Source organism: Argopecten irradians, chromosome 13, assembly GCF_041381155.1.
Source record: "Argopecten irradians isolate NY chromosome 13, Ai_NY, whole genome shotgun sequence".
In the NCBI taxonomy this organism is placed as follows: Eukaryota; Metazoa; Mollusca; class Bivalvia; order Pectinida; family Pectinidae; genus Argopecten; species Argopecten irradians.
This window is the reverse complement of record NC_091146.1, coordinates 13,497,201-13,619,810: the sequence shown is the minus strand read 5'-3', so window position 1 is coordinate 13,619,810 and position 122,610 is coordinate 13,497,201. Positions and strand designations below refer to the sequence as shown.

Below are 122,610 nucleotides of genomic sequence, written 5' to 3'. Positions count from 1 at the left end.
TGCATGCGCAATCAGTACTTCATTCCATATAGGATATAGTGCCACGGAATTTTTTCGGGACGCAATTAAATATTTTTCATATTTTGAACTTGAAATAAAATAAGAAGCTCGAACTTTTTTAATGGTGGTTATGGTGTAAAGTAAGTAATTTTTGTAACTAAAGAAAAATATTAAATCGTCTGCTCCTGTTTTTGATAGTGAAAAAATACCATTTGTCAGCGGTGGAGCATCTTTAACAATACATTGTATGTTTCTCTTATGTTATCAAATGGCTACGACGTCGAGTACCCATAGTATATTCGTGAAGACCCGTAGACACACCGTTGCAAAGCCGTATCGAAACCGTATCGGACATTGAAAATTAGCTGTTTACCGGGGCCATCCGTGGAATTAAATCCGTAGTGGCACCGTCGAGATGATCCGTGAATGTGTGACCGGGGCATATTAGCGATTAGTAATTCCGCTATATTTACGATCGCAGATATACCATTGTCCATGTATGTTTATAGGGTTTTTCTCCATTCTCTTAAGTATTTCAGTACAGTACATGTAGGGTAACTTTGATGTGCTCGCATAGTTCAACAATTTTCAGATGGAAGAGTAATTTTAGACAGAAAAAATGATAACTGTTAATTTCAGTAGATAATTATTGAAATAACAACAAAGTTGGATCCTCGTTTGATAAGTGACTTTTGGTGGGGGTTTATCTGACTCCACTTGTATCATTGATAAGTGACTTTTGGTGGAGGTTTATCCGAATCCACTTGTAACATTGATAAGTGACTTTTGGCGGAGGTTAATCCGAATCCACTTGTAACATTGAGCGCATTAGAAGGCCAACTTTATACATTATGTCACGCCAAACCTGATTAATATAGGGAAATAATCCGTATGGATAAGTAATTATTGTTAATATCAGGGCTGCGGAAAAAAACACCTTTTAAATGTACTCGCTCCATCAAAATCTACTCGTCCGAATGACATTTTCACTTGCCAGCAATATTTTCAGATAAATAAGTATCCGGCAACTGCCCCCGTTCCCCAGAAAGAGGGGCAAACATGTCTTTTTACCACCCCCCCCCCCTATTTTCGCCGACTGAAATTTTCTAAAAATGTTTATTTGAAAGAAAAAAGGTCTCCCTGTAAACCTTAAAGAGTAAGAATGCAATACACACGAACTAGAATAAAAATGTCCATCGAAGTATTCTATGTACTATTTAAAAAATGTCTCTTAAAAGATCAATTTGTTTATATCTTAGCAAACAATTAATTCATTTTTTTATGTTATACAACCATGTGCCGATGGTGTGAAGCCGGTGTATTCAGATCGAGTAGGGTTGCATAATGTTCTGACGACACAATTATCATTTCTAAATGCAGGTAGCTTTAAATCGAAAAATACCATGCTTTATAATCATAAAAATACATCGTAAAACTCATCTCAGCCATTCGTATTTTTTTCCCCGGGGGAGACCCCCGGACCCAATAACACTAAATTCTCGCGCCTTTGGGCGCTTGCAAATTCATCAAAATGCATCGAAAAATTCATCTAAGCCATTCTGAATCGTAATTTTTCCCCCGTGTGGAGATCAAAGGGATCCAATCTATTTACCGTTACAAGTTTTGCTAAATAATAAACGGTATCGCTGTACGTCTGTTTACGGAAATATATGTCAAAACGAATACATTCAAAAGTCCATCTACCGTCAGCAAAGATAAAGAAGGAGTTTCCAAATTCTATATACACGTCTATATGTTTCTGGTCGAACACATAAAAGAACCTGTATGCTTTGGATTAGAAGGAGAAAGAAACAACGCACATGCAGTTAGGGATATAAGATAAGGTGAAGGACAGCTTTACACTGATGTTGGTGGGCTGGGAGATGTAGGGATATTCTCCAGAAAAAAACCATAAACTTCAGAAATGTACATTATTCTCTTCATTCTAATTTAATGTTTTTTTTAAAGAAATCTTAAAAGTCCTAGGTTGTAAGGGAAGATGGTTTGAAGATGGTGATATAGTAGTGATGTATAAACAGATTGTAAATTTACAACGCAGAGCAGCTTGATATGTCAACAATAACTCAGTCACTGACATGATACACCAACTTAAATGACCCACACTACATACCCGTCACAATTATACTCGTACACAAAACAATAGTCACAATAGTATTTAACACCTACCTGTGTATGTCGATTTAATTCCAACACCACAAAGCGAAATCAGAGCTCTAAGCTTGATAAACCAGATAAAGATCCGTGTATGAATTAATTTTTCCCGAAATTTCAAAATATTTTGCTCCAATACTGACAATAATCTTCCATAATATTTTTGGGTTGTTTCCGTCTAGTTGGCGAGAAGGTATGTATTTATTTAAAAGGATGATAACAATGACCCAAATATTTATATATCAAAACATTTTACAAATACGTTAGATAATAGGATGCTGAAATGTATAATAATAATAATAATAATATAATACCATAACTGATGTACAATTTGCTTTTAAACCATGAAAGAAAAAAAATGTATCACAGACGCTCGCTACATGCAATAATGTATTGCGAGAGGGGGTTATCCCAAGCACCGACCCCAACCCCAAACCGAAAAAAGTTAAAGATTCTAGATCCAGATGGTATTCGAGAACTGCAATTGTAAACCGCCACAGATCTATAGCAGGCATCGTTCACGTTAGGTCGATATATATTAGGTAGGGTGATGTAGACGTAACGTCATGGTACCCAAATTAATACCAATACATGCAAATTTCTCTTAGTATGACATCTGTTGCTTGGTATGTTTGACTTTTTTCTTTTGAAATCGCCATGTTTGAAATCACGCATGATTCATAATTATTGTAATTCTGTAACTTATAATATTGTATGAGTTTTGAATCCATTTGAGGTATCAATTTGCGTTTAACTTAATTTTTTATCATTTCTTGCCATGTTTTCTCCGTTAAAATATATTGTAGCATCGCCTGACCGTATTGAAGATGCTCCATCACCGAAAGAGCATTAGCCATTCATTTGAACAATAACTGATATTAAATTGTGTATATATGAATATAAAGGACATTCCTTGTTTCTTGATGACTACTAGCTATATTTCATCGAGTAGGTGAAAACTTTGATATATTTGAAAAATATCAAAGTTTCACCCCACCATATGAAATATTACTGGTATTCATAAAACAACAGTGGATATTTCATTCATTACATCTGTTTTCTCGCTTCCATTTACAGAAGACCACCACTACTAGTTCCGCCGAAGGTTGTTACGCCGCTGTATTGTACAGAGTTATTTGCCCTCGCGTTTATTACGTCGTATTTTTGTGAGCTAAAGTCTTATTTTGGGAGCATGCATTGTACAATAGGAACTCCTCGGATATAAAACATAACCTCGGATGTGATAGGTGTAATAATATGTAAGACATCAAACAATTTCTTCGCCGGCAAACCTAATTACGCCCTAACTGCGCATATGAAAGTGAATAGTTATTGACATTTTGAACTTATTTAGATGTTTGTTCTAGCCTTATTTTAGGAAAAAGAATGTAATAATATCTTCATCGAGACGGAAAACACGCAACATTGATAAACTGACGCTTTTCGAGGGGTTGTGTCCTCGGTGGCAACCAGTTGTTATGAAAATAGTCCCTTAGTATCAAAAAGATGCCCTTTTGTCACATCCGGAGTCAATGTACGACAATTACATCCGAGGAGTTACGGTTGTACATTGTAAAATCATATTTCTAGAAAAAAATATGACGTCATTTTAGTGTACAAACTAATGACGTAACAATCAACATGATATTTTCACTACCATGCTGCATTCCAGTTGGTCATCAGCGAGTGAAAATATTAAAATTGATAATTTCACTGGAGTGAAGTATATCGTTTTTACGTTCACTGTAAAACATTGTATTTCACTGTGAAAAATGTAATAAACAGAGGATCTTGCATGAGTGATTATGTGATATGGAATTTATCAAACGAGTTCAATAATTTGATATGCCACGAGCCTTTGGGCGAGTTTCAGTAGACAGAAACGTCACATCCGAGTCGGATTTTTAATGTTTTAAATATAGACGAAATTTAAAGTTTTGCTTATATTTCTACTAAAAAAGGTTTTGTGATACAAAATAGAATCTTACACTCGTGACTATGTGATATAGTCACGAGTGTAAGATTCTATTTGTCACAAAATATAAATTTCGTTTCTATATAAAACAATAGAAATCCGGCTCGGATGTGACGTTTCTGTCTATTGAAACAATTATATGACGTCATACAGATATTATGACGTCAACTCTATATGTGACGTCATAATAGTGTTACTACAAATTTGTCTTACGATATTTATGACATGGCCGTATGACATGGCTTGGCTAGTTATGTGATAAAAGTGTCCATATTAACACAAACATACAAAATTATGAAATTATTCATTTTGTTTTCAGTGCATGCGCAATCAGTAAATCATACCTAACAAAGTATAGTGCCATTTTTTCATCGCGATGAAATTTATTTTTTTTATGTTATTTTTTTTTATCTTGAAGTAAAATAAGACCTTCAAACTTTTTATTTAATTCGTCTGCTGCTGTTTTTGAGACAGAAGTAATAATATTAGTCAGAGGGATGGCATCTTTAAAAGGACAATACAGTGAGGCAAATTTGTTACATAACCATGAGGCAAAATATGACATAAATGTATTGTTCTACATCCCTTATGAAACATATGACAAGAAATAGTGACAAATTCCACAACATTGTTAAGTATTTTGATTAATAACATTGAAATTCTAAATCGTTGATCAATACGATTAAGCAGGTACAACATGTACGTTGTACCCTTACCCGAGTCACAGTCACGCGCGCGTTAAACAAATAAAATACATAACCGTTGAGGAGTTGATGAAATTATTTTTAGACAGAACATGCATCTAATAATGTTAACACAACGGTAAGGGCGTTTTGAGTAGTTCTAGACAAAACATTCTTTATTACACAGGCAGGGGTCAGGGTTCGGCATACATCACATCTGACCTCAATGTGTAATGGCGGACAGCAAGCGAGTTTGAACAGCTACATACATTTCACTACAGTGGGTTTTTCTGGCATATCACAGTAAAACCAACTGATATAATTTCTATTAGAACTTAGGTTTGTTTCCGAAATTTGTTATAATGTACTCTTAGACCGAATTGTCCCTTTAACAAATGTAGGTAATTTTTATTTTTTGTCATTGAAGACAGATTGGTGTAGATGACACAGCTCGCATCAACAATAAAACAACAATAATGATAATAAAATAGAGACATTATTGATACAATAAAAATGTCAGTTATCTCCGCAAGCCGATTTTGTTTCAGGCGAAACATTAGGTTTTACCGAAGGATAAAATGTATTTATGGACGCAATTAATGTCTAAAAATGAAACTAATCATAACATAGTATGGTTTTTATAAGTATATTTGTTAACATTTAGGTTATCTAACTATCCAGGAATTTATTTCTAATATAAGACCAACGACCTGATTTTAAAGCTTTACATTAAAACAATAAACATGGTAACATTGCAAAGTCAGCGTCCGTAGTTCCGTTTGACCCTTGACCCCGTGATACCTGTTAAGTAGTTGTCAGTTGTTTGTTTACTTTGGTGTAGAGAGGTCTATCCGAGTCGACAAAATCTAGGTAAGAATATAATACTAATATATACTGTATAGTATTATATATCTACTGAATAGGATAACATAATTAAGTATATCTACTGATTATAACAATATAAGTTTATCTACTGATTATAAACATATAAGTATATCTACTGATTATAACAATATAAGTATATCTACTGAAATAACAATTATAAGTCAATATAGTACTATAATATCTATTGAAATATCTATAACTACTGAAATTAGTATGAATATCAATTTTGAATGAATTAATAAAGTAAATTTACTGATATCACAATTTAAGTAATAACTACTGAATATAACAATTTAAGTATATCTACTGAATATAACAATTTAAGTATATCTACTGAAAAGTATGATATATCTACTGAATAGGTTTATAATATCTACTGAATAGAATAACTATAATAATACTCTTTTCCTATGTGGGTATGAAGGATAGGGATATTCTAACCCGAGGGTCACAAAATGTTGTAAAACCCAAGGCTTACTGAAAATTGAAAATATAGATATATCTATTGAAAAACAAAATGTATAACATAGATATATCTACTGAAATATAATAACAGGTATATCTACTGAAAATGATGATATATGGTATATCTACTGAAAATGATTAATATAGGTATATCTACTGAAAATAATAATATCGGTATATCTACTGAAAATAATAATATAGGTATATCTACTGAAAATGATAATATATAGGTATATCTACTGAAAATGATAATATAGGTATATCTACTGAAAATGATAATATAGGTATATCTACTGAAAATGATAATATAGGTATATCTACTGAAAATGATAATATAGGTATATCTACTGAAAATAATAATATAGGTATATCTACTGAAAATGATAATATAGGTATATCTACTGAAAATTGAATAATATAGGTATATCTACTGAAAATAATAATATAGGTATATCTATGAAAATGATAAATAGGTATATCTACTAAAATGAATATATAGATATCTACTGAAAATATATTATGATAGTATTACTACTGAAAATAATAATATAGGTATATCTACTGAAAATGATAATATAGGTATATCTACTGAAAATAATGATATATAGGTATATCTAAAATGATTATAGGAATTAATAATAATATATGTATATCTACTGAAAATGATAATATAGGTATATCTACTGAAATGATAATATAGGTATATCTACTGAAAATGATAATATAGGTATATCTACTGATGAAATTATAATATAGGTATATCTACTGAAAATGATAATATAGGTATATCTACTGAAAATGATATATAGGTATATTACTGAAAATGATTAAAAATATAGGTATATCTAACTGAAAATGATAATATAGGTATATCTACTGAAAATGATAATATAGGTATATCTACTGAAAATGATAATATAGGTATATCTACTGAAAATAATAATATATAGGTATATCTACTGAAAATGATTAATATAGGTATATATCTACTGAAAATATTAATATAGGTATATCTACTGAAAAATGATAATAGGTATATCTACTGAAAATAATATATAGGTATATCTACTGAAAATAATAATATAGGTATATCTACTGAAAATAATAATATAGGTATATCTACTGAAAATGATTATATAGGTATATCTACTGAAAATAATAATATAGGTATATCTACTGAAAATGATAATATAGGTATATCTACTGAAAATAATAATATAGGTATATCTACTGAAAATGATAATATAGGTATATCTACTGAAAATGATAATATAGGTATATCTACTGAAAATGATAATATAGGTATATCTACTGAAAATGATAATATAGGTATATCTACTGAAAATGATAATTATAGGGTATATCTAACTGAAAATAATAATATAAGGTATAGCGTCTACTGAAAATATATAATATATAGGTATATCTACTGAAAATGATAATATAGGTATATCTACTGAAAATAATAATATAGGTAAATATGTATTACTGAAAATGATAATATAGGTATATCTACTGAAAATGATAATATAGGTATATCTACTGAAAATGATGAATATAGGTAATATCTACTGAAAATAATAATATAGGTATATCTACTGAAAATGATAATATAGGTATATCTACTGAAAATTATAATATAGGTATATCTACTGAAAATGATAATATAGGTATATCTACTGAAAATGATAATATAGGTATATCTACTGAAAATAATAATATAGGTATATTCTACTGTAAAATGATTAATATAGGTATATCTACTGAAAATGATAATATAGGTATATCTACTGAAAATGATGTAATATAGGTATATATCTACTGAAAATGATAATATAGGTATATCTACTGAAAATAATATATAGGTATATCTACTGAAAATGATGAATATAGGTATATCTACTGAAAATAATAATATAGGTATATCTACTGAAAATGATAATATAGGTATATCTACTGAAAATGATAATATAGGTATATCTACTGAAAATAATAATATAGGTATATCTACTGAAAATGATAATATAGGTATATCTACTGAAAATGATAATATAGGTATATCTACTGAAAATGATAATATAGGTATATCTACTGAAAATGATAATATAGGTATATCTACTGAAAATAATAATATAGGTATATCTACTGAAAATGATAATATAGGTATATCTACTGAAAATGATAATATAGGTATATCTACTGAAAATAATAATATAGGTATATCTACTACTGAAAATAATAATATAGTATATCTACTGAAATAATAATATAGGTATATCTATAAAATAATAAATATAGGTTTATTATAAAAAAAATATTATAGGGTATATTACTGAAAATAATATTATAAGGTATATCTACTGAAAATTAATAATATAGGTTAATAATATCTGACTATTGGAAAATGATAAATACTGGTATATCTACTGATATAATTATCTACTGAAAATATAATATAGGTATATCTACTGAAAATAATATGATAATAAAATGGTTATATCTACTACTGAAAATAATCATATAATATCTACTGAAAATGATAATATAGGTATATCTACTACTAATAAAAAAATAATATAGGTATATATCTACTAAATTGAAAAAATAATATGATGATATATGTATATCTACTGAAAATGAATAAATTTGGTATATCTACTGAAAATTGATGATATTGGTATATATACTACTGAAAATAATAAAAAAATAGGGTATATCTACTGAAAATAATAAGGTGACATCGTATATAGGTTTATCTACTGGTAAATGATAAATATGTATATCTTTGATAATAATATAGGTATATCTACTGAAAACTAATAATATAGGTATTTAATGAAAATGATAATATAGGTATATCTACTGAAAAAATGGAAAGATATAGGTATTATCTACTGAAAATGATAATATAGGTATATCTACTGAAAAATGAATAATATACAGGGTATACTCTACTGAAAATGATAATATAGGTATGAAAATTATATTATTGGTATATCTACTGAAAATTATAATATAGGTATATCTCTAATCTAAATGATAATATAGGTATATCTACTGAAAATGATAATATAGGTATATCTACTGAAAATGATAATATAGGTATATCTACTGAAAATGATAATATAGGTATATCTACTGAAAATGATAATATAGGTATATCTACTGAAAATGATATATAGGTATATTTACTGTAATATATCTACTGAAAATAATTAATATAGGTATATCTACTGAAAATAATAATATAGGTATATCTTACTGAAAAATGATGAATATAGGTATTATCTACTGAAAATGATAATATAGGTATATCTACTAAAAATATCATATAGATATCTGATCTACTGAAAATAATAATATAGGTATATATCTGAACATGATAATAAATAATCTAGTGAATAATATAGGTATATCACTGGTATATAGGTATATAGGTATATCTACTAAAATGAAAATGATGAAAAATGATAGGTATATAAACTCTACTGAAAAATGATTAATATAGGTATATCTACTGAAAATAATGATATTATATCTAGGTATATAGGTTCTACTGAAGAAATAATGAAAATGATAATATAGGTATATCTACTGAAAATGATAATATATATCCTACTGGATATTTATCTACTGAAAATGATAATATTTAGGTATATCTACTGAAAATAAATAATATAGGTTGATATCTAAAAATAATCAATATAGATATATCTACTGAAAATGATTTATAAGGTATAGATATATCTACTGAAAATGATTATATAGGTATATCTACTGAAAATGATGATATAGGTATATCTACTGAAAATGATAATATATCTATATCTACTGAAAATGATTAATATAGGTATATCTACTGAAAATGTAATATATAGGTATATCTACTGAAAATGATAATATAGGTTATATCTACTGAAAATGATAATATAGGTATATCTACTGAAAATGAATAATATAGGTATATCTACTGAAAATAATAATATAGGTATATCTACTGAAAATGATAATATAGGTATATCTACTGAAAATGATTATAGGTATATCTACTGAAAATAATATATAACTGATATAGGTATATCTACTACTGAAAAATAATAATATAGGTATATCTACTGAAAATAATAATATAGGTATATCTACTGAAAATAATAAATATAGGTATATCTACTGAAAATGATAATATAGGTATATCTACTGAAAATAATAATATAGGTATATCTACTGAAAATATAATATAGGTATATCTACTGAAAATGATAATATAGGTATATGGTATATCTACTGAAAATATAATATAGGTATATCTACTGAAAATAATAATATAGGTATATCTACTGAAAATGATAATATAGGTATATCTACTGAAAATTGATAATATAGGTATATCTACTGAAAATAATAATATAGGTATATGTATATCTACTGAAAATGATAATATAGGTATATCTACTGAAAAATAATAATATAGGTATATCTACTGAAAATAATAATATAGGTATATCTACTGAAAATAATAATATAGGTATATCTACTGAAAATGATAATATAGGTATATCTACTGAAAATGATAATATAGGTATATCTACTGAAAATGATAATATAGGTATATCTACTGAAAAATGATAATATAGGTATATCTACTGAAAATGATAATATAGGTATATCTACTGAAAATGATATATAGGTATATCTACTGAAAATAATAATATAGGTATATCTACTGAAAATGATATATGGTATATCTACTGAAATGATAATATAGGTATATCTACTGAAAATGATAATATAGGTATATCTACTGAAAATGATAATATAGGTATATCTACTGAAAATGATAATATAGGTATATCTACTGAAAATGATAATAATATATGGTATATCTACTGAAAATATAATATAGGTATATCTACTGAAAATATGATAATATAGGTATATCTACTGAAAATGATAATATAGGTATATCTACTGAAAATGATAATATAGGTATATCTACTGAAAATGAATAATAATATCTACTGTAAATATCTACTGGTAAAATGAAATTATATAGGTATATCTACTGAAAATAATAATATAGGTATATCTACTGAAAATGATAATATAGGTATATATACTGAAAATAATGATATAGGTATATCTACTGAAAATAATAACACAATGTATATCTACTGAAAATGATAATATAGGTATATCTACTGAAAATGATAATATAGGTATATCTACTGAAAATTATAATATAGGTATATCTACTGAAAATAATGATATAGGTATATTTACTGAAAATAATAACACATGTATATCTACTGAAAATGATAATATAGGTATATCTACTGAAAATGATAATATAGGTATATCTACTGAAAAATTATAATATAGGTATATTACTGGTATATCTACTGAAAATGATAATATAGGTATATCTACTGAAAAATGATAATATAGGTATATCTACTTGAAAATAATAATATAGGTATATCTACTGAAAATGATAATATAGGTATATCTACTGAAAATGATAATATAGGTATATCTACTGAAAATAATAATATAGGTATATCTACTGAAAATAATAATATAGGTATATCTACTGAAAATAGATATATGTAGGTATATCTACTGAATCTGATAATATATAGGTATATAGGTAATCTACTGAAAATAATAATTATAGGTATATCTACTGAAAATAATGATATAGGTATATCTACTGAATCTGATAATATATGTATATAAATTAGTATATATATCTACTGAATATGATAATATTAGTATACTTTACTGAATGTGATAATATAACTATACATACTATGAATTATTTATTATTTGTTTATATCTTAAACAATGTTTTCATTTCATAAAACTTTTTTAATTATTTTATAATAGACAAGAAGATCCATACTTGAATAAGAATAAAAAAGGACGAGAGATGTACAGCGTATCTACCGAGCAAATCAGACAGGTTTATTTATTAGTGTGCTGATAAAAATATCGTTACCAGTAGTGCAAATTATTTATTTTTCATCAATAAAGTTTAAATAGACATCTGCGTGCATATAGCGAAAATGCCTTAATATTTTGTTCTCTTTCAGACCCGTTCTGAGACTGGAAATTACACATTATGTGGGCTGCTACCTTGGTAACACTTTCGTTGCTATGGATGCACCAGGTCGACTGTTATATAATGGCCGATTACGTACAACAAGGCTATCAGTACTACCAGGGTATGATGCAGAAACGACTTGATTATGCAGGTAGATAATAAAAGATTCCTTAATGTGGTCAGTTATATAATGGATACCATCGGGACTGGCATATTTGGCCAACATAGAATGTTTTTTTTGTTTTAAATGAGAAATCTTAATCGTACAAGTTTTGAAATATTTATTATTAATCTCTTACGCTGCGATATTGGAAAAAAATAATGCGGTAAATACTTGAAGGAGAAGCTTGTTGATGGGGATTGGAGAAAGGGGCATTTTCATGCTAAGTTTTAAAAACGTTTCTTATGATAGCTCTTTAAAACCTATTAGCAATAAGAAATGTTAGGAACCAAATGATAATGTAGATTGGAAATTTTTTTAATTGGTTATGAAGGGTATGTTAATAAAAACAAGTTATGTAGCTTAACAAAATGAGGCTAAAGGAAGTTGCAAAAAGGTATCGTTTAGAATGTTTTGGAAGGAAAATATGTCTATTTGTGGAGATCTTAACGAGATCCGTCCAGCAACCCCAGACGTTGTTCTCACACAGTCTACGTGTTAAAACAAAGGAATTAAAATGTATACATCTACTACTGTACATCTTTTAACAAAATATGAAATGCAGACATTTTCTATGTTAACGACGTGCTGAATGGAAATGGGAATAGTGTGCCTGTATAAACATAAAATCCATGAACTGTAATGTGATCATTATTACAATAAGTAACGGATGAAAGAGAAGGGGTAGGAGTTACGGGGAAATATTAAATACATTTTGAAACAACTGAAAGACATTTAATATAAGTATTTCAATAATTAATCATTTACATTTACTACTGCTTTCAACAAAATATGAAATGAAGGCATTTTCTATGTTATCGAAATTCTAATTGGAAACATAAACATTAATTCCATGAACTGTCATTTGCATTTATCATTACAATTATCAAAAGATGAAAGAGAAGGGTTAGGCGTAACGGGGAAATATTCAATGTTTTAAAACAAATGAAAGACATTGAAAAATTAGTCATTATATATTTACATTTACTTGTCACTTCTACTACAGTATATACACTAACCAAGGCAAAGTGAAGTATATGAAGGTATAACTGACACCCAAAACGGGACCATTATGACGTCACTAACGTTGACCTAGTGGCGTCAACAGATCACCGTCAAAATGGCTGTTCCATCTTGTGGATTATCGACATTGATAAACGGTTTTCCTGGTCTAGCTTTAACAGTGTTAATCCCAAGACCATACAATGTGTTGATGATAATGTTGATTACAACATGAGACCACTTATAGAATTTTGATATGAATTTTATACTTTTAAAACGAAAATCGATGGAACTTTACGACTGAAGTTGTTACAGTGGAGCTCCTGAAACAATATAACACATTTGTATTAACATTAAGTCATTCTCGTGAACATTTTCATAGAAGGAGTCGTACGTAATTATTTTCGTAATTTCGTAATTATATTAAGTCTTGGCAAAACAAAATATTGTAGACGAGTGTCCTAAAATACCATATGGAACAATAACATACTGATAGTTACCCAACAGATGCAGCCATCCACCGCAGTCCAAAGATAAAACTGTTCACCTCTTCATTTTCATGTAACGATATTTCACGTCCTCGGACTGTATACAACTCCGCGATCAATAGCTGTTGGTGACACTACTTGGCTGTGTATTCATATAAACGTATACAAACTAGTTCGCGACATAACGCAAACATGACTTTTTTAGCGAAAATAAAATGATTTACTCTAATACGATAAGGACTACTCAAAAGTTGCTAAGGATCACTTTTATTTTGTAGTATATCAAATTCATGTAATTGTACAATATTCATAAAAATGATTTAATGCTGTCTTTAAGATGTCTATACACAGGTTCCAACAGGAAAACTATGGAATTTCATGAGTACTTGATACATTACTTGCGAAACAGAGCTACCCCCCAAAATCACAAAAACACGGCAATGGGAGCGAAAATGAAATTCGCTTTAAATCAGTTTTCTCGTGTAATTTTCATTTCAGTATATTGTGTGACGTCCCCTAGCTTCAATAAGACTTCGACATCGCCGATAAGTCCAGTTTCCGGTTTTGCTGGATGGATGCCCGTTCCTCTAGCAGGGCTGTTCCATGTTTTTGCAGTGACCTTTGATGGTAAACGCGGGAAGAAATGGATTACTGTAACATGTCCTACACGTGCTCTATGGGATTTAGATCCGGGGAACGAGCAGGCCAGTCCGTGCGTTTGATAGTTTCCCTCTGAAGCTCGTCGTCAGAGGTTTAGTAACGCTACGTCACTACGAAATGACTTCATAAACGCCATTGGAACTCGAATATCTACGCAATCTGTACATACTTATGCAGACTGAGGTTCTGTAGACCTGCAGAGAGGATTCCCTTGACTAGTAGGCATGCTCAGGCTACACTTACATGGGCCCACGATCATGCGAGATGGACTATCAGAGACTGGAGCCCTGTTCTGTTCACAGACAAGTCCAGATTCTGTCTCGACTTCACAGACAGGCGTGCTAGAATGTTGAGACTACCAAATGAACGATTATCACAGCCAACGTCTCCGAAAAATTACAAAATTACGAGAAAATTGTTTTAATGAATTTCATTTACGTTCCCATTGCCGTGTTTTTGTGATTTTAGATGGTAGCTCTGTTTCGCAAGTAATGTATCGAGCACACGTGAAAATTCCATAGTTTTTCTGTTGGAGCCTGTGTTTAGACATCTTAAAGACATCATTAAATCATTTTATGAATATTGTACAATTACATGAATTTGATATACTGAAAAATAAAAGTGATCCTTAGCAAATTTTGAGTAGTATATATGCTCTCGCTTATTATCGGATCAGTACAATGTAACATAGACTAGAAGAAGCAGAAACGTGCTCAGCACTGAAAACATTTTTGTTAGTTTTTCATTCACCATTACCATCGTTTGTGTCGCCAAACAGAATTTTGTCATGTCGATCACTTGCTATTATTTGCTAGCAAAGTTTATCTGATTTATCTGATTATTTCGATTTGTTTTTATTGGAGACTGATTAGTACTTGACTATATTGAATATTTGAGTCCATTTTCCCTATTTAGCTTATGATGCCGACCCGGTACCCTACAGTTGTAGATGGGCTATGGGGAAGATGCAACACCTGCTATTCCCGGACGGTGACACGTGTGAGGCCCAGGCAGTACAGCAGTTACATACGACCCGTCAACTTCTCAAGCTGTAAGTACAATACTAGTCGTTAATCATACCACCCGGGCACCACACGTGGTAATACATCTTACGATATACATTGTATGAATACTCCGACATTTGTTCTGATATTGTATTGGTATACTGGAGTTTGTTTGAATGACGAATTAAAGTGGATAAATACTGTTTCGTGATCGGACCAGGCGTCGTGTGAGATAAACTTTGGCCACGACATATATCTCCATCACAAAAAAATAGATCAAAGTTAATCCGTAATAAACAACTATAGATACCCCTCACATTTTGCAATGAAACAGCATATCTTTGTGCGTATTGATATTTCGTATTTGCATGTTATAGAACTAGTTACCTTTGCGGGTAGGTATTGATCGTGACATTGTGTGTTCCGCACAATATAATGACGTCACGGTATATACCTATCATCAAGGGATGTAACTCTGTAATACGTAAATAGCAAACTGATAATTGACAATGAATATTTGTTTTTTTTTATTTCAGGGACGATTTTCCGTCTTTATCAGCCCTGATAAATGACCCGGTTATCAGGGATACATGGCACCAGTTCTTCCCCCATTGTTATGAGAACGAGTGTATGGAACACTGTGACGACCCTAAGGTTACGTACTACCGGACGGCGGACGGATCGTGTAATAACGAGAACAAACGCGCGTGGGGGAAATCCTTCACTCCACAACAGCGTATGCTGGAACCGGACTACGGAGACCTATACAGTAAGTCAGAGTAACCCAATGACGTGTTAGTGACGTCACACTTACGTGTTTGTATCATCGCTAGGGTTGTATGTGACGTCACACTGACGTGTTTGTATCATCGCTAGAGCTGTATGTGACGTCACACTGACCTGTATGTATCACTCATAAGAGTTGTGTGTGACGTCACACTTACGTGTTTGTATCATCGCTAGGGTTGTATGTGACGTCACACTGACGTGTTTGTATCATCGCTAGAGCTGTATGTGACGTCACACTGACTAATAAAGATCGTTCAGTATGTTAATCTTTACTATTATAAAAAACGGTTGACAATTATAATATCTACAATGCATATGATTTAGTCGAATAAAGTAAAACAAGCAATTAATACAATTTTAGATTTTTGACATTTTATTTATTATTATTATTATTATTATTTTGATAAGCAATAATATAAAATTGATTAATAAAACACTGTTTGTATAAACGCAATGCGTACCGTACCATTACACCGGCAAAAATTCTGTGTATGATTTTCACATGAACAAATCACATGAAGTTCACTTAAATCTCACATGGAATTCTTTAAATATTCAATGAAATTTACAGGAACATTTTCACTTGAATGAAATTTTTCGTTAATTTCTCATGTTAAATGCTAAAATTCACACGAAAAGAACTGGTTAACGTAAACTCCATTGCCTGTGAAGTTTATGTATGGTGAATTTCACTTTTTCACGTGAGCTTTTTTATAATTAATGTGAGGTTAACTTGTAACATTTCCTGCCACAAAAAAGGTATTTGTCACTTATATCGGATCAATGTCAACTTCGCTAACCAAGGGTACAGTAGTCTGCAATACCGAACCTTTGGCAGATGTCGTGTCAAAATTGGAATTCCCCCGGTCAAATTCAGATTGGATGCGGCTAGGTTCAGGCGACCAATGAAAACGCAGTTTTTATTTGTCATCAAAACTGAATCCAAGTGATAGAAGTGACCTACATTTGTAAAGTGAAGCGTACAATGACTATCAACAACAGCTCCTATCGGAGTAATGAATACGTACTATTTAGTCAAGTTTAAAAAAATTAAACCAGTTAAATGAAGTACGTGGATACGTTGCTCTTCAATCAGATTGGGAAAGTTAATACGTGCATGTTCTCTATTTTTCAAAGTTAAACAAATGATGCTAAGATAAACTGCGATCTCCTGACAAAATTGGACACTGATGGATGAAACACAAAAAACGGTATTCGAACTGACAAACAAATGACTCATAAACTTGTTTATCTTTGGTATTTTGAATCTGTCGCAAACAAATCGTGCATTTTAAAGGGCGCTGCCATTTTTCCATCCATACAATAATGATACGAGAGTTTTCATTGGTTGCTTATTACGTAAATGGAAGGGGCACAACTGAGGTATTCCAGTAGGTGGCTCTGTGCGGAAATATAACTTTTGAAGTGACATCTACCAAGTATTCGGTATCGTAAACTACTGTACCCTTGGCTAGCGAAGTTGGATCAATGTATACTTTTTGAGAATTTATTAACTTAGAACTTCTGGTTATCTTGAGTGTATCAGTGGTTTTATTTTATTATTTTTTATTTGGTATTTGTTTGTTTGCTTGTTTGTTTGTTTGTTTGTTTGTTTGTTTTTGTTTTGTTTTTTTTTCTAGTAAGTAAAATATATCTGTTGCATTTGTTAAGTTCCAATTAGAACAAACTCAAGTCAACACGTTTCTCTTCACAATATTTGTTATCCATATCCCATATGTTAGACATCGGAGACCCGAGAGAGTACAGCATTGTACAGGATGGTACGGGGCAGTACTACACACTCCCACCGGCCCGGTCTGTGTCTTTAGGGGTATTAGGGGGGTCGGACCACTACAACGACGACCTCAGCCACAAATTCACTGTAGAGTTCATGGCCTGGGGACAGTTCCTGGATCACGATATGGTACTCACCCCTACATCAAAGGGTAAGTAAGGACAGGTCCCTCTGAGTGTGAAATATTAATTATTATCAATATTTAGGGGAACAAACATTTAAAGAATGTCTTCGTTAGTAGCAAAATTATATTCTTTATGGAAAAATCGTTTTGTCGTTTGAGCGTGTGCTCTTTATTAGTATGCCTAGACACATATGAAACAGTAATCAAAAAAATAGTGTGGTATGCATATGTTGTCAAAAGGTTGCGTGCCTGTCAGTCCTGAAATGTCGAATTCGGAAGATTAAATTTACCCCGAAAATAATGTCGTTTAGCAAAATGCACTATCAAGGGTAGTAGTTTTATATAATGGCGAAGTTTTAAAACAAATCTAATTTTGAAGAAATAAGAAATAAATTCTATACAATATAGCGACCTCAGAACAAATTAAAATTTATAACGAAATGATAACCATTACTTGACAATAGCTCTATATAATATTACTAATAAGCATTTAGAATACTTAGTCATCAGTCATACCTCTATCTGGACTTGTTCAGCAAAGCGTATGGTTGATAATTCCCTTTCTTCATATTACAGAGTAACCTCCCTTGCGGGTATATTTCAATTGTGACGTCATTATTTTATGAGCAAACTTTACGTCATTGAAGTTCCGCTCGCAAGCACATGAAGTTATAATATAAAATAAAAATACATACCTGCAAGGACAGATAACTCTGAAATATACAAATAGAGAATTTAAACATTGGCATTGTTTTTGTATTGTTGCCAAGGACAGATAACCATGAAATATACAAATACAGAATTTAAACATTGGCTTTTCTTTTTTTGTATAGTAGCCAAGGACAGATAACTTTGAAATATGCAAATACAGAGTTTGGCCTTTTCCTTTGGTTTTTGTATGGTAGCAAAGGTTGTTTTGAAAGTAGTACATGTAACGTGTTAACGACAACGTTGTTTTCTTTTATTCTATCTTTACAATACTTGACTACTTGCATAGCGAAATCATTAATTCCCAGGTACCTTAAGATGCGTTATTAACGCTTTTTAATGTACCATAATTACATAATTGTATTAATCTCTGTTTCCCAGGAGCTGACGAAGCCAACATCAACTGCTGCCATATGGTAAATGGAGCCTATCCAATAAGGTAAGGTCAGCATTGGTGTCTGGACTTTGTTTAACATGTCTATCAGTCAGCTGTTCAAATGGTGATGAGACTTGTTACAGTTTACTGACCGCATTTAAAATACAATAACGTCTAACATACACAACATGATATATTTATAAATCTAATAAATACATATCTTATTACGTTGTTGCCAATCTTACAAACGATATAATCAAGAATTCTGCAGCAAATCCAAATTGAATTTTTCACTATTCATATGATTGGTCTAATCGCCTTTTAAACAACCGTACACTTACTATTCTTTTTTTTATTTTGATGTTGTCTTTATTCCTTCTCTCGAATGTTTCGCCTGTCTTAATGTATTGATAAAAGTCTCGCTCTTCCTCTCGAAGTCAATTATTTTTTTCGATGCCCGACTTCAATATTTTAATGTTCTATTATGAAATATAAGTTATATCCTGACGTAATGTTCAAATTAATGAAACCCACAGGGCATATGACGTCAATGTTTCACAGTTGTAGTAGGGCATGAAAGGAAAATTTCATTATTTACGAATGTCAATAGATATCAAATATAGCTCACTTACTTCGCCTTTTAAACATTAATCTTTACCAATTTGTTGTTGTTGTCTTTATTCCTCCTCTCAAATGTTTTGCCTTTTAAAATCAAATAATAAAAGTTTCGTTCTTCTTTTCGAAATCAATTTCATGTACATTATCCGATGCCCCCATATCCATATTTTATTGTCTTATTATGAATATAAGTAATGTTCAAATTAATGAAACCCACGGGGCATATGACGTCAATGTTTCATATTTGTAGCAAGGAATGGAGGGAACATTTTATTATTTACAAATTGCCGTCGTCAATAGATATTAGATATAGCTCACTTACATAGAGGGTGTGTCTTGTTGACAAACATACGTTATATTTCATCGGAAAAAAGTTTCCACCTCATGTGACTAGCTATAACTTGTATACATCATGAAACAAGTACTTTTCTCTTCATTACATTTTTACGGCTCTATTCTATGTCTAAACTAGACAAACTGATACAAGTACATACATATATGGCAATCAGCCGTGATTGTTGCTTACTTATAAATAAACGAATCCTAACATATGATAATATAATGCAACGAATGCATGATCCGACGATTAAAAGTGATAACAAATTATAGTAGTATGAACTAAAACAAAGAACGCGGCCAATATCAGAGAGCCAGAATTCACATAGAATGAAGTATATGTTAATATAGATGGTAACTGACGATATTTACCATTGTACAGGGATGAAGTACATGTTAATATAGATGGTTACTGACGATATTTACCATTGTACATACAGGGACGAATGTTTCAACATGGTGATACCGGCGGGTGACCATCGTTTCCAGTCCCCGTGTATGAACTTTGTCAGGAGTTCACCGGCGGTTAGGGCGGACGGCTACTGTCTTCCGAGTAAGTCTTCATGCTATATATAATATTTAGTTACTGGTTTGTCATCTACAGGATCCGGCCTATCACTAAGCTATATGTTTCTGATCGCGGTCAGTATTATGTCTTATGGGACTATGTCCTTAGTTATTTATTTAATTTCTGGTTTATATCAATATTTTCTTGAGGAAGGTCAACACACCTTGAGGAAGGTCAACACACTCCATTACACCAAAAGGACGTCTAGTGACCAGTCTTCAACGCCAACGGACACAACTACATCCCAATGGTTAAAAGACAATCCAACTTCGAAATTACTTTGAATTTGTATTCATTTTATAAATAACTACCAAATACTCCTTCCGCTGTTATGAATAGTCAATGGGTTTGTGTCTCATCTCGTGATATAAAATACATACATATGTACTATACAATATTAGACAAAAATATGTCTGCTTATGGTAACCCGACCTATCTTATTTTTTTACACCCGACCCTAATTTTTCCACTTTCCTACGAAAATAGAATTAAGAAGTCGGGATTTCGATCTCAAACTCCGGTTCCGGCCCTCATTTTATGGTAAAAGACATTAAAAAAAAAAGAAAAAAAATCCTCCCGACCGACCGATCCTATGTTTTTGCCAATGTAACCCTAAATAGACATGTTTTAGCCTTATGAGAAACACACGCATCTTACATTCGGATGTTATCAGATACCTGTATTTAGAATATGTTTTTCACAAGGTTGGCGAGAACAACTGAATCAGGTCACGTCGTTTATAGACGGGTCGAATGTGTATGGATCTACAGACAGTAAGCAGTATGAACTGAGGGATTACGGCAGTCAATCACGTAGGTATATCACAAGGTCGAATGTGTATGGATCTACATACAGTAAGCAGTATGAACTGAGGGATTACGGCAGTCATCACGTAAGTATATCACAAGGTCAAATGTGGATGAATCTACATACAGTAAGCAGTATGAACTGAGGGATTACGGCAGTCATCACGTAAGTATATCACAAGGTCGAATGTGGATGAATCTACATACAGTAAGCAGTATGAACTGAGGGATTACGGCAGTCATCACGTAAGTATATCACAAGGTCGAATGTGTATGGATCTACATACAGTAAGCAGTATGAACTGAGGGATTACGGCAGTCTATCACGTAAGTATATCACAAGGTCGAATGTGTATGGATCTACATACAGTAAGCATTATGAACTGAGGGATTACGGCAGTCAATCACGTAAGTGTATCACAAGAAGGAGAACGATAGACAAATACAGGTTAGTACACACCCACGAAACAAACAAATTTAAATGTCAAAAATGATCAATGGTTTTACAATATAGAAAAAATAAAAACAACATGATGGATGTGTTGGTTTCGATTTCTAATTTTAAAAAAATATGAAGTGTTCGAATCTAAAATACGTCTGAATAATGTCTTAGACAATATATCTCAACCGATTAGCGTCATACTTCGCTTGACTATAATGCATTGTGCAAAGCATTGCGTAGATTTTGTCCCTTGGAGATAGGTATCCTTTTGTGACATCATTATTTTGTGAGTGAAATTGTTCAATCAAACCATATTACAAATTTCATATTTCACGGTTTTCCATTGATATTTAAATGATTAAGTAAGAAATGAACACGATACTTTTGTTTACATTCAGATCTTCTGAAAGTCCATGGCCACAACTTCCCACCAGCTGACGATGACAGCGCATGCATCTTAACCCCGCAACACGAGGACATGTTTTGTCTGAAAGCGGGTTTGTATGGTCATTCATCTCTACACTTCCAAATGACACACAAGTTTCTGTTTTTTTCTCTTTTTTTAAGATCTTAAGGGAGGTGTTACTACAAAAATTAACACTGGTATCAGTTAACCATCCATATGCATATTGCTTATAAATATCTTATACCCATTTACGATTAATTAAAGGCTGTGTCGCTGCAACCAGACAAATATATAAAATAACAAATTATGTCCTCTGCAATTATCCGAGAAGAAATCTTACACATTTCTTTATTCATAGTTGAATTTTGTAATTACTATAGATATTTCACAACGGGGTTCATTCACATGAAATCGACAACAAGTTTTGAGTTGGTGATTTTTACCAATGGTTAATGTAGTCCCCGTTCCGTCCTTATGAAATATCATTTGATAGAATTTTGATAATTCTAATAAAAGTAAATCAGTTGTTTACATCGGAAAATACAAACAAAAAGAGCAAGTTAGATTGACTTCATATTTATAACTTTGGACTTTTACCGTCCACATGAAGACTTAAACTAGCTTTCGTTTGCGTGTAATTTAAGTACAAATCAACAAAATAACCCTTGAATTATAAGATACTAACCATGTATTATCTATATGTATCGTAATACACGGTACAAATACATGTTTTAATATGTTACAAGCCATATGTTTTGTTTATATTTGTCGGACCAGGCGATGAACGTGTAAATGAAGTGACGAGCCTGGCATTCCAGCACATACTGTTTGTCCGTCTACACAACAGAGTCGCCAACAAACTGAAGTACTGCTGGAGACGTCATAACTATTACTATGACTCAGAACAGGCCAGGAACGAACGCTTCTTCCAGGAGGCCCGGGAGATCATCATCGCCATCATACAGAAGGTAACGTACAACGAATGGCTGCCGAAAGTGATCGGGATGACATTGATGGAGAAGTTCAAGCTCCGTTTGGACTATGATGAGGATAACTACTACGAGCCCACCGTGAACCCGACCATATTTAATGTGTTTGCGGCTGCTGCCTTCCGGTTTGGCCATTCTCTCATTCCACGGTTCCAATCGTACAACGTCAAGGACCCAGACACTCCGTATTACTACGCGTACAAGGACCAAACATTCACCACACACGATCTTAAGGATGTGTTCTTCAAGCCCAACCTTCTACAACAGGACGCCACGGGCTATCTGGACGAGTTCAGTAACTGGTTAATATATGACAGGAGTAAAATGGCCGATAGGTGCGTAACATTTGATCGTACTTGTACAATCAGGTTAATTAAGAATAATATGTGTTTACATTTTAACATCTTGTCGTTTGAATTTAGCAAGGGCCCAGTTTCACGAACATTTCCTAAAAGAAAATCATGAACTTAAGTTCCCGTTTGAAAAAAAAAAAAAAAAAAAAAGAAACCCTGAAATTATAGGAAAACTGTTATGTGTTAGGGAACTTGCCTTACCAAAGTGATTTTTACAAAATCTCTGTAGTATATACCACTTAGGCGATAAAGTGTATGTATCTGTGTAACAGTTCCTGTGACACCAAAGAAAATTTTCATGATTGTTTATATAATTGATTCGATTTTAGAAAGTTCACGGACATGATCACGGATCATCTGTTTGAGGACATCGATGGTGAAGCTGCTGATCTCCCTGCCAGGAACATTCAGAGGGGGCGCGATCACGGGATTAAAGGTTACACCAAGTGGCGACATCTGGCGGGACTTCCGGATATATACAACTGGGCGGATCTGGAGGATGGCTACACCCACACACTGGAGAACATAAACAAACTTAAACTTACATACAAGTAAGTAATGTCAGCGCCCATGAATGGATACCTTGTCAAATATTGCCATTTTGTATACTTGCTATAAACTCTTACTTTTTAAAACAAATACTTGGAACTGGTACTTTTCCGTGTAAAACTAAATACAATATAAATATATCTATATATAGAACGTAAATAAATGTGAAAGTCAATTCTTGTATACATTAAAACACTATTTAAAAATGAAACAATTAAAACAAACAGCAAGATGATTATCTGCGCTGTACTCGCATTTGCAATGAAATCTGTGAATTTTGATCACCAGCAAAATATTTAGTTCTATATTTCATTACTTCTGAACAATAATTAACAAAAAAGAATCAACTAAACACCAAATCTTACCTCAGCAAATATTCATCCCACCTTTTTTGAAGTATATTATATCGTGGCTGATATCGGCCATGTCGCACAATGCGACAAATATTACGCGGCCGCTCGACAACATTATGCGACAGCTCCATAAGAAATTCTTTCGCATTGGCGAGTTCATTTTGTCGCACTGTCACTTGGCACATTTACAATGCGACAGTACCGACATTAACCACCATAAATTTACAAAACTTGTAGATGAGGCGATTTTTACTCTACATGTAACTTTGATTTGTGTTACATTATTTACACTGTACAGGAGCGTCCATGATATTGATCTGTACGCCGGGGGGATGACAGAGAAGCATGTGAGTGGAGGAGTTGTCGGCCCTACCTTCGCACACATCATCGCCAAACAGTTCCACGTCCTCAAACATGGGGACAGTTTCTGGTTTGAGAGGAGGAAACATTCAGGTTACACCTCTCATCTCACTGAAGGTAAACATTCAGTCATATCTCCCATCTCACTGAAGATAAACATTCAGGTTATTCCTCCCATCACACTGAAGGTAAACATTCAGATCATATCACTTATCTCACAGAAGGTAAACATTCAGGTCATTCCTCTCATCTCACAGAAGGTAAACATTCAGGTCATACCTCACATCTCACAGAAGGTAAAAATTCAGGTTATACCTCCCATCTCACTGGAGGTTATCAATAAGGTCATACCTCTTATCTCACAGAAGGTATAAATTCAGGTCATTCCTCTCATCTCACAGAAGGTAAACATTCAGGTCATACCTCACATCTCACAGAAGGTAAACATTCAGGTTATATCTCTCATCTCGCTGAAGGTAAACATTTAGGTCATATCTCTCATCTCACTGAAGGTAAACATTCAGGTCATGCCTCCCATCTCACTGGAGGTTATCAATCAGGTCATACCTCTTATCTCACAGAAGGTAAACATTCAGGTCATTCCTCTCATCTCACAGAAGGTAAACATTCAGGTCATATCTCATATCTCACAGAGAAGGTAAACATTCAGGTCATACCTCTCATCTCAATGAAGGTAAACATTCAGGTCATTCCTCTCATCTCACAGAAGGTAAACATTCAGGTCATATCTCATATCTCACTGAAGGTAAACATTCAGGTCATGCCTCCCATCTCACAGAAGGTAAACATTCAGGTCATACCTCTCATCTCAATGAAGGTAAACATTCAGGTCATTCCTCTCATCTCACAGAAGGTAAACATTCAGGTCATATCTCATATCTCACTGAAGGTAAACATTCAGGTCATTCCTCTCATTCACAGAAGGTAAACATTCATCAGGTCATATCTCATTATCTCACTGAAGGTAAACATTCAGGTCATTCCTCTCATCTCACAGAAGGTAAACATTCAGGTCATACCTCTCATCTCACAGAAGGTTAACATTCAGGTCATACCTCTCATCTCAATGAAGGTAAACATTTAGGTCATACCTCCCATCTCACTGAAGGTAACCATTTAGGTCATATCTCTCATCTCACTGAAGGTAAACATTCAGGTCATGCCTCCCATCTCACTGGAGATAAACATTTAGGTCATACCTCCCATCTCACTGAAGGTTATCAATCAGGTCATACCTCTCATCTCAATGAAGGTAAACATTCAGGTCATACCTCCCATCTCACTGAAGGTAAACATTCAGGTCATATCTCTCATCTCACTGAAGGTAAACATTCAGGTCATGCCTCCCATCTCACAGAAGGTAAACATTCAGGTCATACCTCCCATCTCACTGAAGGGAAACATTCAGGTCATACCTCTCAGCTCACAGAAGGTAAACATTCAGGTCATGCCTCCCATCTCACTGAAGGAAAAAATTCAGGTCATACCTCTCATCTCACAGAAGGTTAGCATTCAGGTCATATATCTCATCCAAGAGAAGGTAAACATTCAGGTCATATCTCATATCTCACTGAAGGTAAACATTCAGGTCATGCCTCCCATCTCACTGAAAGGAACATTCAGGTCATACCTCTCATCTCACAGAAGGTTAGCATTCAGGTCATTCCTCTCATCTCAATGAAGGTAAACATTTAGGTCATACCTTCCATCTCACTGAAGGTAACCATTTAGGTCATATCTCTCATCTCACTGAAGGTAAACATTCAGGTCATGCCTCCCATCTCACTGGAGATAAACATTTAGGTCATACCTCCCATCTCACTGGAGGTTATCAATCAGGTCATACCTCTCATCTCAATGAAGGTAAACATTTAGGTCATACCTCCCATCTCACTGAAGGTAACCATTTAGGTCATATCTCTCATCTCACTGAAGGTAAACATTCAGGTCATGCCTCCCATCTCACTGGAGGTAAACATTTAGGTCATACCTCCCATCTCACTGAAGGTAAACATTCAGGTCATACCTCTCAGCTCACAGAAGGTAAACATTCAGGTCATGCCTCTCATCTCACAGAAGGTAAACATTCAGGTCATGCCTCCCATCTCACTGAAGGAAAAAATTCAGGTCATACCTCTCATCTCACAGAAGGTTATCAATCAGGTCATATATCTCATCCAAGAGAAGGTAAACATTCAGATGATACCTCTCATTCCACAGAGGGTAAACATTCAAGTCATTTCTCCCATATCACAGAAGGTAAACATTCAGGTCATACCTATCATATCACTAAAAGTAAACATTCAGGTCATATCACTCATCTCTCTGAAGGTAAACATTCAGGTCATTCCTCTCATTTCACAGAAGGTAAATATACGGGTCATTCCTTTTATCTCATAGAAGGTAAATATTCAGGTCATTTCACAGAATGTATTTTCATATATTTTGAAAGGTATATAAAATTAATTATAATCATATTTGGTAGTCATTTCATCAACGTCATCCAAAAACGATATATTCGAAAAGTCTATGTATTATATTTCGGTAACGGTTGAAAGGTATTTTCGACTTTGAAATATTTGATAAGGTAACCGATTTAACCAACTTCAAGGTAAATGGTCATCGTAACAAAATGGGTCATATTTAAGTTTGATAGTCTCTGTTGTGAAAAGCAATACAGATATATTCATATTCGTGTTTATAATCATCAACTAAGTAAAATTTCAACAGGAAATTCATATTCAACGTTTTGATCAACAAAGATATACTGTGTTTAAGTAATTAAACATATCAAAGAAACACAATTTAACAAGGAATGACAATTTATTGAGTATTAATCGTGTCCTATCTGGGCCTCTTACTCAAGATTTACGCACCCAATTGCCTAGCCAAACATACCTGCGCTTTTTACCACCGCGCCACATTTTGTAAGACTTATAAAATTATAACAGTATTGATTTTAGTCATAAACTTGTGGAATCAAACAGATGTAAATATGAAGATGTTTTATCTCTTTTTAGACATACAGTTTAAATCATAACACATACTATTTTTCAAGTAAATTATCCTGTCAAAGTAAAATTCCTGAATGAATTTGCGACCCACATTTTGTCCTTTACTTACTACACATTGTGCAAAATGAAAAGATATTCAGCAGACTTTGAAGCAAAAATAGGATCCAACATCTGGCCCAAATTCATTTGTAGCTTATTAGCAATTTTAATTTGAAGGGAAATTGTATTGAAATTTGACGTTTTCATTTGGACATTGTCTTTGACATTGACACAATAAAACCAGCCTGAACAATTATGAGTTTTTGGTTCTGACTTTAAAAGTATTTGACTGCACCGAATCATGTATGTTGATTTTGTAGGTCAGATTAAAGCTATCAAAAAATGGACTTTGGCTAAAATTATTTGTGAGTTGATGAATCTGCATGAGATCCAGAAAGATGTCTTCAAGGTACCAACCATGTAAGTGTACCATTGCTATCAGGTATCAAATAAGCTTCATTATAATTTAAGTCTTCAATCGTGTCTCAAGTATTTAGATCACCCACTGTTGTTATTACCTAAATCAACATTTCGGATGTTTTACTGACTAGGCTAAGTCATACATATTTATGCGTTATTAAAAACAGATTTTCAAATGCTTATCTGTTATAATGTTATCGCTAATCACACCATTCCATGTAGGACTAATAGTTATTTGAGTGTAATGTAATTTTGTATGCTTAAACCATCCAAATGTCAGTTGTGATCTTAACAATCCGTTGATGCTAATATTAGTAAATGTTCAACCATATTTGTGCCAAAACAATTAATTCGTGTTGTTCTCTATCTGAATCTTACAGTGGAGAATTCTGGGAATGCAAGCATCTTCCCGACCTTGATCTGACTCAGTGGGGCTGCTACTACCCGGACGGACTAGATTTTCTTCGAGAAGAGGACAGTCATGTTACCCAATCTTAGAAATAACTTTTTATCACGTTATTGGACTGTACCTAGAAACTTTCTGTGATTGAATAAATAAAACAATCTTACAAAATCGTTCTGATATATCTTAATGTAAACGCATTACTCACTTGACAAGAAGTTTCAAGAAGGAAGTTTCACAATGATTTTCGTCTTTCTATTTCATTCGATTTCTCGTTATTTATTTTAGTTGATTATGTTTATACGTAACAGGCAGGGATATGTTGCAATATAGACTAGCCTCATATGGTGTTTTTGATAATCAGTTACAATAAATGTTACAAAATTATGGTGCTGATGCTATTTCTTCGTTCTCGAAATTTTCATTATCCGTTATATTTCTCATTATTTTCTTAAGTCCTGTAAATTATGGTTTTTTTTCTGTCTCTAAACCATTTGTTTGATAGCATAATAATACGGATTCGATAATGGACTTCAACGCATTTGTTCTGTTAAAGGTCTAAGTAATACGCTACGTAAATGTTATAACCATACATATGTAATTGTGATTTGTGTGTTTCATCTCTCCAATATTTATTTTCAGTATCCGTGATATCTAACTGTGCCATACCAAGGTGTCTCTGATACTTAATCCTTAGAACAGAATACAAATTGTAAAAAGCAACTTGCCTTTGCCGCAGCTAAATGTAGTGATTTCCATTTTGTGTGAAGATCATACTCAAAATGAGTGGGAAGATCAATGGACTTAATAGTGCATGACTTGTGGAAGATTTTAATTCGAAATGTGTGAACGTAACTGTCACGCGAAGGTCAATTGTTTTACCGTTCATATGTATTATTTCTTTTTAAATACATGAGCTGTTTCTTTATGCAATAAAAGGTGCAATTATTACTTGACCTGTTTTGTTGTTTGTATAAACTAACGAAACACTGTAAATGTGGAGCCATTTACGATGTGGACATTCTTGTTAACTTTGCTCTTATCTATTTCGCGTTATAACTGCAGAAGTGTATCAGTAAAATGAGTTGGAAATGCTACATGCCATAAGTCTAGGTTTACAGCAACACGTGTTTTTGAAATTTCCACCTCTTAGTACTTTCGGTACTTTAATTGTGTCATGGATGAATGACTAAAGAGGCTATTGATAAACAGTCGATATACCAGCGATTTATTTACTTATCTCACATGGCCGTGTTTTACTCGTTCCTGTGTGGCAGAAACTACACTTTCACCGCCTCATTAATCCATATGGGTATAGAATAAATATCTCAAATATTCGTGTTTATGCTGTCGGCTGGTCGAATTGTTGTTAAACCTCGTGCAATGCACACATGAAGCTAAAGATCAAATTGAATCATTAAACTTCTCAGATTCTTAAATGACTCGAACAAATCCATCCAAGCAGTTACCATCCCACATATGGAGGAAAAGATTAATAAAGAAGCAATTGAGCGTCTTGCGCTCGAGGTGTGTGGGTAGAAAGTGGAATCTTGTAGTGAGGGTAATAAAAGGGGATACGAAGGAAAAATCTCAAGACTCCTTGATGAAAATACGCGACTTCTTTAAAGTCCATCTCAAAATAAATAATGACGTCGTTAATCTCATGTTGTTCCAAGACGTTCATAGACTGTCCAATGGTCCCGAAAGCGAACGGAACATCATTATCAGATTCCTGTCACTTATGGACCGCGGCATCGTTCGGCTCCAAGCCCTGTCGGCTCTTGGATCAAAATCAGGGTTTTCTGTCGTTACAGACCCTCCCCTCCCTTGGCATAACTAAGATATGAACTACTTGGATTAAGAAAACAGATGAGTCCAGAAGAACGGTCAAAGCACAAACTAATATATCTAAAGGAATCACCATTTCTGAAGTTGATCAGGATAGGTGAACAGTGACAATGGAAACGGCGCACGGAAAATTATAGACAAGTTATAATGAAAACGCAATGTGGTTTTTTTTTCTCATCGAGGTGTGAAATCAACTTTTATCAGTTTAAAATTTGACCCTATTAGAAAAATGTAATGCATTCCATATCCCACATTAATTAATCGTAGATCAGGGCGCTGAAACTAATGAATATGCATGCAAAGTTTATGGGGTTAATGATAGTATGATTTAAACATAATAAAATAATTACATATGAATAAAGATTGGTTCCACAGTGCATACACACATGTAGGCTATATGTGCTCATTTAGAGTCCATTGATATGGACACGTTCCCATAGGTTCACTTGTTCTCAGTAATGAACCTATACTTGTATAAAAAGAACGTGTATTTGTTCGGTTATAAATATATGAACAAATCTATTGAAAAAGCATGCAAATGTCTGGTTCATATATAAAGAAGAATGTGGTATAATAGTCTATATGTCTTTGGAATTTGATATATTGAAATAACGTGAACATTTCTGGTTATTTTATGCTAGGTATAAAAAACATTGATATAGAACATGATGTAAATTTATGAATAATTGTAAAGCACAGACTAACCGATATGTATATATATATTAACATTTTCACTACAGTAACCTTACCAAGCGCAGTTGGCAGCCATACAGACTATCAACTTCAATCGCTTATTATGACGTCATTATCATTGTGACGACACAATTGTCGAGCCAGCAATCACGGAAAACAGCTGTTCAAATGGCTGTTCCATCCTTGGCGATAACAAATCGAATGGCTAAATCATTATAGATGCAAAATCCCTTCTTATTTCAACCTAAAATTGTTATCAAATGTAAACATAAGCACTGAACGTCTTTCAATGAATGCCAACTGAACAGAGGCAAAATCAACATGAAGCGCTAGCGCTCTTCATTGAATTTGCTTATTATTTATCAAGCTTTTTAAACATTATCTCAAGTAATAGAAATTTGACACTTGTTGCAGTTTATGGCCCCAACGACATAGTTTAATATATATTATAATTTTCTGTCAGATCAATTGCTTCTTCGTGAAAATACACCTTTTATTTTAGGAGTAACTGGAATGTACATATATCATATAGAGACACATGTATACAACGGACACTAAAAATACGTCAATAGGAATAATGAAAAAAATCGAGAGGGAATTGTCTCAATGATTAAAAAGCTTGATTTAGTAGATGTATGGAGGGAACATAATCCAGATAGAAAAGTATGTACATGGCACGGTCCCCACAAAAAACAAGCTAGGCTGGATTATTTTTAATTTCTTTAATTTACCAGATTAATTGACCAGCCTAAAGGAAGAGGAACATGGAAGTTCAATAATAGTCTACTAAATGATAATGAATATGCAAATCTTGTCAAAATTGTATTATGGATACCGTCGAACAATATGCTATTAAAGTCCCATTATGTTTTCGCAATATATTTTATTATTTTTTTTATGAATTCGTCAAATGATAACTCTTTGTCAGTCGAATGCTTCACTCCGAGAGTAAGGCCGCTTTTCGTTTATACGGCTTGACTGGTTGGACCTCTAGTTGTTCGTTTGTGAATTAAAGACATATTATATATATTATATGGTGATTTTATATATTTCAAACGAGCCTTGACAAAGTCCTCATAAGCTTGTATCAAAAACTGCAGGTCAGTGATGATTTATACTTGAAATAATATCTTGAACAAACGGCTGAACCGGTTTTTCCGAATATATGAAAAAGGCCAGTCTCGTTCCGACATTTTAACTCTGATCAAACTGAGGGCGAGTTCACGTGAAACTCTAAAGTTAACACGAGCGGTGCGTGTTTCAAGAAATCGGCGATGGTTTTAACTTGAGTAACATAGTCTGAACTTTGAACTCAATCCGTGTCTAACCCAGCTCAGACCAAGGGTTCGGAGAGTTTCTCTCAGAGTAGGCCAACGCGTTTTGTTCACGACTATCGATCTAGGGTCTATAAATAGGGTTTTACGTCACTCAGCTCAAACCGAGACTTTCACGTGAACTCGGCTTCAAAATACGAGGGTTCTGAAAACGACATTCACCTTCCTAAAAATCTATTTTTAGCATACTCCAGTAAGAACCCTGTGCGTTCGATTACCCGAGTAATAACTATGTCGACCCGCGAGTTGCCAGTCGAAGGCAGTCCTGGTGATCATCAGGGTACGTACAGGCACATACGCTATTTTCAGACATACACATTTACTTGTTCTATTTATATATTTTTAGTATGAATTTTTGTACACGAAACTGTACATATTTGAACAAAATTAAGTAAAGATAAATTCATAAGTATCATCGATGTTTAGTTTGCAGAGCATTCATAAAAACATAATGGGACTTTAATCCTATGGAAGTAAACATTAATAGTGTATCTTTATCAATAAGTGATAAACTATACATGTATTTGGAAATTTTGAAATTAATTTTTAGGGGGAAAACTATTGTCTACTCATCATTCAAGAAGCGTGAAAGGGATACATTAGAGAATGATCTAGTAAGGGATAAATTTGCTAGGGAAATTACAGCAAGAGGAAAATAGGAAATATGAGTTGAAATTGGTAAGAGAAAACAACGTTAAGGGCATTATACTGGGAGCAAAATCTAGATGGCAAATTGAACGTGAGAGTTTTTTGCAAATTAGAAAAAAAAGCACCATCATGAAAAGTTAATCTCAAAACTAACTATAGAGATAGGCGAGAAATTACAAACAGACAAGATATTTAGACCAGTAAAAGAAAAAAAAATTATCAATCACTATGTTCCAGTTCAGATTCAGTGATAATACTGTAAATGAAACATTTTTTGATGATGGAAATCCTTTCATAAATAAACTAACCAATGAACAAAAAAGTAGATTAGAGGGGAAAATGAATTACCAGGAATGTCTGAAATCACTAAAGATATTAATAACTTAATTATTTTGGTCTGATATCAACAGGTTTTTAATTAGTTATCTTAATCAAGATTATGACAAGGGGGTACTTTCTATAACACAACGACAAGGGCTGATTACATGTATAAAGAAGGTAAATCTATTTTTATGTCGATAACTTTACTGAATGTAGATTACAAAATAGTTTCTTCAGTTTTTTTTCTTCAAATATAATTAATAAGTCTTATATATTATCATTAGTGAAACAAAAAAGGGGTTCCTAAAAGATAGGTATATTGGCGAATGTACAAGGTTTATATACAGTGTACGACATTATAGAAAATACAGAGAAAGACAATATTCCAGGTTTATTATCGCTAATTGAGTTTGAAAAGGCCTTTGACTCTATAGAGTTCAATTTTATCTTTAAAAAGTAATTTTTATGGCTTTGGTCCATCTTTTAAAAAATGGATAAAAAAACTTCTATAATAATAATTTATGTTTTGTATTAAATATAAGTCATTGTTTCAATTTGTTAAATGTATGCCGTGGAGTAAGACATGGTGACACTATTAGTTCTTTTATTTTCACCACATGTGTTGATATATTACATGCAGTAATTAAAATGAATCCGAACATCAATGTTATAAAAATGAATAACTCAGAACACTCAATAAACCAATTTGTAAATGACACGTCTTTTATAATTACTTTATCTGATGATCCAAACTCCTTTAATCGTGTACGTGAACTTTTGAATGATTCTGGTAATATTTCTGGTCTTATAATAAATGTTGAAAAAACCACAAGCAGTTTAGAGTGGGGCAAAACGGGGTTGTGGTGGGAAAATCCTTCCAGAAAAAAATGAGTTGGAACCAATCAGGTAAATTCAAACTATTTGGAATTACTTATAACTTTCGGTCCGATTTTGTTTTGAAGATTTAAACAAAACATACGACTGTCAAAAACATTCTGCATGATTGGTCACTCAGCAACTTCACATATATAGGGAGGGTACTTTTATCGTAAGCATTACCCATTTTTATTCAAACTTTTAGTGTCTAACCAGACACCACAAAGGAAATTATAAGTGAATTACAAAAATGCAGATTAGAATTTTTATGGAGTGAAGAGACTGCTAAATTAAAGAGCATTGTTATGTATGCCGATTATCATGAAGGAGGTCTTCGAGTACCACATATTGTTTCTTTTTGTCATGCTTTAAAATGTGTTGTATCAAAAATACCTCATCATTTAATTTCTGGATATAGTTGAACCTTATGGTGGTGATAACATTTTTCAAAATGAAGAAGATAACGTCTTTTAAAATCTCGAAATCCCTAAATATTTACTGGAAAGAGATTCTGAACATTTGGGCAGAACTGTCTGGTGATGATCTCCCCATAACCCCTTTCAACGTTGCATCTCAGCAAATTTGGGTATAATCATTACATAAAAATTGATAATAATATAATATTATATAAACAATGGTGATAAAAGGGTTTATACGTTATTGGAGACCATGTTGCGAAAAATGAATTGTTATCATATGGCAACTTCAAAACAGAAAGGGTTCGTTTCGAATGAAGTTTTGCGGAGGGAGATTGTTAGACAATTCTGAAAGTTTCTTTGATGTGGTCACAGACCCTGTCACATGTAACCTTCACCCCATCACCGACGTTCAATCGAGAATTGAAAGCCACTCCCAGTTACAATTGCAAATCCATGGCCCCTTTTGATTGGTCAGTCACATTTTAAACTTGTGCAGCTGAACGTTTGATTGACATTGGATTTCATCAAGCTCACGTGCATATTGTAACATTTTAAAAATCAAAATCGCTTCCATGTACATTAATGTACCGTACAAGTACAATTCGATATACAATTCTGAATTACCAATACCTCGGCAAAGTTAACATACGATTATGCACATTCAAAAATCGAATTATGGATATATCACCAAGGATTTATAAGTGAGACTACGTCTTTGATATCACATATCTTAAGACTCGTTCATATGTGTAGAGCTGTATATGAAGGATAGGGATATTCTTGACAGGGATAACTGATGCTGCATTATGACATTATCCAAATACATATGATGGTATTGGCAATTTAATTACATGTATGTGTATGTGTTGCATGCATGTTACGTACAATGCACATTTATAACTGAGAACTTTAATAAGTCAACCATTCCTGGAATATCGATGACAGGACTTAACAACCTTTTTCAATGTAGAAAATACAGAAGTAAACATGCTTATGAGGAGAAAATACAAAGTAGTATTTAAGTGCATCTGATAGTACGTCATTTTTAAAAATAAAGAGTATATACGTGGCTCTGCTGTTGTCGGACACCTTCACCGACTCCAGGTAAACGACCAATCAGAATGCACGGGGAATGCTTTCAACCAAAACCACAAACAAACCGTTCAAACAAATAAGTATTAAGGTGACGATCAGCAGAACGATCGAAAGGAAGGCAGTGCGTTTCCGCCTTGGTGCAATTCATTGTAAAATAATACACCACTGACAATCAACAAAAGTTTAAGAAATACCAAAAAAGGTCAAGATTCCTGACAGGATATGTTACATGTAAACATTCCCAAAGAATCCTGGTCAGGATATCATTTAATTCCAAGATATATTACAGATGACACAACATTGCAAAATTTATGTCCATCTCAAGGTTCTTCACGGAGTAATAGGCACAAATACGAAATTAATGCAAATTAAAATGAGTTAGACGGAAAGGTGCATATTGTGTGAAGAGGAAAGATAAACTTTAATACGTTTGTTTTGGGAATGTTGTCATTTACATTTATTTTTGTCATCTTTTTATACATTTTCAGAACAAAATGTCACTAAGCACTGCCTATGACCCCTGTTAATATGTTTCTATGAATCTGGGATAACTACAAATACAAAGACGTGATCAGTTTTTAATTTCTTGTGATAAAATATTATGTATACTTGTGTAAATTTGAGAATGAAATCCCTACAGTTAGGGACTGTTAAACACATCTCCACGACAAATGTCTTTTATTATAGAAATATAGAAATGTATCGGTTACACACTTATTCAAATAGGGACAAATTACTATTAATCAAAAATGGAATTTCATTGACGGACTGAAAGAATAATTATTTAAGTAATGGATTTGACATTTAAGTATGCTGTCATATTTGACAAGGCAACGCCTTTAAGTTGTTCTACGGGGTTTGTCTTATTGAACTTCAATAATAAAGTGTGCGAGGGATGTTCCAAAATTAATGTTACTTGCGCAATATCTCGTGGAAATCGTGCTAAATGGGCTTAAAACTACCTCGTGGCGATAGCGTGATATCTGAAGCGTGATATAGGTAAATATCTCGCTCACAATTACACTGACCTTGGTGCTGTGTACATTATTTTGTAGCGCACTCGTTACACTCTATACAAATATGGTTGGCAAGAGAGTTGAAAACGTAATTGAAATTAGGTCCTATATCAAAGGTATGTCTCTACTTGGCTTAAAGCCGGTGGTTATTCATCGTGAGGTGTGTGATATATAAGGGAAGGGTCAAATGTCATATATGACTATTTGTAGGTGGGTTGCTCGATTTAAGTCAGGATACCAGAAGCTTAAAGATGCTGCCCACACAGGTCGCCCTTCAACAACAACAAAGCATAACATTGAACTAATTCGGCAAATCCTTGAAAAAGATGCAAGCTACACTGTCCGGCAATAAGCTAAAATGACAGACTTGTCTTTAGCACGTATTCATTTCATTTTAAAGAAACATCTTAAGCTGGGCAAGATCAATGCCAGGTGGATACCCCATTTACTAACTGACAACCAAAAGAGGACCCGGGTTGACAAGGCCAATTCCTTATTGAAGAAATACCAAAAATACAGCAAAAAGGCTTTTGATAATTTGGTCACAGGTGATGAAACATGGGTGTATTTTTTCGAACACGTTTACATGCAGTTGCGCTCTTCTGACGAATTGCCGTAAAATGATATTACAACTGTTTTAGTGTTTGACACTCATTTTTTCATATTTATCGACTGTGGTTCCTTAACGTTTATCATATTTCATTAACAGCTAATTATATTCATCAAGACAGATCAATGATGAAGAAAAAGATGATCAAGAGTGTAAATAGTGAAATGCATACATTCCGGTGTCACGTAGATTTTCATAACATCGTTTAGATATCGTCCGATATCCGGTCGGGAATCGAGTGGCAATCACACCGGTACAACTATCGTTCATTATCCATGAGATATCCGTGCGACATTCGTACGATGTCCGGAAAATGGGCCAGTTATCGCCCGAACATCTTATTTATGATTATCGGGCGAATAATGATCATTTCGTACCCGGCCGAAAGTATAGTAGGCCAGGTACGTTCATTCGTCCTAGAATGTAATCCGAGAGCCAATGGATATCACGTTAAGTCAATTACTTCGGTAAAATACTGTTGGAACAACTGTGTATTATGTTTAAAGAGTTATCTGATAACCATTGTTTCTAGGTACGAGAAATACTTAAAAAATTACAGAGCGGGAAGAGACGTCTGTTTTATCTATATGTTAATTTTGAAAACGACGACTACATCCTTATAAGTCCTAGACAAGCACCGTCCAGTAGTAACTAGCTTGCATTGTAACCTATCGAGAGAAAGCATTCTAGCCTTATTAATTAAGATTTTACAGTTTGAAAGTCTTTCGTTTTGATATGTGTTTTATGCCTATCACCTGGGATAGCGCTATCATGTTTACTCGCCATCAAAAAACCGCTGACACTGGTTCTATACGTTGTAACAACTACGAGTAAAACTTAATCACTCGTATAATTGAGGTTTAACGAAGGTTTCTTAAAGGTTAGATTATATGGTATGCCCATAGGACAGGCTATGACGGTTTGATTAGCATTAAGATAAACAAAATCAGTGATAAAACATTATGAGTTTTATTAACTTAAAGTACAAAAAAGTCTTAATGTCCGATATATAGAATCTACAATAAAATATTATGAGAAAAATGAACTTTAAATACAAAACATACTATTTTAGTTTGTCACGTGTTGGTAAAAAAATCCTTTAAATACTTATTATTAATGACATATGCAATAAAAGCTTCATTAGATAATATGACATATATTTAATTTCTTTGTTTTTTGTCTCCATTTCAGCTAATTGTTTGCTTTGATTGGCAGAATCTGAAACATTAATATATTGAAAACGTTCGTATAAATCAGCTGTGATGTGGATGACTTCATCTTGAAAACTGTAGATCAACGACCTAGACCCAATGAGATAGTTGACGATTGTCAGCTAAGCGTGGAGTCACAGTGGTATCGCCGAATTCCAGAGAAACCAACTAAGGTATTACTTTATAACTTTGTAAGTGTTAAATTGGGAGATTGTATTTCTCTGTGTTATCAAATCTTAAGCGTTACCTAACTCCCTAACTCGTCATTCGTATCCAGATATCACCATATTAAACAAAGATAATGTACATGTGATTTGTTTTATCTTTCTCTTTTTGCTCTTTTTTAAGTTATGTTGAAGGTCAGAAGTATTTTTATTGTACAAAAAAACTATCTTCCTTGTAATTAATGTATACTTTAATTATATGAAATATAACGTGTGTGTATTCTCTATTATCAGTGACTATCAATATCGAAAACGTATACAACACAATTGTCTCTGTAACCAAAAAACATGATAAAGCATAAATCATTTCACTCGAACTCACTTTCTTCGAATATTCCCCATTCGTCGAAAATATTGCATGATCCTACGGTATGATACCTGTGCTTTTTATGTAACAAACCCCTGGGTAGCTCGAACGCTATATCTCGAATTCCCCTTGCTCTTTTCCCTCAAACACATCTATTTGTCGAACAGGTGTATGGCGTGCCGAACGTTGCAAAATTCCAGAAGTAAAAACATTTGTGCGAAAAAAATGTGTTTATAATATATCGTTATATGTGTTGATTATTTTTATTTGTGTGTGAGAAAAATATTTGTGTGTATTTTTTTATATTTGTGTGTGAAAATAATGGTTTGTGTGTAAAAATATATATTTGTGTGTGATTTTGTTTTATATTTGTGTGAACAAAATTTCTTTGAGTGTGTGAAAAATACATTTGTGTGTATTTTTTTTTTAAATTTGTGTGTGAAAAACGGTTTGTGTGTAAAAAACATATTTGTGTGTGATGTTGTTTTATGTTTGTGTGTGAAAATCATACATTAATATACATATTTACACACAAATATATTTTTCACACACACACACAAAATATTGAACAAATATTTTATTTTTACATATAAATATAAAAAAAATACACAAACATTTATTGTTTTACACACAATTTAACATATTGAACGCATATAACGATATATTACAAAACAATTTTTTTCTGTACACATTTTATTTTACTTATTGAATTTTGCAACGTTCGGCACGCCATACAGGTGGTTGTCCATCTCAGCTGTTTTTATACAGCTTTTAATGTACATTTAATCCCTATTTATCCAATATTACTATTAAACAGGTTGAAAAGCACATAGCGACCACTATTGACGAGAGTACTACGTAGTGCTCTATTTATTAACCGGTTCCACTATAAATTTATATATATATAGATATTTTATATAGATTCTATATTTAGTGTCACTACTACGGTCGTAACTCATACCTCATATTGGAGAAATACTCCAACATAAACTATTATTTCACTACCAATACGTTACTATGTGTTTACTCATTTCAGCAAAAATGAATGCGAATGTGATTGCGAAGTTTCTGTATTGTCTGGCCTCTCTAACTCTACATATCAATCTGTACTATGTTGTGGAGGTGACTAGTGATACCATCTTGCCTCCACCCACCACAGAACTACCGCCACCGTCGGACGACTTTGTGGCGAAAGCTGAGGTCATAGGTCACCAGTACTATGACCATATCATTGACATCAGGCATCATTATCAAGGTAAAGTGGTTAATATTGTAAAATGGGTCTCTGGCAATCATAATATATCATAATCATGCTGTAACAGTATACAAATATTGACTTTTTGTAGGTTAATACGAGGAATTGTTAAACCTGAGAAAGATGATATTCCTCGAGGCCGAAGGTTTAACCATTCATCGTATTAACATACAAAAAGTCAATAATTGTTTTCTTATAGGAAATGATAACGTTACAATGATACAAAATTTGCCAATTGGAACAATTTTGAAGCAAGGACAGCGAAATGACTATCAAAAAAATATCTTTATCCATGTATTCTCATTAATTACTTTTAGCTTTTAGTACTTCTGCTGTACTTCTTCTCAAAATAACTTTCGAACGTATAGCTACATTTAAAATGTGTTAAAACATCTTTCCTAATCCTACCGCACTGTTGTCTGCCATGTTGGATTTCGGTATTGCCCGATGATCGGCAATGCTTTATTTTGATTGGTCAAAAATGTGGAACAGACAGGGAATCAACTGAGTCTATTTATAGGCAGGTTACCGGATTTGCAATTTCAACCTCTGAACAGGTGTTCATCGGTCTCAGGTTGACATTGCATTTTGTCAAGACCTGTCCGAACGGTCTAGACCAATCAGAAAACGGCAAAACTCACAGTCATATAACAATGTTAAATGTCCGGCAATCATAACACGATATAACAAATATGGTGTAAAATGTTTCCAAACATTCATAAGATATCATAATCATTCTGTAAAAATGTTTCTCTGGCAATCATAAAATGTTGTAAAATTGAAAAAAAAAAATTCTCTAGCAAGGATATTATAATACACAATGTATAACAAAAATATTGAAAATTAAAAAAAAAATGTTTTTCTAGTAATCATAACATGATAAAATAAAAATGGTGTAAAATTGTATTATTTTTCTCTGGCAATCATTATTTAACACAATTAAAAATGTAAAATGGTTCTCTAACAATCATATCATAATAAAACCAAAATGCTGTAAAATTGTGAAAGGTTCCTCTGGCAATGAATGTCGTCACTGTATGATCACATGAACTGTAAAAAGTCGATGATTTATCTTACATTGAATATCCGAAAACAAAAATAATTACATTACAGGTATACATACCGTGATCACACCACGGTCAACTTTATAATTTATGTCGAAAGCATGAACAATTTAAACTACATCAAACGTTCCTGTATACATTGTTTCGTACACCAATAATGTACTCAAGTTGCAGTTAAACTATTCTCTTCTATGTAAAGATCAGGGGTCAGATACATACATAAGTACAAGAAGGCGCGAAGTTAAATGGAGTTAAAAAACATTAAGAAATGGACAGAATTTCTTGCAAACGCATTCGCCGAGCAGATCCATCAATGGACGCAAACAATGTTGCGGTTTTTGTTACTTTTTTGTTACTTTTTCTGTAATTTACAGTCTCTTTTGTTACAGTAATGATGTATTACACGTTACAGACTCTGACGCCAATGACATCCCCCACAGCTGTCGATGGGCCATGGGAATTATGAAGTACGAGAGTCACTATGAACTGGAACATGAGGCTTTACTTCAGATCGCCACGTGTAAGGAGATCCTCACAAGGTCAGTAACAGTAAGGTGTCTAGTTAGTAAATATTAATGGTGCAGTAGCAGACCATCGTAGTAGTCAGGTGTCCAGTGGTGAACATTAATGATACAGTAACAGATCATCGTAGCAGTAAGGTGTCTAGTGGTGAACATTAATGGTACAGTAACAGATCATCGTAGTAGTAAGGTGTCTAGTGGTGAACATTAATGGTACAGTAACAGATCATCGTAGTAGTAAGGTGTCTAGTGGTGAACATTAATGGTACAGTAACAGATCCTCGTAGTAGTAAGGTGTCTAGTGGTGAACATTAATGGTACAGTAACAGACCATCGTAGTAGTAAGGTGTTAGTGGTGAACTTTAATGGTACAGTAACAGATCATCGTAGTAGTAAGGTGTCTAGTAGTGAACATTAATGATACAGTAACAGATCATCGTAGTAGTAAGGTGTCTAGTGGTGAACTTTAATTGTACAGTAACAGATCATCGTAGTAGTAAGGTGTCTAGTGGTGAACTTTAATGGTACAGTAACAGATCATCGTAGTAGTAAGGTGTCTAGTGGTGAACATTAATGGTACAGTAACAGATCATCGTAGTAGTAAGGTGTCTAGTGGTGAACATTAATGGTACAGTAACTGATCATCGTAGTAGTAATGTGTCTAGTTAGTGGTGAACATTAATGGTACAGTAACAGATCATCGTAGTAGTAAGGTGTCTAGTGGTGAACTTTAATGGTACAGTAACAGATCATCGTAGTAGTAAGGTGTCTAGTGGTGAACATTAATGGTACAGTAACAGATCATCGTAGTAGTAAGGTGTCTAGTGGTGAACATTAATGGTACAGTAACAGATCATCGTAGTAGTAAGGTGTCTAGTGGTGAACATTAATGGTACAGTAACAGATCATCGTAGTAGTAAGGTGTCTAGTGGTGAACATTAATGGTACAGTAACAGATCATCGTAGTAGTAAGGTGTCTAGTGGTGAACATTAATGGTACAGTAACAGATCATCGTAGTAGTAAGGTGTCTAGTTAGTGGTGAACATTAATGGTACAGTAACAGATCATCGTAGTAGTAAGGTGTCTAATTAGTGGTGAACATTAATGGTACAGTAACAGATCATCGTAGTAGTAAGGTGTCTAGTGGTGAACATTAATGGTACAGTAACAGATCATCGTAGTAGTAAGGTGTCTAGTTAGTGGTGAACATTAATGGTACAGTAACAGATCATCGTAGTAGTAAGGTGTCTAGTGGTGAACATTAATGGTACAGTAACAGATCATCGTAGTAGTAAGGTGTCTAGTGGTGAACATTAATGGTACAGTAGCTGATCATCGTAGTAGTAAGGTGTATAGTTAGTGGTGAACATTAATGGTACAGTAACAGATCATCGTAGTAGTAAGGTGTCTAGTTAGTGGTGAACATTAATGGTACAGTAACAGATCATCGTAGTAGTAAGGTGTCTAGTGGTGAACATTAATGGTACAGTAACAGATCATCGTAGTAGTAAGGTGTCTAGTTAGTGGTGAACATTAATGGTACAGTAACAGATCATCGTAGTAGTAAGGTGTCTAGTGGTGACATTAATGGTACAGTGAACAAATAGTCGTAGTAGTAAGGTGTCTGTTAGTGGTGAACATTAATGGTACAGTAACAGATCATCGTAGTAGTAAGGTGTCTAGTTAGTGGTGAACATTAATGGTACAGTAACAGATCATCGTAGTAGTAAGGTGTCTAGTTAGTGTGAACATTAATGGTACAGTAACAGATCATCGTAGTAGTAAGGTGTCTAGTTAGTGGTGAACATTAATGGTACAGTAACAGATCATCGTAGTAGTAAGGTGTCTAGTTAGTGGTGAACATTAATGGTACAGTAACAGATCATCGTAGTAGTAAGGTGTCTAGTGGTGAACATTAATGGTACAGTAACAGATCCTCGAAGTAGTAAGGTGTCTAGTGGTGAACATTAATGGTGCAGTAACAGATCATGGTAGTAGTAAGGTGTCTAGTGGTGAACATTAATGGTACAGTAACAGATCATCGAGTAGTAAGGTGTCTAGTGGTGAACATTAATGGTACAGTAACAGATCATCGTAGTAGTAAGGTGTCTAGTGGTGAACATTAATGGTACAGTAACAGATCATCGTAGTAGTAAGGTGTAGTTAGTGGTGAACATTAATGGTACAGTAACAGATCATCGTAGTAGTAAGGTGTCTAGTGGTGAACATTAATGGTACAGTAACAGATCATCGTAGTAGTAAGGTGTCTAGTGGTGAACATTAATGGTACAGTAACAGATCATCGTAGTAGTAAGGTGTCTAGTGGTGAACATTAATGGTACAGTAACAGATCATCGTAGTAGTAAGGTGTCTAGTTAGTGGTGAACATTAATGGTACAGTAACAGATCATCGTAGTAGTAAGGTGTCTAGTTAGTGGTGAACATTAATGGTACAGTAACAGATCATCGTAGTAGTAAGGTGTCTAGTGGTGAACATTAATGGTACAGTAACAGATCATCGTAGTAGTAAGGTGTCTAGTGGTGAACATTAATGGTACAGTAACAGATCATCGTAGTAGTAAGGTGTCTGATAGTGGTGAACATTAATGGTACAGTAACAGATCATCGTAGTAGTAAGGTGTCTAGTGGTGAACATTAATGGTACAGTAACAGATCATCGTAGTAGTAAGGTGTCTAGTAGGTGAACATTAATGGTACAGTAACAGATCATCGTAGTAGTAAGGTGTCTAGTTAGTGGTGAACATTAATGGTACAGTAACAGATCATCGTAGTAGTAAGGTGTCTAGTGGTGAACATTAATGGTACAGTAACAGATCATCGTAGTAGTAAGGTGTCTAGTGGTGAACATTAATGGTACAGTAACAGATCATCGTAGTAGTAAGGTGTCTAGTGGTGAACATTAATGGTACAGTAACAGATCATCGTAGTAGTAAGGTGTCTAGTGGTGAACATTAATGGTACAGTAACAGATCATCGTAGTAGTAAGGTGTCTAGTGGTGAACATTAATGGTACAGTAACAGATCATCGTAGTAGTAAGGTGTCTAGTGGTGAACATTAATGGTACAGTAACAGATCATCGTAGTAGTAAGGTGTCTAGTGGTGAACATTAATGGTACAGTAACAGATCATCGTAGTAGTAAGGTGTCTAGTGGTGAACATTAATGGTACAGTAACAGATCATCGTATAGTAAGTGTAAGGTTATGTACAGTAACGATCATAGTAGTAAGGTGTTAGTGAACATTAATGGTACAGTAACAGATCATCGTAGTAGTAAGGTGTCTAGTGGTGAACATTAATGGTACAGTAACAGATCATCGTAGTAGTAAGGTGTCTAGTTAGTGGTGAACATTAATGGTACAGTAACAGATCATCGTAGTAGTAAGGTGTCTAGTGGTGAACATTAATGGTACAGTAACAGATCATCGTAGTAGTAAGGTGTCTAGTGGTGAACATTAATGGTACAGTAACAGATCATCGTAGTAGTAAGGTGTCTAGTGGTGAACATTAATGGTACAGTAACAGATCATCGTAGTAGTAAGGTGTCTAGTGAACATAATGGTGAACATCATCTAGTAGTAAGGTGCGTACAATAAGTAACAGATCATCGTAGTAGTAAGGTGTCATAGGTGAACATTAATGGTACAGTAAGTGTAGTAGTAAGGTGTCTAGTGGTGAACATTAATGGTACAGTAACAGATCATCGTAGTAGTAAGGTGTCTAGTGGTGAACATTAATGGTACAGTAACAGATCATCGTAGTAGTAAGGTGTCTAGTGGTGAACATTAATGGTACAGTAACAGATCATCGTAGTAGTAAGGTGTCTAGTGGTGAACATTAATGGTACAGTAACAGATCATCGTAGTAGTAAGGTGTCTAGTGGTGAACATTAATGGTACAGTAACAGATCATCGTAGTAGTAAGGTGTCTAGTGTGTGAACATTAATGGTACAGTAACAGATCATCGTAGTAGTAAGGTGTCTAGTGGTGAACATTAATGGTACAGTAACAGATCTCGTAGTAGTAAGGTGTAGTGGTGAACATTAATGGTACAGTAACAGATCATCGTAGTAGTAAGGTGTCTAGTGGTGAACATTAATGGTACAGTAACAGATCATCGTAGTAGTAAGGTGTCTAGTGGTGAACATTAATGGTACAGTAACAGATCATCGTAGTAGTAAGGTGTCTAGTTAGTGGTGAACATTAATGGTACAGTAACAGATCATCGTAGTAGTAAGGTGTCTAGTGGTGAACATTAATGGTACAGTAACAGATCATCGTAGTAGTAAGGTGTCTAGTGGTGAACATTAATGGTACAGTAACAGATCATCGTAGTAGTAAGGTGTCTAGTGGTGGAACATTAATGGTACAGTAACAGATCATCGTAGTAGTAAGGTGTCTAGTGTGTGAACATTAATGGTATACAGTAACAGATCATCGTAGTAGTAAGGTGTCTAGTGGTGAACATTAATGGTACAGTAACAGATCATCGTAGTAGTAAGGTGTCTAGTGGTGAACATTAATGGTACAGTAACAGATCATCGTAGTAGTAAGGTGTCTAGTTAGTGGTGAACATTAATGGTACAGTAACAGATCATCGTAGTAGTAAGGTGTCTAGTTAGTGGTGAACATTAATGGTACAGTAACAGATCATCGTAGTAGTAAGGTGTCTAGTGGTGAACATTAATGGTACAGTAACAGATCATCGTAGTAGTAAGGTGTCTAGTGGTGAACATTAATGGTACAGTAACAGATCATCGTAGTAGTAAGGTGTCTAGTTGTGAACATTAATGGTACAGTAACAGATCATCGTAGTAGTAAGGTGTCTAGTGGTGAACATTAATGGTACAGTAACAGATATCGTAGTAGTAAGGTGTCTATTAGTGGTGAACTTAATGGTAACAGATCATCGTAGTTTGTCTAGTGGTGAACATTAATGATACAGTAACAGATCATCGTAGTAGTAAGGTGTCTGATAGTGGTGAACTTTAATGGTACAGTAACAGATCATCGTAGTAGTAAGGTGTCTAGTGGTGAACATTAATGGTACAGTAACAGATCATCGTAGTAGTAAGGTGTCTAGTAGTGAACATTAATGATACAGTAACAGATCATCGTAGTAGTAAGGTGTCTAGTGGTGAACGTTAATGGTACAGCAACAGATCATCGTAGTAGTAAGGTGTCTAGTTAGTGGTGAACATTAATGGTACAGTAACAGATCATCGTAGTAGTAAGGTGTCTAGTGGTGAACATTAATGGTACAGTAACAGATCATCGTAGTAGTAAGGTGTCTAGTGTTCAACATGCGTTGATAGTCATTGGTACCTTTTGGTTCTTTGTTGACGTTGATCAATTATAACGATATATTTTATAGATAAGATTGTTGATAGACCTGTACTGGACAATCAATAAAATGTGATAGATTAAACACATAAAGTTATGTATGGCGTATTTTTCATACTCACGAATCTAGATAAGCTTTTGATATATTATTCATTTACAAAAGTTACTACCATTTTGAAAATAACATTATTTTCAATGCATTGGTTTTAATTTAAAGAATACAAATAAGAGCAGAAAATTATTTTTAGCAGTACTGCCAAAGATCATTATATATACATCTATAGCGAAGCGAAATGAGTACCTACGGCCAGACTATGTAGCCATGTGTTTTACAATTTCATGTCGCATTTTTACAATGTTATTAGTAACTGTAAAGTGATTTCTGTAGGATGTTTCCATCTAAACATACATAAGGCATACGAAACAACCATTTTACAATACATAATCTCTGTGTTGTAACTAACGTTTATTAAGGCATCAGAGGATATTTGAATGATTTTCACGGCTTAATTTATCAAAGCTTATAGTTTTTATTTGATTTATGAAGAAAAATTAACATGCCAAAATTTTGGTCCAGTTACGGCACATATAACTTTAAACATTATGTTTAACATTATGAACATTTGAACATTTCTTCATATTTAGTACTGGAATGATATGCACACAATTACTACACGTGTTAAGTATGTAGGACCAAAAAGTAATAAATAATAGATTTTTTGGAAAATGTTGCTGAAACACGACCGACAAAACCATTGTTGGCAATATTGTGTAACATTTTCCATTTTATGATATTATCGTAAATGTGTTAATTAACAAATCATTCACGTCGGCGAAATGAAGCAAGGTGCATTTTATTGCCTTTCAGCCATGGTACGGAATACGGCGATATCTACCAGCTTCAGAACGACCCGTATATACAGGAACAATGGAAGGCGGTGTTCCCAAAGTGTCACGATACCGCCTGTGATAGGCAGTGTAACGACCCGGCCTATACCTACTACCGTACAGCAGATGGCTCGTGTAACAATCAGAACCACAGACAATGGGGCAAGGCCAGGACACCTCACCAAAGGATGCTCCCACCAGATTACGGGGATTACTACAGTAAGTACTATATATAAATGTCGGTAGGGGACAAGGTCAGGACACCTCACCAAAGGATGCTCCCACCACAGTACGGGGATTACTTCAGTAAGTACTAAATATAAATGTCGGTAGGGGACAAGGCCAGGACACACCGGCAATAATCGATTTATATTATTTATTTTTAAGAATTTATTATTATTATTTTTTGGGTACTGGGCCTTGACAATCTATAAAATGCAGATCGATATTATATTTTGAAAAAGTTAAAATATTGAATCTGTCTTGCAAAAATGATTATTTTTTCTGATTCCATTATCTCTGAATGGCTCTCTGACAAATCTTATTTTGACCTAATGAATTGATATATGATTGTTATAGATCTGGGGTACTTACCGAGGAAGGGGAAACACTACCCGCTTCCAAGTGCCAGGAAGGTATCCAACATTGTACTCAGTGGATCCATGAAGTATGCCTTCGATTCTGTATTGTCGCTAGAGATGATGTCATGGGGGCAATTTCTGGACCACGATATAGCGCTCACACCTGAATCTAAAGGTAATCCTGTATTTGGTTGTGATGTTTAAGGTATATAGATGTCTAGATTATGTATATATGTAATATATATATGTATGTGTATATATGTAATTCATCTCTATACTGTGAACCCACTTTCTTTCGTATGCGATTTGCTTTTACGAATTTCGCGATCAAAGTTTAGTTGATATCCGCGAATAAACATTCATATAATTGATTCTGATAGGAATACCCGGAAAAATGTTCAATCCCTGAATGTCTATCTTCGTGCACATTTGTTTTAAAATGGAAATCTAGAAATTTAGTAGCCGCGGAAGAGAGCTAATTTACAGTAATATATTCTGGACCAAAATTTGAATTTGACATCAGAGTTTAAATGTAAAAACTCTCACTCAGAAGTTTAGACATTTGCTTGATTTGAATTGCTGTTTAATTGTTTAATTCAGTTTTGTTAATATATGCTCATGTATCCTGCTGTACATGTAAGTATTCCATAGGGTTATTGTGGTTTTTGACCAATTGATATGTGTGTTTGATATGCAGACATTTGTTTTATGGTGTACATGTAAGTATTTCATAGGGTTAGTGTGGTTTTTGACCAATTGATATGTGTGTTTGATATGCAGACATTTCTTTTATGGTGTACATGTAAGTATTCCATAGGGTTATTGTGGTTTTTGACCAATTGATATGTGTGTTTGATATGCAGACATTTGTTTTATGGTGTACATGTAAGTATTCCATAGGGTTAGTGTGGTTTTTGACCAATTGATATGTGTGTTTGATATGCAGACATTTGTTTTATGGTGTACATGTAAGTATTCCATAGGGTTATTGTGGTTTTTGACCAATTGATATGTGTGTTTGATATGCAGACATTTGTTTTATGGTGTACATGTAAGTATTTCATAGGGTTAGTGTGGTTTTTGACCAATTGATATGTGTGTTTGATATGCAGACATTTGTTTTATGGTGTACATGTAAGTATTCCATAGGGTTAGTGTGGTTTTTGACCAATTGATATGTGTGTTTGATATGCAGACATTTGTTTTATGGTGTACATGTAAGTATTTCATAGGGTTAGTGTGGTTTTTGACCAATTGATATGTGTGTTTGATATGCAGACATTTGTTTTATGGTGTACATGTAAGTATTTCATAGGGTTAGTGTGGTTTTTGACCAATTGATATGTGTGTTTGATATGCAGACATTTGTTTTATGGTGTACATGTAAGTATTTCATAGGGTTAGTGTGGTTTTTGACCAATTGATATGTGTGTTTGATATGCAGACATTTGTTTTATGGTGTACATGTAAGTATTTCATAGGGTTAGTGTGGTTTTTGACCAATTGATATGTGTGTTTGATATGCAGACATTTGTTTTATGGTGCACATGTAAGTATTCCATAGGGTTAGTGTGGTTTTTGACCAATTGATATGTGTGTTTGATATGCAGACATTTGTTTTATGGTGTACATGTAAGTATTTCATAGGGTTATTGTGGTTTTTTGACCAATTGATATGTGTGTTTGATATGCAGACATTTGTTTTATGGTGTACATGTAAGTATTTCATAGGGTTAGTGTGGTTTTTGACCAATTGATATGTGTGTTTGATATGCAGACATTTGTTTTATGGTGTACATGTAAGTATTCCATAGGGTTAGTGTGGTTTTTGACCAATTGATATGTGTGTTTGATATGCAGACATTTGTTTTATGGTGTACATGTAAGTATTCCATAGGGTTAGTGTGGTTTTTGACCAATTGATATGTGTGTTTGATATGCAGACATTTGTTTTATGGTGTACATGTAAGTATTTCATAGGGTTAGTGTGGTTTTTGACCAATTGATATGTGTGTTTGATATGCAGACATTTGTTTTATGGTGTACATGTAAGTATTTCATAGGGTTAGTGTGGTTTTTGACCAATTGATATGTGTGTTTGATATGCAGACATTTGTTTTAAGGTATACATGTAAGTATTCTATAGGGTTATTATGGTTTTTGACCAATTTATATGTGTGTTTGATATGCAGACATTTGTTTTAAGGTGTATGTTTCAATATACTCAGAAAGTTCCACAGTGAGTGTGTATGTAAAATTAATATATACCACTTCTAAAAACTGTCAAATCTTGTGCCAATTAATTAGTGACTATGGCATATTTTGTTGGAATACAATTTTGTATTGTGTTTGGTCCTGTACGTTGTGTGTAGATAATTCTCCGATCTTACTATAATAGATTATTAATTACACAAGTTTGCATTGTATTTGGTCCTGTGCCTTTGATGTAGATAATTGATATGCAGACATTTGTTTTAAGGTATACATGTAAGTATTCTATAGGGTTATTGTGGTTTTTGACCAATTGATATGTGTGTTTGATATGCAGACATTTGTTTTAAGGTGTATCTGTTTCAATATACTCAGAAAGTTCCACAGTGAGTGTGTATGTAAAATTAATATATACCACTTCTAAAAACTGTCAAATCTTGTGCCAATTAATTAGTGACTATGGCATATTTTGTTGGAATACAATTTTGTATTGTGTTTGGTCCTGTACGTTGTGTGTAGATAATTCTCCGATCTTACTATAATAGATTATTAATTACACAAGTTTGTATTGTATTTGGTCCTGTGCCTTTGATGTAGATAATGATCCGCTCTTACTATAATAGATAAGTATCTTCACAATTTCGTATTGTTTTTTGGTCCTGTACATTGTTTATGGAAATCATCATTTCATCGTTTCTTAGTATGAAACAATGTTTTCATTTTATTTATTTATCTATTTTATTTTCCCTTTCATTGCTTTAGTCGTGAATCCTATTGTCTTTTATTCAACTGTTGTTCCGTATTTCAGGTTTTGATGGTGAAAACATTGAATGCTGTGGTAGTGATCACACCTATGAAAGGTATTTATTGAGTCCAATGCTAAGATACCGTGTTGTTAACCAAGGTACTTTCGCGGGCGATTTATTAAACGAAGTAGAAAAATGTGGCAAAGGCACATTGATTATTGATTTAAAAGTTAATTCACCCAGTCAAGCAGGCGATTTGTGTGTTTTAAGAACAAATTAAGTGCAAGACATAGTTAAAATATGTGAAAATTATAGTCGGAAGTTGCGGTTTACGTTCTCTTCAACTTAAAGTTATGGTGTTTTCGAATAAACGCACAAAGTACAATGTATGTAATATTTCACTTTACACTTGTGTCCTACCAGTAGTTACTGAAATAAAACACATCGGTATATTGGTAAATCAGTAAGAGAAAGTGACTAAAGAGCTAGAAGAGCATGCTGTAAGTTAAAAACTGGTATAATGTCACTTTGGAAGTTATGTACTCATCCAAATGCCCTTAACTCTACTATTGCCAAATTGGCCAAAATTAAGATCTATCCCTCTGCTCTATTCGGATGTGAGTTGTGGCGTCTTAATAACTAATAGGTACGCTAGAACGAACGCAGAATTTTATTGTCAAATCTGTTCAAGGCTTTAGGATGAGGACCAGGACTGACATGTGTGCATCATTGCTTCATTGGGGTACTATCGCATCATATACATCATTTGTATTTAAATAAAAAAAAAATTATTTGTTAGACGAATTATTGCTATGGCTATTGAAATTTTGAGACACAAATTTTTTGTCACTAGATGTTTTGCGTATTTTATGAGTGCAGAAAAACAACAGATTATTACGAAAATACTCATTGCATGATGCATTTATTAATTATATCAAAACTGGTACTTCTCCTGGCGAAACTTGTTGATAAAAATGTTTACAAATTTGATGAAAGATCACGGCTAGAACGAATGTAAAATTATATAGATTTTGTTAGATTAAAATGTATTAAACCTTAAAATAGTTTTTACATTCTTTGAAAACTCGCTGTAAAGTTCCCAAAGAATGATAATTATGTACATTTTATTTTGAATATTTATGTAAATTCACGAATAAAAAATTGTATAGGATTATGTCAATATTATGGAATGCTTGTTATGATCATGGTACCCATATTATTTTGCATTGTGATAAAATAGCAAAATTCGTGACGAGTACTAGTGTTTTTGGTGGACAATCTTGGAGGGAATTTATTCCATCGGTTCATAATCAGATTTTGATTTATAAAACAGTTTGTTTGGTAAAGAATTTGCCTTTGATTTTTCAAATAGTAATTAAGAAGAGTTTAGAATAGGAAATGTAGATTTTGTATAGACTCCTGAAAGCAGACTGGTTTTTTTTATTGGTTCCATTTTAAATGTCATACTTTATGTAATCTTCAATTTTAGGATTATGTAATCCAAACCACCAAATGGTTCTAAAATGCTTAACTATATCGGCGTCAAAAAGATGTCTGGGTGGAAAACGCATTTCCACCATTATCAGTTATTATCTATCAGAGTATAGATTCCCTCGCCATTTTCAATACACTATAATTTTGAGATTTAAGATATTTACAGAACACTCAAGGTGCGACAATGCCCCCGTTACATAATATACATTGTACGTTGGTATAAAATGCCTATAAAATTATAACATGTTTTATCATAACAGTACATTATTATTTAAAATTCAAAACTTAATTTAATAACATAATATATAGTAGGCTATCTCTTACGACCATGTTATTTTCCCAATTTATGTTTTTATCGGAATGATCGCACTAAATAAAACTTATATGTGCCGTTGAAGAGCGAAAGTTTTGACATTTGATTTTTTCTTCATAAATCTATTGAATACCATAAGGTTTGATAAAATAAGCCGTTGAAGTCATTCAAATGGCTTCAGATGCCTTATTAACGTTAGTTACTACACAGAAATTATATACAGTAAGATTGTAGCTTTTTGTGCCTTATGTATGTTTAGATGGAAATGTTCATCGATAAATCACTTAACGAGTACTAATAAAACTCGAAAAATGTCAAATGAAATAATATGGCTCCATGGTCTGGCAGTAGATACTCATTTCCCTTCACTAAAAATGCAAATACAATGGGTTTTTTTTGGCAGTACTGTTAGGATTCATTTCCAGCTCTAATCTGTACTTTTAAAATTAAATCAATGCATTGAAAGTACAGCAATTCTCAAAATGTTAGAACCTTCGGTGATAAATGACATATTAAAAGCTTATCTTGATTCCTGAGTATGAAAATTACGGCACACATAACTTTAACTATGCAAAATTTAAAAAAAAATAGTTAAATTATACTTTCCACTGACACCTAATTTAGAGGTGTGGATGAGATGTTTGCCAGAAATATATGTAATGTTTGAACTTTTGACAGAGCAGAATGTTTGTACTTTTGACAAAGCAGAATGTTTGTACTTTTGACAGAGCTGAATGTTTTCCTATCAAGATTAACCACGAGGAATATGACCCTTACTTCAATGGGGACAGGGCGACAACATGTATGAACTTTGTCAGATCAGCACCAGCTGTTCCCACTGACGGCACGTGTAAACCACGTGAGTATATAATGTAAAGTTAACCACGTGGGTATGAAATATAAACCACGTGCGTATGAAATAACAACCATGTGAGTATGAAATATAAACCAAGTGGGTATGAAATATAAACCGCGTGAGTATGAAATCTAAACCACGTGGATATGAAATAAAAACCAAGTGGGTGTGAAACATAAACCACGTACAGTGGGATGAATGAATGCTTTCCTATGGAGAATTTGAAGTTAAGGAATTTTCACGGAACTGGACCCATAGTCATTTAAGGACATACTACGTGGTGGAGCATGTCGGAATACCCGGATATAATCAGCGACGTGCCAACATTACCACGTACGATTTTAGCTCGCGACCTGGAACATTTCAAGCTTTTGACCACCGACTATTGAGAGTAACTGTGGAGTAGAAAAAATGATGGTAAGTGTTGGTGCGTATTTTCAGATTGGAGAGAGCAACTGAACGAACAGACGTCTTACATTGATGGCTCAATGATCTATGGGACGTCATATGAGGAGCAGCACAGTTTACGGGAACACGGTAAGCTTTGTGTAAACAGACATACCACGTACTATATATACATGTATAACATTCTTTCGTGGCTACTTCGTTTTAAGATTTCTATTTCAAAATTCCCGGAGAGGAAGATTAACGTTCGCGAATGGGTTTGATAAACTAGTTATCATATTCGTATATTGAATGTCTGCCATTTTCATATAGTGTTGACGAAATGTTGTTATTTGTGTCGGACAGGACATCAAACTAGTTTAATAGCATGTGTTCAATCCTATATATTATAAATTTATATTTCTAAAAACTATGCAAGCTCGCGACATCATTTTTTTCAGTATTAATGTTCTTTTGTTTATGCTTAATCTGTCTTTCTTGATTTTTTATGTACTAAGAAAACATTATCCCCGACTTCGCAATAATAATGTCGTCACAGTAATATGACGTCTGACGTCTTAGAAATAGTTACGTCACAATAGACATATATTTATTTGGAAAACATATCCTTAATAAAACAACTGAATCATTTATTCTAAAATGCATCCTTGCTTCAAGTATTCTGATAAAAATCATTACCCACCGTTGTCACTATTTGTTTTGTTCGTTTGTCCATATGACACAAATTCTAATGATCCTAGAAGTTACTTGCTAATACATCTGCCCTACTAATAAGAGGTGTCCCAGGAAGTATTATTGACACATATAATGAGTTATTGACTAGCGAGTAGTATCCCCCATACTGAATACTTCTCAGGGATATCCCGTAGATGCTAGGGAAAATGTAACTTTATCTTGCTTACACATGAAGTTTAAAGTATAGAAGGGGAGTTTGGCTGTAAGATTATTCACAGTCTATCATATGTCGACATCTCTGTTCATTTTATAAATCCATGAATGATTCTACTAATCTCCCATTCTTCAACGGGATATCCCGTAGCTGTTATGGTACAATTAAGTTACCATTTCTCTACTAAGTATAGGATAATAAAAAGTGGGTCTCTCAAACTGAAAGGAATAGTCTTTGGTTGAACTTAAACATGACAGACACATGTAGTATTAAATGATTGTTTCAGTGTATGGGAAGATGGAGACTGTACATGGTAAATATCTACCCGAAGCAGATAATTCGACCTGCGAACTCCGGACGACTCCACCCACCGGTCACTGTACCCGTACTGGTAGGCGTTTATTGATTTTACATCACATTCAGATATTTCTTCCATATAGGGATTGAATGTATTTTTCTAATTTTCATAGCGGCTACGAATAGCAGAAGCTATCTACATATCACGTGGAGCGAGTTAGCGCTCCTCAGAAGATATGTTGATAGCTTCTGCTATTCATAGCCACTATGAAAATTAGAAAAAGACGTTCAATCCATATATTGACATTAGAATAATTTATCAAAATAAAAAAATTATTGAAAAGATATTATATTATATTTAAAATCATGACATCCATAAACGACGAAAAACGAGATTAATGGAACAGCTGGATGACAAAGTCGTTCCACAACGTCGCGTTTTCAAGCTTGCCGCAATTTCAGACTAATTTGCTTGGAGATTGAATTTTTTAGTAGGAGGATACTTTTTATGCAGAATAAAAAGTAACAACCCCCACCTCCCCCACGCAGGACAGTGCCTGTGTTTTAGTGACCTCATGGTCATTGTATGTGTCAAATGATTGTCTCTGATCAAAATTTGTTGAAATAGACCAAAAACAAGTAAAACAAAAAATCCCTTGGGTTGGGGATTTCTCAGTTTGGGTTACATACACTAATAACTGCTACCCTCAGATCTGCTCTAACTAAATGACTTTTCTCTCTTTTGTTAACCATATTAATTGTTATTTCCCCATATGCATGTTGTCTAAAAAACGAAGACTTTCCTCTCTCTTGTTAACCATATTTATTTTTATTTCCCGTGTTGTTTAAGTAACGAAGACTTTCCCATCTCTTGTTAACCATATTTATCGTTGGTTTCTCCCTATTGCCTAGGTAACGAATATTTCTCCTCACTGCTTAACTATATTTTTCATGGTTGTTTCCTCATATTGTCTTGGTAAGGAAGACTTTACCTCTCTTTTTAACCATATTAATTGCTGTTTTCCCACGTTGTATAGGTAACGAAAATTTTCTCCTCTCTTGTTAACAAAATTGATCGTTGTTTCTCCAGGTTGGCTAAGTAACGAAGACCTTCCCCTCTCTTGTTAACCATATTTATTGTTGTTTTTTCCATGTTGTCTAAGTAACGAAGACTTCACTCTCTCTGGTTAACCATATATTTTTTTTGTTTTCCAACGTTGTCTAGGTAACGAAGACTTTCCCCTCTTTAGTTTACCATATTAATTGTTGTTTTCACATGTTGTCATGGTAACGAAGACTTTCCTCTCTCTGGTTAACCATATTTATTGTTTGTTTTCCCACGTTGTCTAGGTAACGAAGACTTTCCCCTCTTTAGTTAACCATTTTTATTGTTGTTTCCCCATGTTGTCATGGTAACGAAGACTTTCCCCTCTTTGGTTACCTTCTTAATTGTTGTTCTATCATATTGTCTAGGTAATAAAGACTTTCCCTCTCTTGTTAACAATATTTAATGTTGTTTCCCCATGTTGTCATGGTACCGAAGACTTTCCCCTCTCTGGTTAACCTTTTTTATTGTTGTTTTCTCATATTGTCTAGGTAACGAAGACTTTTTCCTCTCTGGTTAACCATATTTATTGTTGTTTTCCCCTGTTGTCTAGGTGACCCGCGATCTAATGAGATTCCCCACCTGAATCTCCATCACACCCTGTTTGTGCGGGAACACAATGCGCTTGCTCATAGGCTACACTACTGCCATCAGAGCTGGGACGACGAGAAAGTCTTTCAGGAAACCAGAAAGATCATCATAGCTATCATCCAAAAGATCACGTACAATGACTTCCTTCCGAAGCTCCTCGGTTACCAGATTATGGAACGGTATAAACTTCGAGTCGGACACGGAGATGACAACTATTACAATCCCGATACGAATCCATCGGTATTTAATGGGTTTGCGACCGCCGCCTACCGGGTAGGTCATTCGATGATCCCGGATAAAATCAGCTTCAGCACCAACGACTATCCCACACACATACAAATAGACGATTACAAGGACTTTGACCTCAGTAAGACCTTCTTTGATCCCTTCTTCACCACTCATGATGACCCCACCCTTCTGCATGAAGAAGCCAGGGCGCTACTCAACGACAAGGCTGGCTTTGTTGACGGGTAAATACTGGTAGTATACCAATTAAAACAAAATACGGTTTAAGACCCTGTTTAAACTGGTGTTTTTTAGAAGCCATGCGCTACTCAATGACAAGGCTGGCTTTGTTGACGGGTAAATACTGGTAGTATACCAATTAAAACAAACTAAGATTTAAGACCCTGTTTAAACTAGTGCTGTTTTGTATGGCTATATATCACTTTTTGTAGACAAATTTGAGGCCCGGATAAGTCACGAGTCAATAAATTGTCATCCTTTAATAAATTTTATTTCTTTGATATTGTACTCCATTGATGATAACTTAGTTGTACTTGAACATATCTCAGTTGATATAAAGTGTCTATGCATCAATCCTTTCATTTCACTGTTGACTCGTATATTTTTGTGTTGTTTGTAAATTTTGGCAAAAAAATCCAAAAAATGTACTTTTTACTACAAATCCACAGGGTTTAGTACATATTTATTTCAACAAATAGCCATACAATTATATTACTAGTGTTTATAGCATGTCGTAGGAGCACTGGTTTAACTGGATTCGATTATACAAAGACATACACATTGAGTACATTTTACGTTGTCGGCAAAATGGCGGCTGTAGATTATATTTTTTTTCATATAAATAAAGCGTGTAGGATATCAAATACGTCTGTTATATACTTTTATAATTATTTTTTCTTTGTTTTCATACCAAATCTGGCTTTCTGATTGGACAATAATTTTTTTGCATACCACTATGAAAAAAAAATCGAGAATGGCGCGAAATCCCGACGTTATCGTGACGTCACAATAGTGATGTTGACGTTGGGTATTGATTCGGAAAAAAGAATCCCTTGAAAAACCACTATAATGTTACATTTAAACATACTTACTACGTCTATTATATACTTTTTTGAACACTAAATAAGAAGCGAAGACTATTTTTGAGAGAAAAATCTGTAACTGCTGTATTTGATGCAAACATGCATATTAGAGGAAATGCACTTAAATTCAACATTTTTCCTACAGACATATTCTCATTATGTTCAGATGAAACTATAACATTGAATATGTGCATTGGTTTATTGTATAGTTATAATCTACAGCCGCGATTTTGCTGACAAGCTTAAAAAAACTCGATACATATATGTAGATAAAAACCAAGACGTTCAATTCGAATTGTACAGTAAACAATAAACAATATTGGCTTTTTTTCCTTTGTTTTACAGAAAGTTTAGTGAAGAGGTACGAAATCTACTGTTTATTGACGATCTCAACCAGAGCTTTGATCTGATGGCGTTAAACATACAGCGAGGTCGAGACCACGGACTGCCTGGATATAACGCCTGGAGGAAATACTGTGGTCTAAAGGTGGCCATCAATTTCCTGGATTTGTCGGATCATTCCTGGAAGGACCAACTACTCCTCTACACCGCATACGGGTAACATTGATATCATTAATACAAGCTATATAAATAGATGGCCTCATGCTGCGACATTTAAAAACAATTTTAAGTATTTTACTTGCATAGCATTATAAGACTCTCTGCTTCCATTGGAATCCTCTTAACCTGACGATCACTGTTTAACACTATAATGATGTGGTTCTTGATAACAAGTTGCCATATCTTTATAGGATAACTAGCTATTTTAATACATGCCTTGGCGTTTATGTGGAACAAGCATACATTTATCGTGTAATACATCTATCTCCCTAGCCCACCAGGCCGCATTATGATAGCCTATTTGAATGTGTTATTGTTGTATGTGTGACTTTATGACAACATAGTTCAATGTGCCATTCTTGTATATGTGACATTATGACAACATAGTTAACTGTGCCCTTCTTGTATAGGAGACATTATGAAAGTATAGTTAGATTTGTTATTGTTGTTTATGTGACGTTATGATAGTATAATTGGATTTGTTATTGTTGTTTATGCGACATTATGACAGTATAGTTTAATGTGTTATTTTTGTTTATATGACGTCATGATAGTATAGTTGGATTTGTCATTGTTGTTTATGTGACGTTATGATAGTATAGTTGGATTTGTTATTGTTGTTTATGTGACGTTATGATAGTATAGTTGGATTTGTTATTGTTGTTTATGTGACGTTATGATAGTATAGTTGGATTTGTCATTGTTGTTTATGTGACGTTATGATAGTATAGTTGGATTTGTCATTGTTGTTTATGTGACGTTATGATAGTATAGTTGGATTTGTTATTGTTGTTTATGTGACGTTATGATAGTATAGTTGGATTTGTATTGTTGTTTATGTGACGTTATGATATTGATTGTATTTTTAGTGACGTTATGAAGTATAGTTGGATTTGTTATTGTTGTTTATGTGACGTTATGAAGTATAGTTGGATTTGTTATTGTTGTTTATGTGACGTTATGATAGTATAGTTGGATTGTATTGTTGTTTATGTGACTTATGATGTATAGTTATTGGATTTGTTATTGTTGTTTATGTGACGTTATGATAGTATAGTTGGATTTGTTATTGTTGTTTATGTGACGTTATGATAGTATAGTTGGATTTGTTATTGTTGTTTATGTGACGTTATGATAGTATAGTTGGATTTGTTATTGTTGTTTATGTGACGTTATGATAGTATAGTTGGATTTGTCATTGTTGTTTATGTGACGTTATGATAGTATAGTTGGATTTGTCATTGTTGTTTATGTGACGTTATGATAGTATAGTTGGATTTGTTATTGTTGTTTATGTGACGTTATGATAGTATAGTTGGATTTGTTATTGTTGTTTATGTGACGTTATGATAGTATAGTTGGATTTGTTATTGTTGTTTATGTGACGTTATGATAGTATAGTTGGATTTGTTATTGTTGTTTATGTGACGTTATGATAGTATAGTTGGATTTGTTATTGTTGTTTATGTGACGTTATGATAGTATAGTTGGATTTGTTATTGTTGTTTATGTGACGTTATGATAGTATAGTTGGATTTGTTATTGTTGTTTATGTGACGTTATGATAGTATAGTTGGATTTGTTATTGTTGTTTATGTGACGTTATGATAGTATAGTTGGATTTGTTATTTGTGTTTGTGACATTATGATGACCTAATTGAAAGTGTATATGTGACATTATGATAGCTTATTTGAATATGTTATTGTTGAATATGTTCCAAGTTCGGTTATAACAAGAATAAGGAAGCTTAACCCAATCAACCTATCATTCATGTGATGGCATCCGTATTGGTATGAATCTCCGTTCTTCCATTTTATCATATTCTTCTTTTTCTGATAACCACCTGCATATTAAAGAATTAGTCATTGCGGAAAATTCTCAATCCAAATGAAGTGGGGATTTGTATGATGGAAGAACAGTAGGAAACGACCTTAATTCACTTTCAGTCACGTGGACGACATCGACCTCTTTGCCGGGGGCATCACTGAAAAGCTGCTCCCTGGAGCACGTGTTGGACCAACATTTGCCTGTATTCTAGGGCTGCAGTTCGGGGCCCTGAAACATGGAGACAGATTCTGGTTTGAACGAGAGCAACCATACGAGTACTCCTCACACTTTACTAAAGGTAAATACATAATAAAGACAGCTCCCGGACGAGTACACCTCACACTTTACTAAAGGTAATGACATAATAAAGATAGCTCCCGGACGAGTACTCCTCACACTTTACTAAAGGTAATGACATAATAAAGAGAGCTCCCGGACGAGTACTCCTCACACTTTACTAAAGGTAATGACATAATAAAGAGAGCTCCCGGACGAGTACTCCTCACACTTTACTAAAGGTAATGACATAATAAAGACAGCTCCCGGACGAGTACACCTCACACTTTACTAAAGGTAATGACATAATAAAGAGATCTCCCGGACGAGTACTCCTCACACTTTACTAAAGGTAATGACATAATAAAGAGAGCTCCCGGACGAGTACTCCTCACACTTTACTAAAGGTAATGACATAATAAAGAGATCTCCCGGACGAGTACTCCTCACACTTTACTAAAGGTAATGACATAATAAAGAGATCTCCCGGACGAGTACTCCTCACACTTTACTAAAGGTAATGACATGATAAAGATAGCTCCCGGACGAGTACTCCTCACACTTTACTAAAGGTAATGACATAATAAAGAGATCTCCCGGACGAGTACTCCTCACACTTTACTAAAGGTAATGACATAATAAAGATAGCTCCCGGACGAGTACTCCTCACACTTTACTAAAGGTAATGACATAATAAAGAGAGCTCCCGGACGAGTACTCCTCACACTTTACAAAGGTAATGACATAATAAAGATAGCTCCCGGATGAATACTCCTCACACTTTACTAAAGGTAATGACATAATAAAGAGATCTACCGGACGAGTACTCCTCACACTTTACTAAAGGTAATGACATAATAAAGACAGCTCCCGGACGAGTACTCCTCAAACTTACTAAAGGTAATGACATAATAAAGAGAGCTCCCGGACGAGTATTCCTCACACTTTACTAAAGGTAATGACATAATAAAGAGAGCTCCCGGACGAGTACTCCTCACACTTTACTAAAGGTAATGACATAATAAAGAGAGCTCCCGGACGAGTACTCCTCACACTTTACTAAAGGTAATGACATAATAAAGATAGCTCCCGGACGAGTACTCCTCACATTTTACTAAAGGTAATGACATAATAAAGATAGCTCCCGGACGAGTTCTCCTCACACTTTACTAAAGGTAATGACATAATAAAGATAGCTCCTGGACGAGTACTCCTCACACTTTACTAAAGGTAATGACATAATAAAGACAGCTCCAGGACGAGTACTCCTCACACTTTACTAAAGGTAATGACATAATAAAGAGATCTCCCGGACGAGTACTCCTCACACTTTACTAAAGGTAATGACATAATAAAGACAGCTCCCGGACGAGTACTCCTCACACTTTACTAAAGGTAATGACATAATAAAGAGATCTCCCGGACGAGTACACCTCACACTTTACTAAAGGTAATGACATAATAAAGAGATCTCCCCGGACGAGTACACCTCACACTTTACTAAAGGTAATGACATAATAAATATAGCTCCCGGACGAGTACTCCTCACACTTTACTAAAGGTAATGACATAATAAAGAGATCTCCCGGACGAGTACTCCTCACACTTTACTAAAGGTAATTACATAATAAAGATAGCTCCCGGACGAGTACTCCTCACACTTTACTAAAGGTAATGACATAATAAAGAGATCTCCCGGACGAGTACTCCTCACACTTTACTAAAGGTAATGACATAATAAAGACAGCTCCCGGACGAGTACTCCTCACACTTTACTAAAGGTAATGACATAATAAAGAGATCTCCCGGACGAGTACTCCTCACACTTTACTAAAGGTAATGACATAATAAAGATAGCTCCCGGACAAGTACTCCTCACACTTTACTAAAGGTAATGACATAATAAAGACAGCTCCCGGACGAGTACCCCTCACACTTTACTAAAGGTAATGACATAATAAAGACAGCTCCCGGACGAGTACACCTCACACTTTACTAAAGGTAATGACATAATAAAGAGAGCTCCCGGACGAGTACACTTCACACTTTACTAAAGGTAATGACATAATAAAGATAGCTCCTGGATGAATACTCCTCACACTTTACTAAAGGTAATGACATAATAAAGAGAGCTCCCGGACGAGTACACCTCACACTTTACTAAAGGTAATGACATAATAAAGAGAGCTCCCTGACGAACACTCCTCACACTTTACTAAAGGTAAATACATAATAAAGAGAGCTCCCGGACAACACTTCTCACACTGCACTAAAGGTAATGACATAATAAAGATAGCTCCCGGACGAGTACTCCTCACACTTTACTAAAGGTAATGACATAATAAAGACAGCTCCCGGACGAGTACTCCTCACACTTTACTAAAGGTAATGACATAATAAAGAGATCTCCCGGACGAGTACTCCTCACACTTTACTAAAGGTAATGACATAATAAAGAGAGCTCCCGGACGAGTACTCCTCACACTTTACTAAAGGTAATGACATAATAAAGAGAGCTCCCGGACGAGTACTCCTCACACTTTACTAAAGGTAATGACATAATAAAGAGAGCTCCCGGACGAGTACTTCTCACACTTTACTAAAGGTAATGACATAATAAAGAGAGCTCCCGGACGAGTACTCCTCACACTTTACTAAAGGTAATGACATAATAAAGAGAGCTCCCGGACGAGTACTCCTCACACTTTACTAAAGGTAATGACATAATAAAGAGAGCTCCCGGACAAATACTCATCCACACTTTACTAAAGGTAATGACATAATAAAGAAAGCTCCCGGACAAGTACTTATCACACTTTACTAAAGGTAAAGACATAATAAAGAAACTCCCGGACAAGTACTCTCAACTTTACTAAAGGTAAAGACATAATAAAGATGAGAACTCCCGGACAAGTACTTCTCACACTTTACTAAAGGTAATTACATAATAAAGAGAGCTCCCGGACGAGTACTCCTCACACTTTACTAAAGGTAATGACATAATAAAGAGAGCTCCCGGACGAGTACTCCTCACACTTTACTAAAGGTAATGACATAATAAAGATAGCTCCCGGACGAGTACTCCTCACACTTTACTAAAGGTAATTACATAATAAAGATAGCTCCCGGACGAGTACTCCTCACACTTTACTAAAGGTAATGACATAATAAAGAGAGCTCCCGGACGAGTACTCCTCACACTTTACTAAAGGTAATGACATAATAAAGACAGCTCCCGGACGAGTACTCCTCACACTTTACTAAAGGTAATGACATAATAAAGAGAGCTCCCGGACGAGTACTCCTCACACTTTACTAAAGGTAATGACAAAATAAAGAGATCTCCCGGACAAGTACTCCTCACACTTTACTAAAGGTAATGTCATAATAAAGATAGCTCCTGGACGAGTACTCCTCACACTTAACTAAAGGTAATGACATAATAAAGAGATCTCCCGGACGAGTATTCCTCACACTTTACTAAAGGTAATGACATGATAAAGAGATCTCCCGGACGAGTACTCCTCACACTTTACTAAAGGTAATGACATAATAAAGACAGCTCCCGGACGAGTACTCCTCACACTTTACTAAAGGTAATGACATAATAAAGAGATCTCCCGGACGAGTACTCCTCACACTTTACTAAAGGTAATGACATAATAAAGACAGCTCCCGGACGAGTACTCCTCACACTTTACTAAAGGTAATGACATAATAAAGAGATCTCCCGGACGAGTACTCCTCACACTTTACTAAAGGTAATGACATAATAAAGAGATCTCCCGGACGAGTACTCCTCACACTTTACTAAAGGTAATGACATAATAAAGAGATCTCCCGGACGAGTACTCCTCACACTTTACAAAGGTAATGACATAATAAAGATAGCTCCCGGCCGAGTTCTCCTCACACTTTACTAAAGGTAATGACATAATAAAGATAGCTCCCGGCCGAGTTCTCCTCACACTTTACTAAAGGTAATGACATAATAAAGATAGCTCCCGGCCGAGTACTCTTCACACTTTACTAAAGGTAATGACATAATAAAGATAGCTCCCGGACGAGTACTCCTCACACTTTACTAAAGGTAATGACATAATAAAGATAGCTCCCGGACGAGTACTCCTCACACTTTACTAAAGGTAATGACATAATAAAGAGATCTCCCGGACGAGTACTCCTCACACTTTACTAAAGGTAATGACATAATAAAGAGAGCTCCCGGACGAGTACTCCTCACACTTTACTAAAGGTAATGACATAATAAAGACAGCTCCCGGACGAGTACTCCTCACACTTTACTAAAGGTAATGACATAATAAAGATAGCTCCCGGACGAGTACTCCTCACACTTTACTAAAGGTAATGACATAATAAAGACAGCTCCCGGACGAGTATTCCTCACACTTTACTAAAGGTAATGACATAATAAAGAGAGCTCCCGGACGAGTACTCCTCACACTTTACTAAAGGTAATGACATAATAAAGAGAGCTCCCGGACGAGTACTCCTCACACTTTACTAAAGGTAATGACATAATAAAGACAGCTCCCGGACGAGTACTCCTCACACTTTACTAAAGGTAATGACATAATAAAGACAGCTCCCGGACGAGTACTCCTCACACTTTACTAAAGGTAATGACATAATAAAGAGAGCTCCCGGACGAGTACTCCTCACACTTTACTAAAGGTAATGACATAATAAAGAGAGCTCCCGGACGAGTACTCCTCACACTTTACTAAAGGTAATGACATAATAAAGATAGCTCCCGGCCGAGTACTTCTCACACTTTACTAAAGGTAATGACATAATAAAGATAGCTCCCGGCCGAGTTCTCCTCACACTTTACTAAAGGTAATGACATAATAAAGATAGCTCCCGGACGAGTACTCCTCACACTTTACTAAAGGTAATGACATAAATAAAGATAGCTCCCGGCCGAGTTCTCCTCACACTTTACTAAAGGTAATGACATAATAAAGATAGCTCCCGGCCGAGTTCTCCTCACACTTTACTAAAGGTAATGACATAATAAAGACAGCTCCCGGCCGAGTACACCTCACACTTAACTAAAGGTAATGACATAATAAAGACAGCTCCCGGCCGAGTACACCTCACACTTAACTAAAGGTAATGATATATAAAGACAGCTCCGGCGAGTACACCTCACACTTTACTAAAGGTAATGACATAATAAAGATAGCTCCCGGACGATTACTCCTCACACTTTACTAAAGGTAATGACATAATAAAGAGATCTCCCGGACGAGTACACCTTACACTTTACTAAAGGTAATGACATAATAAAGAGAGTCCCCGGACGATTACTCCTCACACTTTACTAAAGGTAATGACATAATAAAGAGAGTCCCCGGACGATTATTCCTCACACTTTACTAAAGATAATGACATAATAAAGATATCTCCCGTACGAGTTCTCCTCACACTTTACTAAAGGTAAATACATAATAAAGATAGCTCCCGTACGAGTTCTCCTCACACTTTACTAAAGGTAATGACATGATAAAGATAGCTCCTGGACGAGTACTCCTCACACTTAACTAAAGGTAATGACATAATAAAGAGAGCTCTCGGACAAGTACTCCTCACACTTAACTAAAGGTAATGACATAATAAAGAGAGCTCCCGGACGAGTACTCTTCACACTTAACTAAAGGTAATGACATAATAAAGATAGCTCCCGGACGAGTACTCCTCACACTTAACTAAAGGTAATGACATCATAAAGATAGCTCCTGGACGAGTACTCCTCACACTTAACTAAAGGTAATGACATAATAAAGATAGCTCCCGGACGAGTACTCCTCACACTTAACTTAAGGTAATGACATAATAAAGAGAGCTCTCGGACAAGTACTCCTCACACTTTACTAAAGGTATTGACATAATAAAGATGGCTCCCGGACGAGTACTCTTCACACTTTACTAAAGGTAATGACATAATAAAGAGAGCTCTCGGACAAGTACTCCTCACACTTTACTAAAGGTAATTACATGATAAAGTTAGCTCCCGGACGAGTACTCTTCACACTTTACTAAAGGTAATGACATAATAAAGAGAGCTCTCGGACAAGTACTCCTCACACTTTACTAAAGGTAATGACATGATAAAGATAGCTCCCGGACGATAACTCCTCATACTTTACTAAAGATAATGACATAATAAAGAGAGCTCCCGGCCGAGTACACCTCACACTTTACTAAAGATAATGACATAATAAAGAGATCTCCCGGACAATTACTCCTCACACTTTACTAAAGATAATGACATAATAAAGAGAGTCCCCGGACGATTACTCCTCACACTTTACTAAATGTAATGACATAATAAAGAGAGTCCCCGGACGATTACTCCTCACACTTTTCTAAAGATAATGACATAATAAAGAGATCTCCCGTACGAGTTCTCCTCACACTTTACTAAAGGTAAATACATAATAAAGATAGCTCCCGTACGAGTTCTCCTCACACTTTACTAAAGGTAATGACATGATAAAGATAGCTCCTGGACGAGTACTCCTCACACTTAACTAAAGGTAATGACATAATAAAGAGAGCTCTCGGACAAGTACTCCACACACTTAACTAAAGGTAATGACATAATAAAGAGAGCTCCCGGACGAGTACTCTTCACACTTAACTAAAGGTAATGACATAATAAAGATAGCTCCCGGACGAGTACTCCTCACACTTAACTAAAGGTAATGACATAATAAAGAGAGCTCCCGGACGAGTACTCTTCACACTTAACTAAAGGTAATGACATAATAAAGAGAGCTCCCGGACGAGTACTCTTCACACTTAACTAAAGGTAATGACATAATAAAGAATCTCCACGGTATCAACGTACTCCTCACACTTTACTAAAGGTAATGACATAATAAAGAGAGCTCCCAGGCGAGTACTCTTCACACTTAATAAAGGTAATGACATAATAAAGATAGCTCCTGGACGAGTACTCCTCACACTTAACTAAAGGTAATGACATAATAAAGATAGCTCCCGGACGAGTACTCCTCACACTTAACTAAAGGTAATGACATAATAAAGAGAGCTCTCGGACAAGTACTCCTCACACTTTACTAAAGGTATTGACATGATAAAGATGGCTCCCGGACGAGTACTCTTCACACTTTACTAAAGGTAATGACATAATAAAGAGAGCTCTCGGACAAGTACTCCTCACACTTTACTAAAGGTAATGACATGATAAAGATAGCTCCCGGACGAGTACTCTTCACACTTTACTAAAGGTAATGACATAATAAAGAGAGCTCTCGGACAAGTACTCCTCACACTTTACTAAAGGTAATGACATGATAAAGATAGCTCCCGGACGAGTACTCCTCACACTTTACTAAAGATAATGACATAATAAAGAGATCTCCCGGACGAGTACTCTTCACACTTTACTAAAGGTAATGACATGATAAAGAGAGTTCCCGGACAAGTACTCCTCACACTTTACTTAAGGTAATGACATAATAAAGAGAGTTCCCGGACGAGTACTCCTCACACTTTACTAAAGATAATGACATAAAAAAGAGATGTCCCGGCCGAGTACTCGTCACACTTTACTAAAGATAATGACATAATAAAGAGATCTCCCGGCCGAGTAGTCGTCACACTTTACTAAAGATAATGACATAATAAAGAGAGTTCCCGGACAAGTACTCCTCACACTTTACTAAAGGTAATGACATAATAAAGAGATCTCCCGGACGAGATAACTCCTCATACTTTACTAAAGATAATGACATAATAAAGAGAGCTCCCGGCCGAGTACACCTCACACTTTACTAAAGATAATGACATAATAAAGAGATCTCCCGGCCGAGTACTCGTCACACTTTACTAAAGATAATGACATAATAAAGAGATCTCCCGGACGAGTACTTCTCTCACTTTACTAAAGGTAATGACATAATAAAGAGATCTCCCGGACGAGTACTCTTCACACTTTACTAAAGGTAATGACATGATAAAGAGAGTTCCCGGACAAGTACTCCTCACACTTTACTTAAGGTAATGACATAATAAAGAGAGTTCCCGGACGAGTACTCCTCACACTTTACTAAAGGTAACGACATAATAAAGAGAGTTTCCGGACGAGTACTCCTCACACTTTACTAAAGGTAATGACATAATAAAGAGAGCTCCCGGACAAGTACTCCTCACACTTTACTAAAGGTAATGACATGATAAAGAGAGTTCCCGGACAAGTACTCCTCACACTTTACTAAAGGTAATGACATGATAAAGAGAGTTCCCGGACAAGTACTCCTCACACTTTACTAAAGGTAATGACATAATAAAGAGATCTCCCGGACGAGTACTCTTCACACTTTACTAAAGGTAATGACATGATAAAGAGAGTTCCCGGACAAGTACTCCTCACACTTTACTAAAGGTAATGACATAATAAAGAGATCTCCCGGACGAGTACTCTTCACACTTTACTAAAGGTAATGACATGATAAAGAGAGTTCCCGGACAAGTACTCCTCACACTTTACTTAAGGTAATGACATAATAAAGAGAGTTCCCGGACGAGTACTCCTCACACTTTACTAAAGGTAACGACATAATAAAGAGAGTTTCCGGACGAGTACTCCTCACACTTTACTAAAGGTAATGACATAATAAAAAGAGTTCCAGGACAAGTACTCCTCACACTTTACTAAAGGTAATGACATGATAAAGAGAGCTCCCGGACGAGTACTCCTCACACTTTACTAAAGGTAATGACATAATAAAGAGAGTTCCCGGACAAGTACTCCTCACACTTTACTAAAGGTAATGACATGATAAAGAGAGTTCCCGGACAAGTACTCCTCACACTTTACTAAAGGTAATGACATGATAAAGAGAGTTCCCGGACAAGTACTCCTCACACTTTACTAAAGGTAATGACATAATAAAGAGAGTTCCCAGACAAGTACTCCTCACACTTTACTAAAGGTAATGACATAATAAAGAGAGTTCCTGGACGAGTACTCCTCACACTTTACTAAAGGTAATGACATAATAAAGAGATCTCCCGGACAAGTACTCCTCACACTTTACTAAAGATAATGACATAATAAAGATAGCTCCCGGACGAGTACTCCTCACACTTTACTAAAGGTAATGACATAATAAAGAGAGTTCCCGGACAAGTACTCCTCACACTTTACTAAAGGTAATGACATCATAAAGAGAGTTCCTGGACGAGTACTCCTCACACTTTACTAAAGGTAATGACATAATAAAGAGAGTTCCCGGACAAGTACTCCTCACACTTTACTAAATGTAATGACATAATAAAGAGAGTTCCTGGACGAGTACTCCTCACACTTTACTAAAGGTAATGACATAATAAAGATAGCTCCCGGACGAGTACTCCTCACACTTTACTAAAGGTAATGACATAATAAAGAGAGTTCCTGGACGAGTACTCCTCACACTTTACTAAAGGTAACGACATAATAAAGAGAGTTTCCGGACGAGTACTCCTCACACTTTACTAAAGGTAATGACATAATAAAGAGAGTTCCCGGACAAGTACTCCTCACACTTTACTAAAGGTAATGACATGATAAAAAGAGCTCCCGGACGAGTACTCCTCACACTTTACTAAAGGTAATGACATAATAAAGAGAGTTCCCGGACAATAGTACTCCTCACACTTTACTAAAGGTAATGACATGATAAAGAGAGTTCCCGGACAAGTACTCCTCACACTTTACTAAAGGTAATGACATGATAAAGAGAGTTCCCGGACAAGTACTCCTCACACTTTACTAAAGGTAATGACATAATAAAGAGAGTTCCCGGACAAGTACTCCTCACACTTTACTAAAGGTAATGACATAATAAAGAGAGTTCCTGGACGAGTACTCCTCACACTTTACTAAAGGTAATGACATAATAAAGAGATCTCCCGGACAAGTACTCCTCACACTTTACTAAAGATAATGACATAATAAAGATAGCTCCCGGACGAGTACTCCTCACACTTTACTAAAGGTAATGACATAATAAAGAGAGTTCCCGGACAAGTACTCCTCACACTTTACTAAAGGTAATGACATCATAAAGAGAGTTCCTGGACGAGTACTCCTCACACTTTACTAAAGGTAATGACATAATAAAGAGAGTTCCCGGACAAGTACTCCTCACACTTTACTAAAGGTAATGACATAATAAAGAGAGTTCCTGGACGAGTACTCCTCACACTTTACTAAAGGTAATGACATAATAAAGATAGCTCCCGGACGAGTACTCCTCACACTTTACTAAAGGTAATGACATAATAAAGAGATTCCCGGACAAGTACTCCTCACACTTTACTAAAGGTAATGACATAATAAAGAGAGTTCCTGGACGAGTACTCCTCACACTTTACTAAAGGTAATGACATGATAAAGAGAGTTCCCGGACAAGTACTCCTCACACTTTACTAAAGGTAATGACATGATAAAGATAGCTCTTGGACGAGTACTCCTAACACTTTACTAAAGGTTAAGTATAATAAAGATAGCTCCCGGACAAGTACTCCACACACTTTACTAAAGGTAATGACATAATAAAGAGAGTTCCCAGACAAGTACTCCTCACACTTTACTAAAGGTAATGACATAATAAAGAGAGTTCCCGGACAAGTACTCCTCACACTTTACTAAAGGTAATGAAATAATAAAGAGAGCTCCCGGACGAGTACTCCTCACACTTTACAAAAGGTAAATACATAGTAAAGAGATCTCCTGGACTAGTACTCCTCACACTTTACTAAAGGTAATGACATAATAAAGAGATCTCCCGGACGAGTACTCCTCACACTTTACTAAAGGTAATGACATAATAAAGAGATCTCCCGGACGAGTACTTCTCACACTTTACTAAAGGTAATGACATAATAAAGAGATCTCCCGGACGAGTACTCCTCACACTTTACTAAAGGTAATGACATAATAAAGATAGCTCCTGGACGAGTACTCCTAACACTTTACTAAAGGTAATGACATAATAAAGATAGCTCCTGGACGAGTACTCCTCACACTTTACTAAAGGTAATGACATAATAAAGAGAGCTTCCGGACAAGTACTCCTCACACTTTACTAAAGGTAATGACATAATAAAGATAGCTCCTGGACGAGTACTTCTCACACTTTACTAAAGGTAATGACATAATAAAGAGAGCTTCCGGACAAGTACTCCTCACACTTTACTAAAGATAATGACATAATAAAGAGAGCTCCCGGACGAGTACACCTCACACTTTACTAAAGGTAATGTTATAATAAAGATAACTCCCGGACGGGTACTCCTCACACTTTACTAAAGGTAATGACATAATAAAGATAGCTCCTGGACGAGTACTCCTCACACTTTACTAAAGGTAATGACATAATAAAAGACAGCTCTCGGACAAGTACTCCTCACACTTTACGAAAGGTAATGACATAATAAAAGACAGCTCTCGGACGATTACTCATCACTCTTTATCAAAAGTAATGACATAATAAATAGATCTCCTGGACAAGTACTCCTCACACTTTACTAAAGGTTAAGTATAATAAAGATATCTCCCGGACGAGTACACCTCACACTACGTTTAAAAGGTTTAACGACTCTGCGTTGTCTTGGATTGTTTTTTTGTTGTCAGTGATAACAAAGCTTCAAACGTGTATATATTAAATAAAAACTTTGAAGTGATATTTAAAAAAATAATGATGAAAATTCATTCCTCAATTCATAAATACTGAATAAAATGAAAAGATCTCTTTGGTTAAATGACAACAACTGCATCATAGAGGTGACACGAACGATATTTAAATATAGAACATGACATACATTGTGTTTTATTGTGTTTTATGTACCAAGGTAACTATTTTGTGTAAGGTAAAAACAATTCATTGTTATGTGGGACGAAAAATATTTGTTCGTATAAGTATAATAAATATTTTCGATGTAGGTTGAAAAATACAATTTTATCTAACACAAACAAAGTATTTTGTTTAGTTTACCGCCTTACATGGTGATGACTATTGTGTCTTTGATAAACATGACAGATGTACTAGTATGTGTAACAATAATGTTAAATGATAATACATAAGATTTCTTTTCACAACTTTTTTTAATAGACATATAAAAAGTTAACAGAAGGACTATCGCACCAATTTCCCTATTTAAGTTGATTTTTCTTATTTAGCACACAACCTTTCAGCACTTTCACATTAATTTTAGATATATTCATCATTTACTCGTTATAACATCTCATCCATTTATAAATATCCTTTCAAAATGAATTAATACATAATTACTTTAAATTGCGCATTTAAGCAATTTCCAGTTAATGTGTTTAGGGGAGACAACTCTCATATAATTTCCCATCGATTATTTAAAAATTGTCTTCTACATTCGTTATTTAAACCATCTATTATTCATATTCAGATCAAATAAATGCCATATACGATGTCACACTAGCGAAGATAATGTGTAAGAACTACCAGTTGGACTACATACAAGAGGATGTGTTCCGCCAGCCATCACAGTGAGTATTTACATTATATGTAACTTACAGAATATTCCGTCTTTGCATATTACAGAGTTAGCTCCCTTGTGGGTAGGTATCGATTGTTACGTCATTAGTTTGTGAGCATAATTCACGTCGTTTTCTCCGAAACGTATGACGTTACGCTCGCAAACATATGGCGTCACAATCAATATCTACCAGCAAGTACATATAACTCTGTAATATGCAAATTCGGAATAGGGATACGTCAACAACGGTAAATTTACGTACCATACACAATATACCATAAAGGGATACATCATCACCTGTATATTTACGTACCATACACAATATACCATAAAGGGATACATCATCACCTGTATATTTACGTACCATACACAATATACCATAAAGGGATACATCATCACCTGTATATTTACGTACCATACACAATATACCATAAAGGAATATATCATCACCAGTAAATTTACTTACCATACAAAATATACTTTAAAGGGATAGTACATGATACAAAAAATACATACCGTATTTCCTGTGTGTCAGGTACATGTACCTTCCGACATATCAATATTATGTATAGGACAAGATTTTGTTACACATACTCCAGTCTCCCAAAACAAGCACGTACTGGATACACGTAATACTCTACCTACACAGGAGGACGTCCTTACACGGCCCTAATTACTAATCAATAGGGCGTAAATCTAATCATCCATTCATGCATAGAAATCCTGGATATTTTTGCTGTCATGAAGTAATAGACAAACAGATAAGATGTATTTGATTTATCTAGTAGACTGTGATAGTTTTGAAAGGTTTGAAATCGTATATGTACTTCTCAATTCACAAATTCGACCTTAACTCTTATGTTCTCATTTGTCTCACATGCACACAATTACTTTTCTTTATTTGTTTTAACTTTGAAAATAATGACATTATAATATACATTTACTTCTATACAGAGACCTAATTATGTTTTAATGTTTCGCTTTGTTTCAGTGAGCTGTTGGCCTCTATACAGAGAGCTATTTTTAAATGTTTCGCGTTGTTCCAGTGAGCTGTTGGCCTCTATACAGAGCGCTAATTTTTGTAGATAGTTTTTGCTTTGTTTCAGTGAGCTGTTGGCCTCTATACAGAGAGCTAATTTCTGTATATAGTTTTTGCTTTGTTTCAGTGAGCTGTTGACTTCCATACAGAGAGCTACAATGTAATTTCTGTATATAGTTTTTGCTTTGTTTTTGTGAGTTGTTGATCTCTATACGGAAAGCTGATTTCTGCATTTAGTTTTTGCTTTGTTTTCGTGAGCTGTTGACTTCCATACGGAAAGCTAATTTCTGTAATAATGTTTCGCTTTGTTTCAGTGAGCTGTTGGCCTCTCTACAGAGAGCTAATTTCTGTATATAGTTTTTGCTTTGTTTTTGTGAGTTGTTGATCACTATACGGAAAGCTGATTTCTGTTTATAGTTTTTGCTTTGTTTTCGTGAGCTGTTGACTTCCATACAGAGAGCTAATTTCTGTATATAGTTTTTGCTTTGTTTCAGTGAGCTGTTGACTAACATAAAGAGAGCTAATTTCTGTATGTAGTTTTTGCTTTGTTTCAGTGAGCTGTTGACTTCCGTACAGAGAGCTAATTTCTGTATATAGGTTTTGCTTTGTTTCAGTGAGCTATTGATCTCTATACGGAGAGCTAATTTCTGTATATAGTTTTTGCTTTGTTTTCGTGAGCTGTTGACTTCTATACGGAAAGCTAATTTCTGTATATAGTTTTTGCTTTGTTTTCGTGAGCTGTTGACTTCCATACAGAGAGCTAATTTCTGTATATAGTTTTTGCTTTGTTTCAGTGAGCTGTTGACTTCCATACAGAGAGCTAATTTCTGTTTGTAGTTTTTGCTTTGTTTTCGTAAGTTGTTGACCTCTATACGGAAAGCTAATTTCTGTAATAATGTTTTGCTCTGTTTCAGTGAGTTGTTGACACGTTGCCATTCTCTGCCTGACCTTGACCTGACCCCCTGGGGTTGCTACTAGAGACTATTAACATATGCCCGATAACGTTAATCAGTGTATCCCTCCTGAATGATGACGGCGTTTGTAATTTTTACAAATAAAGTTTTTTTTTCCACCCAGATTGATTGTGTATTATTTGATGAATATTTTGGTGGATGAACTGTTCAAATAAAATAAGTGTGCATTTACAAGGTTAAACAGATGTTTGCCATTCACTGTGGCAAACATATAGGAATGCGACAGATAAGATTTCCCGATCTAGGAATGTTTAAAGGAGTACAGCGTCCTATGTGTGTGCACTAAAATGGTGTAGTATGCATAATCGTACATTTAGTTCTTCGAAATCGGTACAACTCAGAGAAAATTAAGCACTTATTATCTAATGTATAGCTATAACATATTAAAGATAACTTTGCTTCATGAGATGTTCAATTATTTACAAAAGTTTGTATAATATTGACCTGATGTTTGCTTTTACGGATTGGACACAGAATTATGTTTTGTCATTCGATGGCGCCGGAAATAGAAATTCAATAAATTTCTAAAGGAGAAAATGACATGAAGGTGAACATGAAATACATGGATACAAATAAACGTACTACAAAAGGGCATAGAGAGCTAACGAATATAAAAAAAACATATCATCAAAGTAAAGACTTATACTTATATTTGAATACGCATGTATGTAATATGTTCATTTGGTATTAACTGGAATTGCATCTGACTAAACAATTGCAAAACACTTACACAAGTTGCTGCAAGTCTCATTACAGAATGGTGTTTCTAATTCATATCTAACTTATGTTTCACATGGAAGGTATGGTAATTAATAGAATCTTACATGGGTTTGTCAGGTGGACAGGGATATCTCAACGAAACATGATGAAAATATAGTTATAAAGAAACATTTCCAAAGTGTCTACATCATAGGAATGTCACAATGCGTCTAAATCCATGACGTCGTCGACAATATACACCGCATGTAATGATGACGTCACGTCATTGTCTAGCGCGCGTGAGCTGTCTCTTCCCTACCCTGGTAAAACACATGTTGATTAGCGTGAAGAAGATTTTAACACTCATGAAAATGGTTTAAATTGGTGGTTTGGTAACTGTTGGTTCCGATGGTGAACAAGGTGTGATTGAAAGTAAATTCAGGCCTATTGGAACATATGTTTAAAGTGCGGCTAGTAAGAACAGGTGAAATTATTAGTGCCAGCAAGCACCAACTGGTAAAGGGTTTAGCAGACGACGAATTTGACTTCGGAAATGTATATGATACGGATAACGACTTCTCTTCTGACAACGGCCTAAATAAAACCATTGGCGCCTCTCCACAATTAAGTCAAGAGTCTCATTTTGTTACAAGAGCTGCAATAACACGTGTACCATTGATCCCTTGTGAAACTGTGTCCGAGCCAAGTTCAAAAAGGAACAAACAAAATTAAAATCCAAGTAGATTTATTTCTATGGATGACGACGATATGGATGATTTCATATTTAAAAACGAAAATAAAAACACTTTGAGGAAAACTCTATCACACATTTGTCTCATAAGAAAATCCTAATCTCTCAAAACGAATTCCGTGACATTCATAAAATTCCTGCAATTGATCTAAACAAGTATCTCGCCAAGTTTTTTTGTGTGTGTGAGACAGAAGGGAGGGCCTGAGTACCAACCAAGCTACTTGAGGGGGATACTAGGGTCAAAAGAACGCCACCTAAAAGGCAAAAATACGAAACAAGTATAATATCTGGATACACGTTTGCTGATACGCGAGAAGCGTTAAAATGTAAACAAAAAGATCTAAAAAAACAGGGACTCGGGAATTAACCGATGGCCGCAGACAGAATCAACGATGCTGACATTGACAAGCTATTTACAACTGGACTACTCGGAACAAATACCTGTACTCCACATAGTCTACTAAACACTCTTTGGTTAAATAATACACTTCATAATGGATAACCTCTCTTATAAATACTTATAAATACTTCTTCCGGTGTGACGTTTACATAAGATTTAAAGTTCTTCATTAAAAAAACATGATAAAATATATCTTCTATAACACAGTTAACAATATTTTAGACGCGAGAATATCTAGATTCCTCCTTTTAACCTGAGCAACAAAGGTCAATATGATGAAAAAAAGTTCTTATGGAAAAAAGTTAATGAAACCAAACCATTTTTCAGTAACTTATCATTTCCCAATAATGATCCCGTCGTTTAAGACCTTTCTTTAGTTTCGGCTTTTTGTGTTGAGCATAAAAATAGTCTTTGTATTAGATAAAAAAAATGTATATTATGTTGATCCTGCAACCATTGTCTTGACCATGACACCCAAAATGACAGGAAATTGCCGGTTATTTTCTTGGTTTGAAGAGCAATGCTCATTTGTTGCACACAAAATGATTAATTCACTAAAGTTGAAGGAAAGTATTACACGCGTCTCCGTGAAGACTTTAAGCAATCCTGATGTTTGTCACGAGCTAAGAAAATGATGATGAATGTGGCGTGATTGGATTTGATCAATATTTCTCAATACATCTGCAGTTGTATTTTTAACCCCATATTTTGTATATAAGAACTCACTTAAACCTTCCATTATATATGGTGATTTCTTTTCTTCTTGATTCAGAAAATCTGTACATCTCCATATAAGAAATAACAAAAATGAGCGGTATTAAATCAATTCAGTACTGTTTCTAATTCAAACCCACAACGTTATTAGTTTCTTTATATAGTTTTTCTTTTCATACATTGTACTTTGCCATATTTCAAAAGATTTTTGACAGTTTCAATTTATGTTATTTTCAAAAATATTTAGTTTTTAAAGATGATCCACCGCCGACAGAGCATAAATGATATTCATCATTTGAACAATAATTGGTGTTTAATCGTGTATATATATGTCTAATTAACACAAAATATAATATAAAATAATTTATTTCAATTTGGTACATGCGCAATCAGTACTTCATTCCATATAGGATATAGTGACACGGATTTTTTTCGGGATGCAATTAATTATTTTTCATATTTTTAACTTCAAGTACAATTAGAAGCTCAAACTTTTCAATGGTGGTAATGGTGTAAAGTAAGTAATTTTTTAACTGAAGAAAAATAAAAAAAAATCGTCTGCTCCTGTTTTTGATAGTGAAAAAATACCATTTGTCAGCGGTGGAGCATCTTTAAGTAATTATTCACAGGAAATATAGGTGTTGTAGTCTATACTGGAACCATTACATTGATTCATCTTTGGTAATTTGAGAAGGTACTTTATATTTGTTTTCCGTTATTTGTTTCTAAAGACAGCTTGTTGCTTCTATTACTGCTCTGACAGTGGCGTAGCGCCCGTGCATGCGAGCATGCAAATATAATATGACTTACATTTTTGTACAGTCAGCTGCTGAATATAAATAACTTACAAATACATATGCTATGTCCAACTGTATGCCTAATATAACTTTGTGCACATTTGACAGACTTCAAGATTGGCCTTTCTGGAAATTTATTAGAATAGTCTATATATTTCCGGTTATATTTCCGGTTACCACGTGCATTTAGTTGTTAAATTTGATTGTTTGAATCTTGTCAAAGACAATATTAGACTTCTTCAAATTCCCTCAAGCAAATGTGGATTTTGAATCGGGAAACACTTACGAATACCACAATAAACAACATCGCATGAAAAGTTAAAAATATTCTTAAAACATATAACTATATTATAATGACAGCAAATCAACTGAAATAGCAATTGCAACATGTTCTTGGCCAAAGTGATTTTTTTCAATTTTAGTTCACTTCCCGCCCCGTTAAAACGCGTGTTAATCCATGATTTTCGGTGTCTACTCACGAAATAGTTGACTTTTATTTTTATAGAATATGAACAGATTGTTGATTTAGAAAATATTTTTTGTTGTTCTAATTGTTAGAAATAAAACATAATATGTTGAAAAATAGGTCATTAACACTATGTTCAATTTTTTTTATTGAGGTGGTCGAGTACTGGTCCCTTCTTACGCAATTTACGCCATTTTGACAGTGGTCTTTGACTTGCTGTCATAAACAAACCAACACTTAAACTTAAAGTGAACAGTCGGGCATTTTTGTTTAAAATATATTCGCCATACGTTTTTCATCAGTCGAAATTACACAAAATTCTCCCATTGCTTACTATTTTAATTTTAACAGACAAAAATCCGTTCTTTTTTGTTCGAGCACTTGTCAGGGGAGTCTAGTATAGTACGATTATATATATATATAAAAGAATCATCACAGGACTGTTCTAATTTTTGTGTATTGTTTTGAATGGTTATTATCAACTAGATATCGTGACCTCCATTTACCATTGGTATATACGTTAAAAGTTACCATAGAAGTAAAATGGTTACTACATTGTAACAATTTCCCGTCAGCTTCTGGGGAGCTTCGCCCCCCATAACTCCTACCGGGGCTTCGCCCCCGGACCCTGAGCAAGGGGCTGTCGCCCCCTACACCCCCAGGCATGCAGGCCTATCCAGACCTAGCTACGCCGCTGTCTGATGTTATCACACGTTTATTTATTTCAATATAATTAAATTTTGCTTGTTACAAGCATTTTAATTGGCTTAAAAATTTACTTAATCAGCCCATAAAGAAAAAAATGGCGTCGCCGTTTGTAACGTTGCTTCTGATTGACTGAGATGACGGCGTAATGATATCATAGACAAAAGAGACCCAAAATGAATGTTGAATATTGAAGAGATTATCTTTAGTAAATTGAATTATAAGGATTAATTTGAATAGATTTGTTATGTTATGGAGATATAACACAAAAATCTGAGTGTACTCTCATCATAAACCGCTTCGCGTTTATTTAGAGTACACTCAGATTTTTGTGTTATATCTCCATAACATACAAAATCTATTCAAGTTAATCCTTTATAAACATAAACACATATCTTAATATCCCTTAATACTTTATATAAAATATATGAATACGGCCAATCATGAATGGCCTACCTTGTTTATCCAACATCCTTTTTTTAAATTCAAATTTCTTGATGCAACAACATATACTCCGGTGAAGCAGAATATTTTCTGATTCAATGCAAAATCTTTGTTTGAAATCATTAAGAGTATGAAAATTATTCTCTTGGTCTAATTAATCACAAACATTTCAAACACCCTTATCAAACCATCTTTACCCTAACCCTTGCCTGGAAAACATTCTTGCAAAATGTATAATTTGTTCTATATTCTTTTTCTATAAAATCAGTTTCAAAATCCGATTCATAGCAGCCTTCGCATCCATGTAGATCTTAAACTAGATATTAATTCGGAAATATCAATCATTTTAAGTCCACCATTTTCATAATTTGATATTAAAGTGTTTCATCTTTTGATTTTATCAACTGGTGATTGCAAAATGAAATTAAAGAATAAATTGTTTAACTGTTGAATAAAAATGTTTCCAGAAGTAGGAATAGATGTACACAAATGATTGAATTTAGGTATAATAATGGATTTCAGAACTACAATTCTTCCAATAGGACTAAGAAGTCCCCTTGGCCAATGACAAAGAATATATATTATACTAGTTAGCACTTTTGTGTAATATGTACTACTCATTTAAATTTTTCTTCCCAATCCAAATAACTTTAATTTTGTCATTATTGACTTTCAAACCAGAAATCTTACCAAAAAGATCTAACACATAGAGTTTCATTGAAGGAGTTTTGCGATCCATTTAGAATTATTTATGTGTCATCTCCAAACTGTAAGACACTTTAATGCTTTTGATATTTCTGAGAATAGTTATCAGTTAGGAAACACATTAAAAATATATGAGGACACAGGATCACCTGGTTTGCAACCTCTGTGTTAAACAATTCTTATTGATTTTTTTATCATGTATTCCACCTGATATCCAGAGATTTCGCCTGTGTAATATTTTTGCATATGTCCCTAATGAATTGGAGCGAATTCATTGGCTGAAAATTCATTGTGACGTCAGACAAAAGCATTAAAATGACGTCAGGAAAAATGACGTGAGTATTACGAGGACAGCAAATAAAATGGCGGTCTCTGCTGGAATTTTGAAATGCATTTTGACGTTAAATTCTTTGTTATGTAGGTATTTTTAGATACATTTATGTGATAAAAAGTATCTTAAATTTGTGTTTATTTCATATGAGATTTTATGAAATTCCTCTCGAAGTTTCTTTTTTTGCTCTCCAAGGCTTGCAAAAATAAAAAAAAAATTCTTAGACTCTTAAAATCTCATATGAAATGAACACTCATGCAAAATCCTATATTTACGCTGAAAATGTATTATTATTTAATGTCTTTATCCAGCTATTGTTGCTTTCTATGAAATAAATATTTTTTATAACATTATGTAAACAATTACCATGAGATCGAATCAAATGCCTTTTCAAAATCAGCTAAAATTAAAAGTCGAGTAATATCATTAAATTTTAAATAATTCATAATGTCGTTTATGACTCTCTCGAATATAACGTTCGCTTAAAAAACTGTTTGAGTTTCCGAAATTAAACAAATTAAAACTGACCTTAGCTAGTTTTCTATGCAAGCTGATGCTAATTTATACAAAAAAAAAAAAAAATAATACAGTTTTTTTTTCAAAAAATGTCTAGCTTTATCTCCCTTTGGTATGCAGGTGATAACACACTGTCTTTGTGTAATTGATAGTTCATTCTTGGTGTAGCCGAAATATAGCGATCTAATAATAAAACCTTTAATATTTATCAAGAAAAAAGTAGTCTGGAAGCCTAGATATTTATAGTTATTCGCGTTCTTAAGGGCAAATAGTATTGTCTGCTTCAGTGGTCCCTCTAATTTTGCTCTCTGGTCATTACTTAACTTAATAAAATCATATTCTGATAATAGATGAACTAGATTAACATTTAAAATAGACCCCGAATGATCTGAATACAATAATTTGTAAAACAAAAGTCTTTAACTTTAGCAAGAATTTATTTCTGATCCGTTAATATCTCCGTTATCTTTCTCTATTTTACAGATAGGTTTATTGATATACTGGTAGAGTCAATTTTCCAAATTAGAGAAATATTTTGATGGTTTTTCGCTTTCATCAACCCAAGTTACTTTAGATCGTATTACATGTCCTTTAATTGATTTTTCTAATATTTTCCAGTTCATTTTGTTCTTCGTAAGTTTCTGGATTAGATACCTAAGATTCTATTTAAACAGTTATTCTATTTCAGTTATCATTTTTTCTTAAATGATGCATGTGAATTTACTACTCCTGTGATCTCTAAAAGTAATATTACCAAAACAGCTGATCATCGATACATAATTCAAGGTCAGTATCTGGTATATTTCTACTATCGATATTGCACATATCAGAAGTATATTGTATTTTAGTTTTGTATATTGTATCCTTAACTTTTTGCACATATTCCTGATTATGTAAAAGACCATTCTTCAATTTCCACAGGCCTTTGTCTCTATCAAAGTTATTAAGTTTAAGATTTAAGGATATAGTAGAATGGTCTGATCTGTACCCTGCATAAATGTTTGTTTTATCAATTTGATTTAAGAGGTTATCTGAAGTGAGGAAAAATTCTAATCTATCAGGTATTCAAAAGACAGTTTTTGTCATTTTAGCACATATTAACGCAAATTTCCAATGTTCTTTTTATTTATGTGTTTCTTTGTGTTTCCTTTGTAAACGTACATGTTTTTCACGAAAAGGGATAATCTCTGAATCATCCAATTGAACACTTTTTACCGGAGCCGATCGTTAAAGATGTCTAGTCGTGGCCGGTCACGTGATTCACCATATATTTAAATATTTATCTGCCGATAAATAATGGTGTTTTAATATCTATCGATTCGCACATAAAAAACAAGTTCTACCTTGAATCGTAAGATACTACCTATGTATTGCCTGTATTTTTTTCTGCAATGTTAACACGATGGTTCCAGTAAGGAGGATTCGCTTCAATGATCTCAATTCAGTCAGTGTGTGTTAATAGGTACACAGGTACAGGAGGGCAGGCAGTTAAAAACACGAAACTTTAAAGGCAGATCATTTTGCTTCTGATTTGAGACAACTATCATATTCCCATTATCAATTTTAGACAGCTCATAAGATAACTGTTCTTACGTAACGTGGCAACCAGTGTGATCGGCAATGATTTAGTCCGCTGGAGTATGTACCGAAAGTGGAGTCTGCTTTTTATGGCGGTTAATACAAATTGTAATCGAAGTGTAAAATGTACAATACAACAAGTAAATACATATTCATGTTAACGCTCCTAATAAAGGCAGGGTTTCCTGTTATAAATGAGTCCTTATATATTAGGGGATATCATTTCTATCAAACAACTCCGATTCATCAAGTCTACAGTTGGAAAAACTAGCACCATTATATTTATTTGATAAGTCACAAACGCCTGTAATGCCGCTTGTCTTATTATTTTATTTTACTATGTGCGTCCGTTCACATCATATACTTGTCTGTTGGTCAGGATATCAATCGAACGCCTACGTATTTCTTTTCTTCGAAGGGTATATTCAATTATCTAGTAAAACTTGTGTTAGGATGTTTCAATCATAATTCAAATATGGTTGACAGAAATCATCAGGCCAAGTGGTTCATATCATCTTCTGATTAGTCTAGCTGTCTAGCAACGTTTTGGAAATATTATTCACTCTATCACAAAAATGAATTGGGAGTTGATTGGCATGCTTTTGGCAATGGTTGATGAATAATGTACAATTTGTAGGGAATAGTAACCGATTAGTTTAAATAAATATACATATCAATAAAAAAAATGTAGTTATAAATATGAAGAAGAACGCACATGCATTGCTGTATTTTTTATTTGTATATATATATATATATTCATGCACGAGGTTCCATTCTTAGTGTCGGTACCAGCCAGAAGAATATTTCGTCACACGCTAGTCATAGCCACATCCCCAGGGACTAAGGTCAAGGTCAGGCAACTCACTGCACACGGCCATGTACTCGCTGGAACCGAAAGAGCACGTATTAGATAAAACATGTTTTAGTATGAGTGGGACGACTGGTTTGCTCATTTGGAGGCATGTAAAACAGGAGACTGCTCAAAATGACCTTAACTGTAATTTGGTCGGTACACCAAATCAAATTTATTGATGTGTTAATAGAGGAGTGTCAAACGCCTGAATATGTAGTACATGTGAAATAGATACAATATATACTTCAAAGGTGAAATTCGATCTGTAAAAACGAAATTCCTACATTTATTACAATAGGACATGGATATACCGCAGCCCCCCAAAACATGCAGTTACTCATACACAGCTACACACTTCACACATAGACCATCGTCCTTAAATGGCCCTGGCTCGGCAGGCTGCTAAAATGACATTAAACTTACAAACCCATGTCTCATTTAGCTCAGTACAGTACTTACTATAACGGGAGCCTGGAAACATCTTCCCTAACTCAGTACAGTACTTACTGTAACGGGAGCCTAAAGACATCTTCCTGTATGTATTTCTGGTCGTAGTTCTCACATATTATCTTGGCAAGACTGACATGTTTAATCGCCTCAACCTGGTCTGAAAAGATAAAAGATAACATATATTTCAATGGTATATCTCTTATTGAGTTAATTCATACATCAAGTTCAAGGTCAGGTTTTCAAATTGCTATGTGTACAGTAGGGTTGCTTTACTAAACGATGCATTACTCTTATAACACAATGTATTACTGTTACAGTAATAGTATAACAATATTTCACAGACTTAAAAATAACTTTAAAATAATTGTTCTCTAGCTCTTTTTCATCTTTCTCTCTTTTTTCTCTTTTTGTTTTGCGAAACATAACTAATAACGCAATATTGGTAACGGGAAAAATGCGCCTGTTAAACTATCTTTAAAAGTTATAATCCAAAAGGAATTAATATCGTTATAATGTATTTGCAAGAAATGCTTTGGTACTGTCACAGCTATTTGAGATTTTCAGAACATAATGCATATTCACTAGATCCAGATACATGTATGAGCACGACATTATTTGAAATTTGAAAATATTCTATTTTGGGTAGCATTGATTTGTATGTGATGTCTAATGTAGGCTAATATATGAAGAGACACTACAATGAGAGCAACTCTAAGTAAACTCTGCCTGCGAATTAAGTGTTATATACTTATTCAGCCGGAAAAAGCTCATGACTTTCCATTAGTACTTCATTGCTATCATTTTTTACGCTTTTATATTATAAATTTTTTATAATTTTATAAACGCAAGTCATCCAAATTTCCACACAGAGAAATTAAGCTTCATTGCAAACAAAGATACAGGAATATTGAATGAGGTTGGTTACATCTTCGTATGTCCAAGATTGTGTATTAATAGTTGTTTTGTTTCATGAACCTAGTTAACGATAAATAATTCTAAAACATAATGAATCATTAATGTTTAATGGGATCAATGGAATTAACGCAAACATTTCTTTACCGTGTGTGAAATGTGATGAGTATGTATCAGGTCGCACACGCTCAAACCAGTAGTTATCGCCGTGCTTCAGGGCACTGAACTGTTCCCCGAGTATACATCCGAATGTCGGCCCCACACGCCCTTCATACAGTAACTTCTCGGTTATACCCCCTACATAGAGGTCAATGTCATCGACGGAGCTGTGGAATAAAACATATGTGACGTCAAGATTTCGGTTGAATCTCTCTTCAGCCGAATTATAAAGAACAGGGCCCAGTTTTATGAAAATTCCTTTAATTTAAGGAATTCCTTTAATTAAAATTCTTTATGGGAAAACATAACAAATTTTAAGGAAGGCTCCTTAACTTAGATGTTTTCCTTAATGTTTGTAATGTTATCCTATCGAGAACGTTAAGCTAAGGAATTCCTTAAAGCTAATTATAAGAAATGTTCACGAAACAGGGTCCAGATAATTAAAACTAAAAATAATATTTAATTCATTTTGAATAAACAAAAATGCTTTCATCGTTTATTTCCTTGACAAAATGAAACCTTAACAGAGATACGCCGTGTCATTTCAGATAGTTTACACAAACGAATGATACATACTGATATGCCGCTTTAAGTTTGTCCTTGACTCCGTGCCGAACATCCCACAACTCATCAAAGTTGGCGGCATGCTTCAGGTTACAGTATTTCCTCCAGTAGTTATAGGACGGTAGTCCGTGGTCTCGACCTCTCTGTATATTGTAGGCGCCTAAGTCCACGGACACATAGTCGTCATCAAACAGGTGGTCAACCACCTTTGGTGAGAGGAACCTGAAATACGAGTACAATAGAAAATAACAGCCAATTAGGTTAGGTGGGGAGCCTGAAATACGAGTACAATAGAAAATAACGGCCAATTAGGTTAGGTGGAGAGCCTGAAATACGAGTACAATAGAAATAACGGCCAATTAGGTTAGGTGGGGAGCCTGAATACGAGTACAATAGAAAATAACGGCCAATTAGGTTAGGTGGGGAGCCTGAAATACGAGTAAAATAGAAAATAACGGGTAACATAAACTTTACACGAACTCCATTATCATTATACCTTAAAACTTCAAAAAATAAAATTCTAATCCTTATATTTACAGTTTTTCGCGTAAATTGATATTCTCGCGACAGTTCTATATTTTTATTAAAAAAAACATTATTTTTTCTCCCCCATCATCGTCAACGAATTTGAATGAACAGATGATTGTATCAAAGTACACTGATAATGATAATAATAGAAAGCATGGTAATTGAGTCCATGTCAGTGCAAAATGTAAATTTAGAAAATAACGGCCAAACAGGTTCGGTGAGAAACCAGATACATGTATGTAAAACAAAAAAAATGGTCGATCAGGTTTTCTTGATGAACATCTTAAAATGCAGGAAAGTAGGTTAAACATAGTCATAAGATATTACTACTCATAAAAAGAAAATTGAGCATACAAATATTCCTTCGTTGCATATAATAGAGTTAGCTCCCTTTCGGGTAGGTATATATGGTGACGTCTTTATTTGTGAGCGCAATTTACGTCGTTTTCTCCGAAAAGTATGACGTTACGCTCGTAAACACATGACGTCACAATCAATACCTACATGTACCTGCAAGGGCAGATAACTCTGTTATATGCAAATACAGAATGCACAACCAAATTTAGCAATGAGAACTTCTACTTACTGGTCAGCCGCATGCGCATTGTCCTTGACGATAGCCCTGACGAGTGTGATCTGATCTTGTTTGTTAGAGGTTACGAAGTACTCCGGATTAAAGTACGAGTAACTCCTATCGTAGTCCTGGAAATCCTCTGCGTACCAGTCAACTCTCTTCCGATTCTCGTTATAGTTGTAACTAGTGTAGTCATTAATATACGTGTGGCCTACTCTGAACGCCGCCGTGGAGAAAACATTAGTTGTTGTCGGGTTGATGTAGGGATCATAGTAGTTGTCCTTGCTGTGTCCCACCCGTAGTTTGTACTTCGCCATTAGTTTAGGGCCCAGTAGCTTCGGTAGGTAATCCGCATATGTTATCTTCTGTATAATGGCGATGATGATTTTTCTCGTTTCTTGGAAGAGCTTTTCGTCGTCCCACGTGTCTTTGAAACAAGCGTGTAACCTCTTAGCGATCCTATTGTGTTCCTTTACCATGAGGTTGTGATGGGCTGAGCTACCCGGAGTGACATCCACCCGTTCGTCTCCTGTGTAAAACATTTACAACACCCAATGTAGTGTTTAATATTGCCTGTTTTGTGTCAAATAATGAAAATATTGTAAGAGGTGGCAATATTTTTTATAAATTTAATCAATGCTTCTGCACTGATCGGGACCTCTGGATTATTCGTCTGACGCTCAACCGATCGAGCTAAAGATCTCTCTAGCCGAGCGTTATCTTGCAGCTAGTATTGACCAGGGTTACCGTTATATTAGGCCAAACAAAACATGTCTGTTTAGGGTTACATTGGGGAAAAAAGGTCGGTAGGTCGGGATGATTTTTTTAGTGTCTTTCACTGTAAAATAATGACCGGAACCGGAGTCTGAGATCGAAATCTCGACTTTTTAATTTTTTTTTTTTTTTTTTGTATTTTTCGTAGAAAATTTTAAAAGATAGGGTCGTGGGTACAAAAATGTGATCAGTCGAGTAAACCTAAACAGACATACATACATATATAATCAGGCTATTTTTACGTTTTTCTTATAATTAGTCATACAGATGGTTTATATTTGATTACTATATCCCACAAAGCCAATCCTCCCATAACTGTTACTGTATGGAGATGTGTTATAGAACACGACCTTAAATACCCCAAGGACACAAGACTAGATATAGACATATAGCTAATATCGTTATATATTTAAACTGTTTACCAAACACGAGTATACACAAATGCACATTTAAACCCATCTGGCTTTATACTCAACTGATGACTTAACCTGATCTAAAACATTAACCTGGGGTAGATATAATACAATAGATCTATGTGTTGTGATGTTATATGTCTCGTTCTCAAATATATACATGGTTTGGATAAATTTTAAAGTTTTGTATCAAATATGTACCTGCATATTCACATTACCTCCATATCCACAATCACCTGCAAATTCACATGCACCTACATTACCTGAATATTTACAGTACTGCCATATTCACATTACCTGCATATTCACATCACCTGCATATTCACATTACCCGCATATTCACATTACTTGCATATTCACATTACCATCATATCAACATTACCTGCATATCCACATTACCTACATATTCACATAACTTATGTATTCACATTTCCTGCATATCCACATAACCTGCATATTCACCTGTACATGCATATTTACATTACCTGCATATTTACAATACATGTATATTCACATCAACCTGTATATTCACATTACCTGTATATTTACGTTATCTGCATATTCATTTTATCTGTATATTCACATTACCTATTTACATGTATTTACACTGTTTGTATAATCACATTACCTGCATTTTCACCTTATCTGAATATTCGTATTACCTATGTATTCGTATCATTTTTATACTATCAATACCAGCATATTCAAATGCACCTGCATATTCACATTACATGTGTACATGCATATTCACATTACCTGTATATTCACATTACCTGCATATTCACAATACGTATTGTACGGGTTGTGCTCTGGATAATAACATTTCGGTTCCGGATGGCGTGGCAGTAGTCCATACTCAGACACTCTCATCAAACCTGTAATGAGTGGAAACATCGTCATAAAATCATAATCACTTTGATTTCACGTGCGATAAAGGTCCTCGCGATATAGAATCACTATCGAAAAACATTCATTTGGCATCAAAAGGGAAATTAAATTGTTTAAGTAGTTTTTATATACAACTCAAATAAGCACTAGATAATTTCACGTGTTAGGTATCACATTTCTATTAGGGATAGAACCTCAATAATTATTGTCATACTGTTCGCAAATTTTAACCTCATTATTTAGAAATAGCCATTTTCATCATCTTTTCCTACGGCAGATTTCAGTCCCATTTTATAGGTATTGGAGAAAAACTTGTCAAACTGTGGATTAGTAAAGATAATAGATTGCTCGATGCCATTAAGCATCGATAACTATTCATTATATTCAGTAACTATTTCACAGTTTGAGATGTTTCTCATACTTAAAACATGGCCTGGAATATCACTGGTACACCCCACTACTATACTGGGTATTGTGTTCATGTAAGTATTCCACAGCTCCAGATACATGTAAACCTTTAGTACATACATGTAGTAAAATCTTGAGATTTAGTAATGATGCACATCATTTCCTCGCTAAAACAGCAATTATCAGGATTTCCTTTAATATTTTGAAAGATCCGTGCACAAGTGCACTATTAGGTACTCACGCCGAAACATTTACTCAATTTAGGTTTCACCGCTCAACGCGGAGGATAACATTATGTAGCTCTGTATGCAGTTTTGAATCCAGTAATGATGCCTTTAGGGTTTTAAGTGATTTGGACCAAAACCGTTTTTATTGCAACACAGAGAGCTAATTAAAATTTGTAAAAACAAAATATTTACAAATAATTTGGATCATTTGGGGAGTTATTGTCCTCTTGAAAAGTGTGGGAATGTAAAGTTGGACATATGCCATTTTTTATTGACTATCAAATATTTGGATAAAAAGGAAAAAAGACAAATGGAAATAAACAAAGAAACACATATGTAATTGCTTTTTTACAGAAAATTAAGCGGTTGTCTCTTGAAATCAGTCGAATATATTGTACTAATATTTAGATTTAGAGTCAGGTAACAACAGACTTTGTCTCACCTTATTATCTACTGTAATAATATAAATGGCAGAACAACCATGTTTTAAACGATAATAATTATTAATGTTGAGGCCATTTCGCCTTAACATGAAAAGTACCGTGTTGCATCTTTCTCAGCTTTTTTGTCTATCCTTGTCCCGTCCCGTACACCATGGAACCATCGAGGTAAGAGGACACCTGGTTTAGCTGGTCCCTCCATCCTTAATGGTAATTATATATTTATTAGGATTATCATCATTATCATTATCATTGTCCGACATTCATCATCACAATAAATGGCAATCATTCACTTCACAAATTATGAAATTTATTTGGTTTACCTTTACTACAAACAAATCATTTACATGTTCACATATGAACAAAATTAAATATTGTATCATTACTTACTAGGTAGAGTAATTAAAATATCGTGTAAGTAATTACTGGGTACATCATTATATATTATGTCAGTATATAAAGGGTACATCATTATATATTGTGTCAGTACTTACTGGGTACAGAATTTATATATTATGTCAGTATACTTACTAGGTTTACATTTGCCGTTAGTACTTACTAGGTTTATATTTGCCGTCAGTACTTACTAGGTTTACATTTGCCGTCAGTATTTACTAGGCTTATATTTGCCGTCAGTACTTACTAGGTTTACATTTGCCGCCAGTACTTACTAGGTTTGCATTTGCCGTTAGTACTTGCTAGGTTTACATTTGCCGCCAGTAGTACTTACTAGGTTTGCATTTGCCGTCAGCACTTACTAGGTTTGCATTTGCCGTCAGTACTTACTAGGTTTACTTTTGCCGTCAGTACTTACTAGGTTTACATTTGCCGCCAGTACTTACTAGGTTTACATTTGCCGTTAGTACTTGCTAGGTTTACATTTGCCGCCAGTACTTACTAGGTTTGCATTTGCCGTCAGTACTTACTAGGTTTACATTTGCCGTCAGTACTTACTAGGTTTACATTTGCCGTCCTAGTTAGCCGTCTACTTACTAGGTTTACATTTGCCGTCAGTATACTTACTAGTTTACATTTCCCGTCAACACTTACTAGGTTTACATTTGCCGTCAGTACTTACTAGGTTTAACATTTGCCGTCAGTATTTACTAGGTTTACATTTGCCGTCAGTATTACTAGGCTATATAATTTGCCGTCAGTACTTACTAGGTTTACATTTGCCGTCAGTTACTTACTAGGTTTACATTTGCCGTCAGTACTTACTAGGTTTACATTTTCCGTCAGTATACTTACTAGGCTTACATTTGCCGTCAGTACTTACTAGGTTTACATTTGCCGTCAGTACTTACTAGGTTTACATTTGCCGTCAGTAATTACTAGGTTATACATTTGCCGTCAGTATACTTACTAGGTTTAACATTTGCCGTCAATACTTACTAGGTTTACATTTGCCGTTCAGTACTTACTAGGTTTACATTTTCCGTCAGTATACTTACTAGGTTTACATTTGCCGTCAATACTTACTAGGTTTACATTTGCCGTCAGTACTTACTAGGTTTACATTTGCCGTCAGTATACTTACTAGGTTTACATTTGCCGTCAGTATAACTTACTAGTTTATATTTGCCGTCAGTATTTACTGCTTATATCTGCCGTTAGTACTTACAAAGGTTTGCATTTGAGGTCAACACTTACTTTTTACATTTGCCGTCAATACTTACTAGGTTTACATTTGCCGTCAATACTTACTAGGTTTACATTTGCCGTCAGTACTTACTAGGTTTACATTTGCCGTCAGTATACTTACTAGGGTTTACATTTGCCGTCAGTACTTACTAGGTTTACATTTGCCGTCAGTAATTAATAGGTTTACTTACTCAGTTACTAGTTTTACATTTGCCGTCAGTACTTACTATACATTTGCCGTCAGTTACTACTAGGTTTACATTTGCCGTCAGTATACTTACTAGGTTTACATTTGCCGTCAGTATACTTACTAGGCTTACATTTGCCGTCAACTTACTAGGTTTACATTTGCCGTCAGTACTTACTAGGTTTACTTTTTCCGTCCGTAACAGCTGGTTTAAGAATCGTTTCATACATTTGCCGATCTAACCGTAGTAATACGGGTCGTGGTGAGCGTCAACATGGATAGGGAGACACTCGTACCTGTCCGGATAGACATACCATGGATAGTAAGATGCAATTCAAAACGACATTTTTAAAAGTTACTATATATATTTACATCATAGATCTACCTCAATCAATTAACACTAACATATTATTTTTGTAATTTGTATATCTGTTACTTATGTATTTAAAATGTTGATTGGTTGGGGCCTGTTAACAGCCAGGGTCGTTGCAGGACGACCAGTGCACTTGGTGTATTGTGTGTGTGAAGTAGGAAGCTTGGTTTGTTTTGAGTGACCCGAGTTCGGACGTCACTTTCGCCCACACACGTAATTATTTTATAAATGAAAAGTATGACTTTGGCGGCTATGCAGAGTTTGGAAAAGTGTAATAATGTCTGTCAAGTAAATCCATAGTCAGCAATCAAAATCATACAGTTTGCTTTATCAACATGAATCACTTCCCTCGAAGTACCCATGAGACGGCTCGTCACAATGTTGGCGCTATCAGCAAAGTGTTCATTTCTTCATCTTTCCATGCAATATTACAAAAGAAATTCAATACATAAACAAATTGGGATTCTCCACCATGTTATAAGTAGTGTTCTGAAGTTGTTTGGGGCTCGCTGGCATTGTGAGAGGAAAAACAATTCTTCAGCTTCTTATATTCTGTCAACATGGTTTATTCAATAACTTCATCAACAAAAGATTCGGACACGGACAAGAAATTCCGGAAAATGCATATTAACGGTAAAATGAACGAAGGACTTAGAAATTACAATAACCATTTTCTGATGGCACATAAGAAATGATAAAATAATGAAAATACACACTGAATAAAATAATGAATTAACAAATCCAGGACCAGTATCATATACTGTACAATATATAAGGTACGTGTGTGTATGTTGATAATGACATATATCGTAACTGACCTGGTGATGTATAGTATGATTATATATAAATGATATGTGTGTGTTTATGTTGACAATGACATATATCGAACTGACCTGGTAATGTAGTTTTTACGGTACGCATCGCAGCAGTTGATGTTGTGTCTGTGTTTGCCTAGTCCAAAAATAAACCCATCATTAAAAAAGGAAAAGAAAATACATAAAAACTAACCAAAAACTAAATGTTCGTAAGAGTATGATTGGTTTATATATTACACTGAAACAAAATGAAAGAGCATGGAGTAGTGATAAAATGCATATTTTTAACAATAATTACAGAATCGGTGTGGTTGACACTATAACATCAACACAAATAAATCAATTAGACTTTGATCAAAGGCATTAACAACAGGCGCAACAACGTGGTAGTAGACTTTTAAACAGATAATAACTGTATTAAGTAAATTAGGATGTTGAGGTATGTACTGGGTTCCTGATTGTGTTAAAAACGGAGCATTACCCGTCACTAATTCAGTCATTTCAAGGCCATCTTAATCATTGGAAACAGTGTTTCACCCTGACAATGTGATTAAGGAAACCTTTGTTGTTTTTCAAAGGAAATAGTAAGATTAAAAGAAACCACTGTATATTGTAAAACAGATTTGTACGGTTCGTTCTCCTGCATTAACACTATACCATTGACATACTTTATCTATGATTTTAAGACTTTATTATATCATATAAAATTTGTCTGCATTTTTATTTCTGTTAAATTTAGTCCTAATATTGAACGCATGTTTATAATTACATTTTGGAATAGCATCATTTGAGATACTTAAAAAAAATACTTATCTTCTAAGAGTTTGGATAGAAGACAGTGCAACAGACCTATATAACTCCACTATTTGATTTCCCAACCCTTCTGGGGATGCCCAAACATACAGATCCTGGGGCTTTGCCTTAAGTGTTGGTGTGATAATGCCGACCCAGTGGAAGTTTTAGGTCCAAAACATATTGATAAAGATGATTAGAAAGCTTCCAAATTATGATATTTAAAATCGAAAGGTTCGGGTCCTCCCTTTCCACCCTTCTAGTGATAAGTTAACCTGGTTGCTATTAAGCGGTGATAAGGAAGTGAAATCCGCATCTCGCTTCCGACTTGATTGTATTGCATTCATTTCGAATTCTACTGTAGTAATAAAAAAAAGCAGGTTCCCAGTTTAGAAAAGTTACACTATATAATATCAGTAGAACTGACGACTCGTCCCGAACGTTCACTGCTTACTTCATATTTTTACGCTAATAGATAAATAAATCCTGGTACCTTTTGAGACAGGAGTTTGGGTGATGTCATGCTTGATGAAATGCCCCCAGTCCATGAACTCGACAGAGAAGAGCTGATCGTACACGTCAGGGTTGTTTTCAACTCTCATTATCAGGTTAGATATATGTCTGGGACTCGGCAGTGCGTAACCTCCGATACCTTTCCTCACCTCATAGCCAAGATCTGCAACAAACAGGTGATGTAAACAAACAGGTGATGTAAACAAACAGGTGATGTAAACAAACAGGTGATGTAAACAAACAGGTGATGTAAACAAACTAAAATATCGTTTATTTCGTGGACGATCAATAAAAATTAGCGAAAATAAATTGCCAAAAAAGCCAATAACTTTGAGACGTTACTTACTGTAATTATCCCCGTAATGGGGATCCAAAAGTCGTCTATGAGGGATGTGAGATTTTCCCCACGCCCTGTGGTAAGGATTGTTACAAGAACCGTCGGCGGTCCTATAATAGTTGTCATGGTTACACTCTGGGTGACCATCACCTTCACAATAGGGAAACTTCTTCTTCCACTGAGCGAGGAACTCGTAATCACTGTACATATCGTGTATGGATTGGTATGGACTATCCGGTCTACAAATAAAAAGCATAACATGTAGACCTACGCTCTCCATTCATTAACGTTTACCCGGATAAATTATTGCTAATAATCATCTTTGACGGGTTTTAAAATTTCTCAAATCGGTAAGTATACAAAATTATGTATTTGCTTTTGTTTTGTTTTGTTTTTCAATTTTTCGTGGATCCCATTTTTCGCAAATATGGTAATGACCTTTGGAACCGTGAAAATATCGACCTGCCAAAATTATCGGTTATACATGTACGCTAATCTGATTGTGTAGAACGCTACATTATTGAAAACTAGATGTAATATTTTATGTAGAACGATACTTTATTGAAAACTAGATGTAATGTTTTGTGTAGAACGATACACTATTGAAAGCTAGATGTTATGTTTTGTGTAGAACTAAACATTATTGAAAACTAGATGTTATTTTTGTGTAGAAAATCAATGATATAATTTGTATCATGACATTGTATCGTTGGCTATATAAACCTAATGGCAACGTGTCATGTTGGAATAGATATACCAAATTTTAAAGTAATAAAAAGAGTCAACACATAAGGCAACAATGATGTGTTTTATATATTTTTCACTCGTGCTACACACTCATGACCATATCAAACTGTCCACCTCACTCGATGAAATTTAACTGGTGTTCATCAAGAAACAAGGAATATCCGCAATTAACAATTATTCGCAACACATTAAAACACACCATGTATTATTAATGAAAACATATTACTTTGATATATCTATCGTCATATACACCTTTTACGGATTAGTGTGTTTTATAACCTGTTTCACAATTATTGTCTCATGAACTATTTAGGATCACGTAGATATTATATTCTATTTCAGAATTGAAATGATATGAACTTAGTATCACGTGGGTATTGTAATCTGTTTCACAATTGTTGTGACATTTAAGCATTGATGTCACTATTTTTTTTTTAATTTTATCGGGGTTTGAAAGAACTTTGTTTTCAAAATTATCACAAAAGTTTTCAAACAAACATAACCCGATGAAATTAAAACAAATGTTATAAATGGTTTTCCAGACTACTTGATAATCTAAAATGTGTTTACATTTTCTATTGCGTTTCTATTCTGACGTTACGATAATGTCGGGTTTCCGCGCCACTCTTGGATCTTGTTTCATAGTTGTAAGAAAAAAAAGTTGGATCGACCATATTTAGCATGAAAACTAAGAAAATATGATTATAGAATAATAATGATCACATTAGTATTATAATCTGTTTCACAATTGTTGTGATATTACCTATTAATGCTCACGTTAGTATTATAATCTGTTTCACAATTGCTGTGACATAACATATTAATGATCACGTCGGTATTATAATCTGTTTCACAACACTTGTGAGATTACCTTTTTAGGATGAACGTCTAATGTGGCAAGCTCCATAAATCCTTTCTGTTCTATATCGTAACCTTTCGATGTCATATGGGTGACGATTCCGTGTTTCCATCGACAGGACAAAGGATTATCATTACTGCGCGTCATGATCTGACGAATAGAATGGAACACATGTAGATAATAGCATTTTATCATTTTCACAACAGCCCTATATACATGTATCACTTTAGCAAACACAACTGGTATTCGTCAGTCTATAATAAAATTTTCATTGTAACCACACTATGTAACCTTACCAAACGCAATTGACATTCACCAGTACATGAACCGTCATCTGCATATGATGACGTCGTTATAATTGTGACGTAAAAATGACGTGCCATTGATCATGGAAAATGGCCGTTCGGATGGCTGTTCCATCAATGACGATAACAAATTGTTTATTTGTTGCAAAACATCTTATGATTTCATCGTAAAATTTCTCAGATTTAATTATAAACATTGAACTGCGGAGTATGAATGCGAATTGGACAGCCAGAAATTCAATATGAAGCGCTAGCGTGCTTCATTAAATTTGCCGCTCCCGTTCAGTTGACCATTTTACATGCGCAGTTATTAGTTAATTCCATATAGGGTATTGTGCCATGGTAAGTAACTTTTCGTATCTGAAGAAAAAATATTAATCACAGCTATTTGAGATTTTCAGAACATAATGCATATTCACTAGATCCCATTACATGTATGAGCACGACATTATTTAAAATTTGAAAATATTCTATTTTGGGTAGCATTGATTTGTATGTGATGTCCTAATGTAGGCTAATATATGAAGAGACACTACAATGAGAGCAACTCTAAGTAAACTCTGCCTGCGAATTAAGTGTTATATACTTATTCAGCCGGAAAAAGCTCATGACTTTCCATTAGTACTTCATTGCTATCATTTTTTACGCTTTAATATTATAAATTTTATTATATAATTTTATAAACGCAAGTCATCCAAATTTCCACACAGAGAATTTAAGCTTCATTGCAAACAAAGATACAGGAATATTGTATGAGGTTGGTAACATCTTTGTATGTCCAAGATTGTGTATTAATAGTTGTTTTGTTTCATGAACCTAGTTAACGATAAATAATTCTAAAACATAATGAATTATTAATGTTTAATGGGATCAATGGAATTAACGCAAACATTTCTTTACCGTGTGTGAAATGTGATGAGTATGTATCAGGTCGCACACGCTCAAACCAGTAGTTATCGCCGTGCTTCAGGGCACTGAACTGTTCCCCGAGTATACATCCGAATGTCGGCCCCACACGCCCTTCATATAGTAACTTCTCGGTTATACCCCCTACATAGAGGTCAATGTCATCGACGGAGCTGCGGAATAAAACATATGTGACGTCAAGATTTCGGTTGAATCTCTCTTCAGCAGTCGAATTATAAAGAACAGGGCCCAGTTTTATGAAAATTCCTTTAATTTAAGGAATTCCTTTAATTAAAATTCTTTATGGGAAAACATAACAAATTTTAAGGAAGGCTCCTTAACTTAGATGTTTTCCTTAATGTTTGTAATGTTATCCTATCGAGAACGTTAAGCTAAGGAATTCCTTAAAGCTAATTATAAGAAATGTTCACGAAACAGGGTCCAGATAATTAAAACTAAAAATAATATTTTAATTAATTTTGAATAAACAAAAATGCTTTCATCGTTTATTTCCTTTACAGAGATACGCCGTGTCATTTCAGATAGTTTACACAAACGAATGATACATACTGATATGCCGCTTTAAGTTTGTCCTTGACTCCGTGCCGAACATCCCACAACTCATCAAAGTGTTGGCGGCATGCTTCAGGTTACAGTATTTCCTCCAGTAGTTATAGGACGGTAGTCCGTGGTCTCGACCTCTCTGTATATTGTAGGCGCCTAAGTCCACGGACACATAGTCGTCATCAAACAGGTGGTCAACCACCTTTGGTGAGAGGAACCTGAAATACGAGTACAATAGAAAATAACAGCCAATTAGGTTAGGTGGGGAGCCTGAAATACGAGTACAATAGAAAATAACGGCCAATTAGGTTAGGTGGAGAGCCTGAAATACGAGTACAATAGAAATAACGGCCAATTAGGTTAGGTGGGGAGCCTGAAATACGAGTACAATAGAAAATAACGGCCAATTAGGTTAGGTGGGGAGCCTGAAATACGAGTAAAATAGAAAATAACGGGTAACATAAACTTTACACGAACTCCATTATCATTATACCTTAAAACTTCAAAAAATAAAATTCTAATCCTTATATTTACAGTTTTTCGCGTAAATTGATATTCTCGCGACAGTTCTATATTTTTATTAAAAAAAACATTATTTTTTCTCCCCCATCATCGTCAACGAATTTGAATGAACAGATGATTGTATCAAAGTACACTGATAATGATAATAATAGAAAGCATGGTAATTGAGTCCATGTCAGTGCAAAATGTAAATTTAGAAAATAACGGCAAAACAGGTTCGGTGAGAAACCAGATACATGTATGTAAAACAAAGAAATGGTCGTTCAGGTTTTCTTGATGAACATCTTAAAATGCAGGAAAGTAGGTTTAACATAGTCATAAGATATTACTACTCATAAAAAGAAAATTGAGCATACAAATATTCCTTCGTTGCATATAATAGAGTTAGCTCCCTTTCGGGTAGGTATATATGGTGACGTCTTTATTTGTGAGCGCAATTTACGTCGTTTTCTCCGAAAAGTATGACGTTACGCTCGTAAACACATGACGTCACAATCAATACCTACATGTACCTGCAAGGGCAGATAACTCTGTTATATGCAAATACAGAAATGCACAACCAAATTTAGCAATTAGAACTTCTACTTACTGGTCAGCCGCATGCGCATTGTCCTTGACGATAGCCCTGACGAGTGTGATCTGATCTTGTTTGTTAGAGGTTACGAAGTACTCCGGATTAAAGTACGAGTAACTCCTATCGTAGTCCTGGAAATCCTCTGCGTACCAGTCAACTCTCTTCCGATTCTCGTTATAGTTGTAACTAGTGTAGTCATTAATATACGTGTGGCCTACTCTGAACGCCGCCGTGGAGAAAACATTAGTTGTTGTCGGGTTGATGTAGGGATCATAGTAGTTGTCCTTGCTGTGTCCCACCCGTAGTTTGTACTTCGCCATTAGTTTAGGGCCCAGTAGCTTCGGTAGGTAATCCGCATATGTTATCTTCTGTATAATGGCGATGATGATTTTTCTCGTTTCTTGGAAGAGCTTTTCGTCGTCCCACGTGTCTTTGAAACAAGCGTGTAACCTCTTAGCGATCCTATTGTGTTCCTTTACCATGAGGTTGTGATGGGCTGAGCTACCCGGAGTGACATCCACCCGTTCGTCTCCTGTGTAAAACATTTACAACACCCAATGTAGTGTTTAATATTGCCTGTTTTGTGTCAAATAATGAAAATATTGTAAGAGGTGGCAATATTTTTTATAAATTTAATCAATGCTTCTGCACTGATCGGGACCTCTGGATTATTCGTCTGACGCTCAACCGATCGAGCTAAAGATCTCTCTAGCCGAGCGTTATCTTGCAGCTAGTATTGACCAGGGTTACCGTTATATTAGGCCAAACAAAACATGTCTGTTTAGGGTTACATTGGGGAAAAAAGGTCGGTAGGTCGGGATGATTTTTTTAGTGTCTTTCACTGTAAAATAATGACCGGAACCGGAGTCTGAGATCGAAATCTCGACTTTTTAATTTTTTTTTTTTTTTTGTATTTTTCGTAGAAAATTTTAAAAGATAGGGTCGTGGGTACAAAAATGTGATCAGTCGAGTAAACCTAAACAGACATACATACATATATAATCAGGCTATTTTTACGTTTTTCTTATAATTAGTCATACAGATGGTTTATATTTGATTACTATATCCCACAAAGCCAATCCTCCCATAACTGTTACTGTATGGAGATGTGTTATAGAACACGACCTTAAATACCCCAAGGACACAAGACTAGATATAGACATATAGCTAATATCGTTATATATTTAAACTGTTTACCAAACACGAGTATACACAAATGCACATTTAAACCCATATGGCTTTATACTCAACTGATGACTTAACCTGATCTAAAACATTAACCTGGGGTAGATATAATACAATAGATCTATGTGTTGTGATGTTATATGTCTCGTTCTCAAATATATACATGGTTTGGATAAATTTTAAAGTTTTGTATCAAATATGTACCTGCATATTCACATTACCTCCATATCCACAATCACCTGCAAATTCACATGCACCTACATTACCTGAATATTTACAGTACTGCCATATTCACATTACCTGCATATTCACATCACCTGCATATTCACATTACTTGCATATTCACATTACCATCATATCAACATTACCTGCATATCCACATTACCTACATATTCACATAACTTATGTATTAACATTTCCTGCATATCCACCTTATCTGCATATTCATATTACCCATATATTCGTATTATTTTTTATACCATCATTACCTGCATATTCACATTACATGTGTACATGCATATTCACATTACCTGTATATTCACATTACCTGCATATTCACAATACGTATTGTACGGGTTGTGCTCTGGATAATAACATTTCGGTTCCGGATGGCGTGGCAGTAGTCCATACTCAGACACTCTCATCAAACCTGTAATGAGTGGAAACATCGTCATAAAATCACTTTGATTTCACGTGCGATAAAGGTCCTCGCGATATAGAATCACTATCGAAAAACATTCATTTGGCATCAAAAGGGAAATTAAATTGTTTAAGTAGTTTTTATACAACTCAAATAAGCACTAGATAATTTCACGTGTTAGGTATCACATTTCTATTAGGGATAGAACCTCAATAATTATTGTCATACTGTTCGCAAATTTTAACCTCATTATTTAGAAATAGCCATTTTCATCATCTTTTCCTACGGCAGATTTCAGTCCCATTTTATAGGTATTGGAGAAAAACTTGTCAAACTGTGGATTAGTAAAGATAATAGATTGCTCGATGCCATTAAGCATCGATAACTATTCATTATATTCAGTAACTATTTCACAGTTTGAGATGTTTCTCATACTTAAAACATGGCCTGGAATATCACTGGTACAACCTACTACTACACTGGATATTGTGTACATGTAAGTATTCCACAGCTCCAGATACATGTAAACCCTTAGTACATAGTAAAACCTTGAAATTTAGTAATGATGCATATCATTACCTCGCTAAAACAGCAATTATCAGGATTTCCTTTAATATTTCGAAAGATCAGTGCACAAGTGCACTATTAGGTACTCACGCCGAAACATTTACTCAGCTTAGGTTTCACCGCTCAACGCGGAGGATAACATTATGTAGCTCTGTATGCAGTTTTGAATCCAGTAATGATGCCTTTAGGGTTTTAAGTGATTTGGACCAAAACCGTTTTTATTGCAGCACAGAGAGCTAGCTAAAATTTGTAAATACAAAATATTTATAAATAATTTGGATCATTTGGGGAGTTATTGTCCTCTTGAAAAGTGTGGGAATGTAAAGTTAGACATATGTCATTTTTTCTGACTATCAAATAATTTGGATAAAAATGAAAAAAAAGACAAATGGAAATAAAACAAAGAAAACATATTTGTAGTTGCTTTTTACAGAAAATTAAGCGGTTGTCTCATGGAATTCCATCTCAATATACATACATGTATATGAAAACTACAGTGTGTGTCATGTAATTGCTTCTTATTTCTGAATTCCTATACGGGTTATAGATATAGTGGTCGTGAAAGAATGAAGAAAGTTATTTTGGATATAGAGATGAACATTTCATACATATAAACACATCACGATAAATACCTTTGATTCAACTTTAATAACAAATGTTGTCTATTACAATTTTGGATTTGTTTGTCGCTTTCATACATGTTGATCCATCTCGCTGAATTTAATGAATGATCATTCCCAAAAAGAATATAACGGAGTTTTGAACGTTTTTGCTCTATTTGATGTATACATGACAAGTATCTGTTGACTAGTAATTAGTGATGTTCACCAGTCATTACTGTCACCTTCAGCTATGGAATAGCTACCTTTTCACAAACTATTCCACATGAAAAGGTAATTATTCCTCAAGAAAAAGTAACTATTCCACAGTATGTGGTGATAATAGTATACAGTTGTTTCATGCCTAATCAGTCAACAGTCAAAACTCTTTTCCCGGGGTGTTTGGATAAACCCTAGGAACTGTCCCTCGAGACCGGAGACTGTTGACTGATAGGGCATGGAACACATGTTTTGTTAGCTGAATAGTCCAGAAACATTGAATCGGTGTTCAATAAAGCAAGCAATGAACTTGAAAATTTGTTAGATTTGTATCATAAAACACCGTGAGAAGTTGTACTTCCCAGATATGACGTGTTCCCTATCTTTAACCAAAATGCCATCGGTCCGTGATTTTTCATCAAATCATTGTAACGCAATTCGCAACTTCTGTTGAAAATGTCGTTCGTCAAAAGAATATTTGGGTCCGGCGCACCGGTGATTATGACGTCAACAATTGAGCGCGTGAAAAGATTCCCAGTCGGTCAACAGTCAACAAACTATTGACTGGTCAACAGTTTCTGTAGATTTGTATATGTATAACGATTTTCAAGCAACGTCGTGTCTTGAAATCAGTCGAATATATTGTACTAATATTTAGATTTAGAGTCAGGTAACAACAGACTTTGTCTCACCTATTATCTACTGTAATAATATAAATGGCAGAACAACCATGTTTTAAACGATGATAATTATTATTGTGAGGCCATTTCGCCTTAACATGAACGTACCGTGTTGCATCTTTCTCAGCTTCTTTTGTCTATCCTTGTCCGTCCCGTACACCATGGAACCATCGAGGTAAGAGGACACCTGGTTTAGCTGGTCCCTCCATCCTTAATGGTAATATATATTTATTAGGATTATCATCATTATCATTATCATTGTCCGACATTCATCATCACAATAAATGGCATCATTCACTTCACAAATTATGAAATTTATTTGGTTTACCTTTACTAACAAACAAAGCATTTACATGGTAGAGAATTAAAGATTGTGTAAGTAATTACTGGGTACATCATTATATATTATGTCAGTATATAATGGGTACATCATTATATATTGTGTCAGTATTTCATGGGTACAGAATTATATATTGTGTCAGTACTTACTGGGTACATAATTATATATTATGTCAGTATATAATGGGTACATCATTATATATTGTGTCAGTACTTACTGGGTACAGAATTATATATTATGTCAGTATACTTACTAGGTTTACATTTGCCGTTAGTACTTACTAGGTTTATATTTGCCGTCAGTACTTACTAGGTTTACATTTGCCGTCAGTATTTACTAGGCTTATATTTGCCGTCAGTACTACTTTACATTTGCCGTTAGTACTTACTAGGTTTACATTTGCCGTCAGTACTTACTAGGTTTACATTTGCCGTCAATACTTACTAGGTTTACATTTGCCGTCAGTATACTTACTAGGTTTACATTTGCCGTCAGTACTTACTAGGTTTACATTTGCCGTCAGTACTTACTAGGTTTACATTTGCCGTCAGTACTTACTAGGTTTACATTTGCCGTCAGTACTTACTAGGTTTACATTTGCCGTCAGTACTTACTAGGTTTACATTTGCCGTCAGTACTTACTAGGTTTACATTTGCCGTCAGTACTTACTAGGTTTACATTTGCCGCCAGTACTTACTAGGTTTACATTTGCCGTCAGTACTTACTAGGTTTACATTTGCCGTCAGTACTTACTAGGTTTACATTTGCCGTCAGTATCTACTAGGCTTATATTTGCCGTCAGTACTTACTAGGTTTACATTTGCCGTCAGTACTTACTAGGTTTACATTTGCCGTCAGTACTTACTAGGTTTACATTTGCCGTCAATACTTACTAGGTTTACATTTGCCGTCAGTACTTACTAGGTTTACATTTGCCGTCAGTACTTACTAGGTTTACATTTGCCGTCAGTACTTACTAGGTTTACATTTGCCGTCAATACTTACTAGGTTTACATTTGCCGTCAGTACTTACTAGGTTTACATTTGCCGTCAGTATACTACTAGGTTTACATTTGCCGTCAGTACTTACTAGGTTTACATTTGCCGTTAGTACTTACTAGGTTTACATTTGCCGTCAATACTTACTAGGTTTACATTTGCCGCCAGTATACTTACTAGGCTTACATTTGCCGTCAACACTTACTAGGTTTACATTTGCCGTCAATACTTACTAGGTTTACATTTGCCGTCAGTACTTACTAGGTTTACATTTGCCGTCAGTACTTACTAGGTTTACATTTGCCGTCAGTACTTACTAGGTTTACATTTGCCGTCAGTACTTACTAGGTTTACATTTGCCGTCAGTACTTACTAGGCTTACATTTTCCGTCAGTACTTACTAGGTTTACATTTTCCGTCAGTATACTTACTAGGTTTACATTTTCCGTCAGTATACTTACTAGGTTTACATTTGCCGTCAGTATACTTACTAGGTTTACATTTGCCGTCAATACTTACTAGGTTTACATTTGCCGTCAATACTTACTAGGTTTACATTTGCCGCCAGTATACTTACTAGGCTTACATTTGCCGTCAGTATACTTCTTAGGCTTATATTTGCCGTCAGTACTTACTAGGTTTACATTTTCCGTCCGTGTGAACAGCTGGTGAAGATCGTACGAAGTTCATACATTTGATACCGTAGTAATACGGGTCGTGGTGAGCGTCAACATGGATAGGGAGACACTCGTACCTGTCCGGACAGACATACCATGGATAGTAAGATGCAATTCAAAACCACATTTTTAAAAGTTGCTATATATATTTACATCATAGATCTACCTCAATCAATTAACACTAACATATTATTTTTGTAATGTGTATATCTGTTACTTATGTATTTAAAATGTCGATTGGTTGGGGCCTGTTAACAGCCAGGGTCATTGCAGGACGACCAGTGCACTTGGTGTATTGTGTGTGTGAAGTAGGAAGCTTGGTTTGTTTTGAGTGACCCGAGTTCGGACGTCACTTTCGCCCACACACGTAATTATTTTATAAATGAAAAGTATGACTTTGGCGGCTATGCAGAGTTTGGAAAAGTGTAATAATGTCTGTCAAGTAAATCCATAGTCAGCAATCAAAATCATACAGTTTGCTTTATCAACATGAATCCGTTCCACGAAGTACCCATGAGACGGCTCGTCCCAATGTTGGCGCTATCAGCAAAGCAAAGTTCATATCTTCATCTTTCCATGCAATATTACAAAAGAAATGTCAATACACAAACAAATTGGAATTCTCCACCATGTTATAAGTAGTGTTCTGAAGTTGTTTGGGGCTCGCTGGCATTGTGAGAGGAAAAACAATTCTTCAGCTTCTTATATTCTGTCAACATGGTTTATTCAATAACTTCATCAACAAAAGATTCGGACACGGACAAGAAATTCCGGAAAATGCATATTAACGGTAAAATGAACAAACGACTTAGAAATTACAATAACCATTTTCTGATGGCACATAAGAAATGATAAAATAATGAAAATACACATTTAATAAAATAACGAATTAACAAATCCAGGACCAGTATAATATACTGTACAATATATAAGGTACGTGTGTGTATGTTGATAATGACATATATCGTAACTGACCTGGTGATGTATAGTATGATTATATATAAATGATATGTGTGTGTTTATGTTGTTAATGGTAGATATCGAACTGACCTGGTAATGTAGTTTTTACGGTACGCATCGCAGCAGTTGATGTTGTGTCTGTGTTTGCCTAGTCAAAAAATAAACCCATCAGTAAAAAAGGAAAAGAAAATACATAAAAACTAACCAAAAACTAAATGTTCGTAAGAGTATGATTGGTTTATATATTACACTGAAACAAAATGAAAGAGCATGGAGTAGTGATAAAATGCATATTTTTAACAATAATTACAGAATCGGTGTGGTTGACACTATAACATCAACACAAATAAATCAATTAGACTTTGATCAAAGGCATTGACAACAGGCACAACAACGTGGTAGTAGACTTTTAAACAGATAATAACTGTATTAAGTAAATTAGGATGTTGAGGTATGTACTGGGTTCCTGATTGTGTTAAAAACGGAGCATTACCCGTCACTAATTCAGTCATTTCAAGGCCATCTTAATCATTGGAAACAGTGTTTCACCCTGACAATGTGATTAAGGAAACCTTTGTTGTTTTTCGAAGAAAATAGTAAGATTAAAAGAAACCACTGTATATTGTAATACACACGGTTCGTTCTCCTGCATTAACACTATACCATTGACATACTTTATCTTTGATTTTAAGACTTTATTATATCATATAAAATTTGTCTGCATTTTTATTTCTGTTAAATTTAGTCCTAATATTGAACGCATGTTTATAATTACATTTTGGAATAGCATCATTTGAGATACTTAAAAAAATACTTATCTTCTAAGAGTTTGGATAGAAGACAGTGCAACAGACCTATATAACTCCACTATCTGATTTCCCAACCCTTCTGGGGATGCCCAAACATACAGATCCTGGGGCTTTGCCTTAAGTGTTGGTGTGATAATGCCGACCAAGTGGAAGGTTTAGATCCAAAACATATTGATAAAGATGATTAGAAAGCTTCCAAATTTTGATATTTAAAATCGAAATTGACAGATTCGGGTCCTCTGATCATACCCTTCTAGTGATAAGTTAACCTGGTTGCTATTAAGCGGTGATAAGGAAGTGAAATCCGCATCTCGCTTCCGACTTGATTGTATTGCATTCATTTCGAATTCTACTGTAGTAATAAAAAAAAGCTTTAGAAAAGTTACACTATATATATCAGTAGAACTGACGACTCGTCCCGAACTTTCACTACTTACTACATATTTTTACGCTAATAGATAAATAAATCCTGGTACCTTTTGAGACAGGAGTTTGGGTGATGTCATGCTTGATGAAATGCCCCCAGTCCATGAACTCGACAGAGAAGAGCTGATCGTACACGTCAGGGTTGTTTTCAACTCTCATTATCAGGTTAGATATATGTCTGGGACTCGGCAGTGGGTAACCCCCGATACCTTTCCTCACCTCATAACCAAGATCTGCAACAAACAGGTGATGTAAACAAACAGGTGACGTAAACAAACAGGTGATGTAAACAAAGCCGTACTGTAAACAAACTAAAATATCGTTTATTTCGTGGACGATCAGTAAGAATTAGCGAAAATAAATTGCCAAGAAAGCCAACAAATTTGAGACGTTACTTACTGTAGTTATCCCCGTAATGGGGATCCAGGAGTCGTCTATGAGGGATGTGAGATTTTCCCCACGCCCTGTGGTAAGGATTGTTACAAGAACCGTCGGCGGTCCTATAATAGTTGTCATGGTTACACTCTGGGTGACCATCACCTTCACAATAGGGAAACTTCTTCTTCCACTGAGCGAGGAACTCGTAATCACTGTACATATCGTGTATGGATTGGTATGGACTATCCGGTCTACAAATAAAAAGCATAACATGTAGACCTACGCTCTCCATTCATTAACGTTTACCCGGATAAATTATTGCTAATAATCATCTTTGGCGGTTTTTAAAATTTCTCAAATCGGTAAGTATACAAAATTATGCATTTGCTTTTGTTTTGTTTTGTTTTTCAATTTTTCGTGGATCCCGTTTTTCGCAAATTATATGGTAATGACCTTTGGAACCGTGAAAATATCGACCTTCCAAAATTATCGGTTATACATACGCTAATCTGATTGTGTAGAACGCTACATTATGGAAAACTAGATGTAATATTTTATGTAGAACGATACTTTATTGAAAACTAGATGTAATGTTTTGTGTAGAACGATACTTTATTGAAAACTAGATGCTATGTTTTGTGTAGAACGAGACACTATTGAAAACTAGATGTTATTTTTGTGTAGAAAATCAATGATATAATTTGTATCATGACATTGTATTGTTGGCTATATAAACCTAATGGCAACGTGTCATGTTGGAATAGATATACCAAATTTTAAAGTAATAAAAAGAGTCAACACATAAGGCAACAATGATGTTTTTTTATATATATTTTTCACTCGTGCAACACACTCATGAAAATATCAAACTGTCCACCTCACTCGATGAAATTTAACTGGTGTTCATCAAGAAACAAGGAATATCCGCAATTAACAATTATTCGCAACACATTAAAACACACCATGTATTATTAGTGAAAAAAATATTACTTTGATATATCTAGCGTCGTATACACCTTTTACGGATTAGTGTTTTTTATAACCTGTTTCACAATTATTGTCTCATGAACTATTTAGGATCACGTAGATATTATATTCTATTTCAGAATGGAAATGATATGAACTTAGTATCACGTGGGTATTGTAATCTGTTTCACAATTGTTGTGACATTTAAGCATTGATGTCACTAATTTTTTTTAATTTTATCGGGGTTTGAAAGAACTTTGTTTTCAAAATTATCACAAAAGTTTTCAAACAAACATAACCCGATGAAATTAAAACAAATGTTATAAATGGTTTTCCAGACTACTTGATAATATAAAATGTGTTTACATTTTCTATTGCGTTTCTATTCTGACGTTACGATAATGTCGGGTTTCCGCGCCACTCTTGGATCTTGTTTCATAGTGGTAAGAAAAAAAAAGTTGGATCGACCATATTTAGCATGAAAACTAAGAAAATATGATTATAGAATAATAATGATCACATTAGTATTATAATCTGTTTCACAATTGTTGTGATATTACCTATTAATGCTCACGTTAGTATTATAATCTGTTTCACAATTGCTGTGACATAACATATTAATGATCACGTCGGTATTATAATCTGTTTCACAACACTTGTGAGATTACCTTTTTAGGATGACGTCTAATGTGGCAAGCTCCATAAATCCTTTCTGTTCTATATCGTAACCTTTCGATGTCATATGGGTGACGATTCCGTGTTTCCATCGACAGGACAAAGGATTATCATACTGCGCGTCATGATCTGACGAATAGAATGGAACACATGTAGATAATAGCATTTTATCATTTTCACAACAGCCCTATATATCACTTTAGCAAACACAACTGGTAATCGTCAGTCTATAATTAAATTTTCATTGTAACCACACTATATAACCTTACCAAACGCAATTGACATTCACCAGTACATGAACCGTCATCTGCATATGATGACGTCGTTATAATTGTGACGTAAAAATGACGTGCCATTGATCATGGAAAATTGCTGTTCGGATGGCTGTTCCATCAATGACGATAACAAATTGTTTATTTGTTGCAAAACATCTTATGATTTCATCGTAAAATTTCTCAGATTTAATTATAAACATTGAACTGCGGAGTATGAATGCGAATTGGACAGCGATAAATTCAATATGAAACGCTAGCGTGCTTCATTAAATTTGCCGCTGTTCAAGTGACCATTCTTAATGCACAATTATTAGTTAATTCCATATAGTGTATTGTGCCATGGTAAGTAACTTTCGTATCTGAAGAAAAATATTAATTTGTCTGCTCCTGTTTTTTATAGAGAACAAATACAATTGGTCAGCGGATGACCACCTTTAAGTAGCTGATTTCTCGAATATCAAATATTTTTGTTCGGCACTGTGGGGACTGGAGGAAACAATACATGTACTAGAAAAAACATCAAAATTTATTCAAAGAGTGTTCAATTCTATAATTTATAAACATCCATTAATAATCGAACTTTATTTTTCAAAAGTCAGTCTGATACTATGTTGGAAAAAGTGTCATTTTCTATGAAATTCAATAAAAGTTTATTCGACTAATATAGTATGCGAAATGAATACAATATTCGGTATTGCACAAGTGCAAAACCTCAAGAGTAGCCCATTGTCTGTAATTTGTTTATACTTCTACAAGAAGATTAGTCATGCATGCAATAAATGTATTAGATCAGTATACTTCAATTATTATTGTAACGAGCATTTTCATTGGCTTAAATATTTACTTTATCGGCCTAGGTCAAAATGGCGTAGCCGTTTGTAACGTCACTTCGGAGATAACGGCGTAATGATTTCATAGAACGAAGAGTCCAAAAATGAATGTGGAATATTAAAGAGATTTATACAGATTAATGTGAAAATATTTCTATTTTATGGAGAAATAACTCAAAAATCTTAGTGTACTCCCATAACTGCAAACTAAAAGCAATGAAATCCTTATTTAGTAAACATGCAAAACAACACGCTAATATTCACCAACAAATCAGAAAGAGGGAATTGTGGGATACATTCCCCTGTAGTCTGTATTCGATGTAGATATTTAGGTTTTATTTTCTATAAGATGTAAAGAACAGTGAGGTACTTGAAGATGTACAGTATCAAAGAAATAATTTCCAGTTGCAGTTCAGTGGCTAAATTCTCGAATATCTGTTTTTTTGTTTGACACTTGATGTCGTGACTGGATGCAAAAACACTATGAAAATATTGAAGTGTATATTTTTAGACTTAAAAATCCATTATCTTTTTTTATTTTATTTTTCAAAAAGTAAACCGACAGAATGTTGGGAAAGGTGACATTGTTGATGAAATGGAATTTCCATAAAAGTAGTTCTGGCTAATAGGCTAGGTGAATGGAATTTCCATAAAAGTAGTTCTTGCTAATAGGCTAGGTGAATACAGCATTCCGTGTGCTAAACAAAAATAGAATCCCATTGTCTGTAATGTGTTTGTACTTCCATCAGAAAATTAAGCAGGAATGTGATCAATGCATTTGATCAATTTAATTGAATATAATTGAAATTGGTCCAAAATAACTTGTTACAGTAAATGCGTAGACCGACGGAACACCTACCGCGCCATAGCAAAGAAGACATTTGTTCACTAAGCATCGTAATTACGCCATCACATTACCTTTATGGAGAGTTTGCTTATCGAGGTAGGTCTTTTTCCAGCCGTGGATCGCCTCGTGGTAAGCCGTGTCGACATAGTCAGCCGGAATAGCCGAGCTACATAATGGGATGTTGACTAACAACTGTACTAAAAACCATATGTACTGTTTCCCGGGAACCATGGTAACCAAGGTAGAGAATATCTAAAATAAAGGACAGACAGACATACAAACATGATATACTGTTACCCGGAAACCATGGTAACCGAGGGAGAGAATATCTAAAATAAAGGACAGACAGACATACAAACATGATATACTGTTACCCGGAAACCATGGTAACCGAGGGAGAGAATATCTAAAATAAAGGACAGACAGACATACAAACATGATATACTGTTACCCGGAAACCATGGTAACCGAGGGAGAGAATATCTGAAATAAAGGACTGACAGTCATACAAACAAGATATACTGTTACCCGGAAACCATGGTAACCGAGGGAGAGAATATCTGAAATAAAGGATTGACAGTCATACAAACAAGATATACTGTTATCTTTCACCTAGCCGGCCGGGGTTCGATCACCAGCACGGAGGTGAAAAGGTCAGGGATCACCTACAATGTACCCGATCACGTAGGTTTTCTCCGGACACTCTAGTTTTCTTCCACTCTGACAGTCATATAAAGGATACATAATGCTTCTCGTTATCTGTTATGGAGATAAACCGAAAATTGTACAATATGTGGGAGAGATAACTGTATCGAGACCCGACACATATTGTACAGTTTGAGGCTTATCTCTAACTTAAAACACAGCAAGTCTTTGTGTTAATGAAGTACACTTTTTTTAATATAAGCCAGTTTATGCCTTTGTCTATGAGTTAAGGTAACTCTACCAATGGGCATTCAACCATGACAAATCCGATATAGACAAATGCAACACAGAATAACTTTGCCTGTGTTATATGTGATGAACAGCATTCATGAACAGAATGCATGAAACATGATTTTGGGTTGGACAACTATCTGTTAATTCATTTTCATCATGTCCACCGACAGTGATGGAGGGATATTATTTTCTCAATTTAAGTGATATATTAAGGTGGCTTTTACTAAAATGACATTTCTTTCCAATGTCTGATGTGACATATGAACCTATTCTTGCAATTGTTTGATCGCATATAGAAGTGATTTCCAGGCCAGTTCAAAACAGTCGGTGTCCCCAGAACTTTCATTGAATTCAGGGGATTTGAAATTTCGACCTCTCTAGGTACAGATTTGGATTTATTTATACCATGCGCAATTTCATTCAACAAGCCAATGGGCTGTAGATGAAATTCTGAAATATTGTTGAAACAATATCAGAATAAGTGTAAAACCACAGTGCAGATGGTTTGGAAATTTAAAATCAAAAGTGGTGTACAAAACAACGTGGTTTCAGAATGTGGAGTTAATGTTGTAGATAGGTGTTAAATGGTGAATTCATAATTAGGAGGAAATCTCTATCAGGGATACATACATATATTCTGTGAATGTGTTTAATTCCGCATCAATAGAAGATTAAATTCATATTCATTGTGTGAGATTTTATTCGTAATTTGGATTTCAAAAATATTGAATATTCTGTTGGAGCCTGTGTTAAGACATCTAAAAGATATCATTTAAGTGCTTTTTATGAATATGGTACAATAAAATGAATTTAATATAAAACAGTACTACTATAAGTAAAAGTGACTCTTAGCAAAGTTTGAATAGTATATATGTATATACACAGATTTATCGGCACTTGCACAATTGTTTCCATAAAGAAATCGTTTGTAAAAAGATATGGGAGATTGTGTGTTGTTTATTAACATTATAGTGGGATCATGCCTGGAAACATGTACTCACTCGTATTGTGTAATTCTCCCATATGCTACCTTTTACTGTCTTATAAGTGACTGTCTTATGTTATTTTCATATATAAGACAGTAAAAGGTAACATATAGGGCAGTTACAAGTATTGGTCCGATAATCCGGAAGTTAAAGTACAGAAACAACAAAAGATGACATCACAACTATGTTTTAAACGAAATTATTGGGTTTTTTTCATATATATATTTTTTCAATTTCTTTATTGACTCCAGCCAAACTACCAATCACTCTAAAGAGTCGAACCTAGCAGACGTTCATGGCGTATAGCTTGTGGTAGATCTCCTTCGTACATTGAGTTTAAGATTCCCAATGAAAAAACATTGCAAAAGTTCAGGACAGTTCCCTTCAGGTAGGTTCCTTAACTTCTGTAATGTTAATGATAATATAAATATTGATTTGTATGTACTGTTAATATGTAAGGAGAGGGCGTGGATAGGCACGTTGCCTGTTGCCTAATTCCTATTGTCTTTAACATCTGACAGTAAAATATAATTCTGAAATGAAAACTACTTTGAAATTGTTTAATTACAGGTACAATGTACTGCTTATTTTCTAATGCATTATTTGTAATAATTATTAATTAGACTACTCCTGCAAAAATATATAGATATTAAAATTGAATTATATGGTATAAAAGTCACAAATCTTTAATACATTGAATCTTGTACATATGTGTTTGACTCCTGAAACACATGAATGGATGATCTGTGATCGCTATTACTGGATGGATATTTTGGTCTGTATCCCATGAGTGGAAGGAATAACTTTCACACACACAATTTTAACAAAAACAAAAACAAATATCAAATTATACATCATTTAATTTACAAACTTTGAGTATATAAATAATCATATATATGTTTTTCAGATCCTATAAATTTATATTTAAAAGAAACAATGTTGTAAATTATATGTATATAATACTAAATGCACTATGTTATCTGGGGGAGAACATATATAGGCTTAGCCTGTTTTTCAATCCCTTTTTATATTTTTTATGGAATAAGATTTGTTAAAATTGAAATGTCCTACCTGTATGGAGCGGCTGGATTGAAATCAAACGATGCCGTAACATCTGATTGAAACTGGTCTCGTTTATTACATATACCCTTTAAGTTTATATAAATTCTGCATTGTTTAACTAAAGTCGATTATTTGAGCAGGCCCAATCATAAACGTCAAACCGACTTATCAGAGATGTCATCACCCTGCTAATTGAGCTTTAGCCTTGGTTTTACCTGACAAGTGATTCTGATATTGATTTATTTATATTTTTATGAGTTCATTAAACCTGTAAAATGTTAAAAGTTTATCATGATTGCCTCGTAGCTGTTCGCGAATTGATGTTTAAATGGATTTGATTATATTTCACCAGTAACTAAATACAATACACACCCCTGGTAACCAGATAAAACTGCTGATCAACATCTTACATTAATAGATTATGTGGCCTAACATTGGCGTAAAGGACACATGCATGTTCTTTATAAACCTACGTGGCAGGATATGTGTTGTGTAGTTTTTGAGACGATATTGAATTGACTCTAATTTTCTGTCGATTTAAATAGTTTGTCAAAGTAAAAAGATCTACTTTGGATCAAGTAGTGGGCAAAGCCTACATGTATTACCATTTGTACCAGTGACAAAAATGAGGATCCAGGGCAGTTTGGATACACACTGTCGCAAACGGTGACGTAGTTGATGGTTTTCCGAAACGAAGATGAATTAAACAAAGAAAATGTATGGATTTATGATGGAAATATTTTAGAAACGGTAGAGGAATTAAATTATCTGAAGGTTTTACTTAACTTCAATGGGAAGTTAAGGAAAATCCCAACAAAAAACTGACGAACAGAGAAGAAAAGATTTTTTTATAACAGGAATGTCTAAGAAAAACTGTTTTAATGTTGAAACTGAAATTCATATTTATAATACATATGTAAGGAGTATTTTTAATTATGGAGCTAAGTTTTGGGGTTTCATAAGGCCCCTGACATTGAAAAAATTAAGGTTTTGGAAACGATTATTGAGCGTAAGAAATCTACAACACATTTTATGGTACGTCAAGAATTAGGGAGAATGCCTTTAGAAATAGGGAGAAAGCTGAAAATTTTCAAATATTGGATAAAATTGAAACAGACTGACAATTGTGTTATGAATTGTAAAAATGTCGGAAGGAAAGATTTCAAACTCCCGGATATATGAACGTTTACAGTATACAGAAGAGATCAGATAGAAATGACCTGTCATGTTTCAGAACACATCGAAGGTAGCGAGTGAGGTAGTGAATGGCTACAATTAAAACAACTGCAGAGAGCCTCGAGTTTGACGATGAAAGGTTAATATTACAAGGTGGTTAGAAAAAGAAAACACGTCTATCTACTTTTGTTAGGCGTTTGTTGAGCTTATTGTACTTAAACTATAAAAATACTACGAATTTATCATATACACGGCAACATATTCAGTAGATTTGTATGATATTCATGTTTTGCGAACATGAATATTATAAACATAAACTCAGACCTAAATATCAAATGAAATTCAAAATAAAAATTCCCGACAATTTCCACATATCGAATGACCATACTGTTCAAAATTCATCAACACTCAGACGAATGGTGATGATTACATCTCGATTATCTTACTTTGATATTATACACGAAGCATACGCAGAATTTCATTATGTCATTAATTAATGTAGCATTGTTGTATGTATTTGAAGCCATCAGAAAGGTTATGTAATGCATTCTGAGAAGGTCCATGCCAAGGAGTCGTAATTGTTCATCATTTTTAGGTTCAATATTGTTACGTTACGTCATGCGAGTTCGATTCTGATGGGTTGATTGGTTTTAGGCGGCGAGTATAAAAGATCGTCCGAGAAATGTTAATGTCAATATGGTGTCCTAGACTCAATTATAACCAAAACAGGGACGTTAAGCCCCATCAATCAAAAGTCAACGACAATAACTCTTGATTCCAAGCCTGTGTTACGAAAGGAGTGAGGAGATCACCTGTTTACCAACATGTCTCGAGTAGAGGTTATAACCTTAATGTTGACTTTAAACAACCACAACCCACGGTCAACGACAATTCATTCATAATTCTTTCTCTTTCTGTGACGTCACGCTATGTTTTCTGAAATCTCCTAAATAAGCATCTGAGAGTATTTTTTGTAAAACCGCGTGTCATTAATATGTTCGGACTTTTGGGCTGCATCCACATCAATGCAGTTTAGAAAACACCTTATACAATTTATCAAATTACACACCTACATGGTATGCGTATTTAATTTACAATACGATAAAGGGGAAATAACCTCTAACGAAAGAGCAGCATATGCCTGTATTTGTCATTATCGATCAAAGAAAATTTATCACGCCATCCATTTAATTCTATGGTATATAGTAGTACTCGCGTTTTTATTAACTATGATTTCTTTTTGGCCACCATCTTGAATTTCCATATCCTTTTTAGTTCATATCATATTAATATTACTGTACAAATGTTTTTCCAAACCAAAATTACAAAAAAAAAATTGGTTTTGTTTTTATTTAATTTTTAAGGGGGGGGATGGCGCAGTTCAATAAGGCAGTATTATATATATATATTACATAATAGACAGAAAGTACGTTATCCTTCTTCACTTCTTCCTACTTTCAACTCATCATCAAATAAAGCATTAACAACAACTACCACTTGCAGTACCTTACAACCGACTGGAAATCACATTCCTCCTGCCTCCCATAAGACTCTTGAACCTTATATATACTCATGTCATATTAGACAACTAGCAACGTTCAACACGTGTAGAGAGACTTTATACAAAAACAAAGTTTAAAAAACTCTCAGCATATTTTTGACAGTGCGACTATTATGCTACATTGCAGATTAAGAAATAAATAATGTCTTTAAATTTATTCAGAGTTTATACATACAGTCAATGATAAATGCTACGAGTGCTGTGTTTTGTTTGTGAAGATCCATACCATTTCTTTTTTAAATATAACCTTAGTGTCGTACCATTACTGGCGTACTGTAAGAAACTTTTCAGAAATTTGAATGCAAACATTTCACTTAAGATCTCGATCATGATTGTATAGTGTTATTTAGAAATTTATGTCATTTATTTATTCATCATCAGAGTATGAAAACATAGAAATATTGTGTAAGTTGTACAGTATGAACCCGCGCTGCGTATTCTCACAAAGATTTGGCAAATTCGTTTCCATATCCCGATGAAATTAAATCAATGCAAATTTTTTTTCATAGAACTTTATAGTTATGTTCCAAGGGATTATTTTTCCAAAACATCACAAAGCGTCTATAACTATGTATTGACGTCCTGATTACGTCGGCTGGAGAAACGTCACATGTCCTCGAACATTGTTAATTATGCCGTGCCGTTTCTATATAGGAGAATATCAATAATTTGTTTTGGCATAATCATGATATACAGTCATCCTTGTTATTTATATATCTATCGTATTTTAATAGTTTCATATTCTGGTTATACGTACTTTGATTGGTGATATTTATTTATTTATGTCAAGTTTCTTAAAATGTTTTCTATAATTGTTTTTCTGACTAATCGCAAATTGATCGGTGATATTTATTTATTCATATATTCATCTTATTTATTTATTTGGTTATTTAATTGATCTATCTATTTATTTTAAGTTTCTTTAAATATTTTCTATAATCATTATTCTGGCTATAGTAATAATGCGTTATCTGGTATGTGACAGCTGCGGCCAGTCTCGGAAGCCATTAAGATAAACATTGGGGTATCTAAAAGCCTATTAGTTAATGTAAAATGTAGCACATATTGCTCTAATGTCTCCACATACATTACTGTAATATCAGATCGACAGTGAATTCTCCCCGTATCTAAAAAATGATGTTGTGTACTTATTACAAATGCAGACATTATATAATAACGGTCCAAATGTGCACGTTATAATTTATCAATTTTACGCATTTGTAATGATATATATTTGAATTAAATGTTCTTACAACTCGCTCATTGCTAATTAGAGTGTAATTGTAAAATATCTGTTATCGTTATTAAGATCCTGCTGGAATGCATTAATTACTTATCGGATTCAGGGAAATGGATATGTGATGCCGTCAAACAACATGACTTGCTGGATAATACCACCTTCGTATAATCTTACACGGTGAAAGCAACACCATTCGGCCACAATACAGACAAAAAACCACAGTTACAGGCAAGGTTACCTTACAATTAGAGACAAGTTAACCAAATTACAGGCAAGGTTACCTCAATTAGAGCAAGTAACCAATTACAGGCAAGGTTACCTCAATTAGAGCAAGTTAACCATAATTACAGGCAAGGTTACCTCAATTAGAGACAAGTTAACCATAATTACTGCATTTACATCAACTGGTGCAATATATCTCTTTGAAGTTAAACGTCAAACGGAGAGAGTGTGAAAATGACATGTTCAGACATAATTTTACATTAAACAGTGTTCCAATGCCTTCTATCTTAAAGACACTAAATATCGTAAAACGTTCATTAGATATCGGCATCTCTAATGAATTACGCTATCAGTATTTATACCGTTTTTACCTCATTCTAATAAATTATCATCATTTAATGATTTGAATATAGGTTAAATGATATGATTAACAACAATTTCTACGATAATTACATTCGATACAAAAACCATTTTAAACCTCCCTTTAAGGTATGTTACCATTAGATACCGACTCCCTAACCTTGGCTATTGGGGTATGTAAACTATACGATAGCCCGAATGGACACGGCGATGACGGTAATAGTCACAGAGAGGTACCGAACGGCAAAAGCTGGAGGGTAGTTTAATGTGGCACAGTGTCCGACATTTTGTATGGAATGTTGGAGTACTACACTTTGTTTTGGATATCCATTACGTTTTTGAAGGAAAAATAAAGTAAAAATAAAAAACAACGTCAGAACATTTCTATCATTGACCTAGGATGACGTTACACAACTAGGCAACTGGAAAATTATCTGGTCTGTGAAATTACTCTAACAATAAAACTTCTTTTTCTGTTTTTTTTTCTTTTGCATTGTTGTTTATTGGTCCGCGTATATATAAATATATAGAGGATCCCAAATGAGTGGCTATGTGATATGAAATTTATCAAACGAGTTCAATAATTTGATATGCCACGAGCCTTTAGGCGAGTAGTATATCAACTTATTTAACGAGTTTGATAGATTCCATATCACATAGTCACGAGTATAAGATTATTTTCGTCACATAACCTTTTTTAATAGAAATATAAGCCAAACTTTTCATTTTGTCTCCATATAAAACAACAGTAGAAATTCAGATCGGACGTGACGTTTCCGTGTACTGAAACAATCATGCAACGTCATGTATATATTTTGAGTTAAAACTACATGTGACGTCATAATAGTGTAATTACACCTATGTCTTACGATATTTATGACATGGAAGTATGACATGGCTAGATGGGCCAGTTAATCATGATCTCTTTAACACATTACTTAAATATATTTTTAAATTCGTTTATTGTATAACATATTACAGGCGACTGCTTGTCAAAAGAGAATTTTACTTACAGTTGTATTACCCAGTAACGTTGCAACAGTATAATTTATCATTATAAGACAGGTATAGTTATTATATTAGGACAGGTATAGTTATTATATTAGAACAGGTATATTTATCATTTTAGTACAGGAATATTTATTATGTTAGGTTAGTTCTATTTATCGTATGAGGACAGGTATATTTATCTTAATAGGACAGGTATATTTATCGTAATAGGACAGGTATATTTATCGTAATAGGACAGGTATATTTATCAATTTAGGACAGGTATATTTATCGTAATAGGACAGGTATATTTATCGTAATAGGACAGGTATATTTATCAATTTAGTACAGGTATATCTATCATATTCCGATAGGTATAGTTATCATATAATGAGAGGTATTTTTTATAATAGTAGGAAAGGTATATTTAGCATATTAGGACAGGAATATTTATTAAATTACGACAGGTATGTTTATCATATCAGGACAGGTAAATATATATCATATTGGGACCGGTATATTCATCAAATTAAGAAGGTATATTTATCATATAAGGGAAAAGTATATTTATCGTTTTATGACTTGTATATTTATCGTATTAAGGACAGGTATATTTGTCATATTACGACAGGTATATTTACTGTATTAGGACAGGTATACTTATCACACACAGATATATTTATCTAAGTAGAACACTTATGTTTATTGTATTATGACAGATTCATTTATCTAATTAGGACAGGTATATGTATCATATTAG

General features: G+C 34.3%; 4 protein-coding genes across 4 annotated transcripts; 2 read left to right on the top strand and 2 right to left on the bottom strand.

Moving 5' to 3' along the window:
- The first annotated feature begins 17,678 nt into the window (after positions 1-17,678).
- On the top strand, positions 17,679-25,543 carry LOC138305612 (myeloperoxidase-like). The gene is made up of 8 exons (XM_069245912.1): positions 17,679-18,332; positions 19,395-19,452; positions 20,784-20,896; positions 21,616-21,723; positions 22,558-22,656; positions 23,343-24,000; positions 24,237-24,458; positions 25,108-25,543. Exons 1-8 carry the CDS (start codon positions 18,122-18,124, stop codon positions 25,541-25,543), a joined length of 1,905 nt encoding a protein of 634 aa, XP_069102013.1. The 5' UTR covers positions 17,679-18,121.
- A 16,837-nt stretch (positions 25,544-42,380) lies between these two features.
- Positions 42,381-76,866, top strand: LOC138306478 (peroxidasin homolog pxn-2-like). The gene is made up of 12 exons (XM_069246944.1): positions 42,381-42,526; positions 48,741-48,979; positions 49,340-49,516; positions 52,361-52,412; positions 54,834-54,964; positions 55,403-55,498; positions 56,542-56,646; positions 58,211-58,718; positions 59,922-60,134; positions 62,085-62,263; positions 74,704-74,803; positions 76,747-76,866. Exons 1-12 carry the CDS (start codon positions 42,441-42,443, stop codon positions 76,808-76,810), a joined length of 1,950 nt encoding a protein of 649 aa, XP_069103045.1. The 5' UTR covers positions 42,381-42,440; the 3' UTR covers positions 76,811-76,866.
- Positions 76,867-85,675: 8,809 nt separating this feature from the next.
- LOC138306778 (peroxidase-like protein 3) lies at positions 85,676-89,474 on the bottom strand. Its single transcript, XM_069247259.1, has 5 exons — positions 88,965-89,474; positions 87,863-88,072; positions 87,275-87,453; positions 86,273-86,372; positions 85,676-85,797 (listed from the first exon to the last, which is right to left on the bottom strand). The coding sequence occupies exons 1-5, from the start codon at positions 89,429-89,431 to the stop codon at positions 85,728-85,730; spliced, it is 1,026 nt and encodes a 341-aa protein (XP_069103360.1). The 5' UTR covers positions 89,432-89,474; the 3' UTR covers positions 85,676-85,727.
- A 439-nt stretch (positions 89,475-89,913) lies between these two features.
- On the bottom strand, positions 89,914-113,545 carry LOC138305611 (lactoperoxidase-like). The gene is made up of 16 exons (XM_069245910.1): positions 113,386-113,545; positions 111,356-111,491; positions 109,742-109,971; positions 109,393-109,575; positions 108,198-108,255; positions 107,106-107,224; positions 105,239-105,340; positions 102,973-103,074; positions 101,256-101,772; positions 100,138-100,362; positions 99,565-99,753; positions 96,773-97,002; positions 96,407-96,589; positions 90,913-91,014; positions 90,358-90,375; positions 89,914-89,927 (listed from the first exon to the last, which is right to left on the bottom strand). Exons 1-16 carry the CDS (start codon positions 113,543-113,545, stop codon positions 89,914-89,916), a joined length of 2,568 nt encoding a protein of 855 aa, XP_069102011.1.
- Positions 113,546-122,610: the final 9,065 nt, after the last annotated feature.

Bases quoted from the DNA above. Each gene is read 5' to 3' on its own strand.
- LOC138305612 (XM_069245912.1), top strand. From the start codon at position 18,122: ATGTTAGACATCGGAGACCCGAGAGAGTACAGCATTGTACAGGATGGT. The intron at 21,724-22,557 runs GTAGGTATATCA...GTTTACATTCAG, and splicing joins GGATTACGGCAGTCAATCAC to ATCTTCTGAAAGTCCATGGC. The intron at 24,459-25,107 runs GTAAGTAATGTC...TACACTGTACAG, and splicing joins AAACTTAAACTTACATACAA to GAGCGTCCATGATATTGATC.
- LOC138306478 (XM_069246944.1), top strand. From the start codon at position 42,441: ATGGGAATTATGAAGTACGAGAGTCACTATGAACTGGAACATGAGGCT. The intron at 52,413-54,833 runs GTATTTATTGAG...TACTTTTGACAG, and splicing joins AGTGATCACACCTATGAAAG to AGCTGAATGTTTTCCTATCA. The intron at 74,804-76,746 runs GTGAGTATTTAC...GCTCTGTTTCAG, and splicing joins GTGTTCCGCCAGCCATCACA to TGAGTTGTTGACACGTTGCC.
- LOC138306778 (XM_069247259.1), bottom strand. From the start codon at position 89,431: ATGGTAAAGGAACACAATAGGATCGCTAAGAGGTTACACGCTTGTTTC. The intron at 87,454-87,862 runs GTATGTATCATT...TTTATTCCACAG, and splicing joins AAACTTAAAGCGGCATATCA to CTCCGTCGATGACATTGACC. The intron at 86,373-87,274 runs GTAAAGAAATGT...TTATCTTTTCAG, and splicing joins CTCATCACATTTCACACACG to ACCAGGTTGAGGCGATTAAA.
- LOC138305611 (XM_069245910.1), bottom strand. From the start codon at position 113,545: ATGGTTCCCGGGAAACAGTACATATGGTTTTTAGTACAGTTGTTAGTC. The intron at 105,341-107,105 runs GTAAGTACTGAC...ATTACCATTAAG, and splicing joins GGACGGAAAATGTAAACCTA to GATGGAGGGACCAGCTAAAC. The intron at 100,363-101,255 runs GTAAGTAGAAGT...CTCGTATTTCAG, and splicing joins AATGCGCATGCGGCTGACCA to GTTCCTCTCACCAAAGGTGG.